At 42.8% G+C, this 144,179-nt stretch overlaps 1 pseudogene; it reads right to left on the reverse strand.

Moving 5' to 3' along the window:
* Positions 1–16,513: 16,513 nt before the first annotated feature.
* LOC126277918 (cyclin-dependent kinase 1-like) lies at positions 16,514–100,807 on the reverse strand (annotated as a pseudogene).
* Between the last annotated feature and the right edge of the window lie 43,372 nt (positions 100,808–144,179).

The raw sequence follows: 144,179 nt of genomic DNA on the forward strand, positions 1-144,179 counted from the left end.
TTCCAGAACAGGATCCGTGTTAGTGTTCGGTTGTTTGCGTTGGGGGCGGGGTGTGTCGTGTTATCCATGTATGGGTGTAAACAGTGTGGTGAACGCCGTTTTTATGGCGGCCCAGTACTGCCCAGGTTGAGCAGTCATGTGCTGTGTGAAGAGTGTGGCGACGGCCGCCATGATCTTGTTAAAGATCTGAGCGGTCGTGTGATGGGGGAATATTGTTTCCAATAAACCCTCAAATGTTGTGTTGGTGTTGTGTGTGTCGGCCTGTGAGTCAGTTGTGGTGTTGGCGGCCGCTGGTGCGGGTGTTGGCGTTATGTGTGGGCTGGCACTTGTGTTGCTGTTATGTGGAACATTTTGAGGTGCCTGTGTGTCAGACGTGTTGGGGGGTGGAGTAGTGTGTGTGCTGGTGTTGCTGGCTTGCTGACTGTGTGTCTGTGTGTCATTGTTTTGTTGTCGCCGGGTATTTTGTTGTGATGCACGTGTGTTCCCGTTCCTGTTTCCGCTTGTACGCCTACGCCTTCTCTGGGTTTTAGGTTCTGGTGTTCCTTGTGTGTGTGTGTTTACCTATGTGTCATGTGTGGGTTCGCAGGCAGTGGCTTCAGGGGGTGGGGCTGGGTTGTTTTTGGGGGCTGGTGTTGGTACCGGTGTGGTTGCAGTGTCGTGTGTTGGCTGAGACGACTGTGTTGTTGTCGCAGCGGTTGTTTTAGGTGCGTGTGCTGGGCGCAAAGGTTCCGCGGCCTGCTCCGCTCCTCCAGGGCGTGTAGCCATGGCGAACGACACTCCGTTCCTGACAGGGTTAGGTGCGGGCCGTGGGCGTGTCATGGCTTTGACTGCTGATTTTTCCGCCTCTGCGCCTCTCTGTATACGTTGCAGCCCCTGTAGTTGGCCGCATGGCCTTGGCCACAGTTGGCGCAACGGCGTATGTTTTCGTGGATCAGAGTACATGCGTTGGATGCGTGTTTGCCAGCGCATCCGCGGCAACGGGGTGCCAGGCCGGAGCGGTGGGCCGAATGACCGAACCGCTGGCAGTTGTTACATTGTTGCGGGATCTGTGGCGGTTCGTATATTTCTACCCTTACGTCCATCCGCAGAAGGCTTTTTATCTGCAGAAAGCCGCGGGAGGTGGCCGTATCGGCGATCTCGACCAGGTAGTGTGGTAGGCGGTGGTGAGAGAGGAAGCCTGTCATCCTGGAAGCACTTTTGCAGTCGAATCCTAGGAAGTTGAGCACCGCTTGTACTGTGTTGTTTGGGGTACTGGGATCCACTCCCTTTAGCACGTACTGCTGTGTCCGTTCTTCTGCGGTCCTGTACGTATAATGTTCGATCCCCTTTTCTTTGAGGAAGATAAGGAGATCTTTATATTCAGTGCTAGTTATACGTACAGTGAGGCCCTATCCCCAGAGTATTTCGTGTGTAGCGTGCAAAGTGAGTGTCTTTCCGCAAATATTGTGTTGAGGACGCTGAGGTCCCCGTAGTTCTGTATTACGACTGGGGGAAAACCAGTCTTCTGTTGTGCGGGTGTAGCTGCGGTTGGTTCTTGTGTGGTGTTGCTGACCGCAGGTCGGGTCGTGATTGTCGTTGTGTTGGTGTTCCTAACCGGAAGTGCGGGTGTTGGTGTAGGTAGCAGCGCCTTTCGGCTACCTTGCGAGTGTGGTTGCTAGCTTGTTTGCGTGGTGTTTTTCTGTTAGCGACGTGGGCCCTCCACCTGCCAGGGCCCAGTGTAGTGTTGTTCTGTGTCCGCATCTGCAGCTGCTGGTTCGCCGTTGGAGTCAGCTGCCGCAGTGGGATAGTGGTACAAGAGTCACCAGTTGCAGGTGAATGTAATGTTATATGGAGTGTGCTTGTCCGCGTGGGGTACTCACTTGGGCCGCAGAGGTCGGTCATCAGCCGACGCTGGCTCAGCAGTTCCTGCGCTTGCGCAGCGATCTGCCGGTCCTTGTCGGCCAACACATCCTCAACGGCGGCAAGCGGGACGCTGACGTCGACGAGAACAGCCGACTCCAGTGCCTCTTTAGCTGCAGCCTTGCTGCGGGTTAGGGCGGGGGAAACACCGGCGGAATCTGCCATCTTCGTGTTTAGAGGAGCTTTATTTCGTGTGGGTGGGCACAACAATTATACTGAAAAGAAAAGGCTATAAATAGGTCCTACAGAAGAGGGGGAAATGTCCTACGGCAGGAGCGCGTCTGAGGACGACGGAGGTTGGTTGTGGGTTATATATAGTCCGAGGCGACGAACGAAAGAGCTTCATTTGAATGTACAGCCAATGAGAAACGTCACTATTTCTGGAAGGGCTTGATGCAACCATTCTCTATCTCTCTCTCTCTCTCTCTCTCTCTCTCTCCAACTAACAGTAATGCTTCTATGATTAATAGCGTTTTTGTAAGTGTGAAAAGCGTCAAAGCTTTTCATGTTTTTAATTAAAGGAGATTATTGCTTTTAAAATCAGTCGTTAGTTTATTGCAATGTATGAAGTGTGATGGAAGTGAATTATTGTGTCACTAAGCATCGGTAAAGGGCTATGATTCTTCTCTTTGCAAACTTGGTACACTTTGTGCATGAAAGGAATTCTTCTGATGCGTTCCTAGCTCAGAAGCCCGGCGAACAGGTGGACACAGGTAGTGCCCACAGGCGAGCGGCGGTCGCGCGCCCATGTCGGCACGCTTCACAGCCCGAGGCAGTGGAAACTATAAACTTAGAGCGAGAACAGCTTTGCCACGATTCTAGGTAACGCGGTCAGAGCGGTGAGTTGAATAGCAACAGCATGACTTGGGTGTCCAATAATCTCAAGTGGCCCGGGGAATTTCAGCCGTTTCCCGCGAGCAGAACACCTGGGAACGTAGCCGCAATACTCAAAGGGAGAAGTCTTGGTTAATTTCTATACTCTGTCTCACACAGAGTATCGCTCTCTTTTCCTAGCGCAATGCGACGGCAAGGAGGGAAGAAATTTTGAAAGGGATCTCTTCATTGGCAAGAATCTAATGTTAGCTTTTAAAAATAGTACGAGCTACGTAATTTGAGCAAGGGCGGAGACAAGACGCTGGAGGGGAGCGGCTCTCTCTCTCCAGGTGCGAGGAGCGCACTAGTTTTCGGACTCCGAATATTGCTTCCGAGGAGGCAGAAGTTCACTCTTGACTGCTTCCGGTAACTCGCAAGAATTCCCTTATCGCTTGTCATGAGACAATGCACTTTACATTCGTCGCAAACAGCGTAGAGAGCAAAGTTTGTTGGATCCAAGTAGGCGAGCTTCACTCACTGTGCGCGTTATCAAGACCTTAACTCAGGATCACATTTTGATTTACTACATGCCAGATGATGGTAGTACTGTTAGAAAAGTTTTGAGCTTTGTTTAATGCAATTTAACACAGGTTTGCACTTGCAGATGGACGCATACCGTCGTCCAGTAATGATAACTTCCAGTAGTAGGTTTCGGTCACTATTTAGACGCTATCAGCTACGTCGCCAGCAGAGTCTTGATGCAGCCGCACGCAATCAGCCGACTCCACCTTCACGCCGACCCCGCTATGAACATGGTAATACAGAAAACGCCCGCTTTCCTAGCTGCGCATTCTTCTTTCGCCTTCTTCAATTTCCTTGCAATGTGTTAGATGCTCATAAAGACGCAAGGCATAGTATTCACCGTTTAACCGCCATGAGAGTCATATGTTCAGCTGTTTTTTTTATTCCTTCCTCATTTATTACACCAGGTCAACCACTCTCGAGAATTTATTTATATATTAAATTAGAATAAAGTCATACAATGCTCATTTTAAAAGGCAAATACCAGGGCAGGCACCTTATATAATTCACTTGTTGTGAGCTCTTGGTGTCAATTCATTCTATTTATTTTTAATACTTTTTACAGTATCTGGCGAACCAATTTTTAAAATTTTTGTTTATATAATTATTTGAATAATTTGTGAGTGAATGTTTAATGAAATTGATAAAATTTCAATAACTACTACATATACAGTTTAATGCAGTTTCACTGAATAAAGCACTTACACTCCTGGAAATTGAAATAAGAACACCGTGAATTCATTGTCCCAGGAAGGGGAAACTTTATTGACACATTCCTGGGGTCAGATAAATCACATGATCACACTGACAGAACCACAGGCACATAGATACAGGCAACAGAGCATGCACAATGTCGGCACTAGTACAGTGTATATCCACCTTTCGCAGCAATGCAGGCTGCTATTCTTCCATGGAGACGATCGTAGAGATGCTGGATGTAGTCCTGTGGAACGGCTTGCCATGCCATTTCCACCTGGCGCCTCAGTTGGACCAGCGTTCGTGCTGCACGTGCAGACCGCGTGAGACGACGCTTCATCCAGTCCCAAACATGCTCGATGGGGGACAGATCCGGAGATCTTGCTGGCCAGGGTAGTTGACTTACACCTTCTAGAGCACGTTGGGTGGCACGGGATACATGCGGACGTGCATTGTCCTGTTGGAACAGCAAGTTCCCTTCCCGGTCTAGGAATGGTAGAACGATGGGTTCGATGACGGTTTGGATGTACCGTGCACTATTCAGTGTCCCCTCGACGATCACCAGAGGTGTACGGCCAGTGTAGGAGATCGCTCCCCACACCATGATGCCGGGTGTTGGCCCTGTGTGCCTCGGTCGTATGCAGTCCTGATTGTGGCGCTCACCTGCACGGCGCCAGACACGCATACAACCATCATTGGCACCAAGGCAGAAGCGACTCTCATCGCTGAAGACGACACGTCTCCATTCGTCCCACCATTCACGCCTGTCGCGACACCACTGGAGGCGGGCTGCACGATGTTGGGGCGTGGGCGGAAGACGGCCTAACGGTGTGCGGGACCGTAGCCCAGCTTCATGGAGACGGTTGCGAATGGTCCTCGCCGATACCCCAGGAGCAACAGTGTCCCTAATTTGCTGGGAAGTGGCGGTGCGGTCCCCTACGGCACTGCGTAGGATCCTACGGTCTTGGCGTGCATCCGTGCGTCGCTGCGGTCCGGTCCCAGGTCGACGGGCACGTGCACCTTCCGCCGACCACTGGCGACAACATCGATGTACTGTGGAGACCTCACGCCCCACGTGTTGAGCAATTCGGCGGTACGTCCACCCGGCCTCCCGCATGCCCACTATACGCCCTCGCTCAAAGTCCGTCAACTGCACATACGGTTCACGTCCACGCTGTCGCGGCATGCTACAGTGTTAAAGACTGCGATGGAGCTCCGTATGCCACGGCAAACTGGCTGACACTGACGGCGGCGGTGCACAAATGCTGCGCAGCTAGCGCCATTCGACGGCCAACACCGCGGTTCCTGGTGTGTCCGCTGTGCCGTGCGTGTGATCATTGCTTGTACAGCCCTCTCGCAGTGTCCGGAGCAAGTATGGTGGGTCTGACACACCGGTGTCATTGTGTTTTTTTTCCATTTCTAGGAGTGTATATGTTGAAAAGCAGTCCTTGCATTTCATTTATAGAATCTAAATAAAATTCACACCTCTTTCTCCCTCCCACACGAGGTATTTTGCAAGTGTGCACATACAGGATGAAGGCTGTTCGTGGTGAGAAGTTTACCGTTTCTGAGACGTATGTGTGATAAGTAATGGATGGGCTGTTCTGTTAGGATCGCGAGGGAGAAAGCAGTCAATGTTATTCTTGCATAGATTTCTGTAGAGCGATCTGTGACATCAGTATCCACAGGTGGAGAGGTTTTGAGCCAGCAACGATAAACACAAGTGCGCGCAGCCCAGTGTGTGACTTGGTGCTTATTTACATGGATATGTGATGTCAGTATAACACTCGAAGAACTCTAAGTGTAGACACGACTTTCACCTGCCATCAGCAGCGAGGAGACAGTAATGGCTTGCGTCCAGCTGGCCCTGCACAGCACGTGCGCAGGTTGGAACAGTTTGCTGATACGTTGCGCTTTTTATGTGAAGTGAGTGTTTGTGCACTTTATTATTTTCGGGTGTTCAGGCATTGTGAGCGTGTTTGCATAGAATTACACATGCATTATTTCGGTGATGTACTTGTAGTTTGCACTTCTGTATTCTGTATACTGGATTATTTCGGTATTTCCGAGTTGTCTGCGTCTCTGCACATCAGCGTACTTCATTATTTATGAGTAGTTTGCAAGTCTGTAGACTATTTACTGTGACGTCAAGCATGTCAGAGTGAGTGTTATGTACCAGTGCAATAAGTATACTATGTCAAATCCGTCCCTAAATAAATTGTTCCAAAATAAATGAATTACACTCCTTTCTGTCTCCAGCAGCCCAGAACAGGCTGAGTCCTTTTCCAGCCATTTTTCTCCTCCAGACCGCAATCTTGGATAATGTCATAGGGGGACGACCGCGCCACTGGTGTCAGTATTGTATACTAGGTCATCTGGGCTCCAGACCCCATGGTGAACACACTGGATGATGGTGCTGCCTCAAATTGTTTAAATAAAGACTGAAAATATATACATCCATCCTGTCCAGCACAGGTTGAGTCATTTCCCAGCCAATTCCTAGGATGAGGTGGCGGTCGGATGACTTAAGTTAGTGGAGGTAGCCCAAGTGACCTATCTTTCTGCCAAAATTTGAACTTCCTGACACGACATCATTGCGACTTTGCCATATCTGTTGCAGCCATCTTGGATGCGCCATCTTACTCCACTACTTGCATAGAGAAGGAAATGGTAAGGTGCTGGGCTCCAGAAGATAAATTTATAACACAACTTTGTTTTATTTACCAGAGGAAAAAGGTGAACAAAGGAAATTTGGCACAAGTAAAAAGATGCCATCATTAAGATACTGGAGGTTAATGTAAACAATTTTCCAAGGAAGAGTCTATTGAACTTACCACAGTTGAAGAAATGTTGAAAGACATTTGAACACAATTGTAACAAAGAATCTTTAATTAACTTATTACAATTACGAAAGCAGTCTTCAAGGAAACTGAACACGGTTAAAAAGGAAAAACGCTTGAACTGATAGTTAGATTATCAGGTAGAATTAAAACTCTAATAACTGCTTAAAATTAAAGACGGAATTATGATATGTTTATCTACAGTAAGACCGCCGATTCATCACATCACTCAAAGTCGGTTGCTTATAGGTGGGACGTAGTTTGCAAATTACGAGGGCAATTTGCGCCAATCGGCCTCTCTTACAGCATAAAGAAATCAAAATTATACACATGTCATGTATGTAATTACATAAAAGAATTGCACGGATTATGGAACATGAAATTCTTTCCAAAAATAAGAACAGGATTATCAATACTCGGTACACTACTACTCATGGAAATCATAATGTATTACTGATTACCGTATACAAGAGAAGTTCATGTAATTAAGACAAGACTTGGCACATGCGCTTAAAGCTTGTGAGTTTATGGAGAAGTAACCAAATACAAACGGACCTTACAGCTGAAAAACACGTTGATGTCCTCTAACATTGTTACTCTTATTTCCGTTTGCAAAAGTGCGATTAGGGACATACAAAATAATGGGTCCCCAAGGAATCAAAACCATGGGTGCAGATTTAACAAGTAAAGGTTCACCATATTCAACTTAATTGCAGTTTCTGCAACCAAAGATACAGATTGAGATAGAAAAAGAATCACATGGAATGGTGCGTCCTCAATTCTTGAACCATGTGAATGATCACACTTATTTATAAAGGACGTGATAGCAAAAAATTAAATACAATAATCATCAAATATTTCTAAACGTTAGAGGCAATTAAATGAAAATAACCCTTTTAAATTTTAACCACACACTGATATGACTAAACTTTCAGTTCTTGCTACCCCAAGGAATCAGTGCCAGCAACAAATAAAAAGTAAATCATAATAAAATCTCTCTTGAACATTATGGAAGTAAAAGATAACTCTTACACAATCTTCTTAAACAGGTACAATTGGTAAGAACTCGTAATTTAGAATAAACACCTAAGCATGGCAGATCTGAAAAATTTTCTTACATACATAGGACGGATACAATGACAAATTAAGCTCAAGAAAAGAATGGTGAGCTATAATTAAAAACTAAGGAAATGGCAGTCACAAAGGATTTACGTTAAAATTTTTCTCGGCCCACCAAGTATATTGACAAAAATTTAAACAGGCAAAGAAACTAAATTTATTTACAACATTGCTTACATGTAGGCCTTCAGGCAGCAATATTTAGAAGTTAAAGCAGGAACATCAGCGCCTTAAGAAGGGAAAGGCGAAATATAACTTAAAGAAGGCAAGCCTCCAAGGTAAACAGTTCCACTACGGGCGGCAGGTGTGGCCGAGCGGTTCTAGGCGCTTCAGTCTGGAACCGCGCGACCGCTATGGTCTCAGGTTCGAATCCTTCCTCGGGCATGGATGTGTGTGATGTCCTTAGGTTAGTTAGGTTTAAGTAGTTCTAAGTTCTAGGGGACTGATGAACTCAGATGTTAAGTTCCATAGTGCTCAGAGCCATTTGAACCATATTGTGAGTTCCACTATGACAATGGCAGACACGCCTCTAACACAGACGGGAGGCATTTACAGGGGCATAACAGAAACAAGACCACTCGGGCGGCAGCCGCCGCAATGACAGGTTCGCGCTTCACAAAGCATCGCTGCCAACAAACAACACACAGGTGACGTCCAGGTTACGTAAATACATATTATACGAACAACAATCCCCACCTTTTTAAGATATCGTGATTACAAACCGCAAAAATCCATCATAAAATAAGGTAACAAATATTACTAAAAAAACTGCCTCAAGGAAACAGATCTGAAATCACTAGCAAGGAAATATAAAAATGTAGTAATTGTTTCCCCAAATAATTTAGGTAAGCTTTAGACCAAATAGCACGGCCAGCTGCCTCCTTACCCTCCAAGGGAATACTTAGCGAATAAGCATTACGGTCTTTTCTTCAGTCGGTGCTCAGGCTTGACAACCATCTGGAACTTAGTTTCAGAACACACATATTAATACCGGGAATTCCTTTTAAAAATATTAAAACGTAAAATTACAGCCTTAAAAAACGTAAAAAACCTCAAATTGAATGAACAGGAATTATGTCACACGGCGACCAAGTTAATACAACAGAGCAAAGAAGTTCATTCAACACTAAAGCTCAAACTGCCATACACATTAGGTGAAAGTTAAGTTTCACTAGTGAACCTCTAAACTGGAAAGGGCTTATGCCGTTGGTAATCCACGGCATGTAAAGGTCTCAGTGGTACACTTTATCGCCAACGCAGGGACAGTTACTACTTTCCATCCAAAATTTCCACCAATTATATAAAGGTACTACATGGCTGTGGCTAAGATTAATCACAATAAATTAAAATCTTCTAGTGATCCGTAAGGCACCGTCAGTAGATTAGTAGATATCAAAACGCGAACAATACTGACTGCAAAATTTTTCAGTAATGGTCCTTGCATACGCGGAAACAATGAGAGCAAAACTGCAAGCACCCAGGTTCGCACGGCATGGAAGAACAGGGAAGTGCAAATCCATTGAAGGCCGCAGGAGAACACTGTCGATACAGCAGTGTGACTGTCACTACCAAAGGAGTGACAAGTCGATTCCATCAAAAACAGAACTAACGGCCGGAGGAACGGTTGCACGTGGAAACCCACGTGGGGTACCTGTACGCTGCGCCCCTCCTGTCCGTTCTCACCTCACAGCCAACTGTTGGCCTATTTCAAACTGTCTGAGCTAGCGATCATCTACGAAATCTGCAGTTTCAATTTACTTCGTCCATATGGCGCCAGCGAAAGAAGGCACCGGGAAGACAGAGATAATATGTACCGGAGCCGCCACGACTCAATTACGTGGATTTAGTAAATTAAACCATCAGTGAAGTCTGCGTGAATAATCCACAGCAAGAGTTTAGGGCCCGCCCAGTGATAACCTTTCGTCTATCGCAATGCATCACACACAAGGACGACACTGCTAAATGCCAGACTTCGAGAGCTACAGTCAGCTTTAAGAACATTTTTAAGTCAAGCTCTTTCCTTTTATGACATTCAGTAGCAGAACTGAGGCAGTTTCATTGATCGTTTCCTGCTCCATCTAATAGCGTTTTTCTGCAAGGTGCTGCCTTGTGACAGCGCTTTTGAATTTATCTAGAAGTGGTGGACAACAGATATCATGGGAAAGTCAGTGCCCCTTATGCCAGCATAGAATGCTTTCAACAGAATCCGTTTAGGATTACGGAAAGATCAGCCCATATTCCCAGGCTGGACATAAATCCTTCTCTGCAGGCTATCAGAAGCCAGTTCGGACATCACAACAGCCAAGCATATCAGCTTCCGGGTGTTACCAGGAGTGATAAGTTACATACAGTTCAGGCAACAAAGCCAATATTATATCTGAACTTTTATTTTGGGTAAGTCCTCTAGTCAAACTTACTTCCGAATCAAAATCATTTACTTCAAATTATTCGTCGTAAAAATTCGAATACACCCTACAGAAGCTTCTCAGTGTGTTTATAGCATAAAGAAAATTGTTCCTTTTCGCAAACAACAGATCAGTCCATAGAATAAACACTTGGGATACTACCACGCTACATAACCAAAGAGCTCGAAAAAATAGTCCATCACTCAGGGACCCCCATTTTCAGTGTCTCATCATCAATCATAAAATGTTTCGTTACTTAAAAAGTTCAGTATGAGGTAATATGTAATCAGTATGAGTCAACATAATTCTCTTCAGTTGGCAATGCGTAGAATGTTGAACAGATAATTTTATGTACATAGATATTTGCATATTAAAATGCTTGTGACAACTATTGTGTGAATATGTAAATGGCGTGGATGTTTCAATTGTTTCATTTGTTCCACATCCTCTTAAGTCCTATGAAATGACTATTGAAGCAAACAGTTCACATTAATGTGTACAGTACGTACTCTCTACTTTATTTTCGTGAAAAGTTCAACACCCACAATGATCTATTCGCAGTGGGTCTACGGGACGAGCAACGCATTCACTGTAATCCAGCAGACGCTTGAAAAAAAATCATGTGATTAGGAATTCACAATATGAACTGAACAAAAAACATGATTGTATTTCAGTTTGTGTATCGTCGCTCTTGTACCAGGGCCACGAATGTGCAAAAATGGCGATTCTGACTTATATGCATCAGCGAGTTTCATTTGTTGTGGCTTCGCTACGCTAAACCTCAAATGAGATGCCTTGGTAGTGTACGGTAAAACGCAAGGTCCTTACGAAAAATCCCCCAGCGCGTTGCACAAACATGAAGTGCAAATGTCTCCCACATCCATACACTAGCTGTCCGATAAGTGTATGACGATACAATCACCTTATGAACTCTATTAATCGAACAGGCGTATACGCGTCCACTGCAGCGTGCACGGCTGTAGGGCTTGTTGGCTCGCAGCTACCGTATATTTATATGCTTGCTATCACGTCATTTTCACCCCAAAGATAGTGAAAGCTTGTCTCTTCAACGCCAGAGATCTGATTGGGGGAGTGTGACAGTTTGAAGCATAATACGGCACTGCATTTCATGGCGGGATACCACAGATCATTAACAACCTTGATGGGTTCCGTTTCCTGAACAGGAAGGCACGCATTGAGAAACCCTACAGGGTCTTAGTGCCCTCCTACCGGGTTCTCAGTTCTAATTGCGGTTACTAATATGATGGCCTTCACTAGAAGGACAGCCGAGGGAACTGCCACTAGCCACAGCATTACTAGTACTACAGGCTGCGATGAGGGGCAGATGGTGCACATATCTTGCGGTTTTGGTGAGTGAGTGGGGGAGGAAATGGTGCTTTGCCCAAGTGTGGCTGCGGAGGTCTTCGTTGCCACAACACTGAGCCAGTTGCTGGAAGCAGGGTGACCCATGGACGCCAGACCAGAGCCGTTGCTAGAGGTAGCAGTGGTTGGGCGCAGCTACGACTGTGGCTGCGGTTGCAGCTTTCCACGCAGTGACAATGTCTATCTTACATGGCGAAGCATGCCACATAGAATCTTGTCTAGATGACTGTTTCTTCACCGTCCCGAGTCCTTCGCCATGGCCTACTGTGGTATGATCGTTGTCCACAGGTGCCAGTGCTGGAAGAATAAAGAAAAAAAAGAGTGATAAACACATCGTTCCTGATATCGCCTGCTGCTGCTATAAGGAAAGAAAGAACACTGGTTATAAGTCACGAGAGTTGGTGTGTATATAAATTACATACATTGCTCTGGCTCCATGACATATCCCTCAGGTCATCCATCAGGGAACCAACTTTGGCATCCCCTCATGGTGACGCAGCTTGCTCTCCAACTCCTCCATCCACAGTGACATTTCATGATTCTCGTCATAACCACTGCGGATTCATTGATCTAGCTCTCCTACATTCCTCCATCGCCTACAACACGTTGATTCAAAAATACATGTTTACACGCAAAAACTACAAGGAACTAGAATATACACTTACGCAATAGCTCTGATGTGGCTCGCGTCACAACCTCTGTCCTTCCCTGCTCCTGATCCTCGAAATCATACACAATAGCAAAGAATATGCATCAGACTCGTTGGCTATAAAATAATAGCAACATATTACGTATGCACACCACTACATCGAAATTTAGGAAATACATTTTTAACGAAAAATAGTTGTCTCAAACTTGTCAACCACTAAATAAATTCATAATATTAGGTACACACAATACTACGACAAAGAAAAAAAAAATATACATACGGTGTTGCTGCTGCCTCTCAGCTTACAGCTGAATCTCATCCTCATGACTGCCTAGGGCGTTTCCCACTGGCACTGCTGCTACTGTTGGCTGAACACTTCATTTTGCATGAACAAACTAATAAAGACCGACATTATTACACAAGCAAGAGACAAGTGATCTTACACAACCAACGACGATGGCAGAATGTGGAAGACTGGGGGTGTGGGTAGGCTTTATGTACTTTCACTGATTTAGGATAAGACAATAAGAACACAATACTCTGGAGGGAGAACACCTTGGTCTAGAGGTTTGAGGTGCAGGTGTCAAAACAGAAAGTAACCACTTGACAGGGAGAGGGAGATTGAGAGAGAGAGAGAGAGAGAGAGAGAGAGAGAGAGAGAGAGAGAGAATTGCCTTTACAGTTGTCGTTCGTGCGCCTCTAGACCTTTTCATCAGCTCACCAATAGGAGCCCTTTTTTGTATTTACCCACTTTCTTACACTGGAAAGTTAACCATACAGTGGAAATTGAAAGATACAACAAAATTATGTTAAAAAGAAATACTTCTCCAACTATGCTTCAAATTTTAATGAATATTTTTCATAAATTAAAGCAAATCCTGGTACACATATGCCACTTAAGAGACGGAAATAAAAAGCTCCAAATGTCAATCACATTCTTTGGGCCATCTCTGAACAAATAGAGCACCGTCTGGCCTCGAAGCCACGTTACTGCATTCGTTAGTACGTGGGTAGTACCTCCCACCCGGGAAGAAAATAATCCCTGGTCCAATGTTGTTGCCCCATTCGAAGAAAGAAAGCGATAATTTGTTTCGCCAGACACCACACTTTTGCCGAGGCCGCATATGAGGCGGTGTTCATCGTTGTCCAGAATTTGGCTCTGAGGGCACGATTATGAATCTTTCATATGGATCGCATGGAGTCTGGAATGGGTGACATTTTTACCATTAACTGTTGTATACCACACTGCACGTGTCTCTGTGTCTGTGATGTAGCGATCGTTATACTACATGTCAACTGATATGTGGATGCTTCCTCTCAATAGGATTGCTGCGTCGTCCAGTTCTTAGTATCCGATGATGTCACACGCCGTTGCAGGTATGGTTTCCGGCAGAGCCGTCTGAGCATTCCAAACTGCTTCAGGACCCACTGCAAGTACTATGACAGTCAGGCGGTAGATGAGAAAACTTAAGTAACAAGTCACGCTGGTAAATGTCAAACGTCGCCTCATTTGTTTTAAGGAGCGCGAACATTGGACGATTGAACAATGGAAAAAAAGTTGTGTGGAGTGACTAATCACGGTACACAATGTGGCGATCCGATGGCAGGGTGTGGGTATGGGGAATGCTCGGTGAACGTCATCTACCATCGTGTGTAGTGCCAACTGTAAAATTCGGAGACGGCGGTGTTATGATGTGGTCGTCTTTTTCATAGAGAGGGCTCGCACCCCTTGTTGTTTTGCTTGGCAGTATCACAGCACGGGCCTACATTGATGTTTTAAGCACCTTATTGCTTCCCAGTGTTGAAGAGCAATTCGGGGATGGCGATGGCATCTTTCAACACGATCGAGTATCTGTGCATAATGCACTTGCTGTGACGGAGTTGTTACATGGCAATAACTTCCCTGTAATGGACTGGCCTGCACAGAATCCTGACCTGAATTCTATATAACGCCTTTGGGATGTTTTGGAACGCCTTCGCACCAGGCCTCACCGACCCACATCAATACCTCTCCTCAGTGCAACACTTCATGAAGGATCGGCTACCATTCCCCAAGAAACCTGCCAGCACCTGATTGAACGTATGCCTGCGAGAATGGAAGCTATCATCAATGCTAAGGGTGGGCCAACACCAAATTGCGTTCCAGCATTACCGATGGAGGGCACTACGAACTTGTAAGTGATTTTCGACCAGGTGTCCAGGTACTTTTGATCACTTAGTGTAGGTGTGGCTTACTCTGTCAACGGCTTGATCAAAATCTATCTACTCTAGTGCTGCACGAAGGCGGCACGTCTTTGTTCAAGCGATCAAATCACGATATTCATCAAGAGCCATCTGAATAATGTTACCTCTGCGAGCGAATTTTGATCGAGTGAGACCATTTGGCGCAATACTCTTCGGAGGCGTGCTGCTAATAATCTAGTGAATATTTTAAGGCCGCAGTTAAGGAGCGCCAGTGTTCGGTAGTCCAGCTTCCATGTAGCGCCCAAGGCTTTGTGTATCGGGAGAATCGGCCCTTCCACAAAAGCTGACGGTAAGCGCACCTCAGGATATATTAATTCCCGCCAGATGGTAGTCCAACGTGCGGCTATCATACAGCTAAAAGTTCTGTAGAATTCCGGAGGGAGGCCATCTGGTCCCGACAATTTATTCACCGCTCCCCTACCAATGGCCTGCATCACTTCCTGCTTGTAATCTCCTCTTTCAGTCGTGCTTCGGCCTCTGGTTCAATGGTACCGAAAATCGTATGAGTAAATTCGTTAATGGTCGCCATATTGGTATCGATTGCAATGGGCAATGTAAAGTCGAGTGTAATTTTCTACAAAGACACTGCCTATTTCTTGTTGTTTGGTGTCTGCCGTCATCCGTGTCCACGGCATGTACTAGGGCTGTTCGTCGTCTTTTGCTTTCGTTGATGATGTGGCGCTTCAATAGGCGTCCTCCCACAACCCGACCTAGTGTCTGCGCCCTGCCGATTGTACCTTCGAGCAGCTGCTTTCCGCTGCGGAGAAGGCACTTGTTCGGAGTATTCCCTTACGACCGTGCCACACCGTCGACACACAGCCTCCTCAAGACCGTGTGTCATTATTGCACGGTGCAGCGCCGGTTTGGCGCAACCCATCCACCAACTTAGGTTCGTGGAATACGTCCGAAGGCGTCGCTCGCAGGATCTCCAAACATCTTCAATGGCATCTATACAAGCTGGGTCCCGCAGGTGGGGGACGTTCATTTTCCAAGGACCGCGGCTACGCCACACTTGCTGCCGCCGGAGGAAGATGCTGGCGGTAGGTACAGTACGTCCTCTGCCGTGGTGCCTCCTTTGAGAAGTATTGCTATGCCGCTGCCAGTTTCGGAGGCGCGCAATATGTGGGATTCGTACCCGTACATGACAGGAAATTAATCGACGTTTCTTGTAGGAGGACGATGTTGATGTCCGCTGCTTGCATGATGTCTTTGAGTGAGAACATCTTAATCTGCGACCGTATGTTACTGATATTGATAGAGGCAAGCTGATATATTTGTCTCCGTTCCGTCACATGTGTATCGACCATGGGAGCTTACGCCGTCTGCTGTTCTACTGCTACGTTACGTGACCCCGCCCTGACTGCCGGCCTTGCTTGTAATTATAACTTTAGAGGGGCGCCGCCCCCGGCTTGCCGCCTGTTGCGACTGTCAGTGGGTCCCCTTCACAATCATAAGTCCAGTAGTCCAGTCTCCTTGGGACAAGTTTGTCGTCGATCGGGGCTTTCCATCCCCGACTCTCTGTGTCTCCTCTTCTAGTACCTGTGATTGGCAATGGACTGCTGGTACCTGTGCGTTGTCACGTTTTTCAGGTCGCTGTTGACGTATGCTGCTGTCGAGGCGGTTGTGTTCTGGATGTGAAGTTTTGGGTTTCCTCTGTAAGGTGACCGTCTTCCTCGGTCGTTTCTTGATCGTCGCCCTGCATGCTTATTAAGTACTCGTCCGACGGAGCTAGGCGTCGTCTCTTCCGCCGTTTGGAGATCGTTGTTTACGCGCGTGCGCTTCTGTACCCGAATGTGGGTGACTGTCTCTATCGCCACTGCAGTCTGACACGAAGGCACCAGTTGGTACTATCCGACTTTGGTTGACCATTTGCTCTTAAATCTCTATACTCTTGGTACCTGTTGGTGCTGCTCGGTGGGGGCCGTCACCACCGCCACCATGCTCGTGTCGCCATCAGCCGTCGTCGGCCTTTCGACAGGACTGTCCAGCTGCCCAGAGAGGTCGTAGTTCAGGCATAGTTCAGGGGAGCGTCCTTCCGCAACACATTTGCATATGTCGGAGGCAGAGACGTCACCAAAGGTGTTGCTACTGCTTCACCTGTCAGTATTTGTACAATTATTCGTTGGAGACACGATGAGCGAACGTGGCCTTCCTGACCACAAGTTTTCGGCTGAGTATCGTAAATGACTATCGCTCTGCAGCCTCCAATTGTGAGATAAGACGCCACATGTTTTGATAGCTCTATTCGTATTTGTCACACTCCATTAAGTACCGAGTACATGGTAAAGTGTGTCCACTTTTCTGCTCTGTGACTTAGTATCCGACCTTAGGGTTGTAGCACAGTAACCATGACCCCAGCCGGAATCTCAATTGGTAGCTCAAATAGTCTGACAGTTCTTAATCCAAGCCCCACAGCGTTCCGACATGTCCATCAGCATGTTTAAACTTACGTCCGCCTTGATGGCTACGTATGATCTTGTCATACACCGTGTCTTTGATCAGTTTAGCGTAGACCACACTGCTTGTGATAGAGAAGTGGATTCCAATCATATCCTGTGGTTCAATTTTCATTTCTTCAGGCATAAATCTTTCTACTTCAAATGCCTTCGGTCGTGCAAATTTATTATTAAAGATGATCTTGATGGTAGACTGTCGGTGCGAATGAGCCATTCTAGTTTGAAAGTTCAAGCACTAGCGAATATTAACAGGAGGTAAACAACCCCGTGCGCGAAGCTGAGCGGCGTGGATAGATGTGCTGCTGTTTAATTACTGAACATGAACATCTGTTACAACCTGTGTTGATTGGGAGTGGTGGACTGCATAAAACAGACGTCCGAGCCGCACGACTGGGGAAAGCAGACTGCATTCGCAGCTGTTGTGCCTGCTGGGCAAGCTGCGTAGTTTGGACACAGTGATTAGCGGGTCTTTCCTCGACACGACCGAAACATTAAACAAAAGGAAGTGAAAGAGTTGTGTCTTTGGTTCAAATGGTTCAAATGCCTCTAAGCACTTTGGGATTTAACATTTGAGGTCATCAGTCCCCTAGAACTTAAAACTACTTAAACCTAACTAACTAAAGGACATCACACACATCCATGACCGAGGCAGGATTCGAACCTGCGACCGTAGTGGTCGCGCGGTTCCAGACTGTAGCGCTTAGAACAGCTCGGGCGCTTCGGCCGGCGGTGGCTTTGGAACATTGTCAAACAGATCCTAGATTTTAGCACTCTTCCGCGATTCTAGCACTCTCACCTTGTTCTTGGCTTCCTTTCATCTACTAGGCTTTACTTGGCGATCTTGGAAAACCTGAGATTTAACTCGCTTCCACCGTAAGCCGGAATAACCCAGCCCACCCTTGCGGATGGAGTTAACCGCCGTGCTAAGCGCGGACTGCGCACACTTCTTGACGGTAACCGCCCGAACGAGATTTGTGCCCCGTCCCAGCGACCGCCCCCGACACTACGTGCTCCGCCGGAGCATCCTTTCTCAGGGCAATGCAGTGGCTGCGCTAATGCCGTTACCCTAAATACATTACCCGAAATCGCGTCAGGCTGCCGACATTTTCACTGTAATCGGCTTAGCAGCGCGGTAATCGGCGAGCAGCGCAGCGAGCGCAGGGGATGAAGCAGCGGCTGCCTCCACTGTTCTACGGTCTACATCTCCGACCCCCCTCTGCTCTTTTCGGTTCTTAGGAAAGTGCTGCCGTATCCTGGCGTGTTCACAGCATAAAATGAATTCCAGCTAGACGACAATACTGGAACCACGGGCATTGCATGTTTGTTGCTGGCTTCAGTGTCCTTGAGAGACATGTAATCATATTTGATTATCTTCATTTCTAAAATATTCCTCTTTCATATACCACCCAGATATTAACTGTACTATTTGTATCATAAGTAATAACATAAAAGCATACAGCTGAAATCCGACGTAGTTACAAGCAAAAACGTCTCTCGGAGAGAACACAGTGCCATAACTCGATTTCCCAGAAACTTAGCTCAGTGGAAAAGAGGTCAAAATAAGCGAACATTGTCTCAGCTTATCGTAGATCCCTTAGCGTTAATGAGAAAACCACTGTTGGAGTTTTCGAGGTACTGTATATGCCTTTTACCGAGTAAGTCGTTTGAACAAAGGGGTAGCACAGTGCGTATCGTCACATGCTCACGCTCTGGCTCCGCTTATTCGAAATCCGATTATTATTTTTCTTTTTCTTTTTCATTTCCTTACCCAAGTACGTATAATATTACTACACTAACTATTTACAATGTATACTGAAATTACCTTGTACTTATTTGCCTACTAATTGTACGGTTGGTGAATTAATTTAGAAAATAAATAAAAACAATAGATGATTGGAAAAATTACATGAAATTGTTAATGGAGAAATTCCTGTTGTGTATCTTAAGTCATAATCAATGTCAAGGGCCAGTTTTCGGAAAAGTGGTCCGTATGTGTGATTTGCCACGAAATTATTGTCAACGCGTGAAATCTTCAACAATGTTAACGACGTTTCTTCACTTAGTGAGATTCATATGAAGAAATGTCGCTGTGGCAAACTTCCCTTCATGCAAAGCTAGTACCGTTCGGAATTTCTACGTTTAGAATATCTCTACGATCGGTATCATCCAAGGGAATGCATTAAATCTTGCTGAAAAATAAATGTAACATATAAGATTTAGAATGAAATATAATAATTTAAAAAGCTTGTAATCCTGAAAATACCATAGACATATATATTATATAATATAAGACTGTTATTGTGAAGCACGGTTGCAATATTACAATTAATATAACGCCCCTCCTTACACGATACGTAAAATTCGTGTTGTTACCTTCCACGGATATTGGTAGATAAATGAAAAATTGATAGTATCACTTGTCTTATAGGAGTGTTGGTTGTAAAATGCAACATTACAATAATGAGGAATATGCGAATATGCATTTCAGATATGGCAGGACTAACTGCAATGCACTGGAGGCTGCACGCTTATGCCAAGAAGCGTACTCTGCCCGAAGGCACTCGCAGAATCGAACGTTTACGAGGGTGCATCAGGACCTCCGATAATCTGGGAACTTCACACGTTATGCGGGAGCAGGTAGGTCTGCAAGAATTATACCCGTGCTTAAAGAAATGGTTCTCAAAACAACTGAACATTCACCAGGAACCTCGATAAGGAGACGTGCCACAGGAGTTGACGAATGACCCACAGTTGTGTTTGGAAAATAATCCATCACAATGCATCATACCTGTACCAACTTCGAATTCAGTGCCTTAGTGAGGCGGACTTTAGTCCTAGACTAACGTTCGGTTAGTGTACACAAGAAAAAGCTGTAGGCAACCCTATGTTGGACAATAATATTTTATCTGCGAATGAGGCAGTGTTCGCTCGTGATTTTGTTTTTAATTATCGCAGTTCTGACATTTGGACTCATCGAGACTCCAAGCAACACGCTATTCATCAGTCTCCACAACAGTGATGTCTCTAATTGAATGCACACTTAGTGGTGCCGCAGGCGGTTGTAGGTAAGAGGGTGGCTGAACGAAACATTCTGCGCAGTGTGTGTGTGCGTGTGTTTGTGGTGTGTGTGAGTGAGAGAGAGAGAGAGAGAGAGAGAGAGAGAGAGAGAGAGAATGCTTGCGACGTCGCCAGTTTGCCCTTCCAGTGCTGTCAGCACTACATTGTCAGGCGTCAGCTGAGTATCCTGCTGAGAGGTTGCGAACATAGCACTATTGTTATTTGCAAGAGTTCCACCATTACAGTAGATGTGTTGTGAATCTAGTAAAGAATATTCTACTTACACATTAATTTCACATTTCTGTCATATTTTTTGAGTAGTTTGTCTTGCTAGTTTCGTAGATTGCAATATATTTTTGATTTGTTGGTTTTGATACAGTCTATATGATTACAGAAGTAATATGTTTTTTCGTCCTTATGCACGATTCCTTTTATTGGGACGAAACAACGTCAGTGGTGACGTTTCCTAAGTGAAGAGTGACTCTCTTCAACTTGCAGTCGAGCCCAACTGGAAATGGTTGACAAGGTATCCTTAAATTTTTCTAATTTCCATGAATACGTAGTTGCTGCACAGATTCACGTAAGAAATACCATATCCACCTAAGTCATTTTGTAGACAGTGCAGTTGTCTGCCGCTATTTCAGGTCGAATACAGACAGTAACAAATGGACATGCACTGATATGATTTCAATTTTGGAAGTGAAAATATGGTGCTCAAGTGAACACAACAAGAATGAAAATGAATTTTAATACCAACTCGATTCTACAAAAATGACAAACCACACATTTTAGCTAAGTGCACCTGGACGAGCCAGGGTAGGCAGTCATGTAGAGAACATACATGGAATAATGCAGAAAAGCCCCACTGATGAGTGTGTGATAACACTGAAATACGTCTGAGTGAAACTATAAACAATGTATCATCTGGTACTCGGAAGTGACATTATGGTAGCATATTTTTAAATAATGTTAACTGTTGATGATATACTTGCGATTTATATACTTAAGTCAGTCTGTTGAACTACTCATGTAACTAATCTTGTACTTGTCCAGTTTCTCAAACAAAAAATGAACAGTATCTCGTAACGAGATAAATAAATAACCGATTTCGTGAAATGCAGGAAATTATTTTCCATGTACACTCACAATAGCTACTGGCGATCACTATTTGCATCTACAAAAATATAATATAAATTTTGCGAAATTATTGCTTCAAATACGGACTTTGTAATTATACCATTATTCTGCCTAAATGGCAACTCGTCCTTTAACCATGATAGATCTGCAAGTGTAAGATGCTAAATAATACCCATTTATACTGACACTTTCCATCCCCACAATACATGGTGTTCAGACAGACAAACTATATGGATCTCATTCTTATTTTTGAGATCACCTAAATACACTAACAGGTTATCAACTTTATTTTTATTCCCCTGATAGTTTGATGAAGTAAATTGATACTACCCTTAGGTTTATCCCTATTTACCGTACATGAGGCTTCTTTTGTTCTACTTTTCTTTATTTTTGTCTGTCTTGACCTTGGATTTGACCTAAAACAGCTGTCTGCCTGATCCCATTAACCACAGGATTCATCCCTTGTGTGACTGTGGCCCCCCTTACGGTATGTGATAATAGAGAAGCTTACTTATCTTTCATCATCCTGTTTATTTGCAGACTATGTTTAGTGTATCCCTGCCTACCAATAGCATACGCCGGAACCACACTTATGTGGGATTTTTCCGGTGTCTGGAGCATCCTGTTCAGCTCAGTGTCAACACATGCCTTACAGCAGTGTTTACGATGGGCCGATCATAGCGCTGAAGACCTCCACAAACCCCACATTTGTGTGATCAGTTTCTGCTCCTATTTTATCCAGCTCACTCCTAATACGGACACGGGTAGATAAATGAAAAATGAAATAAAATAAACGAATGAACACAACAATCGGGTTTCGAACATGGGAAACAAAGGCAACGATACTAGACCCTCTGCCACCAGCTGAGCTGACCTAAGCATGCACTAAAGAGCATCTAAATTACGTCGATTATCTATGGATAAGTTGAGACAGGTTTTCTCTTATTTTGTCTCCCCAACCATTGAGCGAAATTTCTAGGAAATAGGATTACGGTGAATGCTATGCTCTCTTCATCAGTAAACATAGGTCCGAAACCGGAGTGCTTGCAGGATAACAGCGATTTAGTGGTTACCAGCCACGACCGACGAGATTCTGGTGTGGTCTTTGATAGATTTCCGAGACTTGGATGGATATGACTGTACAATACACAGCCACACACGTGAGTTGCCTGCAGTGTGTCACTTGTATTGTACGAGTGTTGGCTGTAAAATGCAACATAACGATAATGAGGAATATGCGAATATAGATTTCATATATGGGAGGGCTAACTGCAGTGCGCTGGTGGTGCACGCTTATACCAAGAAGAGTACCTTGCCCGAACGCCCTCTGAGAGTCATATGTTTACAAGGGTGTATCAGAACCTCCGAGAATCCAGGTACTTCACATATGTGCGGGAGCAGGTAGGCCTGGAAGAATTACACCTGTGTTAACAGACATGGTTCTCAAAACAACCGAACACTCACCAGGAATCTCAACAAGGAGACATGCATCAGAAATTGACAGAATGGTCCAGAGCAGAGTTAGGAGAATAATGCATCACAATGCAACATACCTGTACCAACTCTGAATTTAGAGTCTCAGTAAGGCGGGCTTTGGTCCTAAACTAACGTTGGGTTACTAAAAATGGCTCAGAGCATTATGGGACTTAACTTCTAAGGTCATCAGTCCCCTAGAACTTAGAACTACTTAAACAAAACTAACCTAAGGACATCACACACATCCATGCCCGAGGCAGGATTCGAACCTGCGACCGTAGCGGTCGCGCGGTTCCGGACTGTAGCGCCTTTAACCGCTTGGCCACCCTGGCCGGCGTTTCGGTTACTGGATGCAACAAAAAGCTGTAGACAACCCTATGTTTGACAGTAACATTTTGTCTGGAAATGAATCAAGTTTCGCTCGTAATGGCGTGTTTAACTATCACAGTTATCACATTTGGAGTAATCGAGACTCCAAGCAACATGCTATTCATGAGTCTCTTCATCAGTGACGTCCCTTACTGAATGTGTGCCTAGGGGTTCTATAGTCTGGTGCAGGTAAGAAAGTGGCTGAGCAAAGCGTTCTGCACAGGGAAAGAGAGGGAGAATCCTTGCGACGATGCCAGTTTGCCTATCCTGTGCAGTCAGCAGTACACTCGCTGGTGTCAGCTGAGTATCCTGCTAAGAGGTCGTGCCCATAACACTATTCCTATTTGCAAGAGTTTCACCATTCAAAAAATGGTTCAAATGGCTCTAAGCACTATGGGACTTAATATATGAGGTCACAAGTCCCCAAGACTTAGAACTAACTAAACCTAACTAACCTATGGACAAGGACATACCCACACATCCATGCCTGAGACAGGATTCGAACCTGCGAATGTAGGAGCAGCACGGTTCCGGACTGATGAGCCTAGAACCGCTCGGCCACAGCGGCAGGCTTTCACCATTCCAGTAGATATGTTGTACACCTAGTAAAGAATATTCTACTTACACTTTAATTTCATATTTCAGTCACACTTTCTTAGTAGTTTGACTCGCTATTTTCGTAGGTCTACTGATTTTGATACGGTCTATATGACTCCAAAAGTAATACGTATTTTCGTCTTTATGCACGATTCTTTTTATTGGGACAAAACAACGTCAGTGGTGATGGTTCCTAAGTGAAGACTGACTCTCTTCAACTTGCAGTCGAGACCAATTGGAAACGTTTGAGAAGGTATCCTTAAATTTTTCATTTATATTGCTGTGAAAATGCAGTTGCTGCACAGATTAATGTAAAATGTGGAAATCTGTGGTAAGGTCTTATGTGACCAAACTGTTGAGGTCATCGGTCGTTAAGATAACACCTTACGTAAGGACGACACACACACACACACACACACACACACACACACACACACACACACATGCCTGAGGAAGTACCCGAACTTCCGACGGGGCAAGCCACGTGGGCCGTGACAAGACATCTACATCTACATCCATACTCCGCAAGCCACCTGATGGTGTGTGGCGGAGGGTACCTTGAGTACCTCTATCGGTTGTCCTTCTATTCCAGTCTCGTATTGTTCGTGGAAAGAAGGATTGTCGGTATGCTTCTGTGTGGGATATAATCTCTCTGATTTTATCCTCATGCTCTCTTCGCGAGATATACGTAGGAGGGAGCAATATGCTGCTTGACTCTTCGGTGAAGGTATGTTCTCGAAACCTTAACAAAAGCCCGTACCGATCTACTGAGCGTCTCTCCTGCAGAGTCTTCCACTGGAGTTTAGCTATCATCTCCGAAACACTTCCGCGATTACTGAATGATCCTGTAACGAAGCGCGCTGCTCTCCGTTGTATCTTCTCTATCTCTTCTATCAACCCTAACTGGTACGGATCCCACACTGCTGAGGAGTATTTAAGCAGTGGGTGAACAAGCTTACTGTAACCTACTTCCTTTGTTATGGGCTTGCATTTCCTTAGGATTCTTCCAATGAATCTCAGCCTGGCATCTGCTTTACCCTCCATCAACTTTATATGACCATTCCATTTTCAATCACTCCTAATACGTATTCCCAGATATTTTATGGAATTAACTGCTTCCAGTTGCTGACCTGCTATTTTGTAGCTAAATGATAAGGGATCTATCGTTCTATGTGTGGTGTCACCGCCAGACACCACACTTGCTAGGTGGCAGCCTTTAAATCGGCCGCGGTCCGTTAGTATACATCGGACCCGCGTGTCGCCACTATCAGTGATTGCAGACCGAGCGCCGCCACACGGCACGTCTAGAGAGACTTCCTAGCACTCGCCCCAGTTGTACAGCGGACTTTGCTAGCGATGGTTCACTGCCTACTTACGTTCTCATTTGCAGAGGCGATAGTTTAGCATAGCCTTCAGCTAAGTCATTTGCTACGACCTACCAAGGCGCCATATTCAGTTATCATTGATATTGTGAATCATGTACCGTCATGAGCGACTTTCATCATTAATGGATTAAATTTAAGTATTCCACGAGCTACGTCCGTTTTTCTAAATTCTAATTTCCTTGTCATGTTCCAGACCTCACGCCAGCCTGCGTGAGCTGAAACGCGTGCATTTCGGTCTCCTTTAGTAAAACGGTGTTGGCTCTCCTGCCAATCACAACACTATGTATTCGCAGCACATTACACTTGTCTACATTGAGATTCAATTGCCATTCCCTGCACCATGCGTCAATTCGCTGCAGATCCTCCAGCATTTCAGTAAAATTTTCCATTGTTATAACCTCTCGATACACCACAGCATCATCTACAAAAAGCCTCAGTGAACTTCCGATGTCATCCACAAGGTCATTTATGTATATTGTAAATAGCAACGGTCCAATGACACTCCCCTGCGGCACACCTGAAATCACTCTTACTTCGGAAGACTTTTCTCCATAGAGACTGACATGCTGCGTTCTGTTATTTAGGAACTCTTCAATCCAATCACACAATTGGTCTGATAGTCCATATGCTCTTACTCTGTTCATTAAACGACTGTGGGGAACTGTATCGAAGGCCTTGTGGAAGTCAAGAAACACGGCATCTACCTGTGACCCCGTGTCTATGGCCCTCCGAGTCTCGTGAACGAATAGCGCGAGCTGGGTTTCACACGACCGTCTTTTTCGAAACCCATGCTGATTTCTACAGAGTAGATTTCTAATCTCCAGAAAAGTCATTATACTCGAACATAATACGTGTTCCAACTGATCGACGTTAGAGATATAGGTCTACAGTTCTGCACATCTGTTCGAGGTCCCTTCTTAAAAACGGGGATGACCTGTGCCCTTTTCCAATCCTTTGGAATGCTACGCTCTTCTAGAGACCTCCGGTACACCGCTGCTAGAAGGGGGGCAAGTTCCTTCTCGTACTCTGCGTAAAATCGAACTGTTATGCCATCAGGTTCAGCTGCCTTTCCTCTTTTGAGCGATTTTAACAGTTTCTCTATCCCTCTGTCGTCTATTTCGATATTTACCATTTTCTTATCTGTGCGACAATCTAGAGAAGGAACTACAGTGCAGTCTTCCTCTGTGAAACAGTTTTGGAAAAAGACATTTAGTATTTCGGCCTTTAGTCTGTCATACTCTGTTTCAGTACCATTTTGGTCACAGAGTGTCTGGACATTTTGTTTTGATCCACCTACCGCTTTGACATAAGACCAAAATTTCTTAGGATTTTCTACCAAGTCAGTACATAGATCTTTACTTTCGAATTCATTGAACGCCTCTCGCATAGCCCTCCTCACACTACATTTCGCTTCGCGTAATTTTTGTTTGTCTGCAAGGTTTCGACTATGTTTATTTTTGCTGTGAAGTTCCCTTTGCTTTAGCATCAGTTTTATAACTCGGTTGTTGTACCACGGTGGTTCTTTTCCATCTCTTACGATCTTGCTTGGCACATACTCATCTAACGCATATTGTACGATGGTTTTGAACTTTGTCCACTGATCCTCAACACTATCTGTACTTGAGACAGAACTTTTGTGTTGATCCGTCAGGTACTCTGAAATCTGCTTTTTGTCACTTTTGCCAAACAGAAAAATCTTCCTACCTTTGTTAATATTTCTATTTAAGGCTGAAATCATCGATGCGGTAACCGCTTTATGATCGCTGATTTCCTGTGCTGCGTTAACTGTTTCAAATAGTTCGGGTCTGTTTGTCACCAGAAGGTCTAATATACACTCCTGGAAATTGAAATAAGAACACCGTGAGTTCATTGTCCCAGGAAGGGGAAACTTTATTGACACATTCCTGGGGTCAGATACATCCCATGATCACACTGACAGAACATCAGGCACATAGACACAGGCAACAGAGCATGCACAATTTCGGCACTAGTACAGTGTATATCCACCTTTCGCAGCAATGCAGGCTGCTATTCTCCCATGGAGACGATCGTAGAGATGCTGGATGTAGTCCTGTGGAACGGCTTGCCATGCCATTTCCACCTGGCGCCTCAGTTGGACCAGCGTTCGTGCTGGACGTGCAGACCGCGTGAGACGACGCTTCATCCAGTCCCAAACATGCTCAATGAGGGACAGATCCGGAGATCTTGCTGACCAGGGTAGTTGACTTACACCTTCTAGAGCACGTTGGGTGGCACGGGATACATGCGGAGTTGCTTTGTCCTGTTGGAACAGCAAGTTCCCTTGCCGGTCTAGGAATGGTAGAACGATGGGTTCGATGACGGTTTAGATGTACCGTGCACTATTCAGTGTCCCCTCGACGATCACCAGAGGTGTACGGCCAGTGTAGGAGATCGCTCCCCACACCATGATGCTGGGTGTTGGCCCTGTGTGCCTCGGTCGTATGCAGTCCTGATTGTGGCGCTCACCTGCACGGCGCCAAATACGCATACGACCATCATTGGCACCAAGGCAGAAGCGACTCTCATCGCTGAAGACGACACGTCTCCATTCGTCCCTCCATTCACGCCTGTCGCGACACCACTGGAGGCGGGCTGCACGATGTTGGGGCGTGAGCGGAAGACGGCCTAACGGTGTGCGGGACCGTAGCCCAGCTTCATGGAGACGGTTGCGAATGGTCCTCGCCGATACCCCAGGAGCAACAGTGTCCCTAATTTGCTGGGAAGTGGCGGTGCGGTCCCCTACGGCACTGCGTAGGATCCTACGGTCTTGGCGTGCATCCGTGCGTCGCTGCGGTCCGGTCCCAGGTCGACGGGCACGTGCACCTTCTGCCGATCACTGGCGGCAACATCGATGTACTGTGGAGACCTCACGCCCCACGTGTTGAGCAATTCGGCGGTACGTCCACCCGGCCTCCCGCATGCCCACTATACGCCCTCGCTCAAAGTCCGTCAACTGCACATACGGTTCACGTCCACGCTGTCGCGGCATGCTACCAGTGTTAAAGACTGCGATGGAGCTCCGTATGCCACGGCAAACGGGCTGACACTGACGGCGGCGGTGCACAAATGTTGCGCAGCTAGCGCCATTCGACGGCCAACACCGCGGTTCCTGGTGTGTCCGCTGTGCCGTGCGAGTGATCATCGCTTGTATAGCACTCTCGCAGTGTCCGGAGCAAGTATGGTGGGTCTGACACACCGGTGTCAATGTGTTCTTTTTTCCATTTCCAGGAGTGTATTATCGCCACGAGACGGTTCTCTATTTAACTGCTCAAGGTAGTTCTCAGATAAAGCACTTAAAAAAATTTCACTGGATTCTTTGTCCCTGCCACCCGTTATGAACGTTTGAGTCTCCCAGTCTATATCCAGCAAATTAAAATCTCCACCCAGAACTATAACATGGTGGGGAAATCTACTCGACGTCTCAGTCCGCTCGGTTACGCAGCTTGTCAGATCAATGCAAGAAATATTGTCGCCACATAAATCATTTTGTAGACCGTGCAGTTGTCTGCCACTACAACACACAGCAACAAGTAGACATGCACTGAAATGATTTTAGATTTAGAAGTGAAAACATTGAGCTCAAGCGAACACAACAGGAATAAGAATGAGTTTTAACAGTAACTCATTTCTATAAAAATTTCAAATCTCACATTTTAGCAAAGTATACCTGGACCAACCAAGGCAGGAAGTCATGTCAAGAACATACATGGAGCTATGCAAGAAACGTCCCATTGATGAGTGTGTGATAACGCTGAAATATGTCTGAAGTATAAACAATGTACCATATGGTACTCGAGAGTGACATTAACGTACCGTGTTTCGAAATAATGGTAACTGTTGATCATATACTTGTGCTTTATCTATTCAGGTCAATCTTGTGAACTACTTGCGTAAGTAGTCTTGTACTTGCCCATTTTGTCAAATACAAGACAAACAGTGTCTCAGAACAAGATAAATAAATTACCGATTTTCTAAAATTTGAGATTTAATTTCCATGTACAGCTATGATAGTTACTGGTGATCACTATTCGAATTTACAAAATAAAGTATAAAATTGCAAAATGATTGTTTCAAACACGGATTAATACCTACTAACAATATGTAATGCAACCACAGATTCAACTGTCAGTACATACCAACTTCAAGACATTGAAACGACGCCATCTTCTTCGACGTTGGACTGCGATGAATGACTCATAATAAAGTTCTTACTAACATCTTGATCATAGTCCTCAACCTGTTCTTTTTCTGCATGCCTTATACAATACGCCTGTGCAGAAATCGTGTTGATCTCGATCGCTACATGCACAAGATTTCAGCATCTGCAATTTTAAAGTTATTATTCTTTTATATGACGTAAGCATTCAAATGCTCCCATATCGTGCCGATGGGATTGTAATGGCAGTGGTACAATGGTAAAGTAATTAGTTGGAGCCGCTTTTTGTTTAAAGATATCGTCTATCTCATAGATACTTTACACTGGCTTATTTGCGTTGACAAGCAGCATCATTTCCGCTCTGGTTCATGACGGATTGTGAAGGATTTTATTACTCGATAACCAAGCGTTAATATCCTATTTCTTGCTATGCGTGGTAGCAGCTTATTGAGTCTCACTGAGTGGACAGTGCAGGATTCGAAGCACAGTCCAGCAAGGGTACACGCCAGCATCCAGGTACCGGGAGGATTAAACTTCGAATATTTCCTTTAACTACGATTACAATCATGTAACTGTTGTCATGTTCATTCAAAACACCTGCATTTCTGCCAAAAATAAGTATATCTGTATTTACTTGCTCCTAATATCGTGAATGCATTTACACCATTAATTACGATGCACTCCATGTATTCTCCTAATTACGATTTCCTATTCTGTTGAGTCCACAAGTAGGTCGGTGTGAACATCACATCAGGAACTCGGCTGATTTTTTACTTCGTTTGGAGAACCTGCGGTTGAATAACTCTGATATTTTAGTGAGTTTCGATGTGGTTTCTCTCTTCACTCGTGTTCATCTGTCTGATTCGTTGCGGCTAATTGAGGCTAGGTTTGGTGCTGATTAACTAAACTCTTTCGGGATATGTTGACATCCACTCACATTTTATTCAGTGACCAGTATTATGAGAAAACGGAGTTGCGATAGGTAGTCCGTTGTCTCCTGTGACTGCAAATTTGTTTATGGAAGATTTAGGGGAACGTGCCCTGGAGTGGGCGCCTTTGAAAACCGCCTGTTTCTTTAGATATGTTGACGATACCTTTATTGTTTGGCCTCAAGGTAGGGAGAATTTGAATGCCTTTCTAGAACATCTGAACTCGATCCACCTGCACATTCGCTTTGCGATGGAGGTGGAAGAGGATGGTTGCCCTCCCTTTCTTGACGTGTTGGTTAGGAGGAAGGATGATGGATCATTGGGACATGCCGTCTACAGGATACGTACTCACACCGACTTGTACTTACAGGCTAACAGTTGTCACTATCCGACTCAACGTGAAGGGGTACTTCGTACCTTGGTACACAGGGCACATGTTGTTTCTGACGCTGAGACTTTGCCAACTGAGCTCTCCCATCTAGAAGTAACATTTCGTCAAAATGGTTATAGTGATAGACAGATTGAAAGTGCGTTGCGCTATCGACCAACTGTACATCGGGTGACTGATGATAATTCTGAGTCAACACATAAGTCTACTGCCTTTTTGCCTTACGTAGGAAACACGTCTAACAAGATCGGCCGTATTTTACGGAAATACGATGTGAAATGTGTTTTCCGACCTCCATCTAAAATTAGAGCGCTTTTGAGTTCTGTTAAGGATGATCTTTGACTGCGTAAGGCGGGTGTATATCGTATTCCTTGTAGCTGTGGCATGGCATATATTGGTCAAACTATCAGGACCGTGGAGGACCGATGTACTGAGTATAAAAGGCACCCATAATTAGAGCAGCCAAGCTGATCTGCTATTGCCGAACATTGCTTGGCTACTGGTCACCCCATGTTGTATAATAACACCGAGATATTGGCATGCTATTGGGACAGTGTTATTAGGGAGGCAGTTGAGATTAAATTAGCGAGCAACCTCGTTAACAGGGATGGAGATTTCTGTTTAAACTCTGTTTGGAATCCGGCTCGCTCCCTTGTCAAAAAACAGAGGGGCAGAGTCAATGCTACCTCACCTGCGAATTCGTAGTCTCACTATCGATAGCTCTGACTTTGGTCATCTTTGGTGGCACTTGTGTTCAGTGTGTGTGTTATCTTTCCTACTTCAGTCCGAGAACCGAGGTTTTAAATTTGCATGTATGTCGCCTGTCCGTTGCAGTTTGCCTTGTAAATATCGGCGGTCGCTGAAAGTGTCACCTGGCTGAATTACCGGAAGTTATTTGAAAGTTGTATACGCCAGGAGAAACTCAGGTCTCACAGAAGTATATGATCAATTAGGAATATATAAGACCACCTGTGACAAATTTAGGGCAAACAGGAAAGAAATAAAGACAGGGCTTAGTGAGCACTGTAATGCTAATCACAAATCTGTTTTTAGTGCTTACCTCAACATACAGGGGCACAGAATGGGAGGCATAAGAAGAAATATGAATCTTCCACACAAAATAGAGAAATTTTCTAGAAGAAGTGTTTTTATATGCTAATCTTAAAGTTTAACGTGATAAGATACTTCCGGAACCGTGTGACTGCTACGGTCGCAGGTTCGAATCCTGCCTCGGGCATGGATGTGTGTGATGTCCTTAGGTTCGTTAGGTTTAAGTAGTTCTAAGTTCTAGGGGACTGATGACCACAGCTGTTAAGTCCCATGGTACTCAGAGCCGTTTGATAAGATACTTAATGAACAAAGGGCCCCAGGAACACTAAATATTTAGATAGTCTCTCTGAATTTTTTGCATTACTGGAATGTAGTTATGGATAACTATAATACACACCATTGTGCCTTAAAATACAGTGTAGTTGATTCCAGTGTATGTATGCCACTGCCAATTTATTTAAGTCTTAGGATTATTGTGATTACTCCTACATTATAATTCCATTCACAGTAACTTTTCATAATTAAACCTGTTTAGAATTGCATAAATATGTACGCCACTTTAATCTGTTAATTGGGAACAGGTCAGACAGTAGAATATACTATGCTCGCTACATTTTAAACGTATTGTCAGCCTGTATGACTGTGCACTCACCTTTCAAGCTCTTTCGTAATATTACTGATGTAATATAGATTGAGATAGTACATAAATGCTTTTCTTAGCTAGTGACATAGGCGAAATTTTTATTTTGTACAGCATGTTAGTCCATAAACGGTTATATTGTATGTTTTATGAGAATGTGTTGGCGTCTGATCTAGGCAGATAGTGTAGTTGAATTGCTTTGTTGGTCTTGTTAATTGCTAATGATAAGGCATAGTATTTTGTGCAATATACACACATATGGCTGTGTGGGAATGCTTAGAAAGTTTTCGCTCTTAAACTGTTTTAAAGGAAAAGAAAACAGATTTGAGAAATAAATACTATAGAATTTTAACTTTTCACGGTGTGTAAGAGTGTGCCCCTGGATATTGTGGGTATGTTAGTGAGTGTACATGACAATTTCTTTATTTTGAACAGTGTTATTTGAACAGAACTGACAGTAACAGGCAATGTGATTAGGACTTTGATGCATCTTTGTGGCTGTAGTATCCGGCAATGGGCCTCATTGCTTTACATATGCACTTCATTTGTTTTAATTCTTTATAATCAGAGATAACCAGTGTGAATATTCAAATGTGTGTGAATTCCTAAGGGACCAAACTGCTAAGGTAATCGGTCGCTAGACTTACACACTAATTAAACTAACTTAAACTAAATTAAGCTGAAAACAACACACACCCATGCCGCAGGGAGGACTCGGACCTCCGTCAGTCCGTGACGTAACGACTCAAACCCCGCGGCCACTACGCGGGACTAACCAGTGTGAATCAGCGGTGTGGATATTTATGGACAGTCAGTTTATTTTAACTCTTTACTAATGACAATGAGTTGATACAGTATGATAAAACGCATTGGTGCTTTTGTTGTTTAATGATCATGGGGATGCATAGACAGTCTTTAAATTTTGAACTGTGTGTTAGAACATAGACAATCTGTTTTATGCAGTTCGAGTGTGGTTTGGCATTAGCACTTCTACACTACGTTCTCAGTTATTTTTTGGATGTATTCCAGCTTCTGTCTTTCCCTACAGATTTCCAACTATCTCTAGAACCATGTATGTTCTTCCCGAATGTCTCAGCACCTGTCCCATTATCCTGTCCCTTCTTCTTGTCTGTGTTTTCCATACGTACATTTCCTCTCCAATTGTGCAGAAAAACTTCTCATTCCTCACCTTGTCAGCCCACCTAATTTTCAACACTTTATATTCAGTACCACATCACAGAAGCTTCGATTCTCTTCTGTTCCGCTTTCCCCGCGGACCGAGTTTCACCACCACACTATGCTGTACTTCAAATGTACATTCTCAGAAATTTTGTCCTCAAATTGAGGCCTGCGTTGTATAGTAAAATCCTTCTATCAGCTGGGATGTCCTTTTTTCCAGTGCTAGTACGCTTCGTCTATTATGGTTATTTTGCTGCCTAGGTAGTAAAATTCCCTAACTTCGTCTACTTCGTGATCCACGAATCTGATGTTAAGTTTCTCGCTTTTCTCATTTCTGTTACTTCTCATTACTTTCGTCTTTCTTCGATTTACGCTCAGTGCATATTCTGTAGTGATTACACTCATAATTCTATTAAACGCGTCCTATAACCCATCTTCACTTTCACTGAGAAAAGCAATGCCATTAGCGAAATTTATCACTGATATCCTTTCAACTTGAATTTAAAATCCACTCTTGAACCTTTCTTTTATTTTAATTATTGTTTCTTCGATGGAACAATAGGAGGAATAGACTGCATCCCTGCCTTACATCCCTCTTAATCCGAGCAATTCGTTCTTGGTCTTCCAGTCTTATTGTTCCTTCTTCGTTCTTGTACATATTGTACATTACCCGCATTTCTCTATAGCTTACCCATACTTTCCTCAGAATTTCGAACATTTTGTACCACGTTACACTGTCGAAAACTTTTTGCAGTTCGACACGTCCTATGAACGTGTCTTAATTTTTCTTCAGTATGGATCCCTTAACCGCCACAGAATCAGAACTGCCTTGATGGTGCTTTTACCTTTCATGAAGCGAAACTCATTGTGATCTTACAGATCGTCAAACTTGTCTTCCATTCTTCTGTGTATTTTCATTATCAGCATCGTGGATGTATGAGATGTTAAGCTAACTGTGCCATAGTTCTCGCACTGATCTGCCTTTGCTACCTCGGGAACTGTGTCGATGATATTTTTCCGAAAGCCTGATGGTACGTCACCAGTCGTACACATTACAGACACCGACGTGAATAGTCGCTTTATTGCCACTTCCCCCAATGATGTTCGAAATTCCGATAGAATATTATCTATTGTTTCCGCCGCATATGATCTTAAGTCATCCAAAGCTCTTTGAAATCCGAATTCTAATACAGGATCCTCTATCTATTCCCTGTTGACTTCTATTTCTTCTTCTTACGTCATCAAACAAGTCTTCCTCCTGATAGAAGCCTTAAATGTGCTCTTCACACCTATATGCTGTCTCTTCTGCATTTAGCAGAGGAATTCCCATTGTATTCTTAATGTTAGCGAGCATTTAGCAGAGGAATTGCCGTTGCATTCTTGATGTTAGCGCCCTCGCTTTAAATTTTGCAAAATATTGACACGAATTATTTATGGCATAATGGAAAAACTGTTATATGGCGTTGCCGTGCACGATCTACAGAACGGTGCGTGGCGGATGGTACACTGTACCACCATTACTCATTTTCTTACCTGTTCCACTGTCAAATACAATGACGGAGAACGACTGTTTGCATGCCTCCGTGCGAGCCCCAATTTCTCGTACCTTACCTTCGCTGTCCTTACGCGCGGGTGTACCTTGGAGGCAATAGACTCGTTTGGCACTCAGATTCAAATACCGCTTCATTAAATTACCACAACAGTGTTGGTCGAAAAGAAAGTCGCCTTCTCTCCAGGGATTCCCATCCGAGTTCGAGAAGCATCTGCACAAAAGACTCAGGTGCTGTTCAAATCTACGAGTTACAAATCTTACAGCCTGCCTCTGCATTGCTTCGATGTTTTCCTCATATCCGACTTGGTGTGGATCCCAAGAACTTGAGCAGTACTCAAGCATAGGGCGCACCAGCGTCCCATTTGGGGTTTCCTTTACAGGTAAACCACTCTTCCCTAAAATTCTTCCAATAAACCGAAGGCTACCACTTGCCTCCTCTACCACAGTTCTCACACTGCTCGCTACTCCTTATATCGCTTTGCAACGTTTCGCCCAGATATTTAAACGGCTTGACTATGTCAAGCGGGATACTAGTAATACTGTATCCGAACATCACAGGTCTGTTCTTCCTACTCATCTACATTAACTTACATTTTTCCACATTTAGGGGTAGCTGCTGTTCATCACATCAGCTGTAAATTTTGTCTAAGTCGTCTTGTACCTTCGTGCAGTCACTCATCTTCGACACCTTAACGCACACGACGGCATCACCAGCAGGCAATCGCAGATTGCTGCCCACCCTGCCCGCCAAATCCTTTATGTACACCACTGGCCATTAAAATTGCTACACCAAGAAGAAATGCAGACGATAAACGGATATTCATTGGACAAATATATTATACTAGAACTGACGTGTGATTACATTTTCACGTAATTTGGGTGCATAGGTAATGAGAAATCAGTACTCAGAACAAGCACCTCTGGCCGTAATAACGGCCTTGATACGAATGGTCATTGAGTCAAACAGAGCTTGGATGGCGTGTACAGGTACAGCTACCCATGCAGCTTCAACACGATACCACAGTTCATCAGGAGTAGTGACTGGCGTATTGTGACGAGCCAGTTGCTCGGCCACCATTCACCAGACGTTTTCAATTGGTGAGAGATCTGGAGCATATGCTGGCCATGGCACCTGTCGAACATTTTCTGTATCCAGAAAGACCCGTACAGGACCTGCAACATGCGGTCGTGCATTATCCTGCTGAAATGTAGGGCTTCGCAGGGATCGAATGAAGGGTAGAGCCACGGGTCGTAACATATCTGAAATGTAACATCCACTGTTCAAAGCGCAGTCTGTGCGAACAAGAGGTGACCGAGAAGTGTAACCAATGTCACCCCATACCATCACGCTGGGTGATACGTCAGTATGGCGATGACGAATACACGCTTCCAGTGTGCATTCACCGCGATGTCGTCAAACACGTATGCGAACATCATGATGCTGTAAACAGAACCTGGATTCATCCGAAAAAATGACGTTTTGTCATTCGTGCACCCAGATTCGTCGTTGAGTACAGCATCGCAGGCGATTCTGTCTGTGATGCAGCGTCAAGGGTAACCGCAGCCATGGTCTTTGAGCTGATAGTCCATGCTGCTGCAATCGTCGTCGAGCTGTTCGTGCAGATGGTTGTTGTCTTGCAAACGTCCTCATCGGTTGACTTAGGGATAGAGACGTAGCTGCACTATCCGTTACAGCCATGCGGATAAGATGCCTGTCATCTCGACTGCTAGTGATACGAGGCCGTTGGGATCCAGCAAGGCGTTCCGTATTACCCTCCTGAACCCACCGATTCCATATTCTGCTAATAGTCATTGGATCTCGACCAACGCGAGCAGCAGTGTCGCGATTCGATAAAACGCAATCGCGATAGGCTTCAATCCGACCTTTATCAAAGGCGGAAACGTGGTGTTACGCATTTCGCCTCCTTACACGAGACATGACAACAATGTTTCACCAAGCAACGCCGGTCAACTGGTGTTTGTGTATGAGAAATCGGTTGGAAACTTTCCTCATGTCAGCACGTTGTAGGTGTCGCCACCGGTGCCAACCTTGTGTCGGTTAAATTTCGCGTCTGTAGCACGTCATCTTCGTGGTGAAGCAATTTTAATGGCCTGTAGTGTATATAGAGAGCAACAGATATTCTATCACACTTCCCTGGGAAACTCCTGACAATGTCCTTGTCTTTGATGAACACTCGCCATCGAGGATAGCATACTGGGTTCTATTACGTAAGAAGTTTCGAGCCACTCATATGTTTGTCAACTTATTCCATATGCTTGTACCTTCGTTAACAGCCTGTAATGCGGCACCGTGTCGCACGCTTTCCCGAAATCTAGTAATATGGAATCTCAGTATATCGTGTGGGAAAAGGGCATGCTGAGTTTCACACGAACGATGCTTTCTAAATCCATGCTTATCCGTGGATATAAATTTCTCAGTCCCAGGAAAATTTATTACATTCGAACAGAAAATATGTTCAAGGATTCTTCAGCAAACATAAATTGGTCTGTAATTTTGCTGATCCGGTGATGTACTTGAGGACAATATTATGGAAATGGAAGAGGATGTAGATGAAGACGAAATGGGAGATACGATACTGCGTGAAGAGTTTGACAGAGCACTGAAAGACCTGAGTCGAAACAAGGCCCCCGGAGTAGACAACATTCCATTAGAACTACTGACGGCCTTGGGAGAGCCAGTCATGACAAAACTCTACCAGCTGGTGAGCAAGATGTATGAGACAGGCGAAATACCCTCAGACTTCAAGAAGAATATAATAATTCCAATCCCAAAGAAGGCAGGTGCTGACAGATGTGAAAATTACCGAACTATCAGTTTAATAAGTCACAGCTGCAAAATACTAACGCGAATTCTTTACAGACGAATGGAAAAACTGGTAGATGCGGACCTCGGGGAGGATCAGTTTGGATTCCGTCGAAATGTTGGAACACATAAGGCAATACTGACCTTACGACTTATCTTAGAAGAAAGATTAAGAAAAGGCAAACCTACGTTTCTAGCATTTGTAGACTTAGAGAAAACTTTTGACAATGTTGACTGGAATACTCTTTTTCAAATTCTAAAGGTGGCAGGGGTAAAATACAGGGAGCGAAAGGCTATTTACAATTTGTACAGAAACCAGATGGCAGTCATAAGAGTCGAGGGGCATGAAAGGGAAGCAGTGGTTGGGAAAGGAGTGAGACAGGGTTGTAGCCTCTCCCCGATGTTATTCAATCTGTATATTGAGCAAGCAGTAAAGGAAACAAAAGAAAAATTTGGAGTAGGTATTAAACTTCATGGAGACGAAGTAAAAACTTTGAGGTTCGCCGATGACATTGTAATTCTGTCAGAGACAGCAAAGGACTTGGAAGAGCAGTTGAACGGAATGGACAGTGTCTTGAAAGGTGGATATAAGATGAACATCAACAAAAGCAAAACAAGGATAATGGAATGTAGTCAAATTAAATCGGGTGATGCTGAGGGAATTAGATTAGGAAATGAGACACTTAAAGTAGTAAAGGAGTTTTGCTATTTAGGAAGTAAAATAACTGATGATGGTCGAAGTAGAGAGGATATAAAATGTAGACTGGCAATGGGAAGGAAAGCGTTTCTGAAGAAGAGAAATTAGTTAACATCGAATATAGATTTATGTATCAGGAAGTCATTTCTGAAAGTATTTGTTTGGAGTGTAGCCATGTATGGAAGTGAAACATGGACGATAACTAGTTTGGACAAGAAGAGAATAGAAGCTTTCGAAATGTGGTGCTACAGAAGAATGCTGAAGATTAGATGGGTAGATCACGTAACTAATGAGGAGGTATTGAATAGGATTGGGGAGAAGAGAAGTTTGTGGCACAACTTGACTAGAAGAAGGGATCGGTTTGTAGGACATGTTTTGAGGCATCAAGGGATCACAAATTTAGCATTGGAGGGCAGCGTGGAGGGTAAAAATCGTAGAGGGAGACCGAGAGATGAGTACACTAAGCAGATTCAGAAGGATGTAGGTTGCAGTAGGTACTGGGAGATGAAGCAGCTTGCACAGGATAGAGTAGTATGGAGAGCTGCATCAAACCAGTCTCAGGACTGAAGACAACAACAACAACATGTACTGGAGTCACAGGCGCCTTTTTCTAGTCGCTTGGAACTTGGTGCTGGGTGAGAGATTGGCGATAAATGCAAGCTAGGTAATGGGACAGTGACGTAGAGTGCACTTTGTGAAATGGGACAGAGATTCCATCGGGACCTGGTGATTTATCTGCTTTCAAATCTTTCTATCGCTTGTCTACGTCAGGGATGGTTATTACTATGTCGTCCATATGGAGTCCGTCCAATCGTCAAATGACGGTATGCTTGAACAGTTGTTTTTGTGAAAGATTTCTTGAACGTGAAATTTAAAAGTCGGCTTTCATTTCACTGATCGACAAAGGACCGAATGGAAGTCTTAGACCCGCTTCCCGTTTTTACATAAGACCAGAATTTCCTCTGGTCGTCTGCCAGATATTTCGCTAAGGTGTGACAGTTGTATTTGTTGTAGTTGCTGGATGCCGGAAAAATGTAGACGTATGAGAGGCAATTGTAACCACACAAATTATCATAAAAGACATACTGGAGAGACGCAAACGCACGTTTGTAACATGGGTGGATTTAGAGATATCTTTGCACACTATCATTTGCAACACACTTTTTCAAATTCTGTAGGTAACAGGGATAAAATACAAGGAGGGAAAGAGTATCTGCAACTTGTACAGACGCCAGACTGTAGTTCCATGAGTCGATGGACATGAAAGAAAGGCAATATTTGAAAACGAAATGAGACAATATTCTAGCCTAATAGCAATGTTATTTAGTCCGTATATAGTCAAGCATTAAAAGGTACCAAAGAGAGATTTCGGAAGGAAATCATACAGGAAAAAGAAACAACAAATTTGCGGTTTGCCGATGTAGGCTACATTAGTTATGCAGAGATGTAGTGATTCGCACACGGTAGCAGGGAGAGCTGTAACAAACTTTCTTGAGGGTGAAGACAACAACATAAACTGAGAGACGATTGAGCCAGATGCTTTTTCTACACACACTGCGTTCATGTACCGTTCGGATTATGAGCATGAATTTCTGCTTAAAGGGGGAAAAATTCTGTAAAACTAAATGTGAATGAAAATTTCGTAATTTTTACAGCGAATAAAAGTTATTAGAAATTAATATTGACTGTTATTTGTAGTAGAAGGAACACACAAATACACTAGCAAGGAAATTGTCATCAGCATGTCGTGCCTTAAGAGACCTGTTACGTGTGTACAGACAATGCTACTTCTATATACTCTCAATCTTTAGCTGTGGAGTTTTTTTGGGGGTTGAGGGGGGGGGGTCCCATTCAGAAAAAATATACACAGTCTTTGAAACACAGAAAAGGAGCACTAGAATAACTACCGAAAATAGGAACTGAACTCTTGTAAAGATCTTTTTGAATAGCTCGGTTTTATAACTGCTCCAGGGGAGTACATCTATCAATCTGCGATGTTCATCTAGAAGACTATCAACAACGTCTCAGAAACAGAGCATTCATGACCGTTGTAGAAGGACCAGACTAAATTTACGCTTACCAAAAGTAATGAAAAAAATGAGGTGAAATTAGAAATTAACGCAAAGGAATTGCAGTATGTGGTGAATGAGAATTTACAAAAACAAACGCAAAGTAAAATACAAAACCAATTACATCCGCATGTCGAGTAGATAACTTAGTACTGGTGAAGTATTTCCGTCCTAGTTCTAATCTGAAAAAGAAAATAAGCAAGCTGTTTCTACGCTGTAGGGGATCCTTCAAATTGCGACCTTTACTTCATCGAAAAGCAGTGTTCTTAGTAGTCCCGTATACTCGTCAATAGAAGGGATTATACAATCCTGACGTGTTAAAGAAATTCATAATCCCCATGGAATCTGCGATTTTTCCAGGTTCGGCGGGTTGACGGTCGTCGGGTGTCTGAGTACACTGTTCCAGTGTTCCACATTTCGTTTTCCCTAGAGCAGTTTCTCCACTCCTTCTGTTTTGTTGTCATAGACTTAAATCTATCTTCCACTCTCCTAACCTAGTTTTAGTTGTATAACGACACCATGATTGCAAATGTTCTGTTACAGAGAGACTTACTGTTGTTCTCTCCTAGGTAAAATAAACGCAAACAATACCATAAACAGAAATTTTTCCAGCTATGGTAAATTATATTGAAGAATACTGCATATATGATATGTATGATTAGAATGTTGTAATTAATCTCTACACTTATTAGTGTTATAAAACACGTATTTTCAACCCCCTCAAGCCACCACGGTTAGATATTTATCCAGTATTTGTAAAACATTCTCTCTCTGCGCCATGTAAGAGGTTCCGTGATAAATCGATTGGGCTATAGGCGATGCTAGATTGACAAGAATCACAAACAGTGGATGATTTGCTGATTGGGGTCGTAAGAAATGTACACTAACTTTTCAGATCTCTGGTGCTACGCTATCCGTAGAAGTAGCCAAGATCATGAACGAAGTGCTCGGATTATAAGAGTGTAAGACAGGGATGCAGTCTTTCCCTCCTATTGTTCAATCTATACATCGAAAAAGCGATAATCAAAACAAAAGAAGGTTTCAAGAGTGGATTTTCAATTCACGGTGAAAGGATATCAGTGATAAGTTTCGCTGCTGGCTTTCTCAGTGAAAGTGAAGAAAGGTTATAGGATTTATTTAATAGAATGATGAGTCTAATCACTACAGAATATGCATTGAGCGTAAATCGAAGAAAGACGAAAGTAATGAGAAGTAACAGAAGTGAGAAAAGCGTGGAACTTAACATCAGATTCGGTGATCACGAGGTAGACGAAGTTAGGGAATTCTATTATTTAGAAATAAAATAACCACGATGGACGAGGCATGAAGGCCTTAAGGCCTTAAGAAGGAGACTAGTAATGGAAAAAAGGCCATTCCCAGCCAAGAGAAGGCTGTTAGTATGAAACGCAGGCCTTAATCTGAGGACGAAATTTCTGAGAAAGTACATTTGAAACACAGCATGCAGTAGTGATGAAACATGATTTGTGGGAAAACCGGAAAAGAAGAGAATCGAAGCTTTTGAGATGTGGTGCTGAATGTTGAGTGTTGAAAATTAGGTGGACTGATCAGGTGAGGAATGAGAAGTTTCTCTGCAGAATCGGCGAGGAAATGTACATATGGAAAACACTGACAAGAAGAAGGGACAGGATGACAGGACAGTTTTTAAGACATTAGTGAATAACCTCCATGGTTATAGAGAGAGCTGGAAATCTTTAGGGAAAGACAGAGGTTTGAATACATCCAGAAAATAACTAAGAACCTAGTGTGGAAGTGCTAATGCTAACACACACTCACACTGCATAAAGCAGATTGTCTGTGCTCTAACGGACAGTACAAAATTTAAAGACTGTCTATGTATCCCCCATGATCACTAAACGACGAACGCACCAATCTGTTTTATCAAACCGTATCAACTCGTTATTACTAGTAAAGAGTTAAAATAAATTGACTGCCCATATATCTCTATATCATTGATTCACACTGGTTAGCTGTGCCTGTAATGAGTTAAAACCAAGGAAGTGCAAATGTAAAGCAATGACTTCCATTGCCGACTATTACAGTCACAAAGATGCATCAAAGCCCTAAGTCACAATGCCTGTTGTTGTCTAGTCTCTTCATATAACAAGGTTTATAATAAAGACATTGTCATAGACACTCACTAACATACCCACAAAATCCAGGGGCACACATTTACACATCGTGAAAAGTTTAATTCTATATTATTTATTTCACAACTCTCTTTTTTCTTCCTTGAAAACAGTTTAATAGCGAAAGCTTTCTATACAGTCCCACACAGGCATATGTATGTATATTGCACAAAATACTATGCGGTATTATCAGCAATTAACAAGACCATCAAAGCAATTCAACTACACTATGTGCCTAGATCAGATGCCAACACATTCCCACACAGTATAAAATAATACGGTCTATGGACTAACAAGCAGTACAAAATAAAAATTTCGCCTATGTACTATCTCAAACTATTTCACATCAGTAATATTATGATAGAGCTAGAAAGGTGAGTGCACAGTCAAATGAAGCGAGCGTAGTATATGCTACTGTCTCACCTGTTCCCAATTAACAGATTAAAGTGACGTACACATTTATGCAATTCAAAACAGATTTAATTATGAAAGTTACTGTGAGTGGAATTGTAATATGGGAGTAATCACAATAATCCTATGACTTAAATAAATTTGCTGTGGCATACGTCCACTGGCATCAGCTACACTGTGTTTCTGGGCGCAATGGTGAGTATTACTGTTATACATAACTACACTTCCAGTAACAGAAGAATTTCAGAGAATATGTCTAATTATTTCGTGTTCCTGGGGCCTTTTCTTCATTAAGTATCATATTAGGTTAGCATATACATTCACTTCGTCTAGAAAATCCATAAGAATGCATTTCCCACTTTGTGTAAAAGATTCATATTTGTCCTTATGCCTCTCATAATGTGCTCCTATGTTTTGAGGTGAGCACTAAAGGCAGAGCTGTGATTATAATCACAGTGCTCACAAAACCCTGTCTTAAATTTCTTTCCTGTTTACCCTACATTGGTCACAGGTGATCTTATATACTTCTAATTGATCATATACCTCTGCTTGAAGTCTCACCTTTTTCCTCGATTCAATTTTTCTTTGAAAACCAATATTCACACTACTGTTCTTGAAGATCTGAGCACTTTTTCTGAGATTTCTGATAAATATGGCAAGGTAGCAAATATGAGGTTCTCCATATTTATAACGCTCTGTAATGAGATTTCTTGCTGTCTGTTCTTTTCCTTCAGTAACTTTCTTCCTTAACAATTTACCTACTGATGTACAGTCATCTCCATTAGTGATAACCGATCACATCTGTCTCCGTTGTTACAACACAAAGTACGAAATAAACTGGCAATGGCTTGCATTTTCAGATGCAGAAGAGTTGAGAGCATGTTGCAAACGTGCTTTCACAGTTTCTTCACGTCTCATATTATTTAGATAGATTTGATGTGCCATATTGTCTACCTTTTGGAACCATTCTTGTAGTACTCATGGTACAATTCTTTTAGCACTATAATTTTTCCTGAAATGTATTGCATCGACGGTTACAATTTATATGAGACAACTTATTACTAAAATAATATTAGAACACCGCCCTCCTCGATCAATTACACCAGTAAAGTTAGGTAATGAGGGGTGCATTCAGAGTCAGTAAGGAAATTAATATGTAATAAACAAGGAACAGAAAATAAGATGGGATGATAGGACGTGTCAAGACATCAGGAGTTAACTTCCATGAGCACAGAAAAAGCCGAAAGACCACAGAGATCGGACTACATCTAAGAAACAATCGAGGCCATTGTTGGCTGTAGTTGCTACTCTGAGATTAACCAGTTGGGACAGAAGAGGAAATAGTAATTGGGTGTATATATGGAGTGCATCATAATTAATGGTGTAAATACATACACGATATTAGAAGCAGGTAAATACAGATATAGCTATTAGAGATATTTTGGCAGAAATGCAGGTGTTTTGAATGAACATGACAACAGTTACATGATCGTACTCTTAGTTAAAGCAAATATTCGAAATGTCATCGTCCCTGTACCTGCATGCAGGTCTGTACACCTTGCTGCACTGTACTTCGAATCCTGCACTGTCCACTCAGTGCAACTCAGTAAGGTCGCTACCATGCATAGCAGGAAATACACTCCTGGAAATGGAAAAAAGAACACATTGACACGGCGTCCGGTCGGTATCATTGGGCCTTCATGGTCTCTGCAGGCAGATTTAGTTCTAGTTCTTTTTGGGGGAGGGTGGGGGAAAGAGAAGCGGCTGTATGAATATCAAGGGCTCAGATGGAAAACCAGGCCTAAGCAAAGATGGGAAAGCTGAAAGGTGGGAGGAGTATGTAGAGGGTCTATACAAGGGAGATAAACTTGAAGGCAATATTATAGACAGGGAAGTGGACGTAGATGAAGATAAGATGGCAGATATGATACAACAAAAAGAATTTGACAGGAGTCTGAAAGATACACTCCTGGAAATGGAAAAAAGAACACATTGACACCGGTGTGTCAGACCCACCATACTTGCTCCGGACACTGCGAGAGGGCTGTACAAGCAATGATCACACGCACGGCACAGCGGACACACCAGGAACCGCGGTGTTGGCCGTCGAATGGCGCTAGATGCGCAGCATTTGTGCACCGCCGCCGTCAGTGTCAGCCAGTTTGCCGTGGCATACGGAGCTCCATCGCAGTCTTTAACACTGGTAGCATGCCGCGACAGCGTGGACGTGAACCGTATGTGCAGTTGACGGACTTTGAGCAAGGGCGTATAGTGGGCAATGCGGGAGGCCGGGTGCACGTACCGCCGAATTGCTCAACACGTGGGGCGTGAGGTCTCCACAGTACATCGATGTTGTCGCCAGTGGTCGGCGGAAGGTGCAAGTGCCCGTCGGCCTGGGACCGGACCGCAGCGACGCATGGATGCACGCCAAGACCGTAGGATCCTACCCAGTGCCGTAGGGGACCGCACCGCCACTTCCCACAAATTAGGGACACGTTGCTCCTGGGGTATCGGCGAGGACCATTCGCAACCGTATCCATGAAGCTGGGCTACGGTCTCGCACACCGTTAGGCCGTCTTCCGCTCACGCCCCAACATCGTGCAGCCCGCCTCCAGTGGTGTCACAACAGGCGTGAATGGAGGGACGAATGGAGACGTGTCATCTTCAGCGATGAGAGTCGCTTCTGCCTTGGTGCAAATGATGGTCGTATGCGTGTTTGGCACCGTGCAGGTGAGCGCCACAATCAGGACTCCGTACGACCGAGGCACACAGGGCCAACACCCAGCATCATGGTGTGGGGAGCGATCTCCTACACTGGCCGTACACCTCTGGTGATCGTCGAGGGGACATTGAATAGTGCACGGTACATCCAAACCGTCATCTAACCCATCGTTCTACCATTCCTAGACCGGCAAGGGAACTTGCTGTTCCAACTGGACAATGCACGTTCGCATGTATCCCGTGCCACCCAACGTGCTCTAGAAGGTGTAAGTCAACTACCCTGGCCAGCAAGATCTCCGGATCTGTCCCCCATTGAGTATGTTTTGGACTGGATGAAGCGTCGTCTCACGCGGTCTGCACGTCCAGCACGAACGCTGGTCCAACTGAGGCGTCAGGTGGAAATGGCAAGGCAAGCCGTTCCACAGGACTACATCCAGCATCTCTATGATCGTCTCCATGGGAGAATAGCAGCCTGCATTGCTGCGAAAGGTGGATATACACTGTACTAGTGCCGACATTGTGCATGCTCTGTTGCCTGTGTCTATGTGCCTGTGGTTCTGTCAGTGTGATCATGTGATGTATCTGACCCCAGTAATGTGTCAATAAAGTTTCCCCTTCCTGGGACAATGAATTCACGGTGTTCTTATTTCAATTTCCAGGAGTGTAGGATATTAACGCTTGGTTATCGAATAATAACATCCCTCACAATCCGTCACGAACCGGAGTGGACCTGTTGCTGTTTGTCAACGCAAATAGTCCAGCGTACAGTATCTGTGAGATAGACGATATCATTAAACAAAATGGGCACCAACTAACTACTTCACCATTTTACCACTGCCATTACAATCCCATTCTCCATCTCTCTCTCCCTGCGCAGAAGGCTTTGCTCGGCCACTTTCTTACCTGCACTCGACTATAGGACTCCTAAGTACACATTCAATAAGAGACGCTGCTGACGTGGAGACTGTTGAATAGCATGTTGCTTGCAGTCTCGATGAATCCGAATGTGATTACTGTGATAATTAAACACACCATTACGAACGAAGCCTGCTACATATCCAGATAAAATATTATTGTCAAACATAGGGTTGTCTACAGCTTTTTGTTGTATCCAGTAACCGAATGTTAGTCTAGGACTAAAGACCGTCTCACTAAGATTCTGAATTCGGAGTTGGTACAGGTATGTTGCATTGTAATGCATTATTGTGCTAACACTACTCTGCATCGTTCTGTCAATCTGTGTGGCATGTCTCTTTGTCGAGATTCCTGGTGAGTGCTCGGCTGTTTTGAGAACCATGTCTTTAAGCGCAGGTATAATTCTCGCAGGCCTACATGCTCCCGTATCATGTGCGAAGTTCCTAGATTCTGGGAGGTTCTGATGCACACTTGTAAAAGTAGACTCTCAGAGTGCGTTGGGGCAGGGTACGCTTCTTGGTATAATCGTGCAGCCCCCAGTGCACTGCAGTTAGCACTGCCATACATGAAATGCGGATTCGCATATTCCTCATTATTGTAATGTTGCATTTTACAACCAATCCTCGTACAAGGCAAGTGACACCCTGCAGGCAACCTACATGAGTGGCATTCTGACTGTGTATTGTACAGTCATATCTATCCGATTTGCAACTCCAAGTCTCGGAAATGTAAACAAAGACCACACCAGAGAGCGACATGCCACGTATATACTGAATCTCGTCGGTAGTGGTCAGTAACCACTAAATCGCTGCTATCTTGAAAGCGCTTTGGTTTCGGACCTATGTTTACAGGCAAAGAGAACATAGCTTTCTCCATGATAAATGGATCACCACACCATGATGCCCAATTGATTAACTTACAAACCTAGCAGGGTGTACAGTTCAGGAACCATTACGTAAAAGTGTAAGGTTTCTTAGCCAGATATCTATAGAGCACTTCAGAGAAAGTTTAAGAAACGTTAATTGGGGTGATATATATACTGAGCCAATTGCTAACGATAAATGTAAGATACTTCTAGGTAAATTTATATCCCTTTTTGAACATCGTTGCCCAAAAAGTATTACTAAATGTAACACCAAATATCAATGACTGGATTCATGATTTCCTGTCCGCTGTATGTAGTAGTCGATGGAAATTCATCGAGTAAAACAGAAGTGATATCTGGCGTTTGCAGTGGTACAGGGTCTCCACTGTTCCTGATCCAATAAACAATTTAGGAGACAATCTGAGCATCCCTCTTATGATGCTGTGACTATGCTTATAATGTTATTATAGATTAAAACAGCCTAGAAAACTTCTTAGACAAGAATCTGTATTGTTAAAATAATAACAATTGACTCTAAATAATACCCATATGAGTACTAAAAGAAATCTGCTAAATTCGGTTTACAGGGTAAAACACACGATTCTAAAGACTGTAAATTCAACTAAACACTTAGGGAATGCAGTTACGAATAGCTTAAAATGCGACTATCACATGGATAACGTTGTGTGGAAAGTAAACCAAAGACTGCGATTTATTGGTGGAACACTTAGAAACTGCGACATGTTTGCTAAAGAGACTACTCGTATTTACGCTATGCTTTTCCGCCCTCTTCTTGGGTACTGCTGTCAGGTGTGGGACCCACAGCAGATAGGATTGATCGAAAAAGTTCAAAGAAGTGCAGCTGATTTTGTATCTTCGCAAAATAGGGGAGAGACTGCCACGGATTTGATACGCGAATTTGGGTGGTAATCATCAAAACAAAGGCTTTTTCCTTGTAGCAGGATTTTCTCATGAAATTTCAGTCGCCATCTTTCTTATCAGAGTAAGAAAATACTTTGATGGCGCCCACCTACGTAGGGAGGAATGATCATCATAATAAAATAAGAGTTATTAGTGCTCACACAGAAAGATTAAAGCGTTCTTGTTTCCCGCACGCTATTCGAGAAGGGAACTGAAGAAAAATAGCTTAAAGGTGGCTCTAAGAACGCTCTTGCCAGGCACTTAATTGTGAATTGGAAAGTAATCACGTAGATGTAGATGTGATGTAGATGTTTCACAAACAGTGGCGGAGGTTTATGTCCTGCATTTATAACTTCCTCAAATGTAGGTCTGAAAGGGATACGTCTACTTTTGACATTTTGAAGAGTCAAGAGCGAATTGCAGAAGCACATGTTGGCAAGATAACTGTATAGAGAATAGTATAAAAGAGTGTCGGAACTGTAGAAACCACAGGAAAATTTATTTTCGTGTTGCCTGAAAATCATCGAAGTTGCAAGAAGGCTGTAATACAAATAGATGGTTTTGACGACGATGTGTTAGAACGCTCCGTGTTTGAAACATATGTAAGAAGGAAATACCAAACATCATAAAAACTTCTTACAGTTATGTCTGAGCAAACTGTGTTCAAGGGTAGCGCTTCGTCAATATCAAGAACTTTTAAATACATTATTCTCAAATATGTTAAGAACACGGAAGCAGCACGAACCACATACATTACAAAGATGCACGATACAGGAGGAGGAGGTAGTTCTACAGTGTATTACCTCGATGAAACATGTGTGAACCGAATCATTCCATGAATACATGCTGGAAAGTTAGTGATGTTACTGGCAGTTTTAAAGTTTCCTTAGGAAAAGTTTCTCGGATTCTTATATATTGTTCTGAGAGTAACGTTTACTTCGGTGAAGAAAAACAATAGTGACTACCATTCAAAAATGAATGGTTTCACTTTCAAGAAGTGATTAAGTGAACAATTCTTGCCATACCTAGCTTCGAAGCCGGTCATTGTAATTACCAAGTGAGTTATCAGTCAGCTGTTACAGAAAAATGACCATTTACGGGCATCATCACGGGAAAGGTGATATTGTGCTCTCGTTAAAAAGGAAAAATATTCTGGAAGATATAAGCCAGACTTGCGCTGAACTCCTGCAGCTGGCTGATTTATGGAAGTCACGCAACAGAATGTACAAAGTTGAATTTCTTGCATGTTAATGTGGTCACTCAGTTTTGCGTTTACCCACATATTACTGCCAGCATAATCCTACATAATTAATTTGCGTACAGGTTACAAGTTATGTGAAAAAAACCACATTCAAGATAACAGGCACTGAAAGGCTTGTGCATGAAGCAATAGAGTTTCCTCTTGAGCATGGGTACACTGTGTGTGTCACGCTGAAAGTTTCGTAAATAATACTTTCACGGGAAGGGATAGACGGATAAAAGCCTTGAACATATCAGCCTAAATTTACAATCAAATGATTCGGACATGGACTTAGATAACAGAAGGTATTACGATGGAGACTTTGAAACAAAGTAAAGTAATGAACTTTCTTGGTTTTATAGACTCATAGTTTAAAAAAAACATTTTTGTCAACATATCAGTTAAATACGCTGTACATGAGAACTTCCTAGCGGTTATTGATTAGGAATATGTAGCCTGTGAAGTATTCAGACCATAATGTGCAACACATTGCCCATTTTCCAGCCTGTTGTCTTACTCGCGAGAATGCGGCTCGATGAATTCGTCAAAAACTCCCGTATTTCGGCACATAAACCCCTGTCATTTTCATGACAAGATTTGGAAACTGCGTCACAATGAAGGGAGGGTTACTGTCGAGATATCGGTGGTTTTCGACGTTATCGGTCATCATTCCGTCGAGTTATTTACAGAAGACGGTTAATTGTTAGCTTGTTCAATAAATCATAAATGCCTTCTACCACTGTAATGTCGAATGAGTTAGTTTTAACTTATAATGTCTGTCGACACCGGAAAATATCACAAGATACTGACAATTTTTACGATGATCTTCTGCACTAGTGTTTGCTACCGGTAATTCTTTTTTATACATAGTAATTTACATTGAACTGCAGTGAAACACACCCACGAACGCGCATTACTCACATTTAAAAAAATTAAGGAATAGAAGCAGTTGTCAAACAAATATAATGATTTATTTTGTTATGTATTACATTTTTAATTATAATATTGTCCAAAAGGCAATAAATGGCAATTATTGCAACTATTTTCGGTGATCTTGTCATTAGACAATCGTCGTTTTGAGAAAAATTGTACTTGACGTCTTCACAGAGCTGTATCAGCTGTTCTCGCCCTACGACATCACACAGGCAATTGCTGTGTAGCGGTGGACCTAATCTCAAGACTCACAAGTAAGATTTCTCTCATGTAGACGAATGATAGAGGTCGATTTTAAAATGTATTATTCCCTCATAGATTGGAACGTATAGTACGATGTACGGAAGGCAAATGGACCTGATTGTTGTCTGCAGCAACACAGCTCCTCAACACGGACTTCGTTTGCCCGTTCTCTGTCGACACGCGTGCGGGCTATGGTGAAGACCTAGAAGTAATTTTACAGTATCAAAATTATTGTAACATACAGACAGCATTAGTCATAAAATCTAGAAATACGTATATTAGAGATGAAATTAACAAGTAGGGAAATAAAACCAAATCAGTATGGAACCTTGTTAGAAGGGAGACAGGAAAAGTAACCACTGGAGTAGTTAGTACTACTATTAAAGAGAATCAGACCATCTTAACTAACAATACACAAGTAGCTAATGTATTTAACAATCATTTCTTAAATGTAGGTGAAAAAATTGGTGAGAATAGTTCAAAATAAAAAGCCAAGCAGTACATGGAAGAGACAATTTTCAGAAATCCTAATCATATTAATTTTCACCTAACAATCTCTCATGAAATAAGATGGCATCTGTAACAAGACATTAAAACAATGAGGAGCAGTTACAGTTGATGTTCTGAGTCACATCTGTTATGCATCACCAACTCAAGGTATTCTCCCAGAGAATTTAAAATATGCCATTGTCAAGCCTCTCTACAGAAAATGGGACACCAAAGTGGCCAATAATTTTCGGGCAGTATCATTGTTTACAGAATTTTCAAGAATTGTCAAGAAAGTAATGTACTCAAGAGTGGTTAACCATCTCAACACTAATGGGTATTTAGTAAATCAGAGTTTGGATTTCAAAAATGCTGTTCCATTGAGACAGCAATATACAGTTTCACTGTTTAAATTGTATAATGTCACCAATAGGAATTTTCTGTGACATGTGATTGTGTGAACCATAACATCATGTTACAGAAATTACAATTGTACGGTATAAATGGAACAGTATATGAGTGGTTTAAGTCATATGTACAGAACAGGATGCAAAGAGTTTCTTTTAAGTGTTTTAAGGAAGTTCGCCACTTCATCTAAATGGAGTGAAATTACATTAACTGTCCCACAGAGTTCGATCATGGGTCCCCTTTTGTTCTTGATGCATGTGAATTACCTTCTTTCTTCTTCAAAACAAAAAGCTAAACTGAAAATATACGCTGATGATACAAGCATAATTATTAATCCAGTAAAAGAAGCTCCAAGACAAAATGATACAAAATTTGTCTTTGGAAATGTTATTCGTTGGTCTTCTGCGAATGGTCTTACTCTGAGATTTGTAAAAAATAGCAAATTCAATTTTATACTGCAAGGGGTTCAGTTCCTTCAATAAATGTAACGCATCAACGTAAATCAACAGTCACGGTAGAGCATACTGAGTTTTTAGGTGTACATATAGATGAGAATCTTAAATGGAAAATTCATATTTTAGATCTCCTAAAGCGACTAGATTCAGTAACTTTTGAAATCAGAATAATTGACAATTTTGAAGCTATAGAAATTAGCAAGCTAACATACTTTCATACTTTTGATCTCTGATGTCATACGGAATAATATTGTGGGTAACTCAACACTTGGGCGGAAAGTATTCAATGCTCAAAAGAAAGTGGTTAGAACGATATGTTGGACTCATAGTCGCACATTTTGTACGCATCTGTTTAAAAGGTTAGGACTTCTTACAACATTCTGACACTAAATTTACTCAGTAATCAAATTCGTTCTCAACAACAAGGAACAATAAAAAAAACAGTGACATTCATGATTGCAACACCAGAACAAAGAAAGGCTTACACTATCCTCTACTTGAAATAAAATGTCTGACACACAGCAGTACTAGTTTACAAAATAAACTGAAATCATATCTCCTTGACAAGTCCTTCTATGTCACAGATGAACTCTTAAATAGGAATAAAAAGTCTGTAGGTATAAATTGTACATTTTGGCCCATTTAAGGGATTGGGGTAGGTAATAGAAATTTGGAGCTTTCTTCCCCCCCCCCCTTTTTTTAAAAAAAACTTGATTGATGTTTCTATTTCTCATACACTTGAAACGTTTCATATTACTACGGTTACCGTGAGATTGATCAGTAGAACATGAACTAACTAACCAACTAACTAACAGGCCTCCCGCTCGCGACAAGCACGCTACAACCACGCGAGGACTTCTGGGACACAATTAGTAAAAGCTGTGGACAAAAATACCATAGCCTGAGGACACATAAATTAAACCAAAGTAACTCAAGTCTCTTCTAACGTTACTCGCCAAAAGGCGCCTTTACAAGCTAATGTTAAGAGACTAGAAAATTCTTAAGTCAGCTACACATTTCAGAAATGCCGTTACACCTATTAACATAACAAAGAGTTTAAAACGAGAAAAATTTAGAACACCAACCGCCAACGTACCTCAGAGACTAAAGGTAACTCGAACCAGACAAAATGAAGGGAACTAATTGAAGTCCAGAAAACACACTTCAGATGTAAGGCCTTACTAATACATATCCGGCAAAGGTCCGTTAATGCGATTAGTATCTTAAATTATGCATAGTCCTTACCTCTAAAATTGATTCTATTTAATATAACCTTTTAACCACTAAGACATACCTCGAGATCATAAGCTTGTACAACTGGATATTAAACAATTCAAACACATATTAACAATGGACTTTTAAAAATCACAAAATTTCATTTTAAGGAAAACGCGTAAGTACTAATTAATCTTCGAATTGTACTCTATAACTTGGCCTATAAAACCTCATAATTCCCAAAATAATATAAGGTAAATTAAATATACACTAATGCATTCTAAATGAAACGTATGCTGAATGCTTCATCAAACTACACTGCAACAGATCTCAAACAGCCATGCAAGGCAGAAACCGAGTTAGTAGAGAGGTAAATAATACCGACTGTTACACAAGAATTGCTGTCCAGCCTAAATACTAAAATTTTAGTCAGCGAACGGAAGGCCAAATCTGAAATTACGGCAATCCAATACAATCGGAGATGACGCCCAACACCAACAACAGCGACGATTCCTCCAAGTCACACGCTGGCTCTCTCGACCCGTAGGACTTGTTTTTCAAAGGGCTGGCAGCCACCAGACAGCGTTTTACTCCAGGATTCGGCTCTTACTAACTACCGGCGGGCGGGCAGGGATTGTTTTTCACATCGCCATGGCAACTATACGTTCAGAGAGACTACACTACAATCACACCACCTATGTAGATGCCAGTCAATCAGACAAATAACGAGCCAAAGATTCGACTCAAGCCGGCACAGCTCATAATGAATAGCAGGTTCATTTCAATAGCAATATCGTCTTACAACATTCCTAGATTTAAGGTTATTTCATGTCTCCTATACCAGCTGTACAAGAACTGTTTCTAAAGCTTCGCCAGGTATGTGAGGGACAAGATGAAAGATGCATTGTCAAGTTAAGGTTAAAACCACAATATACAGAGTAATTCGCCACATGCTCGTGTCCCACACTATGCACTACTGTGAATTTCGTTGCAACCAGTGCACCTCTAGACTGGCAGCTGGTGAGTGGTACTGTCTGCAAAATTGACAACTGACATAGTCAGGAGTCGTTAGCGTATCATGTGCTTCTTACTTAAAATTATTGGTGCATTTTAATAATAGCATGATTCCTGTTACCTGTCGATTCCCAAACGCCGGTTTTTATCTTACTGTAAAATAATTGTTTAAAGAGAATATAAAAATTATTTTTATTTAATTCACTTGTACAAGTGTCCCTATGTAGCAGCTTCTTTACAGCTTGGTGCGATTTCCACAACTCATATACAATTAACTGCGCTATGATAATACTTTGGAATTTATAAAAATCTGCAAACATAATTCTAAAATTATAAAGTTTTTTTAAAAAAATGTGCAGAAGCAAAGTTACATGGTGGGCATGCACTTCATCTTTTGGAAAGCAATCAAATCTATGGGTGACAACTTAAGTAATTACCACTTCTTAAAATAATATAATATTTACCATGACAGTGGCTAACATATTTAATTCATGTGCCAACAACAGTTGACCATGTATATGATGAACTAGCGACACCTATCCGTGCCAACTGTCAATTTTCCGGCCAGTGTCAACCAACTCCTGCCAGTGTACCAGTGCCACAGTCCCACTGAATTACATAGTAGTTTTAGGCTCTATGGGAGCAAATTTCTGAGGTCATCGGTCAGTATTTTTAGAAAGAGTACTTGTACAGCTGGTATAGGAGATTTGCAATAACCTTCTGCTGAGGTATGTTGTAACAAGGTATTAGTATTAAAATGTACCTGCTATTGTTTCCTTAATTTTGTCTCTGTGCTTTTTCACATTTTGTAAATGTATTCATAGATCTGAAGATGCGTATCGAAACCGGTAATCGACAATAAAGGTTGTCTGCGAACGGTGTCGGCTAAGACGTTCATCTTCTTTCAAGTAATTATATTACAGATGCAGGCAGATTAAAACTGTGTGGCGGACCGAGACTCAAACTCGGAACCTTTGCCTTTCGCGGGCAAGTGTTCTAGTAACTGAGTTACCCAAGCACAGCTTTACTTCTGCCAGTACCGCGTCTCCTACCTTCCAAACTCTACGACGAGGTACTGGCAGAAGTAAAGCTGTGAGGATGGGGCGTGAGTCGTGCTAGGGTAGCTCAGATGGTAGAACACTTCCGAGTTCAGGTCTCGATCCGGCACACAGTTTTAATCTGCCAGGAAGTTTTGTATCACCGCACACTCCGCTGCTCAGTGAAAATATCATTCTGGATACTACAGATCGCTCCTTATAACTCAAGAAGAGTAAACTAATTCTTGAACAGGGATGAGTAATTTTACCTAGGAGAGTGTTATAGGAGACTTGATTGATAGAAAATAACGCTTAACAGTTGCTTGTAGTGTTTATTGGGTTTTCAACTTTATCTGCCGTCACGTAAAGGACAATTAACAGCAGGAAAAAGTTCGTGTAGGCGATATTTGGGACACTCGCCTGTTACTGTTCAATTATGTAGCAAATTATTGAATACACGAGTAAAGCAGTGTAATGGAGTGGTGGTTCATTAATGGATACGGCCCAACTTCAGCGAGTGAGCGATGCCCTCCACTTTGCCGTGTTCCCCGGTTAGGAAAACTTCTGAAAGTTACCTGTGCTGCTCGGAGAGGGACTGGGAACTTCAGTGGCAGGGAGGAAAGTGGGAGAAGGACCGAGCGGGCCGGTCTTCGCTTCCCTGCTCCCTCATCCCTTCTCCCTCACTCTACCTCCCCTGTCACGCAAGCCGCCACCCTCCACCTCCTCCCCCAGGCGGCCACTTCGTGAATCACAGCGCTGCGCCGGACAGTCACGCGAGCTGGCGTGATGCGTTGCGACACTGAGGACTCCAGTGCTGGCGCCGCCGCAGCCGCACACGCCACCAGGCGCTCTCGTCCTTCGTCGGTCACGCCATGCAATACACCCGATGGCGCGCCTTTAAATGCAGTTGGCCGTAACTTCGAGCCATGTCTCCATAAAAACTTCCCCAACTTTTGTATCTCTGTTTCGCTGTCGTGTCTCTCAGTCCTGTTTTGCTGCTCCTCACTTCGCTTTACAAATTATGAAGCTGGTGCAAGAACCCAAAACTTTTAACTCTGAGACAGGTTTCACAGCGTTGGAACAGTGTCGTCTTCCATAATTACACGCAGAGTTGCTGATTAACTGTTGTAAAGGAGGGATTTCCAAATTCTACTTCAGGACCTTGATAGTGGAGGTGTTTCTGTAGAAAACGAGACAGATGCAGAAAGGGCGAGTAAACTGTTTATAATTTCAAAAGTAATCGTTATAGCTGTTAAAACATTTAACCCACTGTGAGACACGATGATCAATGTCTTCTTGCAAAAATGTTTACGATTGTCTACGGAAACATCATCGTACTCAAGCACACACCTCAGAGTCTGAAGCAAATCAGTGGCTACGAACGTCTTTCTTCAGGCCTCCAAAAATATGGCAATCGAGTGGGGAGCGATCGGAACTGCGTGTAAGGGCTTTCCAACGGAACTTCTGCATCGTAGTAAAAATAATCTGCCAATAACATGCCAGCTACGTTTCCAAGGTTGTTTCGAGTAGCCCGCGAAAGGCAAAGGTCCCGAGTTCGAGTCTCGGTCGGGCACACAGTTTTAATCTGCCAGGAAGTTTCATATCAGCGCACACTCCGCTGCAGAGTGAAAATCTCATTCTGGAATCATCTATATAGTTTCGATCTCTCTCCATTCGATTTCCATACTTTTGGAGCCCTGAAGAAAGACATCGGAGGCCATCGATTTGCTTTGGACGAAGATGGATAATCACCGTTCTGTAGCCAAACACAAACATTTTTCACTCGCATTCGGGAGGACGACGGTTCAATCCCGTCTCCAGCCATCCTGATTTAGGTTTTCCGTGATTTCCCTAAATCGTTTCATGCAAATGCCGGGATAGTTCCTTTGAAAGGGCACTGCCGATTTCCTTCCTAACCCGAGCTTGCGCCCCGTCTCTAATGACCTCGTTGTCGACGGGACGTTAAACACTAACCACCACCACCACAAACATTTTTCCATGAAGACGTCGAAGCCTTGTCTTACTGCGAGATAAATGTTTTAACAGCAATGGCGATTAAATTTGAAATTATGAACTGTTTACTTACATCTTTCCATCTTTCTCGTTTTCATTAGATTACCCCCTAAATAACTCACACAACTGGTTCGAGTAACTCTTTTGGCCAATATTTCAATTATTTGCAAATCTTTACTCACTCTTTAATAATATTGGGTAGGTGCATAAGTTCGTAGCGTTTTCCCATAAGTTTAATAAACACAACAGATACACATCTGTCATCAACAGTATATTCTCGTTCACATTTTGAAACAGTCTGCCAGCGCTGGGCTAACTTTTCGATTCCGCGACTGTAGAAATCATGTGGTTTTCAGGCGAAGGCCACGTCGAGCCATCTTCGGAGCGCATTGTCATCCGGGAAGGGAGTTCCGTGAAGGTTGACAGAGAACGGAAAGGAGGAAAATCTGAGGGCGAAAGATCAGATGAACAAGATGGCTGTGCAATGGCTTCGCAGTCCAACTCCTGTATAGCGTGTATTGTCAGTCTAACAGAGTGCGGGCGGCCGTAGTCCTGGAGTAGCACGACTGCGCGCAGTCTTCCTCATCGTCGGTCTCGCATTGCGTCTGCACGACTTTTCAGTCGTTGGCAGTAAATGTCAGCAGTGATGGCTGAATGTCGGGAACGCATTTCATGATACACCGCATCGTCGCTTTTCCAACAGATGCAAAACACTAGATTTTGTAGATGCTGGCAGAATGTTTACTGTGTTTGGGGCCAACCATTCCTTTGTTTTCCTTATGTTAGAACGATAACACCATTTATCCTCACCAGTAACAATACGCGATAGGAATGGTTGGTGTTGTTCTCGAGTTAGTTGATGGCGAGCAAGCAGAGAAGCGTATGTGGCTACCCGCTGATTTCTATGATTTTAGCTTAGAACAAACCAGAATTTTGAGCTTTCCCCTATTCATGTAAATGTCGCACGATGGTGGAATGATCGCAGTTCATCATATTTACCAGTTTTCAAGTACACTGATGTGGTTCAGGTAGCACAATGCGTCTAAACGATCTTCATTAAACCTCGAATGACTTTGTGAACGTCGAGAGTCAATAATGTCAAAACAATCCTCTTTAAAACGAGAAAACCATTTTCATGCCGTTCTGTGTCCAATGGCGTTATCCTCAAACGCAGTGCAGATATTTCTGGGTGTTTGTACTGCTGTTACTCCTCTACTGAGTTCAAACGGAAGAATATGTCCGAAATGTTCCGATTTCTCCTCTCGGAACTCCATTTTCTAGCGACCAAATTTCCATTCACCAGCTCCAAATGACAGAAATGAAAATATGTAAACCCCATTAGCAGTAGTGAACTATAAATGAAAAATTGGCAATCGATGCACAAATACGCAGGTAACGATATACCAACATGCAAAACAAAAACGCTATGAACTCAGGCAGCCACCAAATAAATAGCGCCAGCCGCTGTGGCCGAGCAGTTCTAAGCGTTTCAGTCAGGGACCGCACGACCGCTATGATCGCAGGTTCGAATTCTGCCTCGGGCATGGATGTGTGTGACGTCCTTACATTAGTTAGGTTTAAGTTGTTCTAAGTTCTAGGGCACTCATGACCTCAGATGTTAAATCCCATAGTGCTCAGAGCCATTTGAACCAAATAAGTTGCAGTTAAACTCGTTCAAAAGTTTGTGTGGTTTGATATTTGTTTGTTACAGAGTTTGTACGATGGACAACTGCAGAACAACAAAGGTTCACGTCTCTGTAATGTAAGTAAACTGCAATAAAGTCGACTAGTATAGTTAAAATAAAGTATTATTCTCCTAAATCGGAAAAATTTGTTTTTCAGCTCTACTGGAGTCCAAGGCTGTTGAAAGGGTAGTAGTGACATTCAACAAAAGTAAATGAGGTAAGCCTATAGGTTATAGACCCATACAGAAAGTTAAGTAGATGGATAAAAAATGAGAATTAGTGAGAAAAGAAATGCTTAGGAAAATATTCACTAGAAGGGACAGCGTCATGGGACATGTCTGAAGACATCACGAAGTAACTTCCACGATACGAGGGTGAGCTTTTATGGGTGTTAATTGTAGAAGAAAGAAACTGAAATACAGGCAGCAAATCAGTCTGAACGTGGGATGTAAATACTGTTCGGAGATTAGGTCATTGGAATGAGAATTAAGAATGCGGTGGGCCTCATCAAATCAGTCTGAAGACAGATGACGGCCCCCCTGTTCAAAGATAAAGAAATTTGAAGCTTAGAAAGGAGAGTAAAATCATGACGTAATCCATTTATAGTAGCCCGGAACAATTACTGTAATAAACATTTTAGGAAGGTTACTGTCAACAGCCGCAAAATAATGTATAAAATGCATATTTGAATAATGAGCTGCTTTTATTTTAAACCCAAATATCTACCGGTTTCGGTCTGCGACCATCTTCAAAGATGAGGCTTAAAATAATTTAAGCCCCCATATTGCATTAGTCATTACTTGAACTGTATGGTGTATGCCATGAATGTAAAAATATGACAGAGGACTTTAAAGGTAAACATACGAATACTAAATGTATACAGAGCAATACTTAAGAGAAGATTAGAACCTAGTCCTAATCTTCGTAATATAGTGGCCTAAAAGCGTTTAATTCTCTCATATGTGAAGATGGTCCATGACCGAAACCGGTAGATATTTGAGTTTAAAACAAAAACAGCTGACGGTTCAAGAGTGCTTTTTATGTATTACCTGTAACAACATTGTAATAACTGCAAGTTGTATCAAGATCTTTGACAGTGTGCAGCATTAAAGGTTCATAATTTCTTCTGTACCTAAAGGAGGAACCGGAGACGTAGAGACAACAAGTACGTTCCACGACCCGATATATCTGACCTCTCAGGATGACTGGACGTTTCAATCTTCGTGTAATGCATATTTTGACGTTGTGGGTACAACGCAACGGAATGAAAACTGTTGAAGTCACTATGTTACAAAGAAAGGTATTTAAATATGCAAATCGCTTTACACTTACCCTCTTCTTGCATTTGATCCATGATGTAGTAAAACAATACAGAGTCTCCCATATCAGTCTTGTTTTTTATTCTAAAATATATGTAATATAAACTAATATATTGGAACATACTCAATTTTAAATTCAGTTTTGAATAGTTCTTTGATTAAGTTGCGTAACTTATCTTTTAAGCTTTGAGTACGTATGCCACATCTCTACCCCAATAACAAGTTGTGCGTTTCCCACTGTCGATGTCATCTGCAAACACATGCCTCTTTTTTTTTTTTACTGATAATCAGCAATCCGTTTTACTGAAAACAGACACTGAAACTTTCCAGCTGAATTACTTAATTTTAATAAAAGTAGACACTGTATTTACTAGTTAGTGAAGTGCATAACTAAAATGCATTATCAGTTCATCCCACTGAAGGCAGCCCTGAAATCAATCAACACGACAAGGCAATAATAATCTGAGCAAGAGAAAATCTCTGTAGAACTGCTCTGCAACTAATAAACTCGGTCAGTGGCTAACTTACCACAGAAGCTGAAATTTGAGAAATGGAATAGATTTCATATAATGTCTTAAATTCAGCATCCTGCTAAGGAGTGGCGGAGTGGAAGTGCAGTACATTGTACTGGGGTCATACAGGTCAATCACAAGCAATCTTTGTTGAAAATCGGTAGATTTGATGTACATGTACAGACAAACAAATGATTACAATTTCAGAAAAAATGAATGATTTAGTCAAGAGAAGAGCTTCACAAATTAAGCAAGTCAATAACGCATTGATCCACCTCTGGAGGAGTTCTATTTCTTAGCCGCCGTTTTCCGCTTCTTTGCATTGTCCATTTACAGGCTTTTGAGAGTGATTTTTTCTTCATTATAATATTATTTTGCATGTGTATTACATTGCTTTTTCTTGATCTATTGGGGATTATTGTGTTGTCTGTGTTGCGGTTTCTGTGCCTCATTTACTATGGCTGTGACTGATGGCTATTGATTAACTTTCATTTTTACTTTGTGACTTTTTATGTTGGTTTCACATTCAATCTCCACAGCAATATATCTCAGCATCACAAGTTCGTGTGTGGTAGTTTGAGGTCCTGGTGGCCCAGGAAAGAATCTGTAGTAATTTGCGGAAAGGTTGCACTTCTGTCACGTTCAACGAATCACTTCAGTCGTCGTTCGTCCCCTTCTTGCAGGATTTTTTTCCGGCAGCAGTGATGTCGGAAATTGGATGTTTTACAGGATTCCTCATATTCGCGGTACCCTCGTGAATTGGTCGTACGGAAAAATTCCCACTTCATCACTACCTGGGAGATGCTGTGTCCCATCGCTCGTGCGCTGACTATAACACCATATTCAGACTCACTTAACTCTTGAGAAACTGCCATTGTAGAAGCAGTAACCGCTCTAACAACTGCGCCAGATACTTGTTGTCTTATATAGGGGTTACCGATCGCAGCGCCATATTATTCCGGTTTTCATATCTCTGTATTTGAATACACATACCTATACCAGTTTATTTTGCACTTTTGTGTACTAAATGGTGTTAGCCTTAAAAAAAGCCTTATGCCTCAAACAGCAAAAACATCTTGTACTTCAGCACTTCATTATATAATCTGGTACCAGATTAGAAAATTGGAAAATTAATCTCGGTTTGAGGTATGCTTGATTGCTATATACCTAATTACGACAGTATAAGATGAAAGCATGACAGAGGAAGCTCTAAGATTTTGTTAATGTCACCGCCGCCTCTTGGAAAGCCTCAGTGAGGTGTGCCACACACTGCGGAAGGAGCAGCTAATAGCGAGCAAGGGTGGGACTCTGCCGGCAATTGGAGAGGTCTCCGTGCGGCTGGGAACGAATGGCTGGGATGGGATGGGATGCAATGGGATGGGACGGGAGAGCGAGGCGGTGGTGGGTGGGGAAGGGGGTGGGGGGGGGGGTGGGGGGGAGCGGAGAAGTGGCGCCCTGGCTGGCTCCCGGGGGACTCCTATCTTTATGTCGTCCGTAAATCTCTGATAGCGGCATTGGAAAAATATGAGCTCTCTAAATTGGAAGCTGCCGAAGCCAAGAACACATGGACGAACAGGCGGTACCCGATGTCGCCCGAAAAGACGCTCGCAGGGGTCCGACATCTTCCTCTCCCGTGTTGCTCTTCCCCCAGGAGCGAAGGCTAAAATGGAAGAGTGTTTCAACTAGGAATCGACGGAAGCTCGCATCACAGGAGTCTGTCAAACGGCGGTTGGTTCACACCATATGAAATCTCACTGCACCTGTGTCTCATACTTCGTTGGTTATAAATGATCAATTCGCATTTTACTGTACTGAACGGTGACTGGTAAGGTGGCTTAGGGCTTATGGGTCTGTCTTACAAAATGTCGGCCTTTCGTCTCAGTATTAATGATAGGAGCTGCTAATGAAGGCTGTCTGCTACAGGAGCTGACAAGACACTGTCCATTCCGTTCAACTGCTCTTCCAAGACCTTCGCTCTGCGCGGGATTAGCCGAGTCCTCCCTCGGGCATGGGGGTGTGTGTTTGTCCTTAGGATAATTTAGGTTAAGTAGTGTGTAAGCTTAGGGACTGATGACCTTAGCAGTTAAGTCCCATAAGATTTCACACACATTTGAACATTTTGAACAAGTCCTTCGCTGTCTCTGACAGAATAACGGTGTTATCGACAAACCTCAAAAATTTTTATTTCTTCTTCCTGGACTTTATTTCCTACTCCAAATTTATCTTTAGTTTCCTTTACTGCTTGCTCAGTATACAATTGTGAAGTAACGTTAGAAAACAGTTTTCCCATTATTTACGACGACTTTTTCACTTTGAGACAATATTTGTGTACAGGCTTTTTATGTCTACATCTACATCTACATGACTACTCTGCAATTCACATTTAAGTGCTTGGCAGAGGGTTCATCGAACCACAATCATACTATCTCTCTACCATTCCACTCCCTAACAGCGCGCGGGAAAAACGAACACCTAAACCTTTCTGTTCGAGCTCTGATTTCTCGTATTTTATTTTGATGATCATTCCTACCTATATAGGTTGGGCTCAACAAAATATTTTCGCATTCGGAAGAGAAAGTTGGTGACTGAAATTTCGTAAAAAGATCTCGCCGCGACGAAAAACGTCTTTGCTGTAATGACCTCCATCCCAATTCGCGTATCATATCTGCCACACTCTCTCCCCTATTACTTGTTTATGTTTACATACCAAGATTTTGTCTCTCTCTACATTGTGTGAATAACTTTTGTATTTTAGGTAATGCCTTGTGACGACTTTACTACCGGGAGAACATGAACTACTCCAATTGACCTTCTCGAATCTCGATGTTCTAAGTGATTGTCTTCGACCCAGGCCAGATACCACACAAAAGGAGCCAATATTAAATCCCCTGATAACAAGCCCTGTAACCTGACTGCATGGTGTTGCAGTAGAGAAATTGCGGCGGTGCACAACTAACAACAACTAAAATTGCAATTTTCCACGAAACTTAGAAGATTTTCAAACAACACTTCTTCGTAATATTTCTCACACTGAAAAGAAAAAGAAGAATGTAAACACACTGATAAATAAGCATTGATAAAGTTCAAGGTACAAGGTATTAATCACAAGTCTAAAATCGCTGCAATTCAAGCACGATATATTGTTCCGAATACCATACAAATATTGCGCCAATTCAGTCTCTGGCAATCCTTAACCAACATCAATTCTATTCCATTAAGACATCAAGCAAATCTGAATTGGCACGGGCATGTGTCTATTGAGCAGTTCAATACAGGACCGACTTATAAGAATATTATAATGCATTTAACTTATTCTGCGAGCGCAATCGGGGGCTACTTGGCTATCATCGTATTGCCTCGTCGATGTCGTTGAGCACACTGCCAACAACCAGCTACTATACGTTCGCCGGTCGCAGTAGAACAGCATGACTCGAGCAAGTGACGCAGTTCTGCGACATTTTCCTACATGTAAACATACGTCTCAAAAAATGCTTCAGATGGCTCTGAGCACTATGGGACTCAACTTCTGAGGTCACCAGACCCCTAGAACTTAGAACTACTTTAACCTAACTAACCTAAGGACATCACACACATCCATGCCCGAGGCAGGATTCGAACCTGCGGCCGTAGCGGTACCGGGGTTCTAGAACCGCTCGGCCACTCCAGCCGGCCATACATCTCAAATTCCCCATACCGGTAGACCGTTGATCCTTCACCAATATATAAAAAAATCCTAGCAACTTGACCACGTAGTACTAAATGTTGACGGGCTTCATATGCGATTCGTTATATCCTTCATTTTGTATCAAATAATCGTACGAAACATAAGTATTAGTGCACCCACTGATATATGCAACCTACACCTATGTTGGTATGTACAGTGTGTTCTAGTTTCGTTAGGACTGTGGCTACGAAAAATAAAACTCATGATTATCTTCACAAAATCAGTGTATTTATTCAAAATAGTCTTCACCTGAAGAGAAACGTAACTGAAATCGTTTTAAAAGCGTTTCGAAACAGTCATTCAGGTCCTTTGTTGCAGTTTCTTTTAGTAAGACAGTACAGTTTCTTTGGTTGTCCTTAACTGAGTCATGAGGGTATCCTTCCATTGTCATCTTCAATTTAGGGAACAATAAGAAGTCGGCTGCGGCCAAATCCGGCGAATACGGTGGATGATCCAAGACTCTCATCCATTTGCTGGCCAAAAACTCGTCCACAGTCTTCGCTCTGTGGGCTGAGGTGTGTTCATGGAGGAGCAACCAGTAACCTGCCTCTCGATATTGTCGCCCACAAGTGATGGAACACTCAAAAAAGTTTATGGTGCCTCACTGCTCCACTGCTATTTTCCGACGAGTATCAGTCACATGGAGTCATATTACCGGCTAGGACGCCTGCTGCAGTAGTAACGACGCATTGACTTTGTGCAAAGCTGTTTCGAAACTTCTAGGATTTTTATTCTGCAGCTCACCATGAGATAAAATTGCAATTTGGAATTTCTCACAAGCAGTCCTAACTGAATTGGAACGCAAAATGAAGCACTAAGTAATCCAGCGACAAAGTTTGACCAGTTGTTCAGGGTATTTTGGGACAAGGGGCCAGTGGCCTCTGTTGGCTCGTTGCAGCGTAATGCTGTGATTATAACTTTCTCGGTTTCTTAGCCCAATTACCATTGCTTCTGTGCCAATATCTTCGCAGCATTTAATAAATCTGCAGTACGCAATCACCAAAACGCACAACATACAACACCTACGTGGCTGCCGTCGCTGTGAGAACGGCCCGGCGCTGCGTTAATGTGCCGCTCTTCCATTGTTGTCATTGACACCACAAACGAACTGCATACATCCAACTCATCGTCAGTAAACGTGTTCGTACAGCTGTGAAAATCGGTATTAGCGTACCACTAACACTATCACATAAACAAACCTGAGACAGAATCGAACAGCACTGTTTTTGCAAACTTTTGGGTGAAGAGTAAAGTGTACATAACTGTTGACAACAACAAGAGGTCTGACTCATTGAGGCACGTTTGTTTGCAAACAAAAGACGCATGCACGTACTGTCGACATTTGCACTGTTGTGGACTATTTTCTGTGCAATATTGATATAACGATAAACTGGGACAAGAAACCAAACAAAATGCTTCACATCAAATTAAAAACGAAAATCTTACAGAAAATAAAATTTCAACATCAGCCCTCAGTGAACAAATAACACAAACATCAACAAAAAACTTACTTGTTATGAAGCCATGGTAATAAAAGCAGATAAAAGCAGTACAGCAGTTGTCATGTACCAAAGGGACTACAATAATAAAACATTTGATTTTTTGTATCTGACAATGTCACTTAACCACACACAGACCCCACCCAAAAGTACGAAGAGAAGCTGAAGAGACTACTTAAAAACTGCATTTTTGTACTAAACGGCAGTGAAACCCAGTGCTGTGTTGTAATGTGTCCACAGACTAGAAGGTTAAGGTCACAGCCTAAGATTCATAAAAGTGGTTGTCCCGTACGTCCAGATGCAAATGCGATAAACATACCACGATACAAAATTACCAGAAAACTTCTTGATGTACTGAAGAAAAATTACGCCTTTGAAAATTGATTTTCAATTAACAACCGTTTCCACTTAATTAATAACATTATAGGTCTAATAATACCGGAAAATGTAACATTTGAATCCTTTGACATGGTAAACCTCTACACCAACACGCCCTAGATAGACACTCTAACAATAACACAAAAAAATCTAATCAAATACAAAAAGCTAAGCAATGCAGAGTTCATGATGTTGCTTGAATTAGTCCTCTCACATAACTTATTTTTCATTCAGGAGCAAATTTTACATGGAAAACAATGGTCTGGCAATCTTTGCGGGCTTGCTTGCTGACATATTTCTACATGACCTGGAACGAGACTACTTCTTAGTACAACCACAATTTACTGACAAAATTGTGTATTATAAAAGATTTGGGGATGACACAATAATAGTTTTCAATGGTCCAAAGGAAGGACTACATAACAAAGCAAAAGAAATGAATAAAATGCAACCAAGTATCAAATTCACAGTTGAACACCATACCACTGAAGGAATTAATTTCCTCGACACTATCTCCACTCACAATAACGAGCATACCTACCAAATATACAGAACATCTAGAACCAGTGATGTTGCCATTAACAGTACCTCACACCACCCGAACCAACATAAAACAGCTTTCTTCAGTTCATCTGTAAACCTTATGCTTTACACCCCTATCCGTGAAGAAGGTGCATGTAAAGGAGCGAACATATAGCTCAAAATATAGGTCAAAATGCCTCTTTAATAAACACTCTAGTTGAAAAATCCAAAATAAACTTAAGCAAACACCATCACCATACAAGCAAAGAAAGAAATGCCCAAATTTGTATGTCTTCCGATCCTCAGCAAGGTGTCATATAAACTTACAAATCTTTTCGGACCTCAGAACATAAAAATATCCTTCCACATTGACAATAAACTACAAAGTATTAAATCGACTGGAGATTGGCATAAAAATTCTGGCATATACAAACTCACATACTCCTGTTCTTGCTTGTACATAGGTCAAACAGGGAGATATTTTGCAACCCGCTACACAGAACATATGGACGCTCTTCGACCCAAAAACTTAAATAAGTCCAATTTTGTATCACATATTGCACTCTGCTGGTGATATCAATGAGAATCTCTCAGTGCTAAAAATTGCTGAAAAAGGAATACAAATGGACCTCCTTGAAAAATTAGAGATTTACATACACAAACTAAAATCAACCCAGAAAATGCTAAATGCACAAACTGAATCAACACAAACCTTTCTCTTTCAGAGTTTGCTGGACATCCTGACACCAAAACAACAAATCGACAATAACAACACATATTCACCTTCTCGCATCACTTTTGTTCTCCTTGTTGTATAACAACTATGGCATTCTGTAATTTATAGAAAGTTTTTAATCACATAGTAAATACTCCACTACATTTGTCTACCTTTTGTATAAGTGTTAACGCAAAGTGAAGTTATGTTGCCAATATAAAAACACTTCTGCAGCTAGCAAAATTTACGGAAATATAATATCTGTACCAGTAATATTTGTACTGTAACATAATATATCTACAAAGACCATGATGCTGTGAAATGTAATATCTATCACATGCAAATTCTTTCTAAAAACATCCAATTTTCGTTTCTGTGAATCAGTGAAAAACCAAGTGCAGATAAATACTTTATATATTTGTGTAAATAGCTTGATAGTGTATATTGTAGGAGGAGAATCGATATGGACACTATAAAGCAGTGCACTGTAGGTACCTTAAACGTAAGAAACTTTCGGTTTCGTAAACTTTTCGACACCAATTACTAAATTTCCGTCATTTCCGCCAACAGCATCAGCACCGCATCTAGCAACACCTGGTCCACACTAGAATGTTCTTGTAACACCTCCATCTGATGACGAGCCTGCAGTGGCTCAAAAACATGTTTATTGTTGACGAAATCGTATCAAAAAATTAAAAAAAATGCGACTGGTTGCATATTTATTAGCAGATAAATCGATAGATGAAATAACAGTCGCAATTCGTCATCTACAATGGATATACTGAAATACAGTAGCCCTGAAACGTTGGTGAATATGTCTGATGTACTGTACTGTTGTTCCTCTTATGTTACACCCTACGTCTACACGTCTTTGTTAAAGGACTTTGATTTCTCACAACTCGTGATTTATCAAGTCTGAAGATGATCACTAAATGTGACCGAAACTGGTAATGAAGTGGGAATATTTGCATCTTAGATGATTATAATAAATTTCGTAATACTATTAATTAGTGTTCTGCTTTTCTTAATACACGTCTAGAAGTAGGTTGTGGAGCCGACAGCACACTGGGTAGCAGAGCCCACCAGCTCCCTCGCCGGGCATCCCAAAATTCGTCGCCCATTGCGCGCCGCCCGCGCGGACGCGTGAATATAAATGGCCTCGTTATGGGCACTCGCTCTTTGTGATCTCCCTCTGTTCTCGTCTCTCTTTTTTGTCATTCTTTTGCGGCCCCGTTAGGCGATACATGCGCGAGCACGGCGTAGGCCTGTCTCGACTAAATTGACGTCGATCCGTGACGCCACTGTGGCGTCACCGCTAGTGGAGGCCAACGGTCCGCTCTGGTCGTTTGACTCTCGGCGCCTCCGCCCCTGGGCCCGCTACATCATGCCGGAGGCGTGTCGCCGGTCCCGCTGGCAAGCTTATGGCAAATGACTGAATATATTATATATTACAAGCCACTTCCACGCTACAGATAGGCCGCGGAATCGCGCTAATAGTGGAGGGCCGGAGAATGATTTAAAGACCAGCAACAGCCAGAACGAGGACGGAAATGAATGGCGTAAAGATATGAAACTTACGGAAGCTAAAAACAGAAATTGTGAAATACAATGGGCAATGGTTAAAAGTCAAACTATCTTTGAACTGAATATTGAGAAAATGTTATTACACAAAAAATTATACTTTCTTCAAAAAAATTTTCTCTTGATTTTCTAATTCTAAATATTGTGGGAGCATTCGTTGTGATGAAAATACATAACAGCAATGATTATTTTTTTATCATCAACATAACCAGGAAATAGAATTCCTCTTGATACGGGCAACAAGGAGCTCACAAAGTGAAACTAAATTTGTAAGGAAAAAGGGAACAAAATAAGTAAGAATGCCATTTTAACTAGCGAAGGAACTAAACAAGCTACAGTCTTACCCCACAGTCTCTGGGGAAAGACAACTGGGGTAAGACTCTAGCTTGTTTAATTACTTCACTAGTTAAAATGGCATTCTTACTCATTTTGTTCCCTGTTTTCATTACAAATTTAATTTCACTTTGTGAGCTCTTCGTTGCCCTTATATAGAGGAACTATATTTCCTAGTTATATTGATTAGTTATATTGATGATAAAATAATAATCATTGCTGTTATGTATTTTCATGACAACGAATGCTCCCACAATATTTAAAATTATAAAATCAAGAGAAAAAGGTTTCGAAAAAAGTATAATTTTTTATGTAAAAACATTTTCTCAATCTTCAGTTCAAAGATAGTTTTTGAAATGAAACTGCAAGCCTTGTAGTCCTTTGCAACACTGAAGAGAGCGTTTTACTTCCACCTAAAACTATCTGTGTAAGTGCATTAGTCTCCATAAATTAGGTCAAAGACACAAAACGTCGTGGAATGTGCACAAAACGCCAACACATATAAAAGAAAATTACTTCGTCGATTGGCGATGAGGCCAGCCATTGAGAGACTGGTGGCAAGTCAGACTCATACAGAGGAGACCATTTCTTCAAATGCTCATCCTATGATCAGTATTTATATACTATGCATTTTCGAAAAAGAATTGCGTGTTCTGCACGTCTATGATTTTCAGTTAATTTATTTGGGGTTATTTTGTTAATACTCTATACGGAAAAAGGAAGCCTTTTATATTTAACCTTTTGGCCCTTGTGCGCAACTTAACTCGCCGAAAAATACTTTCATCTATCAACAGCAAGGAGTTTTATTAGGTCTTCTGCAGCAGTATGTAATTTTGTATGTTCGAATACTATAGGATTTGTTCATTACAATTCTCGTAGACTGTTTGAAATGCTGATACAATATCAGCTAAACCTCTTTTCAATTAAGTTTTTAACTGTCTTTCATCTGTTTTTTATCGTAACTTGTCTCTCGTCATTCTTTGCAATGACACACATCACAACAGTTTGTGACCAGTATAATATTTGAAACTGCGTCTATCCCTGGCTCCTTCCTCTCACTCTCTCCATCCCTCCCCCCCCCCCCCCTCTCTCTCTCTCTCTCTCTCTCTCTCTCTCTCTCTCTCTGGCCGTCTCTCCCTTTCTCTCTTCGCACCGCTTTTCCTTCCTCCATGACCGTCCATTACAACCTGACTATCTCCTACAAATCAGGGGTTACATTTTACTACGGATTGTGTTTCGCATACTTACAGCCTTGTTGTTTTCCACTGATCAATGACAAACAAAATTAACAGTTCCAGTAGCAACAGCCTTGAACACTGATACATTTTACACAGAACCGTAAATCGACGACGAATTACAAAAAAATCGTTAAAACCAACAGTAACTAAAGAAGCAGAAGTATAACTTACATCGAAATAAATAGTTTTAAAACTGATACCCGTAGAAGTCAATGGGTATAAGTAACAAAGTAGGAGTCATTAGTTAAAACAGACACAAATCTGCATGGCCAATACAAACAAGTGACAAGCAATCTGGTGCGGACCTCTAGCGGCTGAAATGAAATCTACTAAGACAATTTCGTATTTTGTTTCGAAATCACGTGTATGACTTAGCTAACAAGTGACTACAGAAAACTCTTTGTTTTCCTGGCTGAGTCTGTATCAGAAGTTGTGTAATTTAAAATTATTCAGTGTTTCTAAGCGATTTATCTTTATTGTTTAATTTCCTACACTATTCGTTATGTTATAGATGGTTTTTGAAACAATAAACAATAAAAAATAAGTAGAAAATATCTGAACTCTATAAAGAATTTGTGTAGAAAATAATTTACCACATGTTAAGGAGATTTGCTGTAGATGTAGGTTTTAACCAAATAATTTATGTATATTAAGTTGCGACTGTATAGTTCCAGTTCCTTAAATTTATAGTCATATAAACATATGTAACAAACACTGTACATCTTAGGTTAGTTCGCATTTGTTTCCTTAGGGAATGAAGGGCAGTTCAAGGAATTTGTTATGTTTCGCACCATTCTTGGAAAATTAAGTAACTGTGTTGTTATAAGCTTATTGTTTAATGAAGCTACGATCGGTATGGTTTATGTAACAAATTGTCTAATGTTGCGGTAAATCTGCGAGAGGACTTCAAAAAGTAAGTTTCTCGTGTTGTCCCATGCTAAGACCATTGCACATTAAGATTTGCTCAGAGTCAGAAAGAAGTACAGTACATGTCCTGGGTTCCATGCCAACACAGTTCGCTACGGAACGGTTAACAGGTGGATACAGCGGGCGAATGAAATGGCGCGCAGCTGAAAACGAACTAAGTTGAAGTGCATGCAGATTCACCGTGAGACTCTGGCGGCATATAGGCCATAGCGGAATGGAGCCTACAGTTTGACCAGCTCTGCAGAGTCGTGGGTGACGGTGACTGGGAAGGAAGGCCACGGACGCCAACCAGAGGTGACAGAGTCCAGGCAGTCGACAGGTAGCCTGAGGAGAACCGCAGGGATTTCAGATTTTCCAGCGATGAGGGCGTTCACACAGCTTTCCTCGAATTGCTTTGGGACCAAGGAGCGGATATTCCTCAACGAACAGCTGAACGAATGGTACAACGTTCCGACCATTGTTTCGAGAGCTTTGGTGACTGTGTTGAGCAGCGTTCACTACAAATTACTTGAACAGCCATAGTAACGTACAATTTACTCTTTACGTTCCCCATGTAGACTGCTTACTCGATGATGAATTGAGACTCTCAGTAAGCAAGGGATGTAATTAACAAAATGTCAGTTTTGAGTAACTGTTATTCAAAGTTGAGACACTCCAGAAAATCCGTGAACAACTTACAGAAAAAATAATTATTTGCACACTTATAAGCTTTATTGCCTATCGTATCCAGAAAAATCACTGCTGTATTTTGCCATTTATTAACCTTCATTACTGATAAAAAATCAAGGATCCCAGTAACTTTAATATGAACACTTGAATGTGAGGCAGCAACGTGTTAACAGAGTTGAACATGACTATGAGTCTACTCAGAGTCTGTTTCTAACCTCTTGTCATGTTCATTTTCTGAATAACAATCAACTTCTTCGTGATTCTGATGAACTTGCTTCAGCGTTCTTGCAGCTTCATGGTTTGGAAGTTCCTTGTGAAATTCATTATGTACTGGTGGCACAAAGGATAGTGGAGTTTGTCAATCTCGGTACTTCAGACATTTTAACTTACGTTCGTCTTTATTTATTTCTACGGGAAGATAGTAATATTTCTGTCGCAACGACGCGCTTTCTTGATGTTAATATTTGGAAAATTTTCCAGCTTTTCTTTCAGAGATTCTTTCTAGAACAAGATGAGGGTTGACTTCTTTTGAAAATGCAAGTACTATATTCTTCTCAAGCCTTTCCCTAAGTCCTTGAGATAATCACTGATTCTACTTCGTGTGATGAAATCTTAGTAATTTGGTCTACCTTAAATATCCTGCTGGCCATGGAAGTGAGCAATGCGCACTCATCAGTCACAAAATTCCTTCGTGGATTTATGATCTACCGTTTCAGTGTGTGTAGTCTGCGTAACGTAATGCCAGAACTTTACAATGTATTTGCTTTTATTTTGACCCTAAGCATTGTTACTGAAAGCTGTAACCTGTTTAACTGAAATGGACCATAAACGACAGCAAGCTATTTCTTGGCATCCACGAGTAGCTTGACTCTCACGCCAAACGCACATTTTGTAACTCCAGAGGCTAACTCATGTAGACAAAAATTGTAGGTCCACAGCTGTCTCGCATAATACGCTCTGCTACAAGAAGACACATTGTAGGGAGTGTCTTGTGCAGATCGAAACATTGCTATTTGCGAACTATCATATTTTGAGTATTCTTTTGCCCTGACTTTTGCTTCTCTAGCTACTTGTGCGTTTACAAATGTAATTCCTTTTCAAAAATCAGTAACTAAATATTTTTGGGTCTCCAAGAACTCTCAAGTTGTGCAACCTATCGCGCAGGTATCAGTACAAGGCGTATAGAAACCAAGATTGAAGGCCATATTGAACAAAAATCTATAGTAACTCTCTTTAACAGGCCGTAAATTATTTTCTGTATAAAAATCTTTATAGACATCAGATATTTTCCACCAATGTGCTCTTATTTTTTATAGTTTAAAACTATCTGTAACATAACGAATTGTGTAAGAAATAAAATAAGTAAAATGAATCACTAAGAAACAATGTAATAATTATAAATCAAATAGCTTCTGTTAAAGATTCAGCCAGGAAAACAAAGAACTTTTTTGCAATCACTCGGTATCCAATAGATAGAAAAGGACTTATACCCTTGACTTTCAAAGAAAATGTGAAATTGTTTTAGCAGTTCCCTTTCCAGCCACTAGAGGTCTGCACCAGACTGCTTGTTACTTGTTTGTATTGGCCACGCACATTTATGTCTGTTGCAACTAGTGACGTCTACACTTCCCTCCAAAATTAAAAAATTGTAGCTCACACCGTTTGGTTTCTGAGGGTCTCATTTCTAATATAATTTATTGCGATGTGTAAATAATACTTCTACTTATTTAGTTACAATTGGTTTTAATGCTTCTTCAAATTCAACTTTGAGTTCCAACTGTGTGAAAGATGTGAGAATGTTTAAGATTGTTACTAGTGGAATACTTAATCTCGCATTCCGATTTATTATCGGAAGTTGCGTATGCCAAATCAGTTTTATTCATTATTAATGCCAAGTATCTGAAGTTGGTTTGACATTTATGCTTAACCTCTGTCTAAGTAGGTAATAACAGCGTGCAGCCTCAGGCAGATGCTGGAAGTACCATTAAAAGCAAAACTCTCTTGTAACTCAAAATATGAGAGTTAATTTTCAGCGTGCCAGTTGTCTATGTGATCAAAGTACTATTATCTGCGTTCACGATTAATAATAGTTGTTATTCCTTCGTGTTACGCAAAATGAAGATTTGTAAGCAAAAAAAGCTAAAAATGCATGCTACAGCTACGAAAATTGAAAAAAAGAAAAAAATACACTACTGGCCATTGAAATTGCTACACCATGAAGATGGCGTGCTACAGAAGCGAAATTTAACCGACAGGAAGAAGATTCTATGGTATGCAAATCATTAGCTTTTCAGAGCATTCACACAAGGTTGGTGCCGGTGGCGACACCTACAACGTGCTGACATGAGGTAAGTTTCCAACCGATGTTTCAGACACAACAGCAGTTGACCGGCGTTGCCTGGTGAAACGTTGTTGTGATGCCCCGTGTAAGGAGATATGCGTACCATCATGTTTCCGACTTTGATAATGGTCTGATTGTAGCCTATCGCGATAGCGGTTTATCGTATCGCGACATTGCTGCTCGCGTTCGTCGAGATCCAACGACTGTTAGCAGAATATGGAATCGGTTGGTTCAGGAGGGTAACACGGAACGCCTTGCTGGATCCCAACGGCCTCGTATCACTAGCAATCGAGATGGCAGGTATCTTATCCTCATGGCTGTAACGGATCGTGCAGTCACGTCTCGATCCCTGAGTCAACAGAGGGGGACGTTTGCAAGACAACAACCATCTGCACGAACTGTTCGACGACGTTTGCAGCAGCATGGACTATCAGCTAGGAGACCATGGCTGCGGTTACCCTTGACGCTGCATCACAGACACGAGCGCCTGCGATGGTGTACTCAACGACGAACCTGGGTGCACGAATTGCAAAACGTAATTTTTTCGGATGAATCCAGGTTCTGTTTACAGCATCATGATGGTCGCCTTCGTGTTTGGCGATATTGCGGTGAACGCACATTGGAGGCGTGTATTTTCGTCATCGCCATAATGGCGTATTCCCCTGCGTGATGTATGGGGTGCCATTGGTTACACGTCTCGGTCACATCTTGTTCGTATTGACGGCACTTTGAACACTGGACGTTACATTTCACATGTGTTGCGACCCGTGGATCTACCCTTCATTCGATCCCTGCGAAACCCTACGTTTCACAATACGCCAGTCACTACTCTTGAAGAACTGTGGCACGGTGTTGAAGCTGCATGTACCTGTACACGCCATCCAAGCTCTGTTTGACTCAATGCCCAGGCGCACCAAGGCCGTTATTACGGCCAGATGTGGTTGTTCTGGGTACTGGGTTCTCATGATCTATGCGCCCAAAATGCGTGAAAATGTAATCACATGTCAGTTCTAGTATAATATATTTGTCCAATGAATACCCGTTTATCATCTACATTTCATCTTGGTGTAGCAATTTTAATGGCCATTAGCGTGAAAATAAAAACATTAAAAAAATACTTTGATGAACATTGACACATTATTTAAGATTGTGTGTTCCACAAATCTGTTGAATTCAATCAGTAACCTCAAAATTAGTTTTTTAATTTGAGGCTATAAAATTCTTAACTTCATAACCGTTCCCAACAGTTTCAGTGACATGAAATAAACGGTGAGCAAGCGACAGCAAGTGAATAATTGTGGATGAATAGTGCTTGATTCAGACCACGCACTGTTATTTTTTAAAGTCCTCAGCCATTAGACTGATTTGATACTGTTCTCAACCCATCCTGTCTGATGCTAGGCTTTGATAACTAGTACATACACCATCGTTTGTAGAGGATGTTCTACCGTATGTATTTCCCTACAATTATTATCCACAACTTCGCCTCGCAGCGTCAAGTTAACTATTTCTGGTTGCCAAAGTAGATGCCAACCATCCTGTCTCTTCTTCTGGTGATATGTAGCTTCTCTATTATTCTGTATAGTACCTTTTCATTTCGTGTCATATCTTTCTATTTAATGTTAAGTTCTTGGACAGTGCAACACTCCTTCTTCGCCCTATCTGACATGGTCGACTTCTCTTCCCCTGAATTTTGAATTCTAGACGTACACGTTCAGCAACTTATCCTAGAATTCATACTGCTTAGCTCATACCACATCCTGTGAAGAATGGACCTTGTCGAGATGAGGTGGCTTCCATGCCACAACGATGGAGACAGCTGTAAAGTATGTGCAACCGCAACATAGGGATAACGGTGGAGAATCCAGTTTACAACAAGAATCTTGAAAGGGGAGCACCAATTTTAAGCAGTAGCAGGGGCTCGATTGACTGATTTGGTGTAGTAACATTAACCAACATGGATTTACTGTGATGGTACTGCGAACGGCTGAAAGCAAGGAGAAACCACAGTGGCCACATTTTCCAACGTCTTGCAGCTCTACTGTATCGTTAAATTAAGATAGTATCATCTTGGTCCATTAAATTACGGGCATGCAGTCGCGCAAATAAAATTACCTCCACTGTTATTTCGGCCGCGTATCGTTTAGCCATTCTCAGAGTGAGTCACAAGACTGACTACAAGATTCCTTATGTGCTCCACCGCAGCGGTACTGCGCATGCTGGTCATAGTTGGTGGTCGGCGGCAAGGAAATACGCTTACACATGCGCCGTCTGTAGCGTACACGTATGTACACTCAATTCACTTATCGATGTATGATCAGTCGCGGTGACACCAAGACGACTTCTCTGCAGTTTAAATACTGCAAGAGCCGGATTCCATGCTTTGTTCAAATTAAAACCATTATCAAATGGCTCTGAGCACTATGGGACTTAACTACTGTGGTCATCAGTCCCCTAGAACTTAGAACTACTTAAACCTAACAAACCTAAGTACATCACACACATCCATGCCCGAGGCAGGATTCGAACCTGCGACCGTAGCAGTCGCGCGGTTCCGGACTGTGCGCCTAGAACCGCTAGACCACCGCGGCCGGCAAAACCATTATCTCTGTTTATTAAATTATTAGCTAATATAATCACAATAGCTTCCTTGAAGACAGATTCCCAAAAGGAAGAGGTGGATGTTAAAATCTTCACTTCACTGTAATTCGTGTAATGCCCTGTATCAATACGATGTTCGCCCATAGCTTACGTGTCTGGCTGTAATAAGAATGTGTATCTTCGATGCTCCACACATCTCTCATGAACGGTGCGTGTTGTTTGACCTACGTACGACTTCTCACAATTTCCGCAAGGAATCTGACACACACCCGCCTTACGAAGCTTAAACCGTCCTTCACAGAGCTGCAACCTTCTGGGGGGCCGGAAGATTAACTTAACACAGTGTTTCTCAAGAATATGGCCTATCTTCGAGGAAAGAGCACCCACATAGGGCCAAACCGTACTAGATCTGAAGGAATTACTATCTTCTTCGAAAATGGTTCAAATGCCTTTAAGCACTATGGGACTTAACATCTGAGGTCATCCGTCCTCTAGACTTAGGACTACTTAAACCGAACTAATCTAAGGACATCACACGCATCCACAGCCGAGGCAGGATTCGAACCTGCGACCGTAGCAGCAGCGCAGTTCCGGACTGAAGCACCTTGAACCGCTCGGCCACATCGGCCGGCACTATGTTCTTCCCCATCACATACATGCATTCTAGGTTTTGCATTGAATGCTCTACGAATTTGATGCGGAGGAAATCCATTCCATTTAAAAATGCTCTTGAGGTATGTGAGCTCTTCTTGCAAATTGTCTTTATCGGATACACAGTGCGCCCTATGCACTAAGGTCTTAAGGATACCTATGGTCTGTGAAGGGTGATGACAGCTACTGGCATGAAGATAAAGATTTGTGCGTGTTGGTTTCCGATATACAGCACGTCCTATTGTGCCATCAACTTTACGGCGATCGACAACATCCAAAAAGGGGAGGCAGCCGTCTTTTTCTATTTAGATTGTAAATTTGACGCTAGTATGGATGAAATTTAGATGCTCAATAAATCGGTGTAATTCATCCATCCCGTGCGGCGATACCACAAAAGCGTTGTCCACGTACCTCCAGAAGACCGTTGGTTTTAAACTTGCTGAGTCCAGTGCCTTGTCCTCGAAGTCTTCCATGAATAAATTAGCTACCAGAGGGGAGAGGGGGCTTCCGATAGCAACGCCATCAATTTGCTCATAAAATTCACCATTAAACGGAAAATAAGATGAAAAAAGCACATTTTCCAATAAGGCCGTAATGTTCTTATCAAAATGTTGGCCGATAAGAGAGAAAGAGTCCTTCAAAGGTCCCTTGGTGTATAAGGATACCACGTCAAAACTAACAAGCACATCCGTACTACTTAGCCTGACATTGCTAAGCCTCTGAATAAAATCCATAGAATTAAGAATGTGGTGACGGCATTGTCCTACCGATGTATTTAGTAAGGAAGCTAAATTTTTGGCAGAAAAAGACGTTGGTGAACCAAAAGTGGTCGTTATAGGTCTCGTGCACAGCATCACCTTGGGTAAATTTTACGAAGGTAAAAGATTCCGATCTCTGGGTGATGAGTGCTTAGGAGGGAGTCGTTCCTTAATCGAGTAGATCGATTAAATTTGGAAAGTAAAATGAATCAGTTGTTGAATTTAGACTTAATTGGAATTCGTGAAGTGCTGTGGCGGAATGAACAGGACTTCTGGCCACGCCAATACAGGGTTATCAATACCAAATCAATTAGGGATAATGCAGGAGGATGTCTAACAAAGAATAGAAGAACTGGTTAGTTAACGTGAACAATATCTCGAGCACATTATCGTAGCAAAGAAATACACAAAGTCAACACCCACCAAAGCGGTAAAATTGTATGTTCCAGCCAGTTCCGCAGATGATGTGCGCTGATACAAAGAAAATTATTCATGTAGTCAACGGAGAGGAAAGATTAACTGTGATGGGTAACCGGTACTTGCCGGTAGGAAAAAGAAGAGAATGGAAAATAGTAGGGGAACCTGTGTTGGGGGAAAGGTCTGAAAGAGGAAACCACCTGGTAGGATTTTGCACGGAGCATAATTTAAACATTGTTAACACCTAGTTTAACAACCATGAAGGAATGTTTTGTACATACTGATCACATATTATTGGTTTTGAAAAGCAGTTTAAAATTGAAGAAATCCAAAAAATAGGAAATTAAAGAGATGGGACCTGGATAAATTGAACAAATCAAAGGTTTAGAGAATTTGAAAAGAAGCGTTAGGTAACGTTGGACTGAAACAGGGGAAAGGAATGTAAAAGAAAAGGAATCGATAGCTTTGAGAGACAAAACAGCGAACACTAAAAAAAGGGCCAACACGAATGAATTATCCGAATGGGACGGAATTCGGAAGATGGGATGTACTTGTACAGACAACCAAATTATTGCAGTTTCAGAAAAATGGGATGATTTATTCTAGGGATAGAGATTTACAAATTGAGCAAGTCAACACTGAGTTGCTCCCCCTCCGGCCCTATGAAAGCAGTTAATCGGTTCGGCATTGATTGACAGAGTTGCTGGATGTCTTCCTGTGGAATATCGTGCCACATTCTATCCAATTGGCGCTTTAGATCGATAAAATTCCCAGCTGGTTGGAGGACTCTGTCCATAATGCTCCAGATGTTCTCAACTGGTGCGAGATCCAGCCACCTTGAAGGCCGAGGTAGGGTTTGGCAAGCACAAAGACAAGCAGTAGAAACTCTCACCGTCTGTGAATGGGTATTATATTGCTGAAATGTAAGCCCGAGATGTGTTGCCATTGAGGGCCACAAAACAGGGCGTAGAGTATCGTTGACGCACCGCTGTGCTGTAAGGGTGCAGCGGATGATATAACTAATGGGGTCCATTTATGAAATGAAGTGGCACTCAAAATGTTCAAATGTGTGTGACATCTTTGGGGACTTAACTGCTAAGGTCATAAGTCCCTAAGCTTACACACTACTTAACCTAAATTATCCTAAGGACGAACACACACAGCCATGCCCGAGGGAGGACTCGAATCTCCGCTGGGACCAGCCACACAGTCCATCACTGCAGCTCCTAACACCGCTCGGTTAATCCCGCGCGGCGAAGTGGCACTTCTGGTTGTCGGGTCGTATGGCGTGAAACTGTCAGATTGATATCCACTGTCTGGGAAGTCTCCGAATACGTCCTTGCTGGTAATCGGGATGAGTCATGGACAACATGCGGATTTTCGTCATATCTGAGTGCAGTTAAATGTGGCTACAACCACACATGTGCAATTATCCTGCAGATAGCTCGTTTGAGGACCACGAACTTTTTAGCTTCCGTTGTGGTATCCTTTCAAACACACGATCGCGTGATTTCACGTTTGATTATGATACATCCTGCACAAGCATATCCTCCATGTCTGGTCGACCACGCTGCATGCAGAAGAGCAGGGCGTAAACCTGTTTTACGTACTTCATCTAACTACTTTCTTTCTGTTACCTTTAACCTTTGGAGTCCCAACTATACAAAAGGAAACATTAATTTACAATTTTTCACTAAATTCACCTGTATCAAGATAGTACGCAACGATTACGAGGAGAGACTGGTAAAAAGTGAACAACCAGTTATTTTCAAGGTAACTTCGCATTTTCCTTAGACGCAGTCACACGTTTCGAAACTTATATGAAAACATAAGGCCTCAATAAAGTTGTAGTCCTCAATAACAAGAAAAAATAAGGCTAAAACTTAATAAATTTAAATGAAGAATACAAACTGCTCTAGTGGTTCCATTTGAAAGTCCAGTTGCAGTACAAGCTCAGATGTACTGTATAATAACATTAGATATACTTACTTTCACTGTCAGTGATCTTCTCAAAGTAACCACTAAAAAAAAAAAAAAAAAAGAAATGATTATTTCAGGCAGAAACGATGGGCGACAGCGGGTTAAGTAGGATAGTCCTCTTAAATATTTATCTAAAGGCATAAGAACCCCAAGAACCATGGATCTTGCCGTTGGTGGGGAGGCTTGCGTGTCTTAGCGATACAGATAGATAGCCGTACCGTAGGTTCAACCACAACTGAGGGGTATGTGTTGAGAGGCCAGACAAACGTGTCGTTCCTGAAGAGGGGCAGCAGCCTTTCCAGTAGTTGCAGGGGCAACAGTCTGGATGATTGACTGACCTGGCCTTGTAACACTAACCAAAAGAGCCTTGCTGTGCTGCTACTGCGAACAGCTGAAAGCAAGGGGAAACAACGGCCGTAACTAATCCCGAGAGCATGCAGCTTTACTGTATGGTTAAATGATGATGGCGTCCTCTTGGGTAAAATATTCCGGAGGTAAAATAGTCCCCCATTCTGATCTCCGGGCGGGGACTACTCAAGAGGACGTCGTTATCAGGAGAAAGAAAACTGGCGTTCTACGGATCGGAGAGTGGAATGTCAGATCCCTTAATCGGGCAGGTAGGTTAGAAAGTTTAAAAAGGGAAATGGATAGGTTAAAGTTAGATATACTAGGAATTAGTGAAGTTCGGTGGCAGGAGAAACAAGACTTCCGGTCAGGTGACTACAGGGTTATAAACACAAAATCAAATAAGGGTAATGCAGGACTTGGCTTAATAATGAATAGGAAAATAGGAATGCGGGTAAGCTACTACAAACAGCATAGTGAACGCATTATTGTGGCCAAGATAGATACGAAGCCTACACCTACTACTGTAGTACAAGTTTATATGCCAACTAGCTCTGCAGATGACGAAGAAATTGAAGAAATGTATGGTGAAATAAAATAAATTATTCAGATAGTGAAGGGAGACAAAAATTTAATAGTAGTGGGTGACTGGAATTTCGATAGTAGGAAAAGGGAGAGAAGGAAACGTAGTAGGTGATTATGGATTGGGGATAAGATATGAAAGAGGAAGCCGCCTGGTAGAATTTTGCACAGAGCACAACTTAATCATAGCTAACACTTGGTTTAAGAATCATGAAAGAAGGTTGTATACATGGAAGAACCCTGGAGATACTAAAAGGTATCAGATAGATTATATAATGGTAAGATAGAGATTTAGGAACCAGGTTTTAAATTGTAAGACATTTCCAGGGGCAGATGTGGACTCTGACCACAATCTGTTGGTTATGAACTGTAGATTAAAACTGAAGAAACTGCAAAAAGGTGGGAATTTAAGCAGATGGGACCTGGATAAACTGACTAAACCAGAGGTTGTACAGAGTTTCAGAGAGAGCATAAGGGAACAATTGACAGGAATGAGGGAAAGAAATGCAGTAGAAGAAGAATGGGTAGCTTTGAGGGATGAAGTATGAAGGTAGCAGAGGATCAAGTAGGCAATAAGACGAGGGCTAGTAGAAATCCTTGGGTAACAGAAGAAATATTGAATTTAATTGATAAAAGGAGAAAATATAAAAATGCAGTAAATGAAGCAACCAAAAAGGAATACTAACGTCTCAAAAATGAGATCGTCAGGAAGTGCAAAATGGCTAAGCAGGATTGTCTAGAGGACAAATGTAAGGATGTAGAGGGTTATCTCACTAGGAGTAAGATAGATACTGCCAACAGGAAAATTAAAGAGACCTTTGGAGAACAGAGAACCACTTGTATGAATATCAAGAGCTCAGATGGAAACCCAGTTCTAAGCAAAGAAGGGAAAGCAGAAAGGTGAAGGGAGTATATAGAGGGTGGTTACAAGGGCAACGTACTTGAGGACAATATTATGGAAATGGAAGAGGATGTAGATGAAGATGAAATGGGAGTACGATACTGCGTGAAGAGTTTGACAGAATCGAAACAAGGGAGTAGACAACATTCGATTAGAACTACTGACGGCCTTGGGAGAGCCAGTCATGACAAAACTCTACCATCTGGTGAGCAAGATGTATGAGACAGGCGAAATACCCTCAGACTTCAAGAAGAAAATAACAATTCCAATGCCAAAGAAAGAAGGTGCTGACAGATGTGAAAATTATCGAACGATCAGTTTAATAAGTCACGGATGCAAAATACTAACGCGTATTCTCTGCAGACGAATGGAAAAGCTGGTAGAAGCTGATATCGGGAAGATCAGTTTGGATTCCGTAGAAATGTTGGAACACGTGAGGCAATACCGACCCTACGACTTATTTTAGAAGCTAGATTAAGGTAAGGCAAACCTACGTTTCTAGCATTTGTAGACTTAGAGAAAGCTTTTGACAATGTTGACTGGAATACTCTCTTTCCAATTCTGAAGGTGGTAGGGGTAAAATACAGGGAGCGAAAGGCTATTTACAATTTGTACAGTAACCAGATTGCAGTTATAAGAGTCGAGGGGTACGAAAGGGAAGCAGTGGTTAGGAAGGGAGTGAGACAGGGTTGTAGCTATCCCCGATGTTATCCAATCTGTATATTGAGCACGCCGTGAAGGAAACAGAAGAAAAATTCTGTGTAGGTATCAAAATCCATGGAGAAGAAATAAAAACTTTGAGGTTCGCCGATGACATTGTAATTCTGTCAGAGATAGCAAAGGATTTGGAAGAGCAGATGAACGGAATGGACAGTGTCATGAAAGGAGGGTATAAGATGAACATCAACAAAAGCAAAACGAGGATAATGGAATGTAGTCGAATTAAGTCGGGTGATGCTGAGAGAATTAGATTAGGAAATGAGACACTTAAAGTAGTAAAGGAGTTTTGCTATTTGGGGAGCAAAATAACTGATGATGGTCGAAGTGGAGAGGATAGCAAACGTAGACTGGCAATGGCAAAGAAAGCGTTTCTGAAGAAGAGAAATTTGTTAACATCGAGTATAGATTTAAGTGACAGGAAGTCGTTTCTGAAAGTATTTGTATGGAGTGTAGCCATGTATGGAAGTGAAACGTGGACGATAAATAGTTTAGACAAAATGAGAATAGAAGCTTTCTAAATATGGTGTTACAGAAGAATGCTGAAGATTAGATGGGTAGATCATATAACTAATGAGGAGGTATTGAGTAGGATTGGGGAGAAGGGAAGCTTGTGGCACAACTTAATTAGAAGAAGAGAAAGGTTGGTAGGACATGTGCAAGCTTGATTATCTCCCAGTATCTGCTGCAACCTACATCCTTCTGAATCTGCTTAGTGTATTCATCTCTAGGTCTCCCTCTACCATTTTTACACTCCACGCTGCCCTCCAATACTAAATTGGTGATCCCTTGATGCCTCAGAACATGTCCTACCGACCGTTCCCTTCTTCTGGTCAAGTTGTGCCACAAACTTCTCTTCTCCCCAATCCTACTCAATACTTCCTCATTAGTTATGTGCTCTACCCATCTAATCTCCAGCATTCTTCTGTAGCACCACATTTCGAAAGCTTCTATTCTCTTCTTACCCAAACTATTTATCGTCCATGTTTCACTTCCATACATCGCTACACTCCATACAAATACTTTCAGAAACGACTTCCTGTCACTTAAATCTATACTAGATGTTAACAAATTTCTCTTCTTCAGAAACGCTTTCCTTGCCATTGAAAGTATACATTTTATATCCTCTCTACTTTGACCATCATCAGTTATTTTGCTCCCCAAATAACAAAACTCATTTACTACTTTAAGTGTCTTATTTCCTAATCTAATTCCCTCAGCATCACCCGACTTAATTCGACTACACTCCATTATCCTCGTTTTGCTTTTGTTGATGTTCATCTTATATCCTCTTTTCAAGACACTGTCCATTCCGTTAAACTGCTCTTCCAAGTCCCTTGCTGTCTCTGACAGAATTACAATGTCATCGGCGAACCTCAAAGTTTTTATTTCTTCTCCATGGATTTTAATACCTACTCCGAATTTTTCTTTATTTTCCTTTACTGCTTGCTCAATATACAGATTGGATAACATCGGGGACAGGCTACAACCCTGTCTTACTCCCTTCCCAACCACTACTTCCCTTTCATGTCCCTCGACTCTTATAACTGCCATCTGGTTTCTGTACAAATTGTAAATAGCCTTTCGCTCCCTGTATTTTACCCCTAACACCTTTAGAATTTGGAAGAGTATTCCAGTCAACATTGTCAAAAGCTTTCTCTAAGTCTACAAATGCTAGAAACGTAGGTTTGCCTTACCTTAATCTAGCTTCTAAAATAAGTCGTAGGGTCGGTATTGCCTCACGTGTTCCAACATTTCTACGGAATCCAAACTGATCTTCCCGATATCAGCTTCTACCAGCTTTTCCATTCGTCTGCAGAGAATACGCGTTAGTATTTTGCATCCGTGACTTATTAAACTGATCGTTCGATAATTTTCACATCTGTCAGCACCTTCTTTCTTTGGCATTGGAATTGTTATTTTCTTCTTGAAGTCTGAGGGTATTTCGCCTGTCTCATACATCTTGCTCACCAGATGGTAGAGTTTTGTCATGACTGGCTCTCCCAAGGCCGTCAGTAGTTCTAATCGAATGTTGTCTACTCCCTTGTTTCGATTCTGTCAAACTCTTCACGCAGTATCGTACTCCCATTTCATCTTCATCTACATCCTCTTCCATTTCCATAATATTGTCCTCAAGTACGTTGCCCTTGTAACCACCCTCTATATACTCCCTTCACCTTTCTGCTTTCCCTTCTTTGCTTAGAACTGGGTTTCCATCTGAGCTCTTGATATTCATACAAGTGGTTCTCTGTTCTCCAAAGGTCTCTTTAATTTTCCTGTTGGCAGTATCTATCTTACTCCTAGTGAGATAACCCTCTACATCCTTACATTTGTCCTCTAGACAATCCTGCTTAGCCATTTTGCACTTCCTGACGATCTCATTTTTGAGACGTTAGTATTCCTTTTTGGTTGCTTCATTTACTGCATTTTTATATTTTCTCCTTTTATCAATTAAATTCAATATTTCTTCTGTTACCCAAGGATTTCTACTAGCCCTCGTCTTATTGCCTACTTGATCCTCTGCTACCTTCATACTTCATCCCTCAAAGCTACCCATTCTTCTTCTACTGCATTTCTTTCCCTCATTCCTGTCAATTGTTCCCTTATGCTCTCTCTGAAACTCTGTACAACCTCTGGTTTAGTCAGTTTATCCAGGTCCCATCTGCTTAAATTCCCACCTTTTTGCAGTTTCTTCAGTTTTAATCTACAGTTCATAACCAACAGATTGTGGTCAGAGTCCACATCTGCCCCTGGAAATGTCTTACAATTTAAAACCTGGTTCCTAAATCTCTATCTTACCATTATATAATCTATCTGATACCTTTTAGTATCTCCAGGGTTCTTCCATGTATACAACCTTCTTTCATGATTCTTAAACCAAGTGTTAGCTATGATTAAGTTGTGCTCTGTGCAAAATTCTACCAGGCGGCTTCCTCTTTCATATCTTATCCCCAATCCATAATCACCTACTACGTTTCCTTCTCTCCCTTTTCCTACTATCGAAATTCCAGTCACCCACTACTATTAAATTTTTGTCTCCCTTCACTATCTGAATAATTTATTTTATTTCACCATACATTTCTTCAATTTCTTCGTCATCTGCAGAGCTAGTTGGCATATAAACTTGTACTACAGTAGTAGGTGTAGGCTTCGTATCTATCTTGGCCTCAATAATGCGTTCACTATGCTGTTTGTAGTAGCTTACCCGCATTCCTATTTTCCTATTCATTATTAAACCTACTCCTGCATTACCCCTATTTGATTTTGTGTTTATAACCCTGTAGTCACCTGACCGGAAGTCTTGTTTCTCCTGCCACCGAACTTCACTAATTCCCACTATATCTAACTTTAACCTATCCATTTCCCTTTTTAAATTTTCTAACCTACCTGCCCGATTAAGGGATCTGACATTCCACGCTCCGATCCATAGAACGCCAGTTTTCTTTCTCCTAATAACGGCATCCTCTTGAGTAGCCCCATCCCGGAGATCTGAATGGGGGAACTATTTTACCTCCGGAATATTTTACCCAAGAGGACGCCATCATCATTTAATCATACAGTAAAGCTGTATGCCCTCGGGAAAAATTCCGGGCGTAGTTTCCCCTTGCCTTCATCCGTTCGCAGTACCAGCACAGCAAGGCCGTTTTGGTTATTGTTACAAGGCCAGATCAGTCAACCATCCACACTGTTGCCCTTGCAACTACTGGAAAGGCTGCTGCCCCTCTTCAGGAACGACACGTTTGTCTGGCCTCTCAACAGATACCCCTCCGTTGTGGTTGTACCTACGGTACGGCTATCTGTATCGCTGAGGCACGCAAGCCTCCCCACAAACGGCAAGGTCCATGGTTCATGGTGGGAGGGGGGTGGGCTGAAGTTATATAAGTGTCTAAACAGAGAGCTATGTGGAAAGGGATGTAAAGTTGAAATCCTTCCAATAGGTGAACACACTAACTCTGCATTAGTAAAGGTGCCTTTCGATACCAGCACCTACCTTGGGTAATAAGTGTTATTCGGGGGTTGTCACGGTACTGTAAGTAATTGTTGTACATAAAATTGTTTATTCTGATTACACTAAATTGGAGATGTAAGGTCGGTTGTGTGCTGTAAATTACTGTTGTCTCCTATATGTGGCAGCCTAGCATTGTCAGTGGCTTCAATCATTATTCCTGTCATATTTCAAGTTTTGTATTAGCGGGTTTGTTTAAGCTGACACTGTTGAGTTGTAAGACTTATAAAGAGGCAAGTCAGACTGAGTATTCTATGAGCTCAATACGATATTCTATTACGTCGTACCTTAGTTTGTTATAGGTTAGAAGTATCTTACGTGTTATTAATATTCTGCTGTTTGCTTTGTCTAAAGAGGAGCTAGTTCTGTCAAGCAGTCGTTTATATTTTATTAGTGTGTTTCTCATTGTGCTTTTTCGTGTTAATTGTTTTTAAGAAGCTAACAAATGACTGTATGTTGCAGGTAGCTGAAACAGATGTGTTCACGGGGGTCGCGTCCTGACGGGGTTGATAGTGGCCCTTTTACTGCGGCACATCCGGCTATCCTCTTTCAGTACATTTGTCTCGCTTACTATATATCGTTACTACGTTTGTCGAGTGGAATTAGGGCTTGCTGTAATCATATGTTGAAGTTAAGTATCTCCTTTACCCGGGCGCTTACCTTCGTGGATATAGTCGTATTCTCTTCTGTAAACATTGATAGTGTTATTCATTTGTTCTTGTCACGTGTGATTATTTATCCTGTTATATTTAATGTCAGTAAAATGTAAGCGTTAGCGAGGTCCGATTTGGGACGTTGTATTCTCCTCTTGTGGAAACAAATTTAAGTGATATAATTCCTTTTTTAAGTAGCCTTTAGATTTGCACATTTTGCCTCCATGTCTAGTGTTTTTATGGCTTCCACGTTAATTAAAATTACAATAAAGGTAAATCTGGCAACGGAGGGTTTCGTGTATTTATTAGTTGTTAAGTGGATCCCAAGTTAATTGCAGGAACCCTACCAACACTAAGCGGTACAAGAGCGGGAAAACATTATTAGCTCACATTCAGTGATGTGTTTTCACGCTGCGTAGGAAACAACAATCGAGGCCAATGAAATAAAAAATCAACACTTTGCTCGAAAAGCAAAGCCACTGACATAACCGGTCTCAAAAAATTGGTTGAAGTTTTTCACTTTGAATAAATACATAATTACACAACGATTACAATCATTTACTGGGTGTTGCGTTTTTCGTGGCGTTCAGTGACTTTTTGAGAATCTTTATTTTCCTTTTACTTGGCGCGTCAGCATAGTGGAGAGGAGACGGAGGAGGACAAGCCACCGACCTTCGGCGCGGCCATAAATGTGTGGCCTGAAGTATACTTCAGGGCCGAAGCTGCCTCCACCCTCGCTATTCCGCCCTGCTCAGAGCCAGCTTAAAGGACAAACGTAGCGCCTCGGACGGCTAGCAGCGCTCGTGCAAAGACACAGGGCTACATGAAGGGAAAAAAAAATCCACCTTGTGAAAATGGTCTGTCCAAATCTTGAAATTAAATTGGAGTTTTGTTCGCAATATCTGCAAAACTTGCCTGGAGGTTGGACACCGCGGTTCTGAGAATCATAAACGTCACTGTTGAATGACTTGGAGCTAAAAAAAAGAAAACTAGTTAAGTTAGAATTTTAGTAAGGACATGCACTGTGCTTTTTGCCTGCAGGAACGACTGTCTTGCTGCGGCTACGCAGCCCGCGCAGGCGAAGATGAGTCCCGATCGCTGTTAGCTGCCGCACACGGCAGGCGGGGACGCAGTCACTACAACTGCAGGCTACTTGCAGAGATATGGGTAGGAATATTTTCCCTTGGTATAATTCAGGAGGCGCGGTATTTGTTAACTTTGCCGAGTTCGTCGTTTCGCTAATCGTCGACCCCAATTAGTTGATTGATATGCAGAATGCAATTTGGTTGTTTGAATGGCGTTTGCTCTCTCGAGTTCACTTTTCAGTAGCACTTTCTGATACACTTTTAGCTTAACCACAGGCAATATTCATCTCGCGATCCGAAAATTGGTATCAAGACTGGAGCTAAGCGAAACTGTTTCTTTAAGTTTGTGTTCATTGTCTTGTTAAAGGTTTTCCCACATTACGGCAAATAAATAGCATCTTTTATAAGCCTGCGTTTTCATTCAGTAATTACAGGCCCCATTAGCTAATACGTGACGTCGTGTGGTGGTTGACTTTTGCATTTCGTGCATGACTATCAACTTTTAAAGGTGGGCCTACCCCTGTTAATATTAGCTTTAGTAAGATGTTATCTGTTGTGCGACTTGTTTCATTACCCTTTAAAAATAAATTCGCGTGATTGCATAAGGTGCTCCACTCCGTTTTCAAATTGCGGGGACTTTACCTTTGCATCTCAGGGGTATGAAGAACTACAACCGCAACCACTCAGCCCCACAACAGGTGTATCAGGTGGACACGTAACTTTCAGGCACATGTCGTGCAGGACGGTTATGGGTCTGTTGTTAGCACTCACCTGGCCTGCACCTATTTGGCTATTGGTTATGATAGTTGAAATAGTTGTTCAATGTGCAAAGACAATTATTTACGACGAGAACTATCCTTGGAACGGGTGCCACTCGTAATCATGATTAATAATCTTACAAAACAGAAGTAAAACATAACTAAAATGCATACTATATACTCCACGCAACCAACTACGCATGTCTTTCTCCGTGCACTTTCACCTTCAGATTTCCCAGCTGCCGTTCAGGAGTCTCTGTATTCGAACAATAGCCAATGAAAGGAGAGAAAATGGACGATTCCTCATAAGGGCGTGTCCTAGATGGCAATGGCAAACAAGAAACTTACACTACTGACCATTAAAATTGCTACACCAAGAAGAAATGCAGATGATAAACGGGTATTCATTGGACAAATATATTGTACTACAACTGACATGTGATTACATTATCACGCATTTTGGGTGCATAGATCATGAGAAATCAGTACCCAGAACAATCTCCTCTGGCCGTAATAACGGCCTTGATACGCCTGGGCATTGAGTCAAACATAGCTTGGATGGCGTGTACAGGTACAGCTGCCCATCCTGCTTCAACACTATAACACAGTTCATTAAGAGTAGTGACTGACGTATTGTGACGAGCCAGTTGCTCGGCCACCATTGACTAGACGTTTTCAGTTGGTGAGACATCTGCAGAATGTGCTGGCCCTGGCAGCAGTCGAACATTTTCTGCATACAGAATGGCCCGTACAGGACCTGCAACATGCGGTCGTGCATTATCCTGCTGAAATATAGGGTTTCGCAGTGATCAAATGAACGGTAGAGCCACAGGTCGTAACACATCTGAAATGTAACGTCCACTGTTCAAAGTGCCGTCACTGCGAACAAGAGGTGATCGAGACGTGTAACCAATGGCACCCCATACCATCACGCAGGGTGACACGCCAGTATGGCGATGACGAATACGCGCTTCCAATCTGCGTTCACCGCGATGGCACCAAACCCGGATGCGACCATCATGATGCTGTAAACAGAACCTGAATTCATCCGAAAAAAATGTTCTGCCATTCGTGCACCCAGGTTCATCGTTGAGTACACCATTTCAGGCGCTCCTGTGTGTGACGCAGCGTCAAGGGTAACCGCAGCCATGGTCTCCTAGCTGATAGTCAAAGCTGCTGCAAACGTCGTCGAACTTATCGTTCAGGTGGTTGTTGTCTTGCAAACACCGCCTCTGTTGACTCATGAATCGAGACGTGGCTGCACGATCTGTTACAGCCGTGAGGATAAGATGCCTGTCATCTCGATTGCTATTGATACGAGGCCGTTGGGATCCAGCACGGCCTTCCGTATTACCTTCCTGAACCCACCGATTCCATATTCTGCTAATAGTCGTTGGATCTCGACCAACGCGAGCAGCAATGTCGCGATACGATAAACCGCTATCGCGATAGGCTGCAATTCGACCTTTATCAAAGTCGGAAACGTGATGGTACGCATTTCTCCTCCTTACATGAGGTATCACAACAGCGTTTCACCAGGCAACGCCGGTCAACTGCTGTTTGTGTGTGAGAAATCGGTTGGAAACTTTCCTCATGTCAGCACGTTTAGGTGTCGCCACCGGCGCCAACCTTGTGTGAATTGCTGTGAAGCTAGTTTTTTGCATTTCACAGAATCTTCTTTCTGTCTGTTAAATTTCGCAATTGTAGCACGTTATCTTCTTGGTGTAGGAATTTTAATGGCCAGTAGTGTATTTCTCAGACGTTACCACGACCTAATACGTATCGTCCAGTCGAATTTACCCCACATTAAGCAAAAATGCTGTTTCCATATGCCGCGTTACTTGGCTGGAATGACTCCCCCCCCCCTAATAGTCGTCATGTTTCAGATTTTGCAGGTCTCATCGAGCCAATTAGCTTAAAATATTACCTCTCTTATTTCTTGTATTGAGGTTCCCTGTCTTACTACTCAGACACTGGCGTATGTATTATTTCGTATTAGACTATGGTTATTGAGAGAAGGCGGCAGGAAAGTCAATCAGTAAAAGTATTTTCTACGCTTCATACATTGACAGCAGTGAGTCAACGATGACATACCTTAAGCCTGTTGGCTCAGTGAATATTGATACGGGCAGTTATTTCAAAGCGTTTTGCTGTGAGTTACCGCTGTCCGCATGCATCAAGGAAGAAATGAAAGGAACGGTCCGTCTTCTGTGTCGTAAAAATACTGAGATTATTCGCAGAATGCAGTTTCAATGCGGTGAAGGTAGACGCAGTGAACAAAATATGCACGAATTGATAAAACGCTTTAAAGGTGCACATGGATATGTCTATGACGAAGGGCGTTCGGGTAAGCCATTAACTTCGAAAATGGAGAGTATAAAGACGACTGAGAGAATGGCTGATGGATGAACGGATTGTATTGTGCATGAATTGAATATAAGTTACGTTTCAATATTTGCAATGATCCACGAATCTATAATTTATAAACATTAGATACCACGTCAACTGACGAAAAACATTCAGGAACGTATAGATGATATTACTTTTAAGGTGTGTTGAAGACGAAAGACAAAACTTTCCGAATAGCTTAGTAACCGTTAATGAGACAACTGTCCAGTAAGTGGCGGGGCATTGTGTGGAAACGATCATCGACTATAGTAAAAAGGTTCAAAAGCCAGTTTGGTGGAGGAAAGTTGATGACAGTGTTTTGGTCTATGAAAGATAACCTCTGATTACACTCATAAACTACAAACAGTGAAGATTGGCAGCTACTGTGAAGTAATGCGAACTGTCGAAATGAAAACAAAGAGGAGAGGCAAGCTTTCAAGTGGTGTGATTTTGGTTCATGACAATGCCCGTATCGAGAAAACAATCCAGTGAATTGAAATTATTGTTTTTGTGCAACAGGAGCACCTCACACTTGAGGGACTTTAATTTTTTCTGTCTGATGAAGGATCACCTGTGTGAACTCAAAATTGTACTTTTACGACGTAGTTGTTGCTGCGGTGTGGAAAACGCCCGCTAAACCCGCTGGGCAGAACAAGTGATTTGGATTGTGGAAAGTGCCAAATAGGGTTGGGGTCAGATTCACCTTAAAATTGTAATTTATTGTAATTTAATAACACATTTACAACCAAAGCGGCACATAGCAAAATTTTACAACTACGAGTTTCAAACGCCAAATCTTTCACGGCTAAAAGCCTCCAAACAAGAAATCTTAAAAATCAACAAGGTAAATTTCAAGTGACTGAAAACACGCAGTTACATTAACAAATAGAATAACTAAGATTATATATATATATACACTCCTGGAAATGGAAAAAAGAACACATTGACACCGGTGTGTCAGACCCACCATACTTGCTCCGGACACTGCGAGAGGACTGTACAAGCAATGATCACACGCAAGGCACAGCGGACACACCAGGAACCGCGGTGTTGGCCGTCGAATGGCGCTAGCTGCGCAGCATTTGTGCACCGCCGCCGTCAGTGTCAGCCAGTTTGCCGTGGCATACGGAGCTCCATCGCAGTCTTTAAGACTGGTAGCATGCCGCGACAGCGTGGACGTGAACCGTATGTGCAGTTGAAGGACTTTGAGCGAGGGCGTATAGTGGCCATGCGGGAGGCCGGGTGGACGTACCGCCGAATTGCTCAACACGTGGGGCGTGAGGTCTCCACAGTACATCGATGTTGTCGCCAGTGGTCGGCGGAAGGTGCACGTGCCCGTCGACCTGGGACCGGACCGCAGCGACGCACGGATGCACACCAAGACCGTAGGATCCTACGCAGTGTCGTAGGGGACCGCACCGCCACTTCCCAGCAAATTAGGGACACTGTTGCTCCTGGGGTATCGGCGAGGACCATTCGCAACCGTCTCCATGAAGCTGGGCTACGGTCCCGCACCCCGTTAGGCCGTCTTCCGCTCACGCCCCAACATCGTGCAGCCCGCCTCCAGTGGTGTCGCGACATAAGTGAATGGAGGGACGAATGGAGACGTTTCGTCTTCAGCGATGAGAGTCGCTTCTGCCTTGGTGCCAATGATGGTCGTATGCGTGTTTGGCGCCGTGCAGGTGAGCGCCACAATCAGGTCTGCATACGACCGAGGCACACAGGGCCAACACCCGGCATCATGGTGTGGGGAGCGATCTCCTACACTGGCCGTACACCTCTGGTGATCGTCGAGAGGACACTGAATAGTGCACGGTACATCCAAACCTTCATCGAACCCATCGTTCTACCATTCCTAGACCGGCAAGGGAACTTGCTGTTCCAACAGAACAATGCTCGTCCGCATGTATCTCGTGTCACCCAACGTGCTCTAGAAGGTGTAAGTCAACTACCCTGGCCAGCAAGATCTCCGGATCTGTCCCCCATTGAGCATGTTTGGGACTGGATGAAGCGTCGTCTCACGCCGTCTGCACGTCCAGCACGAACGCTGGTCTAACTGAGGCGCCAGGTGGAAATGGCATGGCAAGCCGTTCCACAGGACTACATCCAGCATCTCTACGATCGTCTCCATGGGAAAATAGCAGCCTGCATTGCTGTGAAAGGTGGATATACACTGTACTAGTGCCGAAATTGTGCATGCTCTGTTGCGTGTGTCTATGTGCCTGTGGTTCTGTCAGTGTGATCATGTGATGTATCTGACCCCAGGAATGTGTCAATAAAGTTTTCCCTTCCTGGGACAATGAATTCACGGTGTTCTTATTTCAATTTCCAGGAGTGTATATTGGGTGGATAGTGTAACGGTACCTATTAAGGGCTTTTCTTTACCTAAGTATACGGTAACCTCCAAATTCAACCAGTTTAACGAGTATTTATGATTATAGAAAAGTTATTGTGTATGTTAACAATGATTGCATAACATGTCTCCATAAACAGTCAACTCATTAAATTATACTGAATAACTGACCCACACAAAGGTTAATATCACTTGATCACTGATACAGCAAAAGGTCATCATGTAAAAACACTAAGTTCATCTTAAATAATTAATATGAAGTACGAAACACAGTGGCCAAATCACGTATATTAGATCTTCCTAAATAAAAATCATCCAGTGAAACCTATTTATTCTGTAGGACCGTTTTCACTCAGTATTCACGTACACACTTCTATCTTAAACGAAAACCAATGTAATTCTTAATAATTCATGTTATTTACTTATTTATGCAAATTAGAGAAGTCAATTGACATTCTTCTAAAAAACAATTATTCTGTCAACAAATCTGTCTCATTTTAATAACCTGTTAAATTATTTCACTCGATATAAATTAATAACTTTTCTGCACAAATACGATAACAGATGTACATGTGACTTATAAACTATATCTCTTTTTAGTAGATCTTTGACAAGGTTATAAATACAAGCAGCAAGAAGGGTTGAGAGCGCAGTCGGAATGTCACTTCGGTAAAGTGTGTATGTGTGTTATTGTTTGAGGTGGATAAACAATGCAAAGATCATGTAAAAGATGTACTACTTTCTGTTGTGCCATTGTCTTTGGTGAACAGTGGAATTAAGATGGCCACCGGAGTAATAAGTATTTGAAGTTTAAATATTTTTTGGTTTCGCTCGTTATTTATCATCAAAAGCATGTAAAAAACACGGGACCTCATCTTTTTACCCGTAGACAACCAGATTAAGAGCCAGCATAAGCAGCGAGACACAGCAGCGATCCAGCTAGCAGCAGCGACTACCACAATGCAATTCAATGGCGCCAACCTAACGTCAAGTACTAACAAGCTCCGTAAATGGGAGTGAAATAGTGCGATTATAGCAATATCTACGACTAGGCGACCATTACAAAAGGCAAACATAAACAAGATGCAATACCAACGGCTGAAGGCTCACAGTAAAATTTTCAGGATTTTAAAATAAATTACCAAAACATTTCAAAGGCAGAAGGCCGCAATGTTTAAGCTTGAAAGGTAATTTTAAGAAGGAGGTTCCAAGCCGCAATGTTTAAGCTTGAAAGATAATTATAAGAATAAGGTTCCAAGGCTGAAGGCCCATAGTTAATTTCCCAAAATTAAAAAAATAACCATAAGCCGTAAGTTTTAAATAGCTGAAAATGGTCTAAAAGAAAAGACAACACAACGGCAATAACCTTTCAGCAAATATCCACTTGCCGGAATTCTAACTTACTTACATAAAACTCAGTGAAACCCAGAAATTTTCTTTTATCATTGTATATGATAGATTATAAACAGACAAACACCGGTGAGAAAACAGTAAAAACAACAGCACTCAGAAGCCTCCAGGGGGTTGGTGTGCCCTCGTTCACTTAGGTGAGACAGGTGGTGAGCCCAACTACACTTTTAGACACTGGACTCGCATTCGGGAGGAAGACGGTTCAATCCCGCGTCTGGGCATCCTGATTTAGGTTTTGCGTGATTTCCCTAAATCATTCCAGGCAAATTCCGGGATGGTTCCTCTGAAAGGCCGCTGCCGACTTCCTTCCCCATCCTTCTCTAATCCGATGGGACCCATGACCACGCTGTCTGGTCTCCTTCCCCAAACAACCAACCAACCAACCCAACTACACTTGATTCGTCAAAACTCAACCAAGGGACAACCAGGGACCGATCGACAACGACTTGCTTGCCACCAATCGGTACATGAGAATTCAAACACAAAATGTTACACAATGGTGAGGACACTGCCAGAAGTTACGTTAGTGGCCAGGTAAGGTAACCGGAACGCTAATGGCCACAAGGCAGAAAATTCCGCTGGTGCACTTGAATTGTAGTCAAACTATAGTTAATTCCACCGCATGGCGTCTAAATGTCAGCAATACAACCACTAGGTGTTGCTCGCAAGAAAACCTCCCCAACATCAAATCACCGAAACGAACCACACAACATGGATGGACGTGGATTTGGTACTTGAAACCACTACTCAACTTTGACGTCCTGTGTCGGTGACCCATGAAGATCGTAGCAGTCGGACAGCTCTACACACACTACGTAGGGACCGCCAGCAGACCCAGCCAACTGCACTGCATGGAGATAACTTCCCTGGTCCGCAGCAACCGACCGACTAGTCACAGAACGCCGACATCTAAAATGGTCGTCAGTGGAAATAACGCCAACTACACACACAACCTGACAAACACTTGCACGAAGACCTGAACGATACCAGACAGTAACTAAGCAAGCACGAAGACAAATCGGGAGTCGATGCATACACACACAGCCGACTCATGAAAGATCGGCGAGCCAAAACGCGTAACGCGTCGTCTGGTAGGACGACCGACCGACGATCCACCAAGACCGCGGCCCGGCTCAAGTGATGCGTGGCGGCAATGGTCGGGTGAGCCATGTCGACGCAGAACTGACTGCTGCTCCAACCCGACTGCACTAGGGCCGCACTGCAACTTCCTGACTGTCAGGTCCGGACTGCGTTCCAGACGCGTTCCAACTGACTGGCTGAACCGAACTTGCGACCTCAACTCGCTTACTACAGACAACGACCGGGAAGTAACAACAATCGAGCAAAGATACTACGAGAGGGGACATGTCGATACGAGCAGCTAACGCCGCTCACGGTCAGGCAAAGCAGCAACTCAGTGACAGTAGTAATTTAAATTAACTTAGTGAGGTGGAAGCACGTTAAAAGCAGGGTGTAAGATAAAGATGGCGGGAACATGAGCCATGCACGGCGCAGGTTTCACAACAAGCGTCAAACATTTGTAAAATAATATCTTTGTGTATGGTATTTTAGGGGCTTACAATCTTTTTAAATTCTCATATTCCTGTATTCTATTCACATAAAATTCTTGATGCATGGGTTTTATTGTCATATAATTCTTCAGAAAGACTTGATAATTCCATTAGATGATGAATCAACGTATACTGCAGGAAGCTGATAGAATACGATTTCAGACTTATTTTTCCATTCATTTTCTTATTCATTCACCATACGTGGAACCAGCAAATTTGAGACGAATAAGGACAACGTCATTTCATTATACACTGGAACACATTTATTTAGTAATCTTCTATGAACATTGGCAGATAAATGGAAAATAAAAATAGTAATTGGTTTTCGAACATTGGCACAAAAATATAAAGCTATGACGCCATTCACTTCTTTTTTTTCACACTGATACATTTTTATTAAATTTTTGGAAATACGTTTTGAAGTTTTAGTAACGGATATCAAGTATTTTCACGTTTAGCAACAACTGCCCATAAATTGTGTATTTACAACGTGTGTATACGTACAAAATACTTGAAATCAAATATTGCTACACACATACATACACACACACACACACACACACTAAACAAAAGAATGCAGTAACGGAAGTAGAAAAATTCAGCTTGGTACCACTGGTAGACTTATATGTATTGTTGAAGAAACCAGCTCCAACAACACAGTCATTCAAAACGTAATTGCTCATTCTGAACCAAAAGCATGTATGATTCTGTTACAGGTAACTTTGATATGTCATGGTCATCAAAGTACGGATGCCAAGTGACCTTCTTCACACTTATTCTATCTGCAGGTCTGTAAGTTAACATCCTTAATGAGTCCAATTCAAACTTAACCATGTGGTGACTACATAAATGATTGAGAATGAAGTAAAATTTACTAACAACATTTATTTTACTAAACCAGACTTAAATTATGCTAAACAAGTTATTGATTGAATACAGTAAACAACTAACAGGTGGTTTCCATTTTCCCACAAAGTGCATGAACGGCACTGCCTTGACCCAATGTTGAGCTAATCACAGGACCCTAGGGGGTCTAAATCTCCCCTTGCACACGCCAGCACAAACTCATGTCGAACCAGGGCAAGAGTTAAGAAACCTGCATGTCAAAAAAAAAAGTCACCAATTACTAGCTTTTCTCAAGTTTTTTTCAGAGGGGGAAGATGAATGATTTTCTCTGAAGCCATGTTGCTTCCCACGGCAACAAGTGAACAGATACAATCTTAAAGATCTTTATCTAAATCATCTGTGCCTTAGAGCTTGTTAGTCCTAGTTGTGAGATGTAATAAAGATTCTGTCTCTAAACGTTTCTCAAGAGCTGGAGTTTCTTATATAAGTGAGGTCGCAGATCGAAGTGGTTAACAGGCCTATTTGCAGTAACGGCGAACACACAACTTGTCAATGTTTATGACGTGTGGCTCTACACACAATGCCCAGTTTATGGCTCCACTGTGTAGACGCGTTCCTGTAGTCCGTCACCCCCAGCCCAGGCCTTTTCTGGCACTGTGGTAGTTAGCTCGGTATCATTTAGCTGGAGACCTGTCGCAATGGGGGCTGCCCTGTGTGACCTGTGTGGCTGTGGGCCTATACCGCATGATTTACTGTGGGATGAGCTTGCTCCCAATTGCTTTCAACTCCCAACATGCCATTTCTACACGCTAAGAAACATAAAAACGCCTCATGCTTGTAGCCCCCTACCAGGCTCCATCAACGTCTGCTCAGGCTGTTAACTTTCTAGAGTCTCAATCAAGGTGCGTAAGATTGTAACAAAATCTTTAAAAATTTTCTGTATACGAAAAATAGGTGAGAGAGTAACTTGTCCTCTCTCACAGTCATTAAATTCTTCATGCGTCTGCTCAAATTTTCCTGAGTCCATTTAGGAAATGATAGCTTTTAATCTGGTGATTGGAGACATCAGGCCATGTTTCTTCTGTAGGTGTTTTTAATATATGGGAGATCCTAAAAGACAGTCTTTTTCTAGGTCTCCTTGAAATAATGGCTTCTTTGTTGTCATTTCTGCGCGTATACATCAAATAGATCATACATCAATTGGACATGAGTATTTAAGAGAACCCAATAAAATTTCAGCAGCTCTGTATCAAAGAGTTACTCTGAGTGGTATGCGGTAGGTGCACCCCAATAAGAAATCAGCTACTTAAATGACTATTTGGTCATACAAGTAAATTCTGTGGTTTCAGATCTCCATGCGGTATTCTTCGTTTGGGGCAATACAGCACAGCCAATGTGATTTGGTACACATAGGACTTTGCAACGTCTGGAGCAAGATAATTCCCACCTCCAAACTTCTTTAGGTATTGCATCAAATGCATATCCAAATATTCAAAAACAAGATACAATCTGCCACTTTCCATAATAACATATTCCAATCTAACAATGTTTGGATGCATTAGCCCTTTCAGTAATGACGCCTTCCTCCTCATTTTCCAACCTAATATTTTTTGTGCAGCGTATTGGTCAGTCTTCTCATTTCGTCCTTTATAAACCACTTCAGACGTACCTTCGCCAATCTTCTCGAACTTGGTAAAATCGTTCATTTTAGCACCAGTCGTACAACCCATACTAGTTGTGTGATTAGCTAACATCACAATAGTACACCAATAAATATTTAAACATAATGAATATTTCGACTGACCCACCACTTCGGTTGTATTGTTCACTCTCTAATAGGCACATAATACCTCGAAAACTTTGTCCATGTTTTTCTTAGAAACGGTCGAGTATCTACGGATAAGCAGAGACAAATGTTTGCTCAATTTGATTCCTCTTCCGCTATGCGAAGTTGCTAGGAATTGGCCGTATGGCACTTGCCGTATTCTCCTCGTGAGAGACAGTCACTGTGCACAACTGCTGCCAACGTTGTCCTATACAGCGCTGGCACAACAGGCTGCGCTGTAAATAACGTAATAAAAATGATTATAAAACAAAGAAACAATAAGAAACAATAAGAAAAGTGTTGCACTCATCGGTGACAGCTATAATAAAAAATTAGACATTGCACTCTATGTCCTTCGTCCATCGTATTTCAAGGAAGGAATTTCAAGTAGCGTAAGTGTGGGGAAAGTCTCCTTGAGGAAAACAGTGTTTGACCGGAATTTTTTCTTTGCAGTTGATTTTGTTACTAAAACCACGCTGATTTTCATTTCTTTCGAATTCTCATGAAAGGATGGAATCTGAAGTACTTTCTAGATTTAGCTTACTTTAATGAGGTACCCTGCAATCTACAGTCAGCGCAGCGGCAAGTTACCATCTGTCACGCCGATCTGGATCACTTATTGCTGTCCCACATGGGAGTGTCTTATTAACCCAACAAAAAATAATTATTTTAACGAGTCACGTGAAACAGCCATGACAATATTGTCATAGTGAGACAGGCAGAAAGGAATTCACATTCTCGTCCGATCATCATGGTTTAGAATTTACGACATTTTCTAAATTACTTTGCTGAATGCCTGACTTGCATACGTGAAAGAGTAGACATCATTGACGATCCACAGCTGTACCTCACAATTCGAAATTTATTCGATGACTGCGAATTCTTTGACATGAGCTCAATAGAGACATACCAAAATATGTGCCACAGTGGGACTCGAAACCTGATTTCCCGCTTGTAGCGAGTAGTGCCTTGATCACTGGGACTATCCATGCACGCTCCACGGACCGACCCAAACCTCAAATGGTTCAAATGGTCCTGAGCACTGTGGGACTTAACATCTGAGGTCATCAGTCCCCTAGAGCTTAGAACTACTTAAACCTAACTAACCTAAGGAGATCACACACATCCATGCCCGAGGCAGAATTCGAACCTGCAACCGTAGCGGTCGCGCGATTTCAGACTGAACCGCCTAGAACCGCTTGGCCACACCGGCCGGCACCCAAACCTCCTGACGTCGCATTGTATACGTCCTATTGGTGGGCATTATGTGATGAATATAGGTAACAGTGGCATATGGATGTAGACGTGTGACATCTGAGGTTTTGGTCGGTCCAGGCACCATGCATGGTTAAGGCGTCCCCACAATGCATGCGGTGACCTGGATCAACGGTTTGGACTGTATTGTACATTTACTGGGATGGTGAGAACCACTTTTTCGAGCTGTGGAGCTTCCTGTTGGAACGATTCACTTTTCTCCGACTGGAACGATTCACTTTTCTCCGACGGCATCCGCACTACCTATAATCCTTTGGTAATTATCTAGGCAGTGTCTTCTTGGGCCCTACACGTAGTCGGGATGTGCCGGGTATGAGAAGTTAACCTTACGTGCAAGTCAATGTTACGGACCGGAACAAGTGACGGAATCATATGGACCATTTCTTTGTGAGGGTGTGCCCGGCCCCCACAGTGGTTTACAACAATCCATGGATGACTTGTCACTAATAGCCGCGCTTGTAGTGTCTAATAGTGGTTCCGCCAGAAGGGCGGCTTTTGTGTTGTATTCATGCTTTAATGTTGCATTTGCTATTTAGTTAGTTTCTTTAATGTCACACTTGTACGAAGAAGGATTGTTTGTTTAACGTGTCATTCAGACATCACCCCTACCCTCGCCCAAAGAAAAAATCGAAGAGGGCGGTTCGGTGACGGAAAGTGTGTGTGTGTGTGGGGGGGGGGGGGGGGGGGGAGGCACCGTGGCCAGACCTCGGCATATGACCCCCTGCCCACCCTGTTTTCACCGGCCTGACGCTGATGGCTCTACTTCCTTAAGGCAACAAATAAAAAATTCAAAAGAAGAAATGACAGATAAGGGAGAAAGTGTTGTTAAGGCCAGCCATCACTACAAGCGGGAAATCCGGGCTCGAGTCCCAGTCCACCATAAATTTTCATATGTCAATAACAGGTAGTGTATCTACACCTAATACAGCTGGTGTCAAAGAATTCGCAGTCAGTGAATAAATTTCGAATTATTTAGGTGGGTGGCTGTGTGGCTCCTTAAGCAGACTAGAAAAGATAAAGGAACCAGTGCGAAGACAAGGATGGAAGCGTCTGAAGTGCTTTGGCACGGGAGGGTGCTGAAAGTGGACTCATAAGAATTCAAGAGATTCTTTGTCGATCAGTGAGCAAAGAACTGTGTGGATGACACTATATAGAACAAGCGTCGATATTATAGAGCACGTGTTAAACATGAGGGAAAGCAGGAAATTGTGGCAAGCCGCACCAAAGGCGATATAAAAATAAATGAATAAATAAAAGCTAGATATCGATAGTATGCTGCGGATATTCTCGTCCATCGACTGTTTTCCAACTAGAAATTCCAGGAGGCCGTGAGGTGCGGTGGGGCCGCAGCCGCCTGTTTCAGGATGGCCGGCTCGCGGCTGGACACTCTATTTCCGATGGCATATCGACCTGCTCGCCGGTGGCTCAGAAATAAACCGTAAAGGTCTCGTTAGCTTCCAGTGGCGCCGTTCCAGAGGGATTTCATCTTTTTATTTTTTATTGCTATCGAAGCGTTTGCGGCGCTGACGTACGCGTATCGATTACTCTTTGAAAAGATCAGTCCGAAACTCCCGCCTAAGGGTTCAGCCGGCCTTTTTAGATCGCGGGTGACAAATGCTCACCGTGCGGGCTGTACGAGGATAATTAGATTTCCCATCCGCCAGACGCGTTTCGTTTTTTATACGGAGAACCGTTACCAGCCTGGCTTAAGGCTACGTTATACTTGTAATCACCTACATCATATTATTTTATACAACCTATGGTTCGGACCCACCCACACACCCACACACACACACACACGCACACACCACACACACACACACACACACACACACACACACAAATTGGTTCTATGACATCGTTATGAATTTAAACTATTTTTCGATATTTTATCCATTACTTTAACCTTACTCCAACAAATTTTCAGAATTACTTTGTAAGATGCTATATGTACGTGTTTCACCGGTAGAAGATTACATATCCTACATGGAAAGAGCAGAATTTCATGAACACTATGAGGTTGTATCAGGTATGTTCCTGCTTTGTTCTCTTAGTTTAAAAAACTGGTTCTTACTCTAAAGATGCCGAGAATTTGGTAATAAACAAGCTACTTGGGTGATCCTTCTTTCAGTTTTAAATTTATCTACTATAGTGGCCGGCACGAAAATAGGGCTTCAAGGCCATTTCTCCGTCCTACAGCATTGCCAGTTTTTTTATAGTGATAATTTCACATGCTTGTAAAAATTAAAAAAAAAATTGGGAAACTCTATTTCTAGTCTAGAATATGATGGAGTACTTTTGAAAAGAAAATTCTCACTCGCTGCTATAAAAAAAAATGAAAACTAAATTTACAAGAAATTTTGGAGGAAAATATTGTAGTTTTTTACTTAAACATGTGGTAGTAACAGAATAACTAATGTAATTGGAATGAAAAAAAAATGAACATCCTCAAAGTTTACAGATGCATATGCTGCGTCTTTTATTTCGGAAACATAAAGGTATTCTGAGATAAAAAAAAGATATTATAGAGGTGTGATACTGTGCCGACTGCGTAGCGAAAAATGTAGTCGCTGATGAAGTTTCGTTCTGTAGGACTGCGAAGAAACTTCTCACGAGCAAGTTGTTAAGAAAACTACAAAATTGTTTTTGGTAACATTTCAGACATCTTTAATGTATCGTATCACGTACAGAGGCAAATTATTTCCGCTATATTCCGTGCGCAGCAGCGCACGAGTCGTTGTAGGCCGTCGCCAAGAGTTTTGTTCGGACGGCTCGCTTTAATATGACTGAGAATATTCCCTACTTCCCGAAAATATTTTACTGGCTACTAATACATATCCTTCGTCATTGCATCCATCACTCAGATCACCAGTATATGTTACGCAAAAAAATTATTGTAGTTACTTTGAAGCCAATATTTTCACTGAAGTCGAGCAAAATATTTGTTAAATTTGTTTGAAAGGTTTTGTGAAACCCAAGTTTTATCTAAATTAGCTGTAAGCCTATTGTTCTCAGAATGCAATACGTGCTTGGTACACAGAAACCTCGTTCTTACTACTGCAATGTCCCTTTCTTGTGTTACAAATTTCGTCTTTCATTACTGTTTCTGAATTAGAAACCAATTGGTCGGAGAAGACAGTGCACTGAAGTGACTGGCAGGAATAATCAATTTTATCACGAACAGTACCCTTTATTTCTCTAGCCATCTGATACTATCTTCTGTCATACTAAAGTAATACAATTCTACGTTATAGCTTTTTATAAAAGTCTTCAAATATCATAAATTTCTATGCTCTTCTTGGAAAATCAGAATAGGTGCTGGGACTGTTCTGATGTTACTGTACTGGTTATATATATAGTCGATACAGAAGCAGCCCAATGTTTTGTCATTACCATTACTACGAAACAGCCAGTAAAACCTTCTATGAAAAAAAGGAGTTAAATTTCGAATGTACAGGTAAACCGAATGCAGTAGGTTTGTTTAGGAAAAACTATTGTTAATTAACACAGAAATGACAATCTTATTTTAGGTGACAGTTAATATCGAGTAAACTAATCGCCACCCCTTGTGATAAATTTATCAGATGTCCACTGTAAGGGAAAAACGTTCGAAGTATGTCCTCTATAACTGAAATGAATAGACAAACCTTTAAATCAAGTCAGCTTTTTATATAGACAGCAGTTACTAAATTGAAGGATCTTTTGGCTCCGTGTCTTCAGCTTGTTTTAGCCAGGTGTATCATCACAGATTCCACTATGGTGTCTCTTAAACCTTGGTTCAAGAAATCAACTTCTTGCAACGCTTCAGCGTGTTTTACGCACCGCTCCCAGTCCTGTGAGTAATAGTGTCAAGAGCTTCGTATGCTAGCTTCTCGACATCAGCAAGTTTGAAATTTTCTATTCGCCATTTCTCGCTTCGCTTGGACCCATATCAATTATACTGGCAGTGATACGGTAGTAGACGTACCACTTGGTGTCCTATTTCGTTTGCTAGTTGATCTAATTTGTAAGCCTTTTTCGCACCTACGATTTCTTCTTTTGATAGGAGTTCAGCCTTCGTTTCATCGACTTAAAATGAAACATTCTTTCTCTTTAACCAGTCCATAATATCTGCCTTGCGTCAATTTGAACGTGTCAGCTTTTCTATCTGAATGGTGTGGTAGCTGGCGTTATCCATGACGATAATTGACCCTTCTTCTAGCGTAGACAACAGTCGAATAAACCAGTTCTTAAAAATTTCTCCATTCATTTATGAATGGTAATCGGATTGGCAATGAGTTTTCTCGACACGAAAAATATGTTTGGTCTCTGGTATGAAGCCTGTGGTTAACGAACCATCATGGGCAATGATTAATCGGCCACCTCTACCAGTAGGCACTTTCAAACCGCCGTTTCATCTGTAGTCGTGCCATATACATTTTTTGGTGTGGTTATGTGAAACCCAAGTTTCATCAAAGTACACTACAGACATGGCGTCTTCAGCACGCAAGAAGTGCATTGTACGCTCTTGCTGCTTCAATGTCTCTGCGTTCCATTAAGAATTTCCGTCTGTCGTTACACTTCTTGAATCGGAAACTAAGGGAGCGGAGAAGACGAAGAACGGAGGAGGTCTCTGAGCCCGAGTAATTAATTTTTTCACTGTGGTCAGCCTGCATTTTTTTGGCCGTTGGATATTCCCCTGTGTTGTAATATATAAGTACAGCTCTACGCACGAGCTCTTTGTTAAAATCGTCAAAGTGGGTTGATTTCCGTTCACGGTAATATCCCTTTCTTGGAGAATCGAAACACTCATTCATGTCTGGAGATTTTGCCTATGACACAGATTTGCTAATACGGCCTTCAGTTGATTTGGAGATACAACATGATTTTAGCAGTATATGAATTTGCGCAAAATTTAAGTTATTCCTCGCTTCTTCATTGTCGGCCACATCAGTAAAAAACTTGAGTGCATTGGATATGATAATTTTCGATTGTTTACGAATGTCTATCCGCCCTTTACGCACACCGACCGGAGGAGCACTACACTACTGGCCATTAAAATTGCTACACCAAGAAGAAATGGAGATGATAAACTGGTATTCAATGGACAAATATATTATACTAGAACTGACATGTGATTACCTTTTCACGCAATTTGGGTGCATAGACACTGAGAAACAGTACCCAGAACAACCACAATTGGCCGTAATAAAGGACATTGTGTCAAACAGAGCTTGGATGGCGTGTACAGGTACAGCTACCCATGCAGCTTCAACACGATACCACAGTTCATCAAGAGTAGTGACTGCCGTATTGCGACGAGCCAGTTACTAGGCCACCATTGACCAGACGTTTTCAATTGGTGCGAGATCTGGAGAATGTGCTGGCCAGGCAGCAGTCGAACATTTTCTGTATCCAGAAAGGCCCGTACAGGATCTGCAATATGCGGTCGTGCACTATCCTGTTAAAATGTAGAGTTTCGGAGGGATCGAATGAAGGGTAGAGCCACGGGTAGTAACACATCTATAATGTAACGTCCACTGTTCAAAGTGCCGTCAGTGCGAACAAGAGGTTACCGAGACGTGTAACCAATGGCACCCCATACCATCACACCGGGTAATACGCCAGTATGGCGATGACGAATAAACGCTTCTAATGTGCGTTCACCGTGATGTAACCATCATGATGCTGTAAACAAAACCTGGGTTCATCAAAAAAATGATGACGTCTTGCCATTCGTGCACCCAGGTTCGTCGTTGAGTACACCATAGCAGGCGCTCCTGTCTGTGATGCAGCATCAAGGGTAACCGCAGCTGATAGTCCATGCTGCTGCAAACGTCGTCGAACTCTTCGTGCAGATGGTTGCTGTCTTGCAAACGACCCCATGCGTTGACTCAGGGATCGAGACGTGGCTGCACGGTCCGTTACAGTCATGCGGATAAGATGCCTGTCATCTCGGCTACCAGTGATACGAGGCCGTTGGAATCCATATAACCTTTCTGAACCCACCGATTCCATATTCTACCAACAGTCATTGGATCTCGACCAACGGGAGCAGCAATGTCGCGATGCGATAAACCGCAATCGCGATAGGCTACAATCCGACCTTTAACAAAGTCGGAAACGTGACGGTACGCATTTCTCCTCCTTACACGAGGCATCACAACAACGTTTAACCACGCAACGCCGCTCAACTGCTGTTTTTATATGAGAAATCGGTTGGAAACTTTCCTCATGTCAGCACGTTGTAGGTGTCGCCACCGGCGCCAACCTTTTGTGACTGCTCTGAGAAGCTAATCATTTGCATATCACAGCATCTTCTTCCTGTCGGTTAAATTTCGCGTCTGTAGCACGTCATCTTCGTGGTGTAGCAATTTTAATGGCCAGTAATGTACAAGTAGGCCGTTACTCCTGCATTGTTGTTCATCATCGAACACACTTCAAAGCACCTTTCTAAAGACTGTAAGACCTGAGATCAAACGTGAACACTCGATATAGCACGGTAGCACTGAGCTTCCAGCTGCTCTGACCTACTGCTCAGCTAACGGTACCTACATGACAACAAAGCCTTGAGGCGGACGAATCACAGCCCGGAGCCCATGCCGGCTGCAGGCAGCGGCCGTGACCTTGAGGACTCTACTTTCGTGCTGGCCACTGTAATCTTGATTAATAGTAATTTTTGAATTTACATACATTGATCAGCGTGCTAAGGAAGGTTGTATCAGCAGTTTTTTCTTAAATGTTGTTAGTAGCCATATTGAATCTGAGTAAGAAATCGAAACTTGCCTTTGAACTGAAACTAAATAAATACTAGGATATAGCTTTCGGTTTTGTAGGAATAATGGCTTCTGAATAATGGTGTTGTATTTCTGTTATTATTATTACATAAACTTTCTGTTGTTTGGTACTTTATAAATTTCATAATATAAAATGAAACTTCTTATTGCATTACAGCTTTCTTTTTTTACTTTCTACTTCCAATTCTATGAATACGGATGACAAATCTCGCTATGGATATAGCTTAAATCTGGCTGTGCATCTTTAAAACTTCTCGTACAACGTGTGTACATGTATCTCTTTTTCGGACAACACGTATCAGTTTTTAAAGTTATCTCTAATTTCTGAAATGTTGTCTTCAGGTGTGCGTTACCTACAGAATCTGCTGTTGCTCAGGAAGGAAGTTTTAGACCAAAGAACTGTCTGGAATTACGTCCCGGTGTAGTGCTGCCCCTTGGTTCGAAATGATTTCTTACTCAGTGTAAACCCTCTGGGGCGTAGGAAAACGAAGAATCAAGGAGCACCTCCCCACCGACTGTGCGAGAGAGAGCGTCAGGAACACCTGTTTCAGCTCCATGACATCGTTTCAAATGAGGCGTGTCGATATTCTGCTGACGGAGCAGCGTGGAGTAACTATAACGAAAAATTACCCTCTCGGCTGGCCGCGAGGTCTACCGCGCTGCTTGCCGAGCGGGAAGGCGTACCGGTCCCCGGCACGAATACGCCCGGCTGACTCGTGTGGAGGTCAGATGGACTTACTACAACGCAAAAAATGTTCAAATGTGAGTGAAATTTTATGGGACTTAACTGCTAAGGTCATCGCTCCCTAAGATTACACACTACTTAAACTAAATTATCTTAAGGACAAACACACACACCCATGCCCGAGGGAGGTCTCGAACCTCCGCCGGGACCAGCCGCACAGTCCATGAGTGCTGCGCCTCTGGACCGCTCGGCTAATCCCTCGCGGCTTAGTACAGCTGTTGACCTTCATACAGTAAGAGGCATACCGTTCCTTTTAAACACCTGTGTAAATAAACTTGCAGTTAGGTGTATATGTAGGTAACATTGTAAACATTGAGCACGTTGGCTGTTCCCCTTTCTCTTCCCACAACCCCCACCCCCCTCCCTTCCATCTTTCCTCCCATCCAGCATGAATGACACTCCACCCATTATCTGTTTAATACCTCTGATCCATTTCTGTTAATACTAATATGCACCTGACCTCCAACCATCTCCACTCACCACCAACACCACTTTTCCCCCATTTTTGTACCATTGTACACTTGGTCTTTTATAACAATCATTGACACTTTTCTGTAAAGGATTTTAAATTCGAACGATGTTTGTGACCGTTTATTTCATATAACCGACCGATTTTTTAAATACGATTATAATTCATAAAAATGTATAACTCATTTTTTATAATTGGCCAAGTATCAAACATTACACTATATCTTGCAAGATTCTTGGTCTATTATCTTTAATTTCGATGGTGTAAGTCGCGTTTTCACATGTGCACTAGGGCACTAGGAAGTTTGCTTTTCACATCATGTGATGTAAACACTGGCATCTTCTGCCCATTTCAAACATAACCAGTTTGTATAATAATGAGTCCCCCTACCTGTTACTATGACATACCACAGGTCACATGGTGCAAATTGGGAAGTCTTTATGACGGCCTTTGACGAGCTTTCCAATGATGTTAGTGGATATTTAGACACAGTGTAGTTACATTTAAACCTGTGATTCGGCCATCTATTTTATTCCACAACCATATCAGTTGAGTACGTCATGCTAGTTGACCGTAAATTAACGTATTAAATAAACGTTCTTGCATTTACTTTTGACAAAATTGGTTTTTGTAACCGAAGATACATATTTTGACAACGACCTGTGTTCTACTCAAGTCTAATGATTGTTGGTAAGTATGTAAGAAAACAAATCATGCAGCCCACACATTAATTTAACTGTTTGCCCTGCTATTTTTCTGATACTTGTACTTTTATTGCGCTTTAATCTGTCGCAGTTGTAACTCTTGAATATGGCTTAAGGCTGAAATCAAGACTGTGGAATAAAACATGTTGTACAGTCAGATGGCGGTTATATCTTTCGAAAAGGTTTTTGTGACTATAGCTGCACACTATAATTACATCATTAATGTTCGGACTTATTCGAGCACTACTGAATATCGGTGTTTGTAAAAAATGATACCCTCCTTTAAACCTGCTGTTACCTGCATCGTGTTTGGTAAGTTTATTGGGCCATATACCCTTTCATGAAATTGTGAAGTGTAAATACACTCCTGGAAATGGAAAAAAAGAACACATTGACACCGTTGTGTCAGACCCACCATACTTGCTCCGGACACTGCGAGAGGGCTGTACAAGCAATGATCACACGCACGGCACAGCGGACACACCAGGAACCGCGGTGTTGGCCGTCGAATGGCGCTAGCTGCGCAGCATTTGTGCACCGCCGCCGTCAGTGTCAGCCAGTTTGCCGTGGCATACGGAGCTCCATCGCAGTCTTTAACATTGGTAGCATGCCGCGACAGCGTGGACGTGAACCATATGCGCAGTTGACGGACTTTGAGCGAAGGCGTATAGTGGGCATGCGGGAGGCCGGGTGGACGTACCGCCGAATTGCTCAACACGTGGGGCGTGAGGTCTCCACAGTACATCGATGTTGTCGCCAGTGGTCGGCGGAAGGTGCACGTGCCCGTCGACCTGGGACCGGACCGCAGCGACGCACGGATGCACGCCAAGACCGTAGGATCCTACGCAGTGCCGTAGGGGACCGCACCGCCACTTCCCATAAATTAGGGACACTGTTGCTCCTGGGGTATCGGCGAGGACCATTCGCAACCGTCTCCATGAAGCTGGGCTATGGTCCCGCACACCGTTAGGCCGTCTTCCGCTCACGCCGCAACATCGTGCAGCCGCCTCCAGTGGTGTCGCGACAGGCGTGAATGGAGGGACGAAGAGACGTGTCGTCTTCAGCCATGAGAGTCGCTTCTGCCTTGGTGCTAATGATGGTCGTATGCGTGTTTGGCGCCGTGCAGGTGAGCGCCACAATCAGGACTGCATACGACCAAGGCACACAGGGCCAACACCCGGCATCATGGTGTGGGGAGCGATCTCCTACACTGGCCGTACACCTCTGGTGATCGTCGAGGGGACACTGAATAGTGCACGGTACATCCAAACCGTCATCGAACCCATCGTTCTACCATTCCTAGAGCGGCAAGGGAACTTGCTGTTCCAACAGGACAATGCACGTCCGCATGTATCCCTTGCCACCCAACGTGCTCTAGAAGGTGTAAGTCAACTACCCTGGCCAGCAAGATCTCCGGATCTGCCCCCATTGAGCATGTTTGGGACTGGATGAAGCGTCGTCTCAGGCGGTCTGCACGTCCAGCACGAACGCTGGTCCAACTGAGGCGCCAGGTGGAAATGGCATGGCAAGCCGTTCCACAGGGCTACATCCAACATCTCTACGATCGTCTCCATGGGAGAATAGCAGCCTGCATTGCTGCGAAAGGTGGATATACACTGTACTAGTGCCGACATTGTGCATGCTCTGTTGCGTGTGTCTATGTGCCTGTGGTTCTGTCAGTGTGATCATGTGATGTATCTGACCCCAGGAAATTGTCAATAAAGTTTCCCCTTCGTGGGACAATGAATTCACGGTGTTCTTATTTCAATTTCCAGGAGTGTAACTGGTATCAGATTTTTCATTTTTAATCTGTTATTGTGTTTGCATATATTATCATAATGCAATTTTGTTTTTGGGTCTTAAGCTGTTGGTGCAGTTGTTAAGAATAATTTTGGATTTATCTTGTTAACCATACTTGACTGTCCAATGAAACTTACCGTTAATAGGGTCTATAAGCCATTTTTGCAGCTGCTAATTTGTTATTTGGTTTCCTTTAGCTGGGCTATGAACAAAGCCTGAAGACAAGAATTTCATTTTTGATTACTGATTCGTCGAAGCAGCAATTCAGAATTTAAATTTTGTTGTACAAGGCACTTTTAATTTACCTCTGACCTGTGTGTGCGATTATTCTTGGTTTAGGTCTTTGTTAGCTACACTTATACTCATAAACTAAGGATAATGCTGCCACATGGTGAAACAACGTTCTGGTGGGCGATATGCGGGTTTAAATCACCTCGGGATATGTCTATGCGGTGCATTTGACTTGCTGTCGTCGCACGGAGGCGCTGGTAGCACTCCACGTACGCAGAGGTGTGTTGGTGGATGTCAGAGTACGGTGTTGCGAGTAAGTGTGCAGACTTTTTCAGACGTGCTAATGGTGACTGTGTGTTTAAAATGGCCCAGAGAACGCATGTTGATGACTTTATGAGGGGTTGAATACTAGGGCGACTGGAGGCTGGTCAAACACAGCAGGTCGTAGCACGGGGCCTCTGTGTGCCACAAAGTGTGATCTCAAGATTATGGCAACGATTCCAGCATACAGGAAACGTGTCCAAGCGCTACAGTACGGGACGTCCACAGTGTACAACACCACAAGAAGACCGCTATCTCACCATCAGTGCCCCAGACTGCCACGGAGGACTGCAGGAAGCCTTGCTCGGGACGTTACCGCAGCCACTGGAATAGTTATCTCCTGGCACACAGTCTACAGACGACTGAACAGACATGGTTTATTCGCCCGGAGATCTGCAAGGTGCATTCCACTGACCTCTGGTCACAGGAAAGCCCGTAAAGCCTGGTGTCAAGAACACACTACAAGGTCATTGGAACAGTGATCCCAGGTTATGTTCACGGACGAGTCCAGATATAATCTGAACAGTGATTCTCGCCGGGTTTCCGTGTGGCGTGAACCAGGAACCAGATACCAACCCCTTAATGTCCTTAAAGGGACCTGTATGGAGGTCGTGGTTTGAAGGTGTGGGGTGGGATTATGGTTGGTGCGCGTACACTCCAGCTTGTCTTCGACAGAGGAACAGTAACAGGTCAGGTGATCGGGATGTCATTTTGCACCAGTATGTCCGCCTTTTCAGGGGTGCAGTGGGTCTCACCTTCCTCCTGATGGATGGTAACGCACGGTTACAAAGAGCTGCCATCATGGAGGAGTAGAAGATATCAGGCGAATGCAGTGGCCTGCCAGTTCGTCAGACCTAAACCTCATCGAGCACATCTGGGATGCTCTCGGTCGACATATCTCTGCATGTCTTCCAGACTTCTACGACACTTCAGGAGCTCCGACAGGCACTGGTTCAAGAATGAGAGGCTATACCCCAGCAACTGCTCCACCACCTGATCCAGAGTTGCCAACCCGTTGTGCTGCCTGTGCACGTGACATGATGACCATACCCCACATAGATGTCGGGATACATGCACAGGAAACAGTGGCGTTTTGTAGCACATGTGTTTCGGGACGGTTTTCTGAACTTATCACCAATACCGTGGACTTACACATTTGTGTCGTGTGTGTTCCCTATGTGCCTATGTTATTAGTGCCAGTTTTCTGTAGTGCCACGTTGTGTGGCACCAAATTCTGCAGTTATCCTTAATTTATGAGCGTGAGTGTACAAGTTATTGTGATTTCGTTATTGGTTTATCTTTTATAGTGTGATTTGAATTGTTTTTAACAAAACGTTGATTAAAGATACTTTAAAGTCACAAACGTATTAATGACACTTAGCTGCTAGTGGTCATCGATTTACATCAATGGGGAAAGCTGCAAAATTTGTGCCAGACTGGGTTTCGAGCCTGGGTCTGCTCCCCACTAGGCACATGTTATGACCACTAAGCCATCAGGACGCAGTGGTCACCACAACTCTATGGACTACTCTATCACGCCCTCCATCAGACCCACATTCTCAACTTAGGGCACAAACTACTGACGCATGTCGCTGCCCATTGTCTACGTTCCTCGCGTCGTTTTGCCGATTCCCATAAGAGTTCGAACGGGGTGTTTTGCATCAGTGCTGAAGTATGCATTGGGCGGCCTCGCCTTAATTATATGTGTGGTGTCTGTTCTTTCGGACATAATGGAAAGGGGACTAGGTCAGTAGTATGAGGATAAGTTGAGAATTTGGGTCTGATGGGAGGCAAGCTAGGACAATCCGTGCAGTTGCAAACTGGATGGCATGGCTTAGCGGTCAGAGTGTTTGTCTAATGAGCAGGAGACCTGTTTTCGAACACCGGTCCGGCATAAGTTTTCAACTTTTCCGATTGACGTAAATCAATGCCCACTAACACCTAATGTCATTAATTCCTTTCTTTCTTGAATCATAATGGCTGCAGGATCGAAATTGTGACTGTTCTTTCCGACGTATCCGAAAGAACAGACACCACGTGCATAAAGATACTTTGTTTTGTGGTTCCAGAACCTTTTCTTCCCCTAGTCAGTTCCCTACTATTTCGTGTTCCTTTTACATTTCCCTAACCTGATTTTTATATCCTGGCAATATTTGCTATGGCCAGATTCTGTTTCTGTTAAATCCGTCAGGACTTCACATCCTTTAACAATAAATATGCATCCTCCTGTAGAAAGGCCTGTTGTGCTCGACTCCCCTCAGATAATTAATTCCTATCATACAGTCAATAACCAATTTGTTTATTAAGAGGAATGTGCCAGCTGTTGTTACATTTTACAGAATAACTGGTATGCAAGCCATTGTAGCAGCAGTAACCGATCTAACAACTGCGCCACACACTTTCTGTCGCATTTTTTGTTTGCTCATTCGTAACATGATCGAGACCATACAGTGACTTATAGTAATGAATATTACATTGAAATCGATTAAGCTTAAGGATTGGTAAAAGATATTTGATACAGGCTCTCGGCACTTGAGCATGGAATTTTCGTTCAAGGGACGTTCATGTGGCTCTGAGCACTATGGGACTTAACAGCTGTGGTCATCAGTTCCCTAGAACTTAGAACTACTTAAACCTAACTAACCTAAGGACATCACACACATCCATGCCCGAGGCAAGATTCGAAACTGCGACCGTAGCAGTCGCACGGTTCCGGACTGCGCGCCTTGAACCGCGAGACCACCGCGGCCGGCGACGTTCACGTATTTTTAACCGCGTTTCTTTGTGTTTTCACTAAAACCGAAGTTCGTTATCAAACTGCACTCGAAGACGACGGTGGATCGAGCTGGACGACTTTTTGCTTAGAGGTACAGAACCTTTTGCCATGCCAAGTCACCCAACAATCTTACAATGTCTAAAGGCACAAAATAAAACATACATAGATTAGTAATAACAATAAATTCTGAAATAAAAGCACAATTAAATTACTACACTTACATTGTGACTTTAATTAGGAGTGCCGTTTGATTGCAACTCGTGAATATATTAATAAAAGAATGCAGTATTAATGGCGGTGTGTCACATACTTCCGATCTTGTTCAAATGGCTCTAAGCACTATGGTACTTAACATCTGATGTCATCAGTCCCCTAGACGTAGAGCTACTTAAACCTAACTAAGGACATCACACACATCCATGCCCGAGGCAGGATTCGAACCCGCGACCGTAGCAGCAGCGCGGCTCCGAACTGAAGCGCCTAGAACCGCTCCGCCATAGTGGCCGGTGATAGATAACATTCAATCAGAATTTGTAAAATCATCTGGAGAAGACCTAAAAAACAAAAGATGACTCATCCTCTTTCGCCTGTTTACATATCTCTGTATTTGTATACTCATGCCTCTACCAGTTTCTTTGGCGCTAATCGATAATTTAGCTTCTGCGCACAATGATAATACCATTAAAGTCAGAATAATAAGCTCAAGTGTGCGATATGGCTGCTGGAATAGAAGCACTGAACCCAAGCAGAGGATGCACTGAAAATTTAATTTTTATCTTTGCCAAAATATTCCAAACCTTCTATACTTATAGCACGCATAGAATAACACGTTCTAAAGAACAAACTCACTACCTGATAACACAACCATTGTCTTTAACTCAACCGCTAATATGTGCTTGAAAAGTAACTGTAAATCTAAACTTAAAAGCAAATGGTCACAACAGGGATAAAAATGATACTGAGCCACTTTTTAAAGGTTAGGAAACGATGTTCAAAAGATTGCCCTCATTTCTGGACCACCAGGTTGTGAATTATAGACACCTATCAGCTCTGTAGACAGTAACACGCTGGAGAGGACTAAACAACCTGGGCACTGCGCAGCCCAATCAGTTAACTAGATACACTGACGTGATATGGAAGAATACCGTACACTATGGCCAGGGCACTTCTAATGGTAATCGTCAGATCTGTAGAATGAAACATCCGAATCAGTAAAGTGCGAATAAAGCAGCAGACCAACGAATACAAATAGCATGAGGCAGCATTTGCGGCAAACCAAACTCAAGAGAGACGGAGTGGCACCACAAACGTCTCGTGGCAGGTCACGCGGACTCAACACTGACGGCAGTCTCGTGAGATATGCCTTACAGTTGCCACGACGAACTCCATTTCCACCAAACGGACCGTTGCTCCTGCGCTGCGGTCCAGCAGCAAGTGACCGTCCAAAGCAACCACTACGGGCCGGGCTCACTGCTTGGCTACGACGCTCCACCAAATCCCCGTCTCCTCCGCACACCATCGCACATTCGGCCGTTCCTTGAGCAGCCAAGCCTGCCCCTTGCGAACTGCGTCAGATCATAACCTGTCTACTAACAGCTCCTTCTCCAAACTCGCTAGCGAACTTCACGATGGCTCCCTCATAAGACCAGCCAGATCAAAGACCCCATTGGCAGACGTAGACTGGCATGGGGCAAAATCTTTAACCTATCGATACGGGTGCTCAAAAACAAGAAAGGCAAGTTTATGTGAGCACAGGTTATACTTAATATTAGTGGTTCGCATAATTACGGAAAAGTTGTAGGACGGTGTAAATGATCTTATAGTCTGCAGACATTTATTTGCTTTAGTGACTAAGAAGAATAACAATAAATACTACAAGAAAATAATGTTTTCTGAAACTTACAACAAATTACAAAATGACATCAATATTGTCAGGAGGTATCAAAAAGTGTGAAACGACTCAATAATGTTGTGAATGTAATGCACGAGAATATCGCTTCATGAAACACGGCAGGCACTTCCCACTCTTGGTACACCAAATGCATCTTAACAAGTAAGATGTTATTATTGGGATGGATCAGTGTCCAATCGATTTGTTCCCATCTTGGCGCCAATCATGTCGTCAGCGTGAAACAATTCGATCTGATACAGCAAACTTTGGATCCAAAGCAATGGAACATGCTACGCTGGTGGGGCGTTATCTCGTCCTTTGATATGTGTAATAGAAATAGGGAAAATGGCATAGCTCCTTACGCTCCAGACTAGACGAAGCACTGGCTCTGCAGACTAAAGCAGGAAGAGACGGCAGCTTTACTGCCCATGTTCCAGGGGCCTCTGCCCTTTCTAATGTACCGTCGCTGATCACCTCCAGTCGACAAAGAGGAAACAGAGACCCCACTGGGAGAACAGCTTTCAATGAGCTTTTCTGCTAACAAACAGCTGTAAACACAATTAACCACGAAATGGTGGAAAAAATTAACCAATATTGTGTAGTGATACAGGACACTAATGTCACAGACTAGAGATAAAAATGGCTTAAAGTTGCTCAACCTGGCAGCCTCGTTCCTTTTACGTCCTTCGTGCTAGCTGGACTGTTGGCAGCACTTTGAAACACGCGAGTGTTTCCTTCCGTCGTTTTAATGAGTTTTTTGTAGCAAGTTAGTTCGTTCGTTAGTTAGTTACATGTTCCATGGACGTTAGGTTTAAGCAGTTCTAAGTCTATGGGACTGATGACCTCAGATGTTAAGTCCCATAGTTCTTAGAGCCATTTTTTGAACAGAAATTCTTCTACGGCATAGAAGGACTTGACAAGGAGAAACTTTCTCAGTTTGTTATGAAATTTTGCTTTGCTGTGTGTCAGAGAGTTTTATATCACTGGGTAAATGATCAAACAATTTTGTTGCAGTTGTGCACCATTTTTTGTGCTAAATCTACATCTACATCCATACTCCGCAAGCCACCTGACGGTGTGTGTCGGAGGGTACCCTGAGTACCTCTATCGGTTCTCCCTTCTATTCCAGTCTCGTATTGTACGTGGAAAGAAGAATTGTCGGTATGCTTCTGTGTGGGCTCTAATCTCTCTGATTTTATCCTCATGGTCTCTTCGCGAGATATACGTAGGAGGGAGCAATATACTGCTTGACTCTTCGGTGAAGGTATGTTCTCGAAACTTTAACAAAAGCCCGTACCGAGCTACTGAGCGTCTCTCCTGCAGAGTCTTCCACTGGAGTTTATCTATCATCTCCGTAACGCTTTCGCAATTACTAAATGATCCTGTAACGAAGCGCGCTGCTCTCCGTTGGATCTTCTCTATCTCTTCTATCAACCCTACCTGGTGCGGATCCCACACTGCTGAGCAGTATTCAAGCATTGGGCGAACAAGCGTACTGTAACCTACTTCCTTTGTTGTCGGATTGCATTTCCTTAAGATTCTTCCAATGAATCTCAGTCTGGCATCTGCTTTACCGACGATCAACTTTATATGATCATTCCATTTTAAATCACTCCTAATGAGTACTCCCAGATAACCTTAATGTGGACTAATGAACATTTTTCCGTCTGCTATTGTAATTACGTATCTCATTGTTCCTTTTGGACTGTGGTGGGTCATTTACAACAAACTTCGTGAGGGAATGAACATAACTTGAAGCTGTAGTCAACTCCTTAAACAGACGTCCACAAGATGATCACGAGTGAGCACTGCATATTATTCTTGCGGCACTTTTTTGAGCAATGAAAAGTTTCTTTCTTAAAGATGAATTAACCTAGAATTTTAGTCCATATGACATTACTGAATGAAAATATGCAAAATATGTCAACTTAGTAATTTTTCTCTCCCCCAGATTTGCAATGATTCGAATCGCAAATGTGGCTTAACTAAAGTGTTCTGCGAGTTCCAAAAAGTGCTTTTCCCATTTAAATCAGTATGGGCCCCTAAGAATTACGAAGTTTCCACTCTTTCTATTCTCTCCTCAACATGTGTTTGTTACACTTATCATTGGTGTGGTACCTCTAGATGTGCAGAACTAAATTCGTTGCGTCTTTCTAGAACTGACAGTGAACTGTGTTTACCATGTCTTTTGGTTCTTTGCAGATGCTTGAATTCATTACAACATCTGCAAAAAGAACTAATTTTGATTGTTGTGTAATAGACGGAAAATCGTTTACATGTCAGGAATAGTAGTGGACCTAGAACTGAACCTATGGGGACTCCATGCGTGATTTCTCCCCAGTCAAAATTATGTCCCTGTACTGTATTGTTTCAATTACTAAGTACAGCTTTCTGCATTCCTTTGGGTGGATATGGCCTTACCCATTGGTTGGCTACACCGTCAATCCCACAAAACGTCTATTTATCTAGGAGAACACTGTGACTTACACGGTCAAATGCCTTAGAGAGTTTGCAGAAAATACCAACCGGCGCTGTTTTGTTATAAAACGACAGCCTCCGCAATGTTCTACGGTATATCTCAGTATATGAGATCTACCTACTCTTGACGTAGCTGTGGTTGTTACATCACGTTTCCATTTCAGAATGACGTCACCAGAAGTCGATTTGGGCAGCTTAAGAAGAGTTGAAATATCCTTATTGGACTTTCATTGAGATTAAAAGCAATGAATAATCCAGGTTCGAACCCACTGGGCCCTCCAGACCAACCCATTCTGCTGTCCCTGCTTCTCTACTGGCAGCGCAACACTCCTCGCCTCCTTCTGTACTGGCGGGTCATCCTCTCGTGGCATCTAGTGGTCAATTCCGCTATAAACAGAGGTGTACGGATAGTTCTGACCAGACTGTGTATTAGTAATGAACGTCAATAAACAAACCATAACAGGAAGAACGCTCAAGTTTGCGTTGAGCGTGGGACAAATTCGGGGAACAATTAACCCGGATGTTGCCACGCACAGGTAGTTCACCTGCACTCCGCAGTGGGTTACAGTCGCGTCTGGACCCCAGCGCCACCTGCTGTCAGGATGCTATCGGAATGACAGCTAACACGTATGGAATTCTCTCGAATCTGTAATGAAACTCCAGCAATCATTTCACTTCGAAGTTACGATGAACTTTATTAATACGTCACGCAAATGCATATCGTTTATGGATAGGGTCATAAAACACGCCTGATCTGTAACACGAGGCCTCTACAAGAGTGTAAATCAATATAAAGCCATGGATATTTGTATGAATATTAACACTGGATTAATTGTGCACAGTGTATATGCAATATCGCATCCAGTGTACCGACAAATGCAGTCAAATGGTATAGCTTTTGATATCAGTAGTACAATATATAACAAAACAGCATTGACTCAGGTTTTAGTAGGTCGGAGTAGGTATAAAGTAGTCGACTCTGTGCGGTGTTAGTGTGTACGTGCGTACTTTTAAGGGCAGATATCAAACAGATGCCATTAGTGACAGTGCATGATGTGAACATAAACCACAACTGTGACAATGCCACAGCGGAAAAGAGTTATCACATGATGATTGGTGCGTACAAGAAAATGGGACACTTTAATCTTCACACCGCAAAGTAGTTAAACCTTTCAGGTACAGTGATTGATAATTTCGCTAGACTTGGCGCACGATATAGACAGATCGAAAATAAGAGCAAAATACAAAATTATATGAGGCATCGAAACTATTACTACTGCTCAAAGCGAGGGTCAGGAACCGCTACTCTTCACAACTTGTCGCTGATTTACAATTGCCAGTATTTGCCAGACGTGTATGATAAATTTCATCACATGACAAAAATCTTGCATTCAAGAAACGGCGGCAGAAACCTGCTCTAAAGCACAAACATAAATAGGCTAGAATGGAGTTTTCTGAAAAACAAATGCCATGGACATCAGAATGGGATAAAGTGATGAGGATAAGTTTAATTTAGATGGGATGGACGGATTTAAATATTATTGACATGATCAGGGAACAGAGCAGCAGGTACGAATGAGCAGAAATTGTGGTTGTGGAAGTGTTATACGTATTTTGGGCAGCTTTTTCGCTAAAGATAAAAACTAGAATGAACTGCGCAGTGAGATGCTAGAGACAGAATTGATAAAATGGTTGGTTGGTTGGTTTGGGGAAGGAGACCAGACAGCGTGGTCATCGGTCTCATCGGATTAGGGAAGGATGGGGAAGGAAGTCGGCCGTGCCCTTTCAGAGGAACCATCCCGGCACACGGAAAACCTAAATCAGGATGGCCGGACGCGGGGTTGAACCGTCGTCCTCCCGGATGCGAGTCCAGTGTCTAACCACTGCGCCACCTCGCTCGGTCCAATTGATAAAATGTATGAGGACGTGGGATACGAGAGTCTAATGTTTCAACAAGACAATGAATCTGCGCATGTTTCTGCTACAAACGAAAAGTGGTTTGAAGATAAAGACATCGATGTCTTGCCCCGACCTGTACGTATCCCGGATATGAACCCAGTGGAAAAGCTTTGGAGCCACGTGTGGTGGCCGCGTGGTTTAGGGCACCTTGTCACGGTCAGCGCGGCTCCTGCCGTCGGAGGTTAGAATACTCAATCGGACATGGATGTGTGTGTCGTCCTTAGCGTAAGTTAGTTTAAGTTAGATTAAGTAGTGTGTAAGCTTAAGGACCGATAACCTAAGCAGTTTGGTCCCATAAGATCTTACTACAAATTAACATATTACAGTTAAATTAAAAGCTTTGGGAAATATTTTCAAGGCTTGTTAATCGCCACAGAAGGCAATTTGAGGCCGTATGTGAGGTCAAAAGAACGATACGAAAAAAGCGGGACTATTTCACGCAAGAACTACAAACCATAACAAACCAATGCCGAAGAGAATTTTTGAAGTAATTATGAATAATGGAGGTTAGGCAAAGTACTAACAGTGCAATAACACAAAAGGACAGTGAGTGTCTTCATATCACTTTCCATCCAGCTAATGCAAACTCCTTATTTTGTTATTCTTGTTATGAAAGAAACCACGTAACTCTGTCATGACTGTTCGTGTGTTATATGTTTATCTACTACTTCCATAATAAATTTTATACATGCTTCCGACATTCCACTGTTACTTTTGTAAAAATCATGTCCTTAGGCTTATTTCCAATACTCCAAAAGTCACCTCTCGGTCGGCATCGAAAACCGTTGCCCTCTCTTCGTCTGTTGGCTTCAGAGAATCTCCTACAACGGCTGCTTCTATGCGGCTAACGCAATTGATCAGGACTGACAGAAAAATTAAGTACCTTGGTAATATTAAATTTACACCAGACCTGTGATATTATCTTCGTCTTTTCCATCGAATTTGAATTTAATACCTCTACACTCACTTCCTTCTCTGAGAAGCGACTGTAATGGAGAGCTATCCCATCATGCAACAAGGGCCAAATGTGCGCACTGAGGTTCTTGTGTTATATCCCTCGCTAAAATAATTTGCGGAAGTGGTAACGAAACGACTGTTCTCATTGGCCTATAGAATGTAGGAGACTGGCGATATACCATTTGATTTTCTAAGATGAGAATTATCGCACAATCAGCGTAATGGCTCATGCATCTAAGTCGCTGACAACAATAATACACAGAAGCATGCAAAAGAAATTTGCCGACCTATTTGATGACGTTCGGTTTGACTTGAGGCTGCTGATATGGGAGCAAGACTGAATATAACTCAAGATACGTTCATAAGATTTGTCGACCTGGAAAAAGCACTCAACAATGTCGAATGATGTATGATATTCGAAATTCTGAGAAAAGTAGAGGTAAGCTACAGTGAAAGAAACTACACTGCACAAGATCCAAGGGAGATCAATAAGACTGGAATACAAAGAACGAAGTGATCAGATTAGAAGGGATGTAAGGCAGGAATGTAGTCTTTCGCCCCTACCGTTCCGTCTATACAGTGAAGAAGCAATGACAGAAATAAAAGAAACGTTGAAGAGTGGGATTAAAGTTGAAGGTGAATGATAAGATTCGCTGTTGATGTTGCTATTCTCAGTGAAAAAGAAGAATTGCAGGATCTGTTGAGTGAAAAGAATATAGAATATAGATTAAGGCTAAGTGGAACAAAGACGAATGTAATGAGGAATAGCGGAGGTGAGAACAGGGAGAACATCAGAACTGGTGATCATGGTGATCACGAAGTAGATGAAGTTAAGGAATTCTGCTATCTAGGAAACAAAATAACCCGTGATGGATGGAGCGAGGAGAACATAAAGAAGCAGAAAAACACATGCATAAAGGAAATTCCTCGCCAACAGAAGTCCACTAATACCGAACATAGGCCTTAATCTGAGGAATAAATTTATGAGAATGTACGTTTGGGGCACAGAATTACATGGCACTGAAACATGATCTCGTGGGAAACGGGAAAGAAGAGAGTCAAAACATCTGAGACGTGGTGCTACAGAACTGAAAATATTAGGGGGACTGAAAAGGCAAAAAGTGAGGAAGTTCTCCGGTGAATCGGCAAGGAAAGGATTGTTTGGAAAACACTGACGAGAAGAAGTGCAGGATAATAGGACATCTGTTAAGACATCAGGAAATAACTTCTATGGTACCATAGGGAGCTGCGGAGGGTGAAAATTGTAGAGAAAGTCAGAAACTGGAATACATCCAACAAATAATGACAGAAACAGGGTGATGAGTGCGACTCAAATCGAATCCACGCGTCGTGTTAATGACCCTGGGCTGGTAGACGTACCGAGTATTTGATTTAGTCTATTCTCTAAGAACATTTATTCGAATGCTAGGCTGTCCTCAATCTCCAGTTTGGAAAATACGATACACAAATAGTCAAAATATGGGCTGCAAGATTGACCTGCTCGAGTCTGAGTTTCAGTCAGTTTTCTAAGTTCATTTAGTGCAAGTGCTAGGCTGTCCACCGTCCCCACTTTGGAAAGTACGATACACAAACAGTTAAAATATGATTGAAGACAGAAGAAAGACAACACGATTCACAGACGTTCCTCTCGTGCGTTATCTGACCTTGTGACTGCAATTGAATTTGTCAAGTGATGAAAACAACGAATCCCGTATCGTGAGGCAAATGCTAGGGATGAGAGAAGAAATTCACGTCCAGCTGCGTGGTAATAAATGTGTTATGCAGTGTTTATTACTGCATAAAGAGTTGCTGAATTCACATTCAACAACATTTGAGGCAGCACCATCTACAAAGTCAACTGTCAAAAGCCACCCCTCTAAAGCCCATTTTACGAGAGCAACTTTCTGGTCAAAATCGACTATTCCATGTGTGTGCTACTTTTGTGCCTGCGTGCAAATCAGTACCCAACCAAAATCGTGAATGTGCGTATGACGTCAATTGCAGTTATAAATTTCCAAGTATTTTGCACACTATGCATGAGCAAAAACAGGGGCGAGTTCAATCCAATTACAGAAACGCACTTTGTGCTTTGGTCTCTCCTTAATCTTTATTGTGTTACTTGTTTTGTTTTTGTAACACCCTAAAAAGCTTGTACGAGTCCTGGTATTTTTCCTATTAGTGTTCTTCTACAAGAAGGAGGAAATATCTAAAAGCAAAGAGGCATTTACGTTTTACAGAAAATAAGCCTATACTCTGCAAAAATAAAGAACGTACATAGTTAAACGTGGTGTAGTGAATATTATCCCAACAGTGAAAAAGTCAGAAACATTTGACCAGAAAAATAGTTGTAAATGTTGTTTGGCACTTCACAGAAAAAAGGAAACATAGGATAAAGTAAAGCGGTAGTATAACCGTGTTGTAGACGTTTTTCGATGTTTTTGCAAGTATATATACTGAAGCGTCAAAGAAACTGGTATAGCCACGCGTATTCAATTACAGATATACGTAAACAGGAAGAAGAAGGCGCTGCCGCCGGCAACGCCTACGCAGGACAACAAATGTGTGGCGCAGTTATTAGATCGGTTACTGCTGCTGCAATGGTGGGTTATCAGGATGTAAGTGAGTTTGAATGTGGTGTTATACTCCGCGCGCGAGCGATGGGGCACAGTATCTCCGAGGTAGCGATGAACTGTGGGTTCTTCCGTACGACCATTTCATGAGTGTACTTTGAATATGAGGAATCCAGTAAAACATCGAATCTGCGACATCGATGCAGCCGGAGAAAGATCGTGCAAGAACGGGACCAAAGACGACTGCATAGAATCGTTCAACGTGACAGAGGTGCAACCCTTCCGCAAATTGCCGCATATTTGAATCCTGGGCCCTCAAGAAGTGTCAGGGTTCAAAACATTCAACGAAACATCATTGATATGGGCTTTCGGAGTCGAAGTCCCACTCGCGTATCCTTGATTACTGCAAGACACCATGTATGGGTCCATCAACACAGACATTGCACCGATGATGACTGGACACGAATCTCGTTTCAAATTCTATCGAGAGGGTGGATGTGTACTTGTATGGAGACAACCTCATGAATCCATGGACCCTGAATGTCTTCAGGGGAATGTTCAGGCTGGTAGAGGCTCTATAATGGTGTGGGACGTGTGCAGTTGGAGTGATATGGGACCCCTGGTAAGTCTAGATATGACACCATCAGGTGACATATACGTAAGTGTCCTGTCTTATCACCTGCATCCATTCATGCCTATTGTGCATTTCGACGGACTCGGGCAATTCCAGCAGGACAATGCGACACCCTGCACGTCCAGAGCTGCTACAGAGTGGCTCCAGGACTAGTCTTCTGAGATTAAACACTTCCACTATCCACAGAAATAAACATTAGTGAGCCTATCTGGGATGCCTTGCAACATACTGTTCAGCAGAGATCTCTACCCCCCGAACTCTTACGGATTTATGGGCAGCCCTGTAGGAGTCATGGTGTCAGCTCTCCAGCACCACTTCAGACATTAGTCGAGTCCCTGCCGTCATGTTGCGGCACTTCTGAGCGCTCGCAGGCACCCTACACGATACTAGGCAGATGTAGCAATTTCTTTGGCTCTTCAATGTATTTTCTCTAACAAATGTTTGGACACATTTTCCAGTTCTTTCAGTCAAAAGTGTAAAGAATTTATCACACGACATTTGCCAAGAACATCCACCATGAATTTAACTTTGTCTATTAATATACCATGGGAAAAAATGCTTCTCCAGAGCACAAAGGAGGTGAATATGCTCTTATTTAAATACTTTGGCTGAAAAGTGGAGTACCAGCGGTCTCATTCCACCTTCCTCAGCAGCTTTAAAATCTTTCCCAAAAATTTTGGCAGACAAACATATTTACGTTCTTTTTAACATGCAACTCACGTCTCAGTCAATCAAGTTCCCCTATTTGAAATTCGCTCACACCCACTAGTCCAACGCTGTAAATGGTTCTCACCCATCCACTGCCACTTGCCTGTTGTTACTCACTCATGACAGCCACAGTGTCCTTTGTTCTGTTTAACTCTCCTCTCAGTGTCATTATCTCCCTTTTGATCTCTCTTACTGCTACTATCTCATTCATTCATTCTCATCGCTCTGCCTGTTTTCACAGTCACTATCTCTCTCTTCCTCGGTGTCATTACTACAGTCTCTGCCTCTTACTGTGAACGGCTCTCACCCACTTTCTCTGTCTTCTTCTCTTTAATACTCTCCCAGTGGCACTGTCGCTCCCCTTTTCTCCTACCACTTATGTGTCAGTGTCAACTATGATCCACTGCCACAACGACCTCTCATTCTCTGCCAACGCCATTGTCTCTTTCGCTTTTTCTATACCGTAAACTCTCTACTATATACTACTATTTTTTACTTTTACATCTCTTTCCCACTATTGTCTTCTCCTTTCTCACCACAGAAAAGATCGAATATTTTCTCATGCCAAAATTTTTTGAATATTTTTACAAGTGCTGTGGTAGGTAGAAAGATGCAGCTGATATCCCACTTTTCAGTCTTGTAAACAGGAGCATATTTACATTTTTTGTTCTCCGATAGGAACTATTTTCCACTAGTTCTTTTTTTTCTTACTACAGCAGGGCATGTGACTCACATGAAAAGAATTTGTGGGTGAGTAAAATTTTAATAGTTTACTCTAATGAATAAACTAATTCTACAACAGAGACCAGATTTTACGCACTCAAAAATTTTTCACATACTCCAATACTACAACAAGTTGTTTCCAAAACCCTTCTGGCGATAAAAGAGACACTTTGCAGATTATCTCTTCGTGGTATGCTAATTTATGAACTACATTTTCGTTTCACACCAGAGTTTACGTGTTTATTTTACATGTACATGTAGGGTAAATTTGAACCTCAGAATTTCGGAAATGGATAAATATATCAAGAAATTTTTCAGGGTTGTTCGAGATAAGGATCTTAAGAATATATCGTAAAAATTACAACCATTTGCTAGGAATAGCCGCTTGGAATCTGCGTTCAGTTTTGTACCGAAAACCCACTTTTTGGGGTGCTCCCCGAGAACGGCTGAAGATTTTTGAGAGCGGGAAGATGGTGCTTCTAAATAAACGCCTAGAAAATATGCAAGACATCACTTGATTTAATCATAAATATGCATCTGAGTGAAGCCAAATGTTATTATCTTCACCGAAAGAAAAATATTATCTTGGCAACAAGTGAAGCCAAATGTTATTATCTTCACCGAAAGAAAAATATTATCTTGGCAACAACCTTCAAATATTGTGCTATACCTCTAATTTTTATATGTGACTCTACTAATTTATTCATGGCATTTTCGTAGCCTTATGAATGTAATCACTTTCAGAATTCAAATTAATAATCATATTAACTAATTTAATAAGACGGAACCTTACATTGCTCGTGTACCCATATACCATCACAATAAAAACAGTTAATAGTAGAGACAGTATGAATAAGAACAGCAGCATATTTGAGTTTACAAAATAATGACAAGTTTCATTGAACTTTTAGTAGCAGAACCAGCTGATAAATCTTACAGGAAAATTGCATACAAAATTAAGTTAAGAGATGTTGTTTGATAGGGAAAGCATACATTAAAGTGAAAGCAGTGCTTATCCTCCCCTGAATTAATCCCTTTTAAGACGCAATCCGACTGTTTACATGAATCCACTGTGAGGGCCAAATCTATTGAAATGGAATCAACTACGATCAAGTATACCACAAAATATGGTTCACCTGAGAACAGGGAGCAGTGAACATTATTTAACGGCCCTACGATGGTGCAGCAAAACTTTAACCTTTCACCTAGATTCAGGCAGTGGAAGAAATTGGTGAACTGTGAGCGAGGAGTGGTGCACTGTGGCAGCTGCATGTTATGACGTGTCTACAAAAATATGCAGACAGTGCAACCTGGTGTTCTGGTTGATAAAAAGTGGGAACTTCGTTGTCAGAGACCTGGTATCCGAGCAAACGTCAGTGTAAGGCGCATCCGTTTCCTTCTCAGGGCAAACCATTTTGACCCACAGGCATGCCAGTGCATGCTGAAATTGTCAAACGTCAGACAGTCAACGCAGAAGGAATAAGTTCCCCCTGGTGATACACGATATGTCTGAGGTGATATGCAGTTCCACTGTCAGTACAGTTTGCCACTGTCTCTTAGTCCACCACAAGGTGCAGACCACAAGTCTCGCCCACTAGGAGAAGACCTGAAATTCTCCACCAGGGTAGCATCAGAAGATGAAGAAGCAAAATAATCACAATCACCTTCCACCAAGCCATGGTATGGGAGCTGAATTAACAAAAACGAAACTACCCCTACGTTGCACAAAGCAGTCAAATTATGCTCTACTCATTGAGTCTGAAAAAAGAGGATTTTGACTAGGAGGCTTCGTTCTCGCAGTAAGCACGACGGTGTTTTGGCAAAAAAGCATCTATCTAGTTGGAGCCACAGTCCATCATTTATGAAGTGATCTAAACTTCCCGGGCCAATCATTTCCAGTTTCTGAAAGAAGGCTGTTATGCTTCCCAGACAGTTGTGTCCGTGAAATACAAGTTTTGCCCATCGACAAAAGAACCAGGCGATTTCATGGTGTCGGGGGGGGGGGGGGGGGGGGGGGGAGTGGTTAGGTGTCGGGGGGGGGGGGGGGGAGGGGAGGGATAGAGAGAGAGAGAGAGAGAGTGAGTTACAGTCCAGGTAAACTACACGTGTAAAACGTGTACATCTGCCGCTCAGTCTTTATCGTTCGAGCTTGTAATTTATGAATGCTCAGAGTTTTATGACCTTCCTACAGTTTGCACAAATGCTCAGTTTACAGGAGTCTCTCTTAAATAGCTTCCTCCATCCACTTTAAGCCTTCCAGCCACCTTTGCGATGGACTACCGCCTGGACCAGGTAAAATGCTATGTGCACCGCTGCTCTTCTGTCTGGCCCTGAGCAGAAGGACGAGAGAGCGTCAACCAGAAGTCCCTCTGCAGGTAAGATACACTGAGCTTTGCTTTCCAGAATTACTCATACAGCAAGGTCACTGAACTTACTACTCTTCATCTCCCTCCCTGTGGCCCATAACCCCCCTATGGCCCCTTGAGTACAAGTTTTCTACAGGTTACACATGCAGTAATGAGAACATTCTGCCCACAATTTCCCACATAAAAAGTCATTAACCACACACAGCAAAGGTAGTACTGGGGAACAGCGAGATCATGACCTTAAACATGAATGTTAATATGACTGACAACGTTTTTAAAGTCAGAGAGTGGTGTGCCAGCTCTTAAATATATCATTAAATTTTGAGCAATATCCTGCAGTTAGTTATTTAGTTACCGGCTACAAATAGCGAAAAGATGGTGAGAATTAACTTTTCGAATTTTCCTACGAGCCATCCATGAACTAAATATCACCTCTTTACGTCCCTTAAAGTGCGCACCATAGACCATATCTAATTCAAAAAGAAACAACTGATTTACTTCATTTGACTAAGCTGGAGGAAGTGTGTAGTACTCAAACATTAATCCTATACTGCAGGAATAGTTACACAAGACGAGACCTCTTTTGTTTATACAAATAGTGACTTGTCCAAAGGCTATCCGAAACACTTGAGCCTACCTTTTTGTCACCAACCAAACTTGGTATATAAGCCCCGGAAAAAATTAAGTTTTCATGCACAGTGTGTTGGAACATTTTGTTAACAGTTGCTATGGCATGCATACTGAAAGGCTGTTATCGTTTCTTGTTTCTAAATTTTTATTGTATTTCCTTCTTTCACAATAAGAAGATAACCTCTGATAATATCAGTTTCACCGTTCAGGTGCCAAACAGTACAGCAGACAGCTCTCGCGACACAAACAATTTCCCCGCTGACGTATAAACGAAAATGTCCACTTGGTCCAAATGAAACTCAGTACGGGAATAAAACGGCTGTGGTGCTGAAGTAGTCTCACTTGTCTGGAGTAGTCATTTGAGACAAGGAAGTATATAAGGTAAAACCAGCTTATGCTTTACTAAATGATGCCTGGCTGTTACATCGCGCTGTCGCCTGCCGCTGCTCGGCTGTAGCGTCGTTGTGTGCCGCGTGTTGCCTACACAGCAGAGCGGGTGAGTTGCGGCGCCCGGACATCGCCGCCATCATCTGTGCTGTAAGTCAAAATATCGACGATCTTGCTCTGGCAATTGCTGATGAGCACATCAACACTGTAACTAGAAGCCGTGTGTCAGATGTGGAACGGTGGATTAAGAAACACTGAGCTTTTCAAGCATGGAACGTTTGGAGACAAGAATAATTTGTTGCACATCCAACTCAAATAAAAATTGTTTAGGTGGTAAGGATGTGTCTCTCTTCACTGGACGAACGTGTAGAAGCGAGCTAACAATGGAAATTATTTCGTGGAAGAAAAAATGTCTACATGTTTACTGGAAAGGGATTAAGCGAAATAGAAGAAAAAGCTGTCAGGACAGGTTTTGCCTGCCTCACCCTGCTGTATTCCACACCTCTTGCAGTTACCAGGTGGCGAAAATGAAAAGAGTTTTCCACAGTTAGCGGTCTGAGTAACTGTTAACATGTTGCAGGAATTTTAAATTCATTACCTACCGATTATTCCACCGTACAAGTTATCTAGGCTCTCGAAATTGTTGGCAATTTGGCTGTTCATCGTCCTGGACGGAACGCAATAGTCATTGGCAATGCCAATGTGTTAGCTTTGCGAATATGATTATCTCGCGCTATAACTGAAAATTAACGGCGGAAACCATATGGTAATATTCACGGGAATCTCCAATTTTTTTCACTTTGATCTGCTGTCTTGGTTTAGTACCCTCTCTTGGGTCTCATCGTAGTTCTGTGTACGTAGCTAAGGATTCAACAGATGTGCTCTGTGTCGTTTCTGTCATTGCATAATGCCACTCAACGCTACCCTCGGCTAAATATTATGTTTTGGTTAATTATAACTTCAGAACACACACACACACACACACACACACACACACACACACATATATATATATATATATATATATATATATATATATATATATATGTTGCTTCTTTCTTATTAGGGTTGGGATATCGATCGACTTTGCCAATATGCAATAAAATCAGGCACCGTCGGCAAGTAGAAAGGGGGCCAAAACCTGCCTTCCCAGACAAAGGAGCTCATTACGTCTTTTTGCCGACAATGGTTCCTTATTCTGGTTCAGTTTCATCTGCTAGAAAGGGGGTTCTCACTGTATCCCAACCTCTCCACGAGGTAGAACGACCATTTAAAACTAGAGCAATTCTTAAAGATTACTACCATTCCGCGTAAATCATCAGCTCATTCTTAAAATGATAACAGCCCAAATCCCTCTTCAGATTCCCGTTCCTCACTACGTCACGAGTCATTATCGTGAAGTTTCTTTTGACCAGGAAATTCCACTAATGGTATAAATCAGGACAGAATTTCCAAGATACTACAAATAAATTTCAAGGGGTAATTACGAATACACCAGCGGAATGTTCTTTACCAAAGCTCTCTGAATCTGCCGTCTGAATGACTGCTTACGAATTCCTTCTCTACTCTTTGTTTTCTTTTGCGTGTTTTTGGTACTTGCATTGTTTAATTCATAAATTTCGGGCGTATTATAGTACTTGAGAGTTGTTGCATCGCGTTTTAGTACCTGAATAGTGTAAATTCGCGAAGTCGTCTGTCTTCTGTTTTGTTTTGAACGGCCAGTGTCGGTTGGTCAGTCAGTGTGCTCCCTGCAGCCGTTGGATAAGCAGCTGCAGCAGCAAGTCGTATGCTCCTAGCTCACTCATTTGTTACATAGTTTAATTATTAATTTCTTTGCGTGTTTTTGGTACTTGCATTGTTTAATTCATAAATTTCGGGCGTATTATAGTACTTGAGAGTTGTTGCATCGCGTTTTAGTACCTGAATAGTGTAAATTCGCGAAGTCGTCTGTCTTCTGTTTTGTTTTGAACGGCCAGTGTCGGTTGGTCAGTCAGTGTGCTCCATGCAGCCGTTGGATAAGCAGCTGCAGCAGCAAGTCGTATGCTCCTAGCTCACTCATTTGTTACATAGTTTAATTATTAATTTCTTTGCGTGTTTTTGGTACTTGCATTGTTTAATTCATAAATTTCGGGCGTATTATAGTACTTGAGAGTTGTTGCATCGCGTTTTAGTACCTGAATAGTGTAAATTCGCGAAGTCGTCTGTCTTCTGTTTTGTTTTGAACGGCCAGTGTCGGTTGGTCAGTCAGTGTGCTCCCTGCAGCCGTTGGATAAGCAGCTGCAGCAGCAAGTCGTATGCTCCTAGCTCACTCATTTGTTACATAGTTTAATTATTAATTTCTTTGCGTGTTTTTGGTACTTGCATTGTTTAATTCATAAATTTCGGGCGTATTATAGTACTTGAGAGTTGTTGCATCGCGTTTTAGTACCTGAATAGTGTAAATTCGCGAAGTCGTCTGTCTTCTGTTTTGTTTTGAACGGCCAGTGTCGGTTGGTCAGTCAGTGTGCTCCCTGCAGCCGTTGGATAAGCAGCTGCAGCAGCAAGTCGTATGCTCCTAGCTCACTCATTTGTTACATAGTTTAATTATTAATTTCTTTGCGTGTTTTTGGTACTTGCATTGTTTAATTCATAAATTTCGGGCGTATTATAGTACTTGAGAGTTGTAGCATCGCGTTTTTAGTACCTGAATAGTGCAAAATCACGTAGTCTCCTTCCGCCGCCAAGCAGTGTCAGCAGTGCGCAAGTAGCAGCATTACTGCATTTACTAGGCACTCTTGTATTTTAATAACCGTTTAAATGTTGTGTCGAATTGTTTGTGCTCTCTGTAGATTAATTCAGACGTTCTTTGCACAACAGTTTTTAGCAAGGATAGGGACTGCAACTGCTGTGTTCGGATGCAGGCTGAGTTGGCATCCCTTCGCTCCCAGCTTCAGGCAGTGTTGGCTTCGGTCACACAGCTTGAGGCTGTTGCCAATGGGCATCACTGTGGGGGTCTGGATGGGGGTTTGTCGGGGACGGCCAGCTCGTCCCACGCATCCCCCGATCGGACTACGACTGTGGCTACCCGGGATACTGCCCACATTGAGGCTGATCCCTCACCTGTGGTAGAGTGGGAGGTCGTCTCGAGGTGTGGTAGGGGGCGAAAGACATTTCGGAGGGCTGAACGGAAGGCCTCTCCAGTTTGTCTGACGAAGCGGTTTCAGGCTCTGTTTCCGGCTGATACTGATCTTCGGCCGGAGGTGTCTGCTTGTCCTGTTCCAGAGGTTGCCCCTGTCTGCAAGATCCGGGCAGTCGCAGAGGGTGGGCTTACTGGTAGTTGGGAGCTCCAATGTCAGGAGCGTAATGGGGCTCCTTAGGGATATGGCAGCAAGAGAGGGGAAGAAAACCAATGTGCACTCCGTGTGCATACCGGGGGGAGTCATTACAGATGTGGAAAGGGTCCTTCCGGGTGCCATGAAGGGTAAAGGGTGCACCCATCTGCAGGTGGTCGCTCATGTCGGCACCAATGATGTGTGTCGCTATGGATCGGAGGAAATCCTCTCTGGCTTCCGGCGGCTATCTGATTTGGTGTAGACTGCCAGTCTCGCTAGCGGGATGAAAGCAGAGCTCACCATCTGCAGCATCGTCGACAGGACTGACTGCGGACCTTTGGTACAGAGCCGAGTGGATGGTCTGAATCAGAGACTGAGACGGTTCTTCGACCCTGTGGGCTGCGATTTGCGCCATAGGGTGGTGGGGTTTCGGGTTCCGCTGGATAGGTCAGGAGTCCACTACACGCAACAAGCGGCTACACGGGTAGCAGGGGCTGTGTGGCGTGGACTGGGCGTTTTTTTTTTTTAGGTTAGATGGCCTCGGGCAAGTACAGAAAGGGCAACAGCTTCAAAGGGTGCGGGGCAAAGTCAGGACATGCGGGGACCAAGCAGCAATCGGTATTGTAATTGTAAACTGTCGAAGCTGCATTGGTAAAGTACCGGAACTTCAAGCGCTGATAGAAAGCACCGAAGCTGAAATCGTTATAGGTACAGAAAGCTGGCTGAAGTCAGAGATAAATTCAGCCGAAATTTTTACAAAGGCACAGACGGTGTTTAGAAAGGATAGATTGCATGCAACCGGTGGTGGCGTGTTTGTCGCTGTTAGTAGTAGTTTATCCGGTAGTGAAGTAGAAGTGGATAGTTCCTCCGAAATATTATGGGTAGAGGTTACACTCAACAACCAAGCTAGGTTAATAATTAGCTCCTTTTACCGACCTCCTGACTCAGCAGTGTTAGTGGCAGAACAGCTGCGAGAAAATTTGGAATACATTTCACATAAATTTTCTCAACATATTATAGTCTTAGGTGGAGATTTCAATTTACCAGATATAGACTGGGATACTCTGATGTTTAGGACGGGTGGTAGGGACAGAGCATCGAGTGACATTATACTGAGTGTACTATCCGAAAATTACCCCGAGCAATTAAACAGAGAACCGACTCGTGGAGATAACATCTTGGACCTACTCATAACAAACAGACCCGAACTTTTCGACTCTGTAAGTGCAGAACAGGGAATCAGTGATCATAAGGCCGTTGCAGCATCATTGAATATGGAAGTTAATAGGAATATAAAAAAAGGGAGGAAGGTTTAGCTGTTTAGCAACAGAAGGCAGATTTCAGACTACCTAACAGATCAAAACGAAAATTTCTGTTCTGACACTGACAATGTTGAGTGTTTATGGAAAAAGTTTAAGGCAATTGTAAGATGCGTTTTAGACAGGTACGTGCCGAGTAAAACTGTGAGGGACGGGAAAAACCCACCGTGGTTCAACAACAAAGTTAGGAAACTACAGCGGAAGCAAAGAGAGCTTCACTCCAAGTTTAAACGCAGCCAAAACCTCTCAGACAAACAGAACCTAAACGATGTCAAAGTTAGCGTAAAAAGGGCTATGCGTGAAGCGTTCAGTGAATTCGAAAGTAAAGTTATATGTACCGACTTGACAGAAAATCCTAGGAAGTTCTGGTCTTACGTTAAATCAGTAAGTGGCTCGAAACAACATATCCAGACACTCCGGGATGATGATGGCTTTGAAACAGAGGATGACACGCGTAAAGCTGAAATACTAAACACCTTTTTCCAAAGCTGTTTCACAGAGGAAGACCGCACTGCAGTTCCTTCTCTAAATCCTCACACAAATGAAAAAATGGCTGACATCGAAATAAGTGTTCAAGGTAATAGACAAGCAACTGAAATCACTCAACAGAGGAAAGTCCACTGGACCTGACGGAATACCAATTCGATTGTACACAGAGTACGCGAAAGAACTTGCTCCCCTTCTAATAGCCGTGTACCGCAAGTCTCTAGAGGAACGGAAGGTTCCAAATGATTGGAAAAGAGCACAAGTTGCCCCAGTCTTCAAAAAGGGTCGTCGAGCAGATGCGCAAAACTATAGACCTATATCTCTGACGTCCATCTGTTGTAGAATTTTAGAACATGTTTTTTGCTCGAGTATCATGTCGTTTTTGGAAACCCAGAAACTACTCTTTAGGAATCAACATGGATTCCGGAAACAGCGATCGTGTGAGACCCAACTCGCTTTATTTGTTCATAAGACCCAGAAATTATTAGATACAGTCTCCCAGGTAGATGCTATTTTCCTAGACTTCCGGAAGGCGTTCTATACAGTTCGGCACTGTCGCCTGATAAACAAAGTAAGAGCCTACGGAATATCAGACCAGCTGTGTGGCTGGATTGAAGAGTTTTTAGCTAACATAACACAGCATGTTGTTATCAATGAAGAGACGTCTACAGACGTTAAAGTAACCTCTGGCGTGCCACAGGGGAGTGTTAAGGGACCATTGCTTTTCACAATATATATAAATGACCTAGTAGATAGTGTCGGAAGTTCCTTGCGGCTTTTCGCGGATGATGCTGTAGTATACAGAGAAGTTGCAGCATTAGAAAATTGTAGCGAAATGCAGGAATATCAGCAGCGGATAGGCACTTGGTGTAGGGAGTGGCAACTGACCCTTAACATAGACAAATGTAATGTATTGCGAATACATAGAAAGAAGGATCCTTTATTGTATGATTATATGATAGCGGAACAAACACTGGTAGCAGTTACTTCTGTAAAATATCTGGGAGTATGCGTGCGGAACGATTTGAAGTGGAATGGTCATATAAAATTAATTGTTGGTAAGGCGGGTACCAGGTTGAGATTCATTGGGAGAGTCCTTAGAAAATGTAGTCCATCAACAAAGGAGGTGGCTAACAAAACACTCTTTCGATCTATACTTGAGTATTGATCATCAGTGTGGGATCCGTACCAGGTCGGGTTGACGGAAGAGATAGAGAAGATCCAAAGAAGAGCGGCGCGTTTCGTCACAGGGTTATTTGGCAATCGTGATAGCGTTACGGAGATGTTTAGCAAACTCAAGTGGCAGACTCTGCAAGAGAGGCGCTCTGCATCGCGGTGTAGCTTGCTCGCCAGGTTTCGAAAGAGTGCGTTTCTGGATGAGGTATCGAATATAATGCTTCCCCCTACTTATACCTCCCGAGGAGATCACGAATGTAAAATTAGAGAGATTCGAGTGCGCACGGAGGCATTCCGGCAGTCGTTCTTCCCGCGAACCATACGCGACTGGAACAGAAAAGGGAGATAATGACAATGGCACGTAAAGTGCCCTCCGCCACACACCGTTTGGTGGCTTGCGGAGTATGAATGTAGATGTAGATGTAGAAAGTTGCTTGTTACGGTACCCATCGTTACCGGGTTCTTCCTCTCCCTTTTCTTCTTTGGTACTTGTAATTTCTAGCCCTTAAGGGGAGTCGGTGACTCTCTACACTTTCTAGGTGTTCGTTCCACTTTCTCCTATAATCTAGAAGTTTACGATTTAGACTAAAAATTTTTAGCTCTTTTTTAATATTTTTATTCCTTTGCCTATCTGCTATTGTGTAACCTATAAATCGTCTCAGAAATTACATTTCTTGTACCTAAATACGACTTTTTTGGTTTTTACTAATCATCTAAGTCTCGCTTCCATAGAACAATGTGGGCACGGCTGTTTTGTAGAATTTAATATGAGTATCTTTCCTAGTTTCGTTTTTAAGGTTTCTCTTAATTGTACGAATTCATGCCACGTCGTGTTGCGGCACTTCTGTTTGCTCCCCGGTTCCTCACAGCTCTCTATATTTTTGCTGGAGTCATATATAATATTAGGTAACTGAAGTGTTTTACTTGCTCCAAGATCAATCTACCACTAATTTCGTTCTACTGTATTCCTTCCCTATCAAGGCCACTGTTTAAGGTTTGTCTCTTGAGATCTCTATGTCAAATTTCGCACTGATTTGTTTTAGTAAGTTAATTCCTTTCTAAAGGTTCCCTTCTTTATCTGATACGATCTCTGCATCTTCAGCATATGTTAAGTTACACTGAAGCGCCAAAGAAACTGGTACAGGCATGCGTATTCAAATACAGAGATATGTAAACAGGCAGAATACGGCGCTGCCGCCGGTAACACCTAAATATTGGGGTGTTGTTTTGTCAAAAAGTGTGTGGCGCAGTTGTTAGATGGGTTACTGCTGCTGTAATGGCAGGATATCAAGATTAGTCCGCGCACTAGCGAAGGAACGCAGCATCTGCGAGATAGATTTTCCCGCACGACAATTTCACAAGTGTACCGTGAATTTGAGGAATACGGTAAAACATCAAATCTCCGACATCGCTGCGGCCGCAAAAAGATCCTGCAAGAACGGGACCAACGACGACTGACGAGAATCGTTCAACGTGACACAAGTGCAACCCTTCCGCAAACTGCCGCAGATTTCAGTGTTGGGTCCTCAACAAGAGTCAGGGTCGAATCATTCAACGAAATATCATCCATATGAGCATTCGGAGCCGAAGGCCCACTAGGCTACCCTTGATGACTTCACAGCACAAAGCTTTGAACCTTGCCTGGGTCCCTCAACACCGACAATGACTGGAAATATGTTACCTGGTCGGACGAGCCTCGTTTCAAATTGTATCGAGCGGATGGGCGTGTACATGTATGGAGACCACCTCATGAATCCATGACCCTGCATGTCAGTAGGGGACTGTTCCAACTGGTAGGGGCTCTGTAGTGGTGTGGGACGTGTGCAGTTGGAGTTATATTGGACCCCTGATACGTCTAGTTTCGTCTCTGACGCGTGACACGTACGTAAGCATCGTGTCTGATCATCTCATGTCCAATTGCATTCCGATGGACTTGGGCAACTCCAACAGGACAATGCAACACCCCACACGTCCACAATAGCTTCTGAGTGGCTTCAGGAACACTTCCCTTGACCACAAAACCCCCCAGACATGAACATTATTGAACACGTCTGGGATGCCTTGTCACGTGTTGTTTAGAAAACATCGCCACCGCCTCATACTCTTACAGATTTGTGGACAGTCCTGCGGTATTCATGGTGTCAATTCCCTCCTGGACTACTTCAGACATTAGTGGAGTCCATGCCACGTCTTGTTGCGGCACTCTCGAATCCTCATGGGGGCCCTACACGATGTTAGGCGGGTTTACCAGTTTCTTTGGCTCTTCAGCGTATGTAAAAGAGGCCTCCTGTCTAGGTACATAACTTTGCCTTCCATACATGCATCATTTCATATACCTGAGTGCCAGAAGCCTTTTTTAAATAAATAAAAGCAATGTGTGTTTATTATATTCTCCGCGTTTTTGTACTACCCGTTCATCTACCGTACAGCGTCATTTACGAAATCGCGTTTCTTTCTCGTGCAACACTATATTCGTTTTGTTTTTGGCTTGTATTTGAAATCTGAACACATATATTGTATACTGAATCCAGTAAAGTTATTTCTCTGTAGTTACTGAAAGGACTTGTCTCTTTTTTTTAAAAAAAATGATGTAACTCTCGCAATCCTTCAATCTTTGAGGATATTCTTGTTTTCCAACATTCGTTTGAGAGATATAGCAGTCGTAGATGTAGCAGTCGTAGATGTAGCACCATTCCTCCATATTTTAGCAGCTGTGCTTTAATATCAGCTCTTCTTTCCGCTTTTCCGTTGTAAGTGATTTTAAGGCAATGTTATTGCATGAGACTGTATTTCATCTAATGATTGTTACCTATATTTTTAATTTCAGTTTCTTTTGCTGTATCATTATACCAAAAACCTCTGTACTACAATGTGAAAACGAAATCACTAAGTGTGAGGATCGTATTTTCAGGAACTTTCAAATGTTATTGACTGCACTACAGTTTGTTGTCAAAGTAGTAATGCAGCGGTAGACGTTGAGACTTATAACTTCAACCGTTGTGTAATGTCGCTGAATGACGTTTTAAGGAGATAGGTTCGTATCCTCAATTTGTCCCCAAAAATACCTATATAGCTCTTCGAAATTTGTCGGTGCACTTTGTTAAATACTGCATAACTATAAATCTCACATCATTTCATATTCAGTTTAAGTTTTGCCACTGTTTTTACGTATATTTTTGGTGAAAGCTGCTCACACGGTTTTCATTACGTTTCATTTGCAGGCTAGGAAAATGTGTCTAGTCACAATTCCTGCGGTTTTTCATTCTAACCACGTCAATCAGTGTCCCACGAAAATGCATAACTGTACATTACTAAATTCTCATGTTATATAGCTTGACATTAACGTTTCAGGAAGCAAAATTATTCCTATTTATTTACAGCTTATTTATTTATAACACATGGTAGATCCTGCGTGCCTTGGATTCGATATATCCTTAGGCTGTTTTTAGGATCAGAAATTTAGAACAGGTCACGTGATTCCCGTAGATTACGGGACAGTGGTTTGATGGCACGAAACTGGTGCACCATAGAGACCGAGGTGGGGTCCATTGGGTTAAGGTCAGGCGAATTTTGAGGCCAAGCTGTCAATGTGAGTTAATTCTCAGACCAATGTAGCACGATTCCGGCTTTCTGATACGGAAAATTATTCTGGTGAACTATTTCACTGATGTAGGAAAGATATCAAACATTAAGGGATGCTGTTGGTCCGCAGTAATGTTCACGTAATCCATAGCTACCAGAATTTCTTAAATTACTGCCACAGGTCTCATGGAAACACAGGTGAATGTCCGGCACAGTGTAATATTGTCTCCATGGCCATCGTCCACAGTGCGGAGCAAGTTTCTAGCAGCTGTTCACCTTTATGAGGACGTATGTAACAAGAAACTCGATTAATCTCGATACCCTAGTGCCCCCAACAACTGTATTTGACTGTTGTTTTAGGTTAACATTGGAACTCGTAGGGTTCATCTGGTGGGAAGCCTCATTATCAAAATAGGTTCAAATGGCTCTGAGCACTATGAGACTTAACTGCTGAGGTCTTCAGTCCCCTAGTTCTTAGAACTACTTAAACCTAACTAACCTAAGGACATCACACACACCCATGCCCGAGGCAGGATTCGAACCTGCGACCGTAGCGGAAGCACGGTTCTAGACTGTAGCGCCTATAACCGCTCGGGCAATCCGGTCGACCGCCTCATTATCAGCAAAATGCTCTGAAGCACTTGCGCCTGCACAAGCCTGTATTCTGTCGTCAGATCTGCCTTAGATCACTCTCTATCATGCTTCAGAGAACAGACATTTTCTGTGCTCTGATTATGCACAACTCTACCACGTGGCATAGAAGGGTTTGTGGCTCATCAGTGCAGTCATGATCCATTCAGCTGCTGAATCAGACCAAATAATTAGCTTTATTAAATTACATTCATCTTTCCCAGGAAGAGGAAACTTTATTGACACATAACTGGGGTCAGATACATCACATGATCACACTGACAGAACCACAGGCAGAGAGACACAGGCAACAGAGCATGCACAATGTCGGCACTAGTACAGTGTATATCCATCTTTCGCAGCAATGCAGGCTGCTATTCTCCCATGGAGACGATCGTAGAGATGCTGGATGTAGTCCTGTGGAACGGCTTGCCATGCCATTTCCACCTGGCGCCTCAGTTGGACCAGCGTTCGTGCTGGACGTGCAGACCGCCTGAGACGACGCTTCATCCAGTTCCCAACATGCTCAATGGGGGACAGATCCAGAGATCTTGCTGGCCAGGGTAGTTGACTTACACCTTCTAGAGCACGTTGGGTGGCACGGGATACATGCGGACGTGCATTGTCCTGTTGGAACAGCAAGTTCCCTTGCCGGTCTAGGAATGGTAGAACGATGGGTTCGATGACGGTTTGAATGTACTGTGCACTATTCAGTGTCCCCTCGACGATCACCAGAGGTGTACGGCCAGTGTAGGAGATCGCTCCTAACACCATGATGCCGGGTGTTGGCCCTGTGTGCCTCGGTCGTATGCAGCCCTGATTGTGGCGCTCATCTGCACGGCGCCAAACACGCATACGACCATCATTGGCACCAAGGCAGAAGCGACTCTCATCGCTGGCGACGACACGTCTCCATTCGTCCCTCCATTCACGCCTGTCGCGACACCACTGGAGGCGGGCTGCACGATGTTGGGGCGTGAGTGGAAGACGGCCTAACGGTGTGCGGGACCGTAGCCCAACTTCATGGAGACGGTTGCGAATGGTCCTCGCCGATACCCCAGGAGCAACAGTGTTCCTAATTTGCTGGAAAGTGGCGGTGCGGTCCCCTACGGCACTGCGTAGGATCCTACGGTCTTGGCGTGCATCCGTGCGTCGCTGCGGTCCGGTCCCAGGTCGACGGGCACGTGCACCTTCCGCCGACCACTGGCGACAACATCGATGTACTGTGGAGACCTCATGCCCCACGTGTTGAGCAATTCGGCGGTACGTCCACCCGGCCTCCCGCATGCCCACTATACGCCCTCGCTCAAAGTCCGTCAATTGCACATACGGTTCACGTCCACGCTGTCACGGCATGCTACCAGTGTTAAAGACTGCGATGGAGCTCCGTATGCCACGGCAAACTGGCTGACACTGACGGCGGCGGTGCACAAATGCTGCGCAGCTAGCGCCATTCGACGGCCAACACCGCGGTTCCTGGTGTGTCCGCTGTGCCGTGCGTGTGATCATTGCTTGTACAGCCCTCTCGCAGTGTCAGGAGCAAGTATGGTGGGTCTGATACACCGGCGTCAATGTGTTCTTTTTTCCATTTCCAGGAGTGTATATATATAGATGGATATTCTTGGGAATATATCTCTTCCTTAACCCTTGGATCCATTTCAACCGAACTTTGTGCACAAAACACTTATTGTCTTGAAAAATTTGCTGCTGGAGTAAGACCCATCTAGCTCCCATTGTGGTGAACATGACACAGGTGGGCTGAGAGAGGGAGGAAGAGGAGGAGGAGGAGGAAGAGATGAGAGGAAAATTGGGATGAGAGGGGAAGGATGTAGGGAGAGGAGGAGAGGGGATGGACAGAGAGAAGGTGTACAAGGAGATCGGCAGTTAATTGGGGTAGGAGGAGACAGACGCAAAAAGGGGGATTAGGAGATGGACAGAGAAAGAGGGGAGAATAAGATAGAGGAGTGAAGAGAAGAGCGAAAGCGAGAGGAAGCTCGGAGATATGGATGAAGTGACAGGAAGGATGGAGATTTCAGAGAGAGGAGGATGAAAGAGATGGACAGAGAGGGGGAATGATGAGAAGGACAGCGAGAACAGAGATTAGGAGTTGGACAGAAAAAAGGGAGAAGATGGACAGAGTGTTATGAGAGGACGAGATAGCTGGTGATATGAGATGGACATAGGAAGGGGTGAGAAGGAGAAGGAAGGAGAGACATAGGAGAAAGGTATGGGTAGAGACATGGGGGAGATAGAGATATCAGAGAGAGGAGGAGATTTGCAGGTATCAAGGAGAAGACGGACAGTGAGAGTGGTTGGAGGTGATGGACAGGGAGAAATGAAGGAGGATGT

This window comes from Schistocerca gregaria, chromosome 1 (genome assembly GCF_023897955.1).
Source record: "Schistocerca gregaria isolate iqSchGreg1 chromosome 1, iqSchGreg1.2, whole genome shotgun sequence".
Lineage (NCBI taxonomy): Eukaryota > Metazoa > Arthropoda > Insecta > Orthoptera > Acrididae > Schistocerca > Schistocerca gregaria.